Below are 138,293 nucleotides of genomic sequence, written 5' to 3'. Positions count from 1 at the left end.
AGCCCCCAGGCCTGTGGTTGGGTGCCATGGGAGGCTTTGTAGAGGTGACATCCCAACAGAGCAGGATGTCCCAAGGCCACCAAGACCACGTGCCCAGCCACTGGTGGATGTGTGGTTCTGGTTCCTCCCCCTCGCTGGGTGCTCCCTTTTCCTGCTGATGAGCGGTTTTCATTAACGAGCAGACAAGCAAAGCACCAGAGAAATTAGCCACTTTTCTCCTTGGACAAATAACTTCCGTCTGAAGGCTTTTCATCTCCTCCCTCTCATCCTCGCGGGGCGCGGCGGGAGGAAAGCTGATGTTTAATTACTTCCTTTATTCTCTGAAAAACGAACGTGCTGAATCATCCCAGCCTCACACCCTCTGCAGAGCCGGGTGCTGGGGAGGGGTGGGACCCACGGGAACACTGGTGCTCTCCCTACCCAAATCCATGTGCATGTGCAGGGGAAGCCTGTTGGTCTAGAGATCACTGCAGCCACTGTCCCCAGCTTGGCCCCTTCCCACATCATCACTGCCTTGGGAAATGGAGCCCTGGCTTTGAGTGCTTTGAGTGCCCCAAGCTGTGTCTTAGTTTAGGGCTTTCGCTAAAAAACTGTTAAAGTCCTGCTGTTTGACTCCTGTTTAACTGTGGAAGTCCTTAACTAGGCATTAAAAGACCCAAAGTCAGACCAAACCCAAAGCAGAGTTGCTGGGGCTGTTTAAAAGATGCTCCATCATGGGAGGGATTGAGTGAGCCCAAGAGTGAAGCTGGATGCTGTAAAACCAAGGATGGCTGGAGCATGAAGCAGGTGTGGGGACCGCACCACCTCCCCAGCCCTTCCTATACAGCCTCAAGCTCAAGGTTTTTCTGAAAATCCTTTGGAATTTCAGATGGATGAGCAGTCTGAACTTGCCCAGGCACCCAAACCCTACCAGGGTATCCCCAGGCATTGGGATACTGGGCTGGCACCAGGCTCATTTGCAGATGAGGAGGAAACAAATTCCATCCCCTGGACATGTGAACCCTTTACTGGAGAAGTGCAATTGCTACCAGAAAAATCACAGAAAGCAAAGGCTGAAAGCAGCACAGCACTTATTTTTAATAACAGCTTGGTGTAATCTGCACACATTTCTCAAGCGACATCAGCCTTTTCCTGCCAAGGCCCCTTTTTAACCATATTTCTCTTGGAAAATTTCTGCCATGGCTCAAAAGCTCTGTGTGCAGACAAAGGCTGAGGGAGAAATGGAAATTCAAAGGGATGGAGAACACGTTCTTTCTTTATCTGCCTGCAACAAGCAGCATTGCCCTGCCCGCTCTCTTGAAGCCAGAGGAGGAATGCCAACTCCCCCCAGGAATTCTCAAAGGATTTTTGGAGGCTGCAGACAGGGTTTGGGGCCTGATGTCCCTGCTAAACACACGGTTTGTGACTCGGTGTCCCTGCTCCCTGCCTGGCAGCATGGTTGGCTGGCTGAACGTGTCAGCCCTGGCCAGCTCCCAGCACAGAGCTGAGCCAGCATCCAGCCTTGTCAGGGGCTTGAGCCTCATCCAGAGCAGCTCCTGATTGAGCATCCAAAATTTTGGAAAGCTCCTATTGATTTGGGGAGCTGAATTTAGTTTTGGCAAGTGCTGCACTCTCACACACACAGCTGCACAGCCCCGATCCAAGAGGGTTTTATGCCGTAGCTATGCAAGGCTGATGAGCAGGCACACAAACCCTGCCCCAGGCTGTGCAAGGTCACTGCCACCTGCTGCACCTTCCCAGCCCACAGGGCAGTGATCCTCACTCAGTGTGCTTAAGCTGAATGTTCTTCCTCTTAAAACAGGGGTGAGGATGCTGCTCTGTGCTGCAGTGAGCCTGTGACAGGGGACCCTTGGCAAGGTGGAGTATCACAGCCCAGGTATCTGCTTGTCCTTGCTCTGGGCAGCCAGAGGTGCTCCCAGCCCTCTCCCAGCCCGGGGCAGGATGAACACAGGGTGCACAGCCAGGCCCTGCTCCCTTGGTGCTGCAGGGCAGTGACAGTCCCTGGCTGGGTCAGGGGTGACAGCTGAATGCAGGCACCTAAAAAAATACCTGTGGGATTGTCACCTGGGGTAGTGATGGGTGCTGGTGACACCCTTTAGCTCCATGCTGGTGTGCCAAGCCCCAGTGAGGTTCGGTGGGTACCCACTCATGCCCACCAGAGCTCATGCAGCACCCACGGGGGTGAGCACCTTCCTCTGCCTCCCCCATCCAGGGAGCTGGAGATCGGGGACACCAGAGACATTTGGGGTGGAAGGAACAAGCAGATGTTTTCCGCTCTGTACCCACTGCAAACATGACCAAAACCCTGTCCATGGTGCCCACTGCACCCTGCTGTCCCCAGGGACCCGCTCCCCCAGCTGGAGAGCGACAGCGGGGATGACGCCCGGGGCAGGGATCGGGGGGTGCTGCAGGAGCGGGGGGATGCTCGGGGATGCTCGCGGCGGGCGGCAGCGCGGGGCCGGCGGCGGGCGGAGCCCCCGGGGGTGGCGGATGGCGGCGCCGCCCCCGGCGCGGACACCGGGGCGGGGCGGGCGGGAGCGCCCGGTGCCGCCGGCGGCGCGGGGGGCGCGGGGCTCCGTCCCCGCCCGAGCGCGGCGCCGCTGCCGGAGGATGAGCTGCGGCCGGCCCAAGGACATGGAAGGTACCGGGCGCGGGCGGGGGGGCTCAGGTGCGCGGCGGGACGCGCTTCCCTCAGCCGCCAACGCGGCGGGCACGGACCTGGCCGTCCACTCCACCCCGGGGGCCGCCCTCCATCTCCCCCCGATGCTGCCCCCTCCATCCTGGGGCTCTGTCCGTCCTTCGTCCCCCGGTGCTGCCCCCTCCGTGCCGGGGGTCTGCTCTTCGTCCCTCCCCCGGTGCTGCCCCCTCCATCGCGGGGTCTGCCTGCCCTCCGTCCCCAGCGCTGTCCTCTCCATCCGGGGAGTCAGTCCCTCCACATTCCCCTTTACTGCCCCATTCCGGGGAGAGGCTGTCCCCGTGCCCTACCCTTGGAATTGTGGTGTGCCAATGAAATGTGCTGGAAAATTTGGATAGAGCAAAGGGATGCAGGTGTGAGGACAGGGCAGGCAGGCCTGGGGGTGCTGGAGCAGGGCAGGACCCCCAGGAAGAGCATGTCAAGGTGGAAGGGGGCTCACTGCAGGCAGGGGTGTCCGTGCCTGTGGGCTCCCACACCTGCCAGGAGAACCTGGAGTCCTGCCCACTGCCCTCACCCCACACTCTCACACTGTCCAACCCTACAGAAGTCCTCAGTCAAGGGGTGTTCAGGGACCTCCTGGCAGTACCCCTGGCAGTCTTAGGAGCACAGATATCCTAAAGGCATGAACATTCCCCCCAAACACTATCAGCGTGTGCCCAGGGCACCCATCCTGCTGCACAGGGAGGACAGAAAGGACATTTGCCTTTTGTTCCCTTCCTCCTCTGTCCTCGGGAGGCACCAGCAGTGGGCAGCCACCAGCCTGAGCTCTGGCCGGGGCTCTTATCTCTGCAAGCTGAGAATTCAGAGGGAAGCGCTGGGGTGACACTCACCACACCCAGGGCCTGAGCCAAGTACACTCCAGGGGAAGCTGGAGAGGCTGGAGGGGGTGCCAGTCCTCTTTGGGTCTGGTTTCATCTTCCTCAGATCTTTGGGAATAGCTCAGGACAGGACCTGGTCCATCCTATAGGCACAACTTCAAAGATGGGATGTGTTGGGGGATTCCAGAGAGCATCACTGGAGTGATCATTCCTGGAGGCTCCACCGGCTCCTGCACCAGGGTGAAGCCACATGGAAGGGGCAGAGGGGACCAGGGCAATGGCAATGCCAGCTGAGCTCATGGTTCATGCCACTAAAAGCAGGATGAGTTCTTCACAAAGCTGCTCCCTGAACTGAGCAAATTCCCTGGGTCCTCAGAGAGTCCTAGGAGCCCTCAGAGACTTCTGCTCCCATCCACCCTTCCTTCACCTGCCTGCAGGATCACAAGAAAGATGACCAGCTCCCCAAATCCACCTCCTATTATAAGTAAATCCCTCGTTTTATTTGGTGTTACACATCTCTTTCCCTCCCAAATGCCGTGTGAGGACCCACCCTTAAGGGTCATCACACACAGGCAGCCAGGCAAGCCAAGAGTGATTTCATTCCTTGAGGAGCTTGTCTCAAGATTCTGCCATTAATCCCGGGAAGCCTGTCTGACCCCGGGAAGCCTGTCTGCCCCCACCGCAGCTGCCTGCAGACACGGCCCCATCTGCAGGGCAGGTCTGTGGGACAGCCACGATGGCATCAAAGACACGGGGATGTTCCTGAGGCCGTGATGAGAAGTGATGGCAGAGGACAGAACAGGAGTCTCTGCCTGCCCAGGCTCCCCTGTGCCCCTGCCTGCTCCTCCTGCAGCTTGGCTCTCTGCCACCGTGTCCCCTGGGCAGGTCCTGGTCACCTGCGAGCAGGAAGCATCGGCGGGAAGTCCCCTGGCCGCCGCTTTGCTGGTAGTGATCAGCCCGGGGCAGCTCGGCACCCACACGGAAATGCTTTTGCCGGGGAATGCTGCCACATCCTGCCCCGAGGTGCCCAGCCCCGGCAGGTTTCCCGTCCCTGTCCCCACCAGCAGCTGCTGCTGCTCCGAGCCTCTCCAGCGCTCACGTTTCACCAGCCATAAAAGTGTCTGGAGAGGGAATGGGAGCGGGAGCAGCGCCGTGCCTGGGGAGGGGACGGAGCCGTGGCTGTCCCTGTCCCACCGCTGCTGGTCCCCCTGCGGTGACCCGGACCTGGCCTCCCCCTCCTGCGAGGCTGGAGAGGTGCCCAAAATGGATCAAAGAGCCATGGAAACAAGCCGGCAGCGATTCCCCGGCGGCGAGCAGGCAGTGGGGTGTCACTCACGGGGGCAGGCAGAGGGGCACAGGGACCCGAGACCAGCAGGCAGAGACTTGCGGTAGTGGGGTCACAGTGGCTGTTTGGGGAGCTGAGCTGAGCTCTCCCCTCCCCACTCCAGCTCGGGCTCAGCCAGCCCGGAGGTTCCTGCATTCCCGTGTCAGGATCCAGCACAGCCTCTGCTCTGTGGGAGCCCCACTTCGGCCGGGACCCCAACACGACCATGGCCATCAGAGCTCTGCCGGGAGCAGGTGCAGCCCGCACCGAGCCCTGCAGCCCCTTCCCCTTAAGGCTGTTCCTCACCACGCTCCTTCTTCCCTTTCCTCCTTCACCCGGCCGCCCTAAGCCAGCGGTGCCCCCGGTGCTGCCACACTCGTGCCACGGCTCGCTTGTGCCCTTTGGTGCCCGGTGGGCGCAGTGTCCCCTGCAGCAGCCCCCCAGGCTCCCTGCCCACCCCGGTGCCAGCTGGCCCTGCCGCGGAATTAGGCGGGAGCACGGGAGGAAAGCCCGAGCATCGCCCGGATCAAACGCCCACGGGGCAGCGGGGAGGGGGTGTCGGTGTCATTCCCCCCCTGTCCGTGTGAGAGCGGCTCTGGCCGCCCGGAGCTGGGATGAGCGTGCAGCCGGGGCTCAGAGGCAGCGGGAGGGAGGCGCTCGGGGGAATCAGTCAGGTGTGGACGAGGTATGAGGAGAGGCAGGGATGGAGCCGCACTCGTGACAGCGGTGCCGAGCGCTCACGCGCATCCCTCCTCCCGCCGAGATGCAGCAGGGCCGGCCATCCCTCTGCTGCGTCTCCACCATCCGCAGCTCGCAGGGACCACCCGAGCCAGGTGAGGCGTCTTCAGGGCATGGCCGGGGGGCTGTGGGGCCGGCGGGCCTGGGGGGAGATGCTGCATGAGCGTTCCTGGCCGGAGGGCACAGCCTCCGGCTCAGCGGAGAGGGGCGGAGGGGATGGAGGGCGGCTGCTTGCTGCTGGGGATGCTGTGGCTACTCCCTGTGCAGGGCACGGAAAGGAGAGCCCGTGCTGGATGTCACCCCCATGTCCCTGCATGGAGTCAGCCCAGGGCTGTCCTGACACGGGGCTCCTCTGTCCCCATCCTTTCCTTGCTCCAAAACGCTCCCACATGCCCTGCTCACCCTCCCTACCGTCCCATGTCGGGTGCTGCCAGTTGATTGGAAAGTTGGGATGCAAGGGCTGGGCTGGGGAAACTGAGACTGTGCAGGAGCTGCTGGAGCCAGGGCCTCTGGGCTGCAGGGCAGCCACTGCCTGCTCCAATGGACAGCCATGCCCCCAAAGCTCCTGGGGCTGCCTTTCTTCCTGGTTCATTTTTCCTTTCCACTTTCACCCCTCTTTCCCATCTGCTCCCGCTCCTGGTGTTGCCTCCAGCAGAGTTTGCTGCAGGAGCAGAGATGCCCATGTCCTGCTGCTGGAGGCAGCTGCTCCATAGCTCCCTATGGATTTGGGTCCTGCTGATGGCCAGATCCCTCTGTAGCAAGTCCTGGGGAAGCCCTGGCACAGCTGAAGGACACAACTCTGGCAGCAGCCCCTCCAGACCTGCCAGGGTTCTATCTGCCACAGCACCCAGTGGCATGGGCAGGTTCCAGCTCAGTGGTATCCCAGCAGAGCTGCCGTGCTCAGGGTGATAGGGACAGGATGGTGGCATCTCAGCCATCCTTGGCTGGATGGAGCACAGCCCACTCTGGTCCTCACCCAACAGGCCCAGGGTGTCTGAGACTGTTGGAAGTCACTCAGGACAGGTGCAGAGACCACCCCTACCAGTCCTGCCTCTGTTCCCCACTGAGCCTCTCCATGCATCTCCCTCTACCTTGTTTTCTCTCAAATCACTTCCCCAGCCATCACACAGGTTCCCTGCCTCAGTTTCCCCATGGCAATGCTTCCTGCTGGGTGTGTTTAAGAAACAACACTGGGTGATGTGGTCTGGGTATCCTGGGACAACCCTTTTTTGCTCTATGTTGACTTTTTTTGGCCAGTTGTTCTCCTGTTGCATAAAGGTGTACTTGAATGGTCTCTTTGAAACCTCTTCCCTCTTAAAACCTGCTAATTAGGAAAATGAGCTGCATCAGGATTTCTCCAGCCCTCCTGCTCTCCCAGGGTGGTTTGTCCTGGAAGTGAGTCACCTTTGGGTGCTGCTCTGCTCTTCGAGGTGGTTCATGACTTGCCTGGCTCCCCGTGGTGGGAGCAGGTGAGCTGGGGGATGCTCCAGTCTTTGCTTCTGCAGATCAGAGCTGCTTATGTCAAGCTGTCTGGCTTTTATCCGGAGCAGACAGAGCGTGAGCCCCTAATACCCACTCACCCTCCTCCTGTGGCAGCTGGGTCCCTTCAGCCCCCCTCAAAGGAAAGCTTTGCAGCCTCATTGTAACCCCAACACCCCCAGCTTGTTAAAACACAAGGAATTGGACTTTGATGATCTTTGTGGGTCCCTTCCAACTCAGAATATCCTATGATTCTGTGAATAAGGGACAAAAAGCACTCGTTGTGGGTAAATGTCTCTTCGTGGTCATTATCGAAGGGCTGGTGTGTGTTTGGCCATCACTGGAGTGCACAGTAGCTGTCCCCAGGCACCCATGGTCTGTGCTGGGGGACCAGCCTGCATTCCCTTCTCCACCAGGCTGCCCAGGGAGGGTTTCTCCGCTCCCCTTCCCTCGGTGGTGGCTGTTTGCTGTCAGCCTGGACCATGGGAAGCAGCTGCCCTGGGCCTTCTCCTGGTCCCTGTCCCAGCAGGGTGGCAGTGACAAGCAGGAGGTTCTCACCACGTGTTGGGGATCAGCTGCAGGTCCTGCGTCTGCTCGGCTGGCAGGTGTCAAAACAAACGTTGCTCATGAGGGGTTTGTGTGGGCAAACATCTTGTCGGGTGCCTGCTGGATCCCAGCGCCAGCTGGCAGTTCCTGGGCTGGTGGATTTCCTTCTTGGCAATGGGGAAGGAAGGCAGGAACGGGGAGATTTTGGAGAGAAGGGCCCACAGCCTGAGTAGCAAAAGGGTAGAAAAGGCACTTTTGTGTGCCCCGGCATGGGGTGGATGGGCACCATGGCCGTCTCTCACCCCCCTTCCCTCTGCAGCCGCCGCTGCCGCCTCTGCTCACTTCAGCTTCTGCCGCAGCCTCCTGGAGCACACGGTGTCGGCCGAGAACCTCAGCTACCGCCTGCAGCGCGCCGCGGGCAGCAGCCTCACCTGGCACGACGGCCGCAGCCAGCGCCCCGACGGCACCGGGCGCACCGTCAAACTCCTGCGGCAGCCGGGCACTGAGGGCTCGCAGGTACCCCAGACCCCACGGGCGTGCCCAGGGAGCACAGTGTGTGCCAGACCCCCTGCAGGTACCCCAGACCCCACAGGTGTGCCCAGGGAGCACAGTGTGTGCCAGACCCCCTGCAGGTACCCACACCCACCCAGGGTGTGCCCAGGGAGCACAGTGTGTGCCACACCCCCTGCAGGTACCCCAGACCCCACAGGTGTGCCCAGGGAGCACAGTGTGTGCCAGACCCCCTGCAGGTACCCCAGACCCCATGGGCGTGCCCAGGGAGCACAGTGTGTGCCAGACCCCCTGCAGGTACCCACACCCACCCAGGGCATGCCCAGGGAGCACAGTGTGTGCCATACCCCCTGCAGGTACCCACACCCACCCAGGGCGTGCCCAGGGAGTACAGTGTGTGCCAGACCCCCTGCAGGAGCATCCCCTCTTTCCCTGCGGGATCAGGTCTTGTTTTGCTGGAAGTTCTCGTGGTTGCTGGGTGTTTAGTTATAGTGACAGGTAAACATCATCATGTGTTTCCATCAGGCCTCGTGCTGTGCGGGGGTGAGCTCTCTGTGTCAGCTCCCCTCTGTGCATTACCTGCCCTCCCACCTGCAGATGGGACTTAAAACCATTTTGCATTAAATATGCCACAACCAAATTCCTTATAATACCTTAAAATCGCTTGTGTGTGTCTCTTAGCCAGATTTGGACCATTGTCTTCCTGAAATTTGAAACTTTATTGTACTGTGGAGGCTGTGAGCCAAAGGTTTCCCTCCATTCACTGCTGCACAGACAGAGGAAGGAATATCAGCCCTGCAGGTGGCTCCTGGTGCTTCCCAGCTCCTCCATAACACCCTGGGAGTCAGGTTCAGAGTGGCACATCCAGACAGTGAATGCTGGAAAGAAAAGAGGGGAAATCCAACTGCCTGGCTTCCAGCTGCCAGCATGGAGATGCTTTTGTATCACAGGGCCTCCGTTCTGCTTTGGCTTCAGAAGGGAGCAGGGACCCCACAGGGATGCATATGGTTGTGATGCTCTCAGGAGCAGCCGGTCCAGGGCAGACAATGTCCCATGTGCTGGTGGCACTGTCTCATCACCTCCAGGTGGCTCCTGCATGGGGACACACCAGCCACCCTCCAGCTGTGGCTTATCATGATTCTCCCTCCTCCACCTCTATGTGCTGCCCAGGAGGATTTAGTGAAAGGCTTTTAATTTGCCATAAGCAAAGGAAAATGCCGGAGTGAAGGGAAGTGATGCAAGTTGCTCCTCGCAGTGCCCCCGGTTCCCCCTGCCACCTCCTGCCTTCCTGCCAGAGCAGCCTCCCAGCCTTCCTGCCTGCTCTCCTCCACACCGGCGCTCGATATTCACGGCTGAGAGTTTATCGGAGAGACAGCGCGGCTCAGCCGGCTGGAAAACAAACCCATGATCCCTTTACACCTCCCCTGCCCCTCTGGGGAGTGCAGGGGCTCACTCGGGGACCCTCCGTGGGGAGGGGGAATGCACGCCGAGCAGGCAGCGGGGGTTTGGGGATGCTGGGACGGTGCCGGCGCAGGGCTGTGCGTGCAGCCGTGTGCGTGCCCAGGGAAATTGCCGGCTGTTTGTCACCTCTTCCCCCGTGCCTCGGAGGGTTACTTGGATAATAGCTGTGGGAAGCCCGCGGTAAGCTCCCGGGAAGCTGGATGTTATTCCCCCCAGCCCCTCCGCTTCTCATCATCGCTCGTTAGTGAATCCAGAGCAAATCGCCGCCTCCTCCTCCTCCTCCTCCCCACGGCACACTCTCGGGCGCGCTCAGCCGAGTGTGAAGGAGCCGCGCAGCTGGGCGCGTTGGGCTGGGGCTGCTCCCGCAGGCAGGCGACTCCCGGGATGCGTCTGCTGGAGCCGGGCAGCTGCCGGGGTGTCCCCCAAAGGTGAGGGTTTGGCTCAGAAACGGAATCCTGTGCCATGTCTCTTGGATTTTCCATCTGCTTTGGAAACGGACTCCTTGCTTATTAACGCACAGCCTCCCAACTTTGCCTTATTCCCTCTTGCTTGGATGTTCCCAACGAGACCTGCTTGAGGATCAGTTCTTTTCCAAGCTCAAAGGCTCCCCTGGGCACAGGCAGCAGCCCCACCAGGCTGGCCATGCTCCATGGCAGTGCCCGGCACGGGGCAGGGAGCACATCCAGCCCAGCTGCCCTCCACTGCCTCCTCTGCAGCATCTCTCAGGAATGTGTCATTAGTTTCAGTGACTGCAGGATGTCTGGAGTCCCTCTTACACTAATTATCCTGCTCCTCTATTAGACATGCTTAATTAGCCAGCGTTCACGGCAGAGGTCGGTGTTGGCACACCGTGGGCCACACGCTGCCGACCTTTGCCGTGCCCGTGTGTTGTGCATCAGCTGCTGTTCCTGCCCTGTCCCTGCCGTGCCTGGGGCATGGGTGAGCCCTGGCAGTCCAGTCCCCTTGTGCTGTGGGAAGCAGGGACGCCTTTTCCACCCCAATTTGCTGTGATCCAGCCCAGGACAGTCCCAGCAGCTTGGGCACAAGCTTTGGAGCAGTGATGTTTGCCGGTGCTGCTCAAGGATGGAGTCTCAACATCACCAGCAGTGGAGAGCTCACCAATCTCTCCTGGGTGCTAAAAGCAGGGAAAGGGAGATTCCTGCATCCTCCCTCCCATTTCCCAGCCAACCTGGAAGATTCCCTAGGAGAAGCAGGCTTGCTCCCTGTGCAGCCACAGCTCAACATGGAAGATTCCCTAGGAGAGGCAGGCCTGCTCCCTGTGCAGCCACAGCTCAAGATGAGTGATTTGCTCTGTGTCAGATAAGTCCAGGCTGCAACAACCTTGTGAGGCCAGAGTAGCTGTGATAGGGGAGAGAAAATGGAGCTGCCAAGTGGCTCAGGGTGAGACTGGGTGGCTCAGAGTGAGACTGGCCAGTGCAGCAGACAGCTGGAGGAAGGGAAGGTGGGGTGGAGGGATGCTGTCAGAGAAGCCCCCTCTCCCTGTGGGCATAGCTTGGTACTGTGAGTGGCATAGCTCAGCAGGTGGTGGAGGTGGCCAGGGCACACTGGGGTGCTGGGGACTGTGGCCCTGCTTTATCCTGGGTGTCTCTGAGCATAGCAGCACCCCAGGAACAGCTGCAGGATTGAGAGGTGGCCTTGGACACCTGCAAGGCTGCAGGACCTTGTTGTGACCAGTCAGCTCAGGGTTGAAGGAGGTTGACAGGGAGAGTCCTTCCTACTCCAGGGCACCAGCTGGCTGCTGGCTGCTTTCCCGGGGAATTCTGGTGGGGATGAGTTTGCACCAGCACCAACATCTGGTGGGAATGGCTTTGCACCAGTTCCTACTCTCCTCCAGGATCCCACTGGCTTCATCCCCACTGAGAGCTTCCAGCAAATGCCCATCTCTGCCTGGTGAGGTGGGGACCCCGAGGACCCCAGGACATCTCCTGAGCCTGTGCAATGCTCTGCTGGGCTGGGAGATGCATAGGGGAGGGGAGTTGGGTCTCTTGTCTGCAGCAGGAGGGCTGGGAAGTTTAAAGTGTTGGGTCTATACATGGCAGAACAACCAACTCAACCTCCCATCCCCACTCTCCGTGCCCCCTTTACTGGTTCCTCTGATTTCAGGGTGAGCCCAGAGACTCCAGAGGGTGTGGAGCCAAAGTCTGCAGAGTCACCACAATCCTGTGCAGCCAACCAGCATCTCCCCCATCCCCATGGACTGATTTCTGTTTTCCTCCTCCCAGGGTTGAATCCCACTAACACTCTCCCCTCCCACTCCCCTCAGGTCCGTGGCTGTGACCATTATGGCATCTACCACACCAGCCCCACGCTGGGCAGCCTGGTCAAGCCAGTGGTGCTGTGGACCCAGCAGGATGTGTGCAAATGGCTGAAGAAGCACTGCCCACACAACTATCTCATCTACGTGGAGGCGTTCTCCCACCACGCCATCACAGGTACAGAGTGTCCTCTGGACTGTGCAGAGAGTGTGCTCCTGGGAAAGGCTGTTGGGACCTTGGTGGTTCATAAGATGGATGTACCCTTCATTTCTATCCCCTCTCCCCATGAGATGCAGCCAGGGTGAGAACAGGGGACACAGTGGCACTGACCCAGGCTGGGCAGGAGGCATCTGCCACCAGGGTGAGCTCCAGGACAGGCTGGAGGTTCTTTAGAATGATTAAATTGGTTTATGAGACAGGGAAAGGTCTTCTCATCACCTAGCTTAATATAATAATACTATTATAAAAGCTTTTTCAATACTGAAAATTTTTGCATAAGAGAAAAATCTCTGCCCAGTTGGAGTCCAAGTTTCAAAGGTCTTTGTCCAGGTCCAAATCCAACTCCCAGTCAAGTCCTTCAAGCAGACTCACCTCTAGGATCTGCTCCCTCCCCTTTGCTCCTTGTGGACAGTGGCTTTGACCTCTGTGTAAGAGCATCATTCCAGTCCAACTTCAATGTGTGCAAGGCCAGACTGAGCTCTGCCAGGGCCAGGGGACGGTGGCAGGGAAGTGAGGGCAGGAGCTGCCTGGGGGGGATGAGAAATCCTAATGCAAAAGCTCAGCCAGCCCTTGCTCAGGCAACAAAGGCAGCATTAGTGAGTGTATGCTGTAAAGCAAGGACAAAAGCTGGTTTAAAATCCCTCCTGTAATAGCCCCAGACTGGAGGGAAGTGGCTCGGTGGGGACTGGAGCACTAATGCGTTGTGATGGGCACCGCCATTCATTGCCCCGGGATGAGCAGCCCTGTGTGGGGACTCTGTGCTCAGAAAACATCTCCTCATCTGGGAGGTGGAGCAGAGAATAAAAAGCTGCTGCCTGCGGGGATGGGTTGCAGGATTGTGCTGCTGATACCTGGCAGAGGCTGGGGACATGAGCTGCCACCCAGCGCTCTCTGAAAGGGAGGTCACAAACCAGAATGGAAGGGACCTGAAAGCTCATCTCATTCCACACCCTTGCCATGGGCAGGGACAGCCTCTGCTAGAACAGGTTTCTCTAAGCCTTGTCCAGCCTGGTCTTGGACACTTCCAGGAGTGGGGCAGCCGCAGCTTCTCTGGGTAACGTGTGACAGAGCCTCTCCACCCTCACAGGGATGAATTTCTTCCCAGCATCCAGTTTAACCCTATCCTCTGCCAGTCATTCCCTCTCATCCCATCCCTCCACGCACAACTGCAGGCAGTGAGAGAGCGCTCCCTCCTCCTTCCTCCATGCTGATGGGTTCCCCTTTGTGCTGCCCTTTCCTGGGCTCATCCCCCACTCTTTGTGCTGGTGGGGCACTGAGCCATCCTGTGTCTGCAGGCCGGGCGCTGCTGCGGCTGAACGGGGAGAAGCTGCAGCGCATGGGGATCGCGCTGGAGGCGCAGCGCCAGGAGCTCCTGCAGCAGGTCCTGCAGCTCCAGGTGCGCGAGGAGGTGCGGAACCTGCAGCTGCTCAGCCAAGGTAGGGCCTACGGGGCAGCCCACAGCTGGCTGTGGCACACAGGGATGGGTTGTGGGGCCGTTCAGGGAGCACAGGGGAGAGTTGTGATGCACAGGGACAGGCTGCCACACGCAGCCCAAAATCCATCAGTGGCACACAGGGATGGGTTGTGGGGCCGTTCAGGGAGCACAGGGGGGAGTTGTGATGCACAGGGACAGGCTGCCACACGCAGCCCAAAATCCGTCAGTGGCTCTCTGCATGGAAGGGAGGAGATTCTCTGGGGATGGTAGTGGGTGAGCTGCGACGTGCCACCCTGCAGGCTGTTTATTCCTTCCTCTCCCACCTTGTTCCAGCTTCTTTTGGAAATGTCTCCTAGCTGATCCGTCTGTTTGGCAGATTGCACCAACACTGTGAACCGAGCTCCGCTGGGATGGGCTGTGCATCGCCGATACGAGACCTGAGCCACACGCTTGGAATAAGAAGAGACAGCTTCCCAGACACTCCAGGGCTCCTCTCCTGCTTCTTCCTTCTCTTTCTTTTAAAGGAACACATTCCTGTGCAGGGATGGAAGGTTTCTTCCAGCAGACATGGCTCTTGGCTGGAGGAAAATCAGCAAACCAGCTGCTGGGACAGATGATGAACTTCCATCCACCTGAGCCTGACAGTTCACAGGGAAAGAGATGGAAAAAAGGAGATGGCAAAAGGCAGGGCTCAGCACTGTGGAGAAAGGCAATGCAGTGATTCCAGGGACAGCTCGGAGCCGTGTGCAGGACACTGAAACATTATGCACTTGGGCAACATCCCAGCACCCAGCAACTCGTGTCCATGCCTCGGAGCTTATTTAGGCAGCTTTGGTTTCCTCATCAGACTGGGCTGCCTTCCAGTGGCCAGGGAGGTGACGTTATCGGTCGCAAATACGATGATACAACCAGCCAAAAAATTCAAAGCGGGGCCAAGACCCCAGCAGCCAGCTCCACTTGGTGAGTTAAAAAGGGAGCTGAGTCATCAGAGCTGGAAAATCTGCAAGTAAAAGCAGGTTGGATGCACCAGGAGGGTGCCATGGCCGGGAGGAAGCTGTGCCAAGAGCTCATCCTTCATCCACAGGCAGGCAGGGGAGCCCGTGCAGGGCTGGGAGCAGCAGGCAGGGGTGCTGCTGTGGGGTTGTGGGGCTGGGGGAACACTGGGTGCCAGGTCCTCCCCTGCTCCCATGCCCGGTCCTGCTCTGCTCCATGCTCCCACCAGCTCTGCAGAGCTCTGCTCATCCAGACATTGGCAGGTTCCTGTTCTGACCTCCTGCCAAGAGCTGGCGATGGTGCCACCAAAGCCAGGCACCTTCCTGATGACCTTCACCATCATTACAGTAAAAGTGTTTGCTGTCAGGTCCCCATCTCCCAAACTCTCCCATACAGAGCTACAGACTGCCCCTGTGGGCAGATAAGGAAAATCCATGTGTAAATCAGGATTTTTGGCCAGGGTGGATGCTGTCACCTCCCCACATTCCACCTCAAGTGATGAGGGTAGGGCTGTGGGTCATGGGGGTCCAAAAACAGCAGCACCCCAAACCCCCTGGGGCACTGGGATGTGGAGGCAGGTCATGGTGCTCCCTGGCTGGGCATCCTCCTGCCTGCTTCTGTGCTGGTAATAAATTAGAGACTGTTATTTTAACTCACTGCTCTTCTGACTCTTCCCACACCTGAACCTGTGAGTTTGGTCCCTCCAGTCCTTCCTGGGGATGCTCAGGAGATGTCTACAGCCCTAAATCCCTCCATGCTAGGCTGAACATCTTCCCTCTCTGCCTGTGAGTCAGGAGTCTGTGACCCTAAGCTCTGTCTGCAGGGAAGCAGCTCCAGGGCTTTGCTGTGTACCCCAGAACACAGGAATTAGAATTTCCTCCTCATTCCATACTGACCTTTTCTGATATGCAGCAAAATTTGCTCTTCTCACCTCACTGGAGACTCATGAGCAACAGAGCTGGGAGAATTTACTGAGTTTAAAGAAAAGGAAAAAGAAGCCAGGGAAAAGCCCATCTTCCCCTGGTGGGGTTTGTTGCTGTCCTGGTGGGGCAGTGGGAGCTGTGGGGAGGCACGGGGGGCTGCAGGGTGACGAGGGGCCAGGAGCCCAAAGAGCAGATCACGGCTGCAGGTGTGTGCCCATCGTTAGAGGGAGACGCTGAGCTTCTCTCCGGAGCCTGGGAGCTGCACGGGGAGAAATGCCTTCTCCAGGCTCCGGCTGGGCTCATGCAGAAAGCTGATGGAGATCAGGCTTGGAATGCAGCTGGGGTGCACAGAACAGTGCTGGGGCTGCCCTAGACCCTTGGAAAAGGCAGGGTTCCCCCCAGATCCTGCCCCAAAGCCTGGCTGCCCCTTGCTGTGATCCTGAGGATGCTCTGGCTCTCTCCAGCTCCTCAGCATGAAAGAAAGCAGACACCCGACCAATTGCATTCAGCCAGAGCCCCAGCCATAGGGCTCAGGTATCTCTGAGACCCACCAGCACAAGATGAGGTAGAGGAGCAGTGTGAAAAAATGTTCCCAGGGCTGGCAGGATGATGCTGTCCTGCTCCCAGTCCCCTGCTCTGTGTCTTTGTTCTGATGAGGGTGGTGATAGTGAGAGCAGAGCATCTTGGCAGGCTGGGTCTGAACTACTGCTCTGGCAGTGTCTGGTGCCACCTAATGCCCATGGCTTGTCCAAGGGGCACCCAGGACTCTGCCCAAGGCAGCAGGGATGCATCCAGGACAGCCCCGACATGGTTTTGACTTCAGTAGCTCTGGGCATACAGCAAAATGCATCTGCATGGTGGATCCAAGGAAGGACAGTCCTCCTCATGGGTGAGAGTTTGGTGGTGAGTATTACACCAGGACCCTGAGAACTGGGGGCAGATGCTGCTCAGGATCCTCTCGGATTGAGGCACAGCTTGGTCACTCCTCATCTTTGGCTGAGCAAGAAAAATACCTTCTATTTGTCCAGCACTTATCTGCCAGTGATATTCCAGGCACTGCCCCAAAACAAACAGGGCCGACAATGAAACACAGATGAATCAATTCATGCAATATTAAAACCAGACAACAATTAAAGTAAACAGAAAACACCAGCAAGCATCAGTCAGTCCCCTGCAGCAGGCAGGAGGATACAGACAGCAGCACTGGGGCACAGGGACAAGAAATGGCCACACAACTCCTGGCTCTGATAAATTTTTTTTGCCATTTTATTTGGTGGAAAATCTTTTGAATAAGAGAACCAATGTGTCACCAGCATCAGGAGTTATGTTCAGCACCTTCTTAGAAAGGAACAATCCAGCAACTCCCTCCCAGTGGCAGAGGCAGTTTGCAGATTCCAGCAAGGTTTTCAAGCAGAAAATATAAAAGCCAGCAGAAATGCCCATAGAAAATGCATGCAAATTTGTCTGAGTAATTACTGAGCTTGATGATGTAAACACCTCCAGCTCTGAAGCACTGCTGATTGTGGCTCTGATGCAGGGAATGCTCCCCATCCCTCCAACCCTGAAATTCACAGTGGGTGCTGGAATTCCCAGCCTGTGCTGTCCTGGCTGAGCAGAGTGGGAGGACATGGTGTGCTGGGCACAGGGGTGGCAGTGCCTACCACTGGCTCTGCTGAGGTACAGCTGGTTCAAATTGGAATGCCTGTCCTCAGTGGGTTGCATTCTCCATCTAATTAGGACCTGTCAGCCCACCAGTGCACAGGGAGGATTACAAACCACCCCAAGGCACTGGGGAAGTTTGACATGAGCAACAAGTGCTGGCAGCCCAGTAAGCCAGCCCTGCCCTGGGCTGCATCCCCAGCACCATGGCAGCAGAGGGGGGGGTTTGTCCTCCCCTTCTCTGCTCAGGAGGGACCCCACATGCAGCACTGCCTCGAGCTCTGGGGATCCCAACATCAGAAGGTTGTGGAGCTGCTGGAGTGAGCCCAGAGTGTGAACCCAAAGGTGCTCCAAGGGCTGGAGCACTGCTGCAGTGAAGACAGGCTGAGAAATCTGGGGTTGATAAACCTGGAAAAGAGAAGGTTCTGGTGAGATCTTAGAGCCACTTTCAGCGCCTAAAGGAGCTGAATGACTTTGAACAAGAGCCTGAAGTGACAGGACAAGGGGGAATGGCTTTAAACCAGCAGAAGACAGGGTTAGGTTGGATATTAGGAAGAAATCCTTCCCTGTGAGAGTGGTGAGGCACTGGCACAGGCTGCCCAGAGTAGCTGTGGCTGCCTCATGCCTGGAAGGGCTGCCTGGGTGCTGCCCCAAGTCAGAGCATCCCAGGGAAGAGTGAGGGGCCAGCGTGTGGCAGGGGCACAGTGAAACAGCCACTCCTGGGATGCTCCAACAGCCACACCCCAGCTCTGGCACACCTCCCTCTGCCTCATCCCATAGCCCTGCTCCCCATCCCACTGCCTGGTGCTGGAGGACAAGACAGGGCTTGGGAACACACACAGAGTCTCACAGTGATGGCAGCAGAAGTCTTCTGCTCCTGTATGTTCTTGCTGCACATCCAGGACTAATCAATCTTGATTTATTGCTAATGAACTTGAAAACAGTGTTGGGATGGATCAGGTGCCACTCAGGGTGAGATGGATAATATAATTAAGATTTCCTCAAAGGTCCCGTTTTTCTTACCTTGTTAATTAAGCTGATGTGGGGCCCTCCATGCAGAATACGTAATGAGAGGCTGCCAAGACAGAGCTGGCTGTTAATGGGAGGTGATGCAGGAGGAAATGCTGGTCTTGACCGCAGGGCTGGAGACATTTGGGCAGCTCTTTGGTGGCTTGGTCCCCCAGAGCAGCCAAGAGCTGTTCTCTGCTGAGAACTCAGCACATGCTTTGCACAAATCCAGTTGGAGCCCACAGGGCAGAGCGTGCAGTCACAGGTGGAGGTGGATGGGCTCATCCCTGTTTGGGAGAGGCTGAGCATCGTGGCAGAGCACACCAAGGCACAGCCCAGGGTGTGGGGAAGGGGCATTTCCTGCAGGAATCCATGAGCAGCCCCAAGCAGCAGCTCTCTCTCAGGGCTGGAGCCTGTGGTGCAAGGAGGAGGGGAAGCTGCTCACTCCCCGTGGCCCAGGCACGTTTTTGGTGCTTGCACTGGTGGTGACTTATGACAATGAATTAATGGCCTCTTAATAAGGGTGACACTTTCCTTAATTAGAAAGTATCAGAGCAGGGATAATTGCTTCATTTCATTTTGTTCCCCTGTATTACTTCCTTCATTTTTGGTCCTCATTCTCAGCTGCTGGATGCCCTCTGAATGCTCTGCTTCCCCAGAGCCAGAAACACTCCCAGGGACTGTGGGCATGACACAGAGACAGGAAAGAGGGAGAGAAGTAGGTGTGGGTATGGCTGTGGAGCTTTTACTGGGACAAGGATGAAGAGGGGTGGGTGCAGATGCAGCTACAGTGCTGCTGCTTCCACCAGGGGGGTCCCAGGTTTGCAGCAGTGCCAGGTGCTGGCAGCACCTGGGCAGGGTCAGAGCAGGGATCTGCCTGTTTGCACTGGAGTTGGTGGCACATGGGACCGCCTGGCAAGGCTGGAGTAAGGGGGAGGCAGCATCCACAGGCTGGAAGGCACCAGAGGGAAGGCAGCAAGTGGTGGGAGTCAGGCAGCCCAGGGAAGGCAACAGGACTAAAATAAAGGACTGATCCAAAACAAGAATCATTTGGGTTGACCAGAGCTGTTCCCCAGCCTGGATGCACCGGTAGATTTGCTGCAAAGCCAAGTTGAACATCCACAGCATTTCACTCGGGCCTTTTTTGGAAAGGCAATTTTGGGGTTTGGTTTTGGGACATTCCCAGGCAGCACATTTGCACAGGCTGTTACTGGGGCCTCCAGGAAAATCCTTCACAGCCCCCCCCGAAAATTAGCTTCTTCACTTCCCATCAGAGGAGGCACTTTCTAAAACTAGGAAGGATTTGATGAAGCCACATGACTTCATCACCAGCTGCACCCCCACAGCTCCCACTGCCTCTATGGGGCTGACGGGTCCCCATGGGACATGCCCCCCATGTCACCACAACCCTGTAAGTTATAAAAAGCAGTCTCAGGGCTGCTGGGAGCTTTACAGCTCCAGCTCCTCCTTGAGGCAGGAGCTTTTCCCCCCTTAGCCTTCCCTCTTTGCACTGCAACCATTTTGCTTTGTCGCCATATCTAAAATTGAATCTGTTTGGATTTTCTCTCGCTCTTCTTTTTTTATTTTTTTTCCCTTTTGCTTATATTTGCTGAGTGCATTCAAGCACAGGGAGGGGGAAAAAATAATAAAAAATCCATCAGCATAATTCCTGGCTGCGGGAGTGATGGCAGGCTCGGGTTTCCAATCAGCGGCCCGGGCTGCGGAGCAGCGAGCGGGAGGAGGCTGGGGCTGCCCCGGATGCTGCAGCACAAACCAGCTGCAAATCCCTCTTTGTTCGGGAATCACTCTCTTTCAGCCGGGCCAGCCTCTGCACAGCCTGTCCCGTGGATGTGTGAGCATGTGGCTGCTCCAAGGGGCTTTGTCCCCCTGCCACTCCAAGGATAAAGGGGATGCAGCAGCCAGCTGGGATCCTTTATCCCAGGATAATGCCTTGGGATTCAGGGGATGCAGAGTCTCCCATCATGGGTCTGGGCATCAGTCATGCCCTTTCCCTCACTTGTCTCTGTGCATGGTGCACAAGGCTCAGCAGACATGGGCTCCCAGTGCTCCCAGTGCTCCCAGTGCCCCCAGTGCTCCCAGTCCCATGCATTAAGCATCTCACCGTCCCACCAGTGGAGATGCTGGCCCTGCACAGCCATTAGTGGGAGTTTTTGGGATATCTCCAGAACAGTGACATGTGCAAGAGGCTCTGCAGACCCAGCATACATTTCATCCTAACAGACTTAAGGGTCTGAAGGGTGCTGCTGCAGCCATGGATCAGACACTGCCAGAGGCTGCCCAGAGAAGCTGTGGCTGCCCCATTCCTGGAAGTGTTCAAGGCCAGGCTGGACAGGGCTTGGAGCAGCCTGGTGTAGTTGAAGGTGTCTAATTGTGATTCTAAAATGTGCTTTTAAGTTACTTTTTAAAGTGTAAATGCCCCATGAGCCCGGCCCATTCTGGGCAAGGAGCATTGTCCCAGTTCCAGGTCCCAACATCCCAAAAGGATCTGCATCCACAAAACCAGATTATTTCCTGCCTTTCCTTAAAGGGTGGTTTTTACATTTGTGGAGTTTTAAACTCTTGGCCAGGTGGGATACAAGCCAGAACTGACCCTTGTAGGGGGATACCCAAATTGCTGCTGGGTTGGGCTGGAGGTCACTGTGCTGGCTGCATCCTGGCAGGCACAGGCCAGCTCCAGGGACATCTGCTCAGCACAAGAGGCTGGGGAAGCAATATCAGGACTGCATGGAGGGTGGCAGCACCTCGCTGATACAGGCTATGTAATTGTTTTTTCCCTCATCACCTCTTCCTGGGGTCCGTATCAATTTAATTTACATGCTCAATGGCTTGGACTGTTTCATCCCTGCTGCCAAGCACCTTCTCCAGCATCTACAGCTGCAGTGTGTGCCTGGGTGCTGCTCCTTGGCCTCCTCCTGCCTCGAGTGGTGGGAACAGTGGGGACAGTGGGAGCAGTGACCAGGGGCCAGAGCACTGGGGAATCACCATGTGGCCCCTCCACAGCATCGTGCTGGTTTGCAGGGATGAGCTCTCATCCACAACCCACCTCTGCAACAAGGCCACAGTGCAAGAGGGGATGTGATGTTCTCCTGTGAGCACATGGAGGAAGGCAGCACCACTGCCCCTGTTGCTCTTCCTCCTCCTCCTCCTCCTGCCTTTCCCAGCACAGCTCTGCCTGTGAAACAAAGCACTCCTCAGCATCTGCTTAACATTTGCTGCTCTTTTCAAGTCCATCCCTTGGCCTGCTCTGCTAAGCAGAGCCTGAAAATAACAACAGTGGGTGCCTTTATATTGCATAATTCCAGGGGTTTGTTCCTCACCCAGCCTGAAGCTGCCTGCTCTCCCTGCCCCTGTCTAACCCATCGTGGCCAAACTCCCTATCTCCCCTCACCCTCATCCCTTTCCTGGAGATGCAAAACTGTCCTTTCTGGATACAGAAAATGGACATTGTGGCACCTTCGCACACGTGGAACAGCTGCCAGGCTGAGCGATGGGCACCGTTTACAGCGAGGAGGGGACCTCGAAGGTGCTGAAGGCACTGCCTGGTCTCAGCGAGCACGTGGAGCTGCCCGACAGCCGCCCCAGCTCTCCCGGGAGGCAGCTCCCTGCCTGGGAAGCCAGCCCGCCTCGGATATGCCTCATTTTATACAAAGAAGGTGGGCTGAGCCTGTCCCTCCCACCCTGCTGAGCACCCTCCGCTCCACCGATAACCATACCTAGCAATTACACCGAGCTTTCCCTGCTCTCTGCAGACGTTAATTAAGCTCTTTTCCCCGCAATGGAGACAAAGACGGGAAAACCGCGGGGAAACTCCCGGCTTGGGTTGGGCTTTTTTTTTTTTTTTTTTTTTTTTGCACAACTGTGCCACAGGGCCTCCCAGTTCCCGGCAGCACCGCAGGATCACGCACTGATAATGGCAGCAGGATGGCCCTGACAGCGATGGTTGCTCTGGGTTCTGCTCTCACCTGGCAAAATTTATATGGTTTTCCCTAATTTCTTGGCTACTGCTGGGTCCTGGTGTGGCTGTGCATTCCTGCAGCCGGTAACCAAGGCTGGCTGTGTCCTGCAGCCCCTCCCCAGGTGCCACCGGGTCTGCCGAGGTGACATCCCAAGCCTGGGAGCTGGGAAAGTGTCCCATGGGCATTGCAACAGGCTCACGCTCAGCATCATTCCCGGAGATTGGGGTGGCTTTACAAGGGGACCTGGAGCACCCTGGGTTTAGATGTATTGATGGATGGGGAGGGCATCCTACCCGCACCTTTGCAGGCAGGATGATGAACAGGACACCCTGGAGACAACAGTGACATACAGGACACTGCCAACACCTTGGGAGGTAGGATGATGGGCAGGAAAGGACAACGGGCAGGGCACCTTGCCGGGCAGAATGACAGGCAGGTCATCCTGTCTGCACCTTGGAGAATAGGGCAAAGGGAAAGGCGTCTTGCCTACGACCTGGAAGGCAGGAAGGAGGGGAAGATGACAGGCAGGACACTCAGCGCCTGCACCCCGAGGGCAGGACACGCTGCCCGCACCCCGGGGTGTGACAGAGGCCAAACAGCCTGGAGGTGCGGAGGGCAGCTCGGCACCCTGCCCGCATCCCGCGGAGGCAGCGCAGCGCAGCCCTGCCCGCACCGGGCTCCGGCCGCACCTGCCCAGGTCAGCCCGGTGCGGGGGGCGCTGCCCCGTCCCGCCCTCCCGGGGCGGCGCCCCCGCCCGTCCTCCCGGTGCCGATCCCGGTGCCGGTCCCGGAACCAGGCGAGGCCGGAGCGGCCCGGTGGCGGCGGTGAGGGGCGCGGGGCGGGCCGGGCCGGGCCGGGCGGGGCGGGGAGCGCGCATGAGCCGCGGCGGCGGCGGCGGCGGCGGCGGCGGCGGCTGCGAGGGGCGGGCGGGAGCGCGGCAGCGGAGCGCGGCGCCGCCGCGGGTGTGGGCGCGCCGGGAGCCCCGCACGGCGGCCCGGGGGCGGCGGGCGGCACCGCCTGGCCGGCCGGGGGGTGCCGGCCCAGCGCGCCCCGCACCGCGGCCCGGCCCGCCGAGGTAAGCACCGAGCGGCCCCCGGCCCGCCCGGCCCCGCGGCGGGGACCCCCGCGCCCCGCTCCGCTCCGCTCCGCCCGCCGCCGCGTCGCCATTTTGCCGCTCGCTCTTCCCCTCCCGGAGCGCGGCCGGGCCGGGCCGGGCCCTCCGTCCCCTCCCTGCCGGGCCCGGCCCGCGGGGAAGCCCCGGCCGCCTCCCGGGGATGGGGCGCGGGCCCGCGGGGTGACAGGCCCGGGCGGCGCTGCCCGCGGGGTGACAGCGGGGAGGGGCAGCGAGGGGACGCGGGCGGCACGGCCGGGCCGGGAGGTGACAGCACAGAGGTCCCCCTGCTCGGGAGGTGACAGCGGCAGCGGGCAGGGCAGAGCTCCCCGCGCCCAGGAGGTGACAGCGGCAGCGGGCAGAGCTCCCCGCAGCCGCTGACCCCCGGGACAGGGGGCACCCCGGTCCCCGCGGCTCGGTGCGGACTCATTGTCTGCCAGGCATGTGCGGGCGCTTTTCCCTTCGTGTCAGTGCCCGGGGACGGAGAGGGGAGGGACGGGATAACGCGCCTCGAACAGAAACTTTACACCCTCAAAAGCCTCGTCTGCGCCTGGCCAGAGCCATGTGCGGCAGGAGCGGGGTGTGCGTGCCTCGGGTGAGGTTCTCCCTCCTGGAGAGCCTCGATGGGTGTCACTCGGTTTGGGTGATAGCGGCGGGATGTGCCGTGTCCCTCCGGGGCTGCCCGGCTGTCTGCCGTGCCCAGCGAGGCAGCGGCTCGCAGGGCTTCACCCGCCACGTGCTTCCCTCCCGGGGAAACCTCCAGCGAGGGCGATTCTTCGACAGGAAGCCTCTCCCTCCGCTGCCTTGTCTTTATTCCCTGCAAGTTTTTCCCAGCATTTCTGGTTCTGCCAGGAGTTCATGGGAGGGAGCACAGCTCCTCCGACAGCGACAGGGATGGCAGTGCCCTTTGGCATCCATCATCTGTGCTGGCACAAGGCTTGTCCTGGGACAGGCAGCTCCCTTGGCTTTTGGTGTTCCGTACTTCTAGAGCTGTTGGTAGATTATTGATGATAGGTAGAGCAGATTGACAGGTGACCAGGCAGTTGTCATGCAGCAAAGCCCATCCGTAGGGATGTGACTGAGGTGGGAATCCTGGCAGGAGAGCCTGGGGTCATGGTCTGCAGGTGACTTTCCGCTGGTAACCATAAGGATGTTGTGAGAGGGTCGCAGCCATCCCTGGCTATGTACATGCTCCTTCAGGCCTTATCCAAATTAATGAGCAGGCATTTCTGCATAGAATTATTTCCCCTTTCCCATTCTATGCCAAATTTCCAGCTGCATAGGGCTGCCAGTGGCTTGGGAACAGTGCCTTTTGTTCCCAAATGTCACTTTCCCCTTCCCACAGCCATGGGTTTCCTCCTTACCCTTGCTCCCAGCAATACCAGTTTAGCCTTCACTCATCACATTTTGGTGCTTGCGTTCACAGGAGCTTTTTTTTCCTGGAGCTGGAGTGAGATGTTTCAAAAATGTTGCCACAAAGTTCTAAAAAGTTACCTGGAAAGAGCTGGAGACCTCATAAGATGCTTGGCCCAGCCTTCCCACACCGCATCCCGTCCCTGGCTCATGGCTGGAACCTGTGGATGCCTTCTCTTCCCATTACCAGTTGCAAAAGAGTTTTCAACAAAACCTTAAGGAAAGCGTGGAAGAGCACACACTGCCTATTTTCAGTGTGTGTTACTCAAACATGAGTGAGAAATTTGAACGTTACCAAAAAACCCCACAATGGGCTGATTTTTGCTCTGTGTCTCCTGGACAATTCCTCTGTGATCCCTGGGGTTGTTTCAGTGGCCAGGGAGCAGATTTTGGCTCTTGCTGACAGGTTTATGAGATTTTTATTTTTCATTTGGTTAAAAAATAATGAGAAAAATGCAAAGGAGTATTTGGTGGGGAAAAACAGAAGATTCAGAACCTCTCAAGCTGGGCAGAGAGGATTCCTTTGAGGGACAGATGTGTTCAGGGCGGTGAGAGGTGTCCAGCTGCTGGAGCAGGGCTAAGCTGGGCACTTTGGATGTTTTGGGAAGGGAGAGTTGGGAGGATGCTCAGTGGTGTGCAGTGTCATGAGGTGCAGGAGGAGAGCACCAGAGATGTCAACAGGGTCTGTCCTGGCTGCCACTCTTTGCGTGTCACCTCGAGCTGGCCAGCGAGGCAGGCAAGGAGGTTCTGTGCTCCATCCCCCATGGCATTTTGGCACTAGCCCTGGCTGGATAGAGGTGTCGGTTGTGTGGGTTTCCCCTTGGTTTTCACGCCATTGTAAGCACAGAAATCTTGTCTTTGGCTTTCACTTCACTGGTTTTTGGTGAGTCTGCTTTTTCCCCTTTTTCCTTTGAGCAGCTTGAGTGAGGGTTGCTCAGAGGTACCAGACAGCAGAATGGGAAGAAAGGGGACTGCCACATTTGTCTGTGGAGGACCGGGGACAGTAGCAGTGCCCACGCTGATGGGAGTGGAGCAGCAATTTGGGAACGAACCACAGGGTCCCCTCTCCGTGCCTGCTCCAGAAAGGAGCTGCTGTCAGGCAGACTACAAACTCCTACCCAGCTCTCCCACCAAAAGAGCCCAAATTAGTTGAATCAGCGATCCCCATGTTCAGCACCAAATGCCACAGAACCAGTTGCCAAGCTGGAATTTCTCACTTGATCCGATTAACCTTTGTGCCCATGCAAACAACCACATATGTGTCACCAGCCAAGCACATGCTGGAAGCTTTTGCCAGCTCTTGGAGCATGTGGGCTGCATCCCACATGGAAAGTCCCAGATCCTACACAGAAAGTCCCTGGGGACACCTCAGAAAGAACTGCTGGACCCTCGTGTCCTGCATGTTGGTGGCATGGCTGGCAATCTGGCCACACAGGAGATGCTCCTCCATCCTCTGGGCATGAGAACAGACAGGATCAGTGTGGATGCTCTTGGGAATCAGCTCCTTCGAGTAGAATGATGCTAAACATGTGGGAGGAATTGCAGGTGATGAGTCAAATCCGTGTTTTAAAAAACGCATGGGTGAACATCAGCATCCCATCCCAGCCAAGGTCTCAAAGTCATGGTGGTCCAAGGAATCTTTTCCCAAGGGCCTGATGCTCTCATTGTGGAGGCATGGAGGATTTCTTTTCCCCAAATCCATATATGGCATCTCCCAGAGCAGCCCCCATCCTCAGATGTGCCTTTGCTTGTGCTGTCGGGAGGGGAAGAAGGAACTTGAAGCCGGAGGCAGAGCCAGTCATGCCGTGGGCTTCCTCTTGGCACTGCTGAATGGAGGGGTGTCCTAGTGCCCACTTCCATCAGGAGTGAGAGTGGGCCTTGTGCGATAATTCCTGACGTTCATTATTTATAGAGAAGCCAAATTGAATTATTAATACGGAAAATTCAGATAGCATTAACAATTCTCAGTTTATAACAGTTTCCCATTAATAAGGAAAATTGGAAATTTATCATTACATCTGTTCATTAAAACTCACTTTTTTTTTTTTTGCTTTTGGTGTCTTAAATGAAAGCGGAGAAATAAACGAAGAGGAAAAGCCATTTATTCACTACTTCTCTGGGCAAAGTCAGCCCATAATTTTTAATAAAGTCTTTGCCATTGTATGTGAAGGGGAAGCCAGGCTGTAATGAAAGCAGCTTTCCAGCCATGTCTGTGGCGTTCCTCAACTGTAGAACAAATACTCGGAAGCACGTCCCATTTCTTCTCTTTGTGGGAATCTTGAAGCTGCGTGATGGTTTTCTCATTTCCCTCCCTCCCCAGCAGCTCTCCTTGCTTTCACCATGTGTTGTTCCCAGCTCCGAGGAGTGAATTTTAACGCCTCCCCTGCTTCTTTTAGAGATGGCGGATTCCTATACCTGTAAAGGTGGAAGGAAAACTGCAGGCTCTAACAAACCCACTGCCAGCAAAGAAAGCAGGACGGAGACAAGGATAAACCCACCGGCAGAGCTGCCCAAGCTGGGTAAGGAGCTGATTTGTCCTTTCAGTGGAGGTGGATGGGGCAGAGAGGATGAGCCCAGAGGCAGGAGTCGGGGGGTGGCTGCCAAAACAAGTGACCTGGGTCTCGATGTGTCTGCTCCTCACTTTGACTCAGCAGTGAGGGCTGTGCTGGCCAAAAAGCCCCAGCTCTGAGAGCTCGGTGCTGGGAGCAGGAGGGGAGGGATGGAGATGGTCTCTCCCTTCGGAGAGGCGTGTGTCTGGCTTAACGAGATGGGTGTCTCGCCGCCCATTTATCGTGTTGGTAGCTAAGTGTTACATCAAAGGATGGAAAGGCTTAAATGAGTTCAGGCCATCTGCTGCCTCCCATGTTGCGGCCCCCGGGATGGAGGCTTGCTGGCGTACAAGCCCCAGGGGACCCTCACGCTAAGGGCTGTCACGCTGATGGATGGCTGATTTCTCTATCCAGGAATCTCCAGGCCCAAGGAGATTTTTCCTCCTGTCTCTTTATGCTGGGCAGATCCCCTCTATGAGAGAGGGTCCCGCTGCCTTTGCCTTGGTAAGGGCAGCTCTGGATGCTGAGGGGTGCCTGCACCCCTGGAGAGGGTTGGACCCCAGCGATGCAGCTCAGACGGGGCTTCCAAAATCAGTGGCTTTGTGGGGAAATGCGTGTGCCCTAAATGTTTCCCAGATGCCACTGTTACCTTGAGGGGATTAAAGCCATAATTGCAAACAGAGGAGGATAAGTTATTGCTAAAGGGAATGAACTCCAGCTGTCTGCAATATGAACACGCCTGTGTTCAGGAGACTGTTTCTCCCTGTGTCACGTCTTATCAGCACCTCATTTGCAGGGGAGCTGGCATTGCCTTCCAGAGGGGCATCTCCATCCTTGCTAGGACAGAGAATGGCCAGCCTAGAGCTGAGGGCACAAGGCAGGCAGCAGGGAGCTGGGGCTGGGCAGCAGAATTACTGGGACAGTGGCTCCTCTGGCACAGCTGGTGATTGTGCTGTGTCTGTTTGCAGGAAATGCAACCAGTGACAAAACTGAAGGCAGGAAGAAAGGAAGACCCAAGGCTGAGAACCAGGCGCTGAAAGACATCCCTGTAAGACCTCACACACTCCAGTCCCTGAGCCCTCCCTGCTTCACTCTGACTGATGTGCCCTGCACTGTGCACTCCAGCCAGCCCTATTCCACTGTGGTTTAATCTTCAGAGCAGCCTTGTCTTGGGCTGAGCAAGATCTTGGTCCCTCAACCCCTATATGCAGGCATCCATTACTTTCCAAAACCCTGGTTAAGGAACTGTACCCCTTTCCAGCCTTGCTTTCCCAGGGCAATGTCCAGATGACTGGATCCTGTCACAGCCGTGTCAGGCTTGGCTAATGAGCCAGCAGCAATGGCAAGGGGGTGATTTATTCCCTGTAGAGCTGTGCAGTTTAATTCCTGCCTGGTAGCATGGACAACACACGGAGCAGTTTGTCATGAGAGCAGGGACATGGGGTGATTTACGGACTAGATGAAATGTGGGGTGATTAAATCAGCCAGGTGACTTCAGGCCTGATTTATTCCCCAGCCTGGTAGGGAATGTGTGTGCGCTCTGGGAAGCACAGCAAGGTAAAGCCTCAGCAGGAATCACTAGCCTGTGGAGTCTGCAGCATCTGTCCCAGCAGCTCTCACTGGAGTGAGCACTGATACCCTGAAATACACCCCTGGGGTCCCCTTCATGACTGGTGGTGGAAGGTGGAAAGGATGGATGGGCATGATCAGATTTCCCATATGCTCTCCCAGCTCCCTTGGGATGTATCAGCACACAGCCAGGCACAGGGTGCTCTTCACTCAGCTATCTCTTGTTTCTCCTGTTCCAGCTTCCCTTGATGAACCAGTGGAAGGACGAATTCAAAGCCCACTCTAGGGTGAAATGTCCCAATTCAGGCTGCTGGCTGGAGTTCCCCAGCATTTATGGCTTGAAGTACCACTATCAGCGCTGCCAAGGGGTAAGGAAACTGGAGAACTGTCTGTCCTTTCCAGTGGCTGGCTCTTCCATTACCATCTGCAGGGTAAAGCTGCTCTCAGACCTTAAACACCAGGAAAAACATGAGGTTAAAATGAGGAAATGGGGAGGGCAGAGGTGGGCCAGGGGCAGTTTGTGAGGTGTGTGTGTGTGAGAGGGACTGGGATCTCTCAGCTCAGTGTGAGGTCTGGCCCAGGGGGATCATGGACTTCGGGTAATCGTTTGGAAGGGCAGAAGGGTATTACACATTATTTATGTTCATGCCTGTGTCAGAAAAAGCCTCTCTTTTGTGATCTAACATCTGTGCTCACCTGCTTCTCCCTGCTTCAACTCAGGGTGCAATCTCAGAGAAGCTGACATACTCATGCTCGTACTGCGAAGCTGCCTTCACCTCCAAAACCCAGCTGGAAAAGCATCGGCTCTGGAATCACTTGGACCGGCCAGTGCCAACCAGCAAAGCAGAAAACAAAGTGCCCAAGGCCATTGGGAAGAGCAGTGGAAAGAAAAGGTACCAGGCTGTGGCTGGGCTGCATGGCAGTGGCACAGGGATGGTTGGGAGAAGGGGAACATGCCTGCCTCCATTCCTACAACCTGGGCTGGCGAGGGGGGAGAGGTGTCAGGACACTTGTCTAACAAGCCCTCTTTAAACAAGCCCTCTGTGCTTTGCCCTAGACCTGCTGAGAGTTCAGCTTGCCCCACCATCCATCCCAAACAGGCAAAGACGGAAAAAGCCGTGGCCCAGGAGCACGCGGAGAATGGCGAGTGCCTGGCGGAGAGCCGGGAGAGCAAGGAGTTCCAGATTGCAGCAGCTGAGGCCATGGCAGCTGCCACCCCCACGGCCAAATCCTCCAGTGGCAAGGACGTCGGGCAGCAGCGGGGCAGCCAGGCCTCCCTGCAGGAGGAAGACCCTGAGAGGATGAAGCACAGTAAGATTAGAGCCCAGGGCTACGCTGGTTCAGAAGGTGTCCCATGGGAAGGGGATCTGCTGCAGCCAACACTGCTGAGAGTGTCTCTGAATCCAAGGGATGGCCAAGCCTTTTTTCCAGACCTTGATAACTTGCCCTGCTCTCCAGTATCTTGCAGCTTCAGTGGGAGTTTAAACTCCACAGTTGTAGCTGTGGTGGAAATATTTCCAAAGGACCTGTGTGATGGTTGGATTCAATGATCTTAGAGATCTTTCCAACCTTAACAATCCTATGATAGGATTGGAAATGTGTTGAATTCCTGGCAGCATAGCAAGCTGCCGTGTCAGCCTGTCTGTCCTCTCTGAGTGTGTGAGGTTAAACCAGAATGGTTCTGGCTAACTCATCTTCCTGAAGGATTGGGACAGGATGAGGAGTCTCTGTCTGTCCATGGTCACTGCTGAGCTGGTGTAGGACAGTGGTTGTCCCCATCATGGTTTCCGCTGCTTGCAACACCAAAGCAAACCACCACAGCCACATAGCCACATGTGGGAGCTGCTTAGCTTTTGCACTAGGCAGAGCCACCACTTTCACTCATTGAATTAATCCTGAATAACAGATTTATCCTGGTTTTGTGGAGTGGGAAGCAGCAGTCTGTTGGTGTTTAGTGGGTGGGTGCTTCATTTGACAGCCTTTGACCCACTCCTAACATGGAGTGTGTGCCCACCCCATGCCCCAGGACTGATGAATCCCCCTGGCAGTACAGTTATTTGACCAAATCTCTCTCTCTGTTTCTCTCTTTTGAGTCAGGAAGGAAACAGAAAACTCCTAAGAAGTTTACGGGGGAGCAGCCGTCCATCTCGGGGACATTTGGACTGAAAGGTAATACAGGACAACTCTGGGCAGCTGTAGGTTGTACCTTCTCCCCAGGGCATTGCAGGGAAGTCCCTTCCCCAAGGGAAGGGCTCCCTGTGCTGGAGTCAGACAAAGCCCAAGGATCTCACACTGGAGGAGCTGGCACCTTTTACCACGAGAGAGCCATAAAGAGAGTGAAAAGCAGCAGCAGAGCTGGGACTGATTAACCCTGTCCGCTCTGCTCTGGAGCCTGGCGCTGGGAAACGAGGGGACAGAGGAAAGGATCCGGGTATGCTCATCTGTAACACAAGAGTAAGGAGCTGCTGACACCAGTGAGATATGAGAAACATCCTCTCATCAGCATCCCACCATGCTGCGTGCCGCAGCGCTTCCAGCGGCATCCGAAGGAACTCTGCTGCCTAGAGAGGCTCGTGACGCACCCATCCCTCAGCCTCCATCTCCTGGGCTGGTCGCCCACGTTCGGGAGAATGAATCCAAGGGAGAGGAGACATGTTGCCGGGATGTTTGCTGAGAGGAGGCCCAGGAATTGGCTGCTGCAGCCTGACAAAGCAAGAGCAAGCGGGACTTTGGTCATGCTCCATAAATACACCCAAATGGGCTTGGGAAGGAGGGGGAAATCCTGGAGCATCCCTGGAATGAGAGCAACTGGATTCAGGCTGACTATGAGATACGTTCAGCCAGAGAAATAGGAAGCAGATTTCCAGGCACTGCAGGAGGCAGCACCTTCCAGGATGAGGCACTCGGGGGAGAGGCACTAATGGCTTTGAAGGAATTGAACACTGACAAGCAGGCTGGATGTGGTCTCTGTGATTTCCTTTCCTCTGGCTCCTGGGAAGTCTGGGCTTGTTTCCCTTATCTTCCCCACAGAGGCACTGCTGGAGACTGAACCATCTGCTGTGGGTTCCTGGAGAACAAGGTGTCCCCATGACCCAGTGCCTCAGATGGAAGGTGCAGATGGGGCAGGGGTTTGTCTACGCTCCCCAAGCTCCATGTGGCAGTCACTGCCCCAGCACGTCACGGGGTGCTGTCTCCATTCAGACCCTGGGTTTGCAAGAGTCACAGCCCCCAGGTTTAGGGGGATGTGGATCTGACCTGGTAGTCACCTCATTACCTCCAGCACCTTCTGTGGAAGCACGGGCACAGGGCTGAGCTACGCATGGATTTGGGGATCCAGGGGAGTTAAACAGCATTTCCAGTGCAGGAACATCCCTTTTACAAACTGAACTTGCTGTTCCAATTCCCTCCTTCAGTTTCTTGCAAAACACCTTATTCCCTTCACCCCATCCTGTCTGCCTGGCTGGAGGCATCCTACCTCACTTTGCCATGGAGTTTCCATAGTTCATAAAGTTGTGTTGGGGAAAATGATGCTGTTTGTGAAACACCACAAGCTGTTAGAATATTGCTTGTCATAATTATGGACCTGAGCCTACATGTACAGCCTTGGCAGACACGCAGCCAGCTCAGTGTCCCTGGCTTAGAGGGAGAGATTTTTTTACCTGTTAAATGTGAATTGCTCAGAAGGCATTAAAGCAAGTAGTGAATAAAAATCCTCTTTCTTTACAGGTCTTGTCAAAGCAGAGGACAAAGCAAAAGCTCATCGAGCCAAGAAGCTGGAGGGAAATGCCAACATGGAGGAGCTGAAAAAGAAACCTCCAGGAGCTGGTGTGAAGAAGGAAACACCTGTGCATCCACCAGCAGGTGAGGCTGGTGGGGGCAAAGCACAGGCAGCAGCTCTGTGTGCAGTTTAGCTCCTTTTCTGTGCACTACCCCAAGCCTGCATGGCCCCTACCTTCATGCCTCCACCCCTCTTGGCCCAGCAGGTTGTTTGCTGGGTGAATTTTCTGGCAGGTTTGTCAGGAGAAGCAGCACAAAGTCAGAGGCAGGAGCACACAACTCCTGACCTTTTGAGATATAACACAGATGTGGAAACAGCCACTGCTGCTAAAATATTGGTGCCTCCACAACTGACATCCTGAGGGGCGCCTTACCCTCAGTTCACTGCCAGGTCAACGTGATGAAAGTGCTGGGAGTTGAGAGCCAAGTTCCACCTGGCTTCACTGTGAGTCAGCATGTGACCCATGTGATGATGGCATTTTTCTAACATCATTCCCATGAATGACAGCAGTGCATAACTCTGGGCATAATTACGCCTTCCCTGAGCCTTGAGGTGCAGCCTACACCCAGCACAGGTTGCTTGCTTTCCCTGAGAGCTCTGACAGCAGGAGGAACGCAGGATGTGCAAGATAAACACAGCTGCAGTGCCTTGCACTGCTTTCAAATTCAAATAAACGACTCTCTGATCTCACAGCCATGCAAGAGCATCCAAATAAACAGACTTGGCAGATTTTATTCAGCCCAGGCTTCCCTTGCTGGAAGGTCGGCGCTGCTCTGCTGAGAACACGGCGTGAACTCTGGACCTGGGAGCTGCTTTTGGCCCCACATATCTCTTATTTTGGGTGTTTTTTAAGACCAGTCACAGCCATTCAAATAAACAGATGCCTGGAAGCCAGCAGTCCCCCAGCTTCCTCCGTGTCTGTCGGGAAGAGGATTGCCAGGGAAGCTTTCCAGGCACACGTCCGGATGGAGCTGAGACGCTCACCTTTGTTTCACTCCCGCTAATTGTTTCACTTGGCAGGGGGAAGTTATTCCAAGCAGGGCAGGATCAGGTGGCTGGGGGCACCATCATCTTTTTATAACTCCCAGCGTGCAAGATACCAGAGTGGTTGGAAAAGACCTGGGTCTTTCCCCAGGTCACCAGGTCTGGTAACTCTACATAAAATTGACCCAGTGACCCAGTTTATTTGAGCAGCTGCAGGAGAGTGGGACAGGGGGAGCTGCATGTTTCATGTCCAGTTTTGGCTTTGCCTGGGAGAGTGTATCTCTTTTTTTAATATCAGGAACTTCCCACTTCACTGCTTTTCAACTTAGCAAATCAAGCAGCCGAGGCAGGTTGGATGTAACACCTCTCTTCTCTCCCTCACCAGCAAACCCCGAGGACCAGTGGCAGCGGGAGATCAGCGAGAAGGGGGAAGTTTCCTGTCCAACCTGCAGTGTTATAACCAGGAAAACTATTGTGGGACTCAAGAAACACATGGATGTCTGCCAGAAAGTAAGGCCTTGCTTTATTCAGTCAAACACATGGATTTTGGGGGGAATGGATGTGTATATGTGCCTCTCATAAATGTGCAGTGATGCTCCTAAAACCTTTCTCAACTGTATTTGATAGAACACTTGTTGGTCATCTTCAGCTTGCTGGCTGGCTTGCATTGACCCAGAGGGATTTGGACACTAATTCTCAGCAATTCTGAATCCCTTTGCCCCAGTGTCTCAACAGAGTCAGGTATTTCTAGTAGCTAAACAAATAGTTTTAAGGCTGGAGAGATTGTTGGGGCTGTCTCTAATCTGGCCTCCTCTGGAGCCCTGGCTGTGGGGTTTCACTGTGTGCTGTGCCTTGTATCAGATCAGATAAACTGGTTGCATGAGAGTGTGTCTCAGGGAGACTCTGAGCCTGGATGTGCTCAGGCAGGCTGTCAGGATGCAGGAGTTCAGTAATGGTGCAGTGAAAAATTGTCTCTGTGCCACTCCACCATCCATCAGAGCACAGGATTACATCTTCATCCGTCACCTGGCGGAGCCGTCGCCACGGAAAGCCAACGTGGGATCGATGCCTCCTGCTTTGAAAATATGTGACTGGGCTTTGATTCCACATTCATTTGCTGTAAATGCTTCCCCAGCCATTGCCCTGCTGTTTATACAGCAGTGGGAGGCTGCTCTCCCTCCCAAACCCCATCCTACAGCATTGCTGGGCAGGATCCTGCCGCCTCCAATATCCGCCTGGCCTCAGTGGAGTGGGGATCCTGGCCATCACTGGTCATATTTCCTTCACTTTGGAGCATCTCCCAAGCCAGGCTGGCTGTGTGCAGGCTGCACAGCCAGATGACCTGCTGAGCAGGGCTCTGCTGGAGCAGTCAGCAGTGTCTTCCCTGCTGGAAATATGCCAGCCCTATATTCAGCTGAAGATTTCGGGCTCCAGCCCTTGGAGTGGGTGTTCTGTCACAGTTCCTGAGAGGGAGAGTCCTTGCCAGAGCTGGCTGTGCTGCTCTGGGAGCTGGGATGCTTCATGGAAACACAGACAGGACAGTCCCTGATTTCCAGGTGTGTGACCAGAGGTTCAGCTCTCAGCATTCCATCTCTGAGATGAACCTGTGGCACAGCCTTAGTGAGACCCTGCTGCTACAGCCACATGGGATCCCTATCAGAGCCAGCCTGGGGTTGAGGCACCCCCTCTTTTTAATGACTGATTTATTCCTTAGCTGGACAATGGGAAGAGGATGTGCAGGCTCCCAAAACTCTTATTAAAAAAAAAGAGCAGTCTGCACTAAGCAGTCTGCTTAGTGACTTGTTTCCTTTGGTTTTGGAAAGGAAATAAGGGATGGAGAGGGTTGCAACATGCTTGGGCCTGAAGGAGGCAAGGGCAGTTATATCATCCTGGTATCCCAGCTGGGAGGGCTTGTTGGAATGTGGACGTGGTATGTTTTTAAGTGTTGACCTGAGGAGTAAATCCCAAGTTTGCTGCTAGTGGCATCTAATGAGTCAAGGAGCTGTTAGAATCCACCTTGTTAGGATGAAGTGCTTGGGTCTGGGACAAGATTAACTGATGGGAGTGCAGGTACCATGAGTCACTCCCAATTGACTGCAGTGAGTCTATTCTTCATTTTCCCAGAGTTCCATAATGAGGAGAGATTTGCAGATCCATCTTCATTGCCTCTTCAGCTTTTAGTTCAGTCTTGCTTCACCTTCACCACCCTCCCTTCAATCATCTGGCAGGAGAAGCAGGAATGACCACGGCTGGCCAGGCACTGGCTCCCTGTCGAGATACTCTGTCTCTTGGTGCCCAGAGCATGAACCTCCCAAATCAGTAATCTCTGGTCCCTGCCCCAGCAAAAGTCAAGATCTGTTCACCCACTGTGCAAATGCCTCTTGTACCTCGGGGTGTGCAGTTAATGCATCTCCCCACACACTCAGGAGGCCGAGTTGGGTCAAACAGCAGGGCAATGAGAGGTAGAAAATATCCTCCTCTGATTGTGCCCTTAATTTCACACAGCCCAGGCACCCAGAAATTGCACTGTATGCCAGCATCTGTCTTACTTAACAGGACTGCAAAGTACAGTCCACTGACATTGGTAGATCAAAGCTTCTTCTCTCTCTAACCCTTTAACACGAAGAGTAAGACGCCAGATCCAGATGTTTTCAGCCACTGAGGCTTTAAATCTAAACCCCAAATGGAATGTTTTCCAAAAATTGGGGCATGTGGGTTTGATAACAGTATCCAGGACAACAGAGAGAAAGCTCTGAGCTGCAGGCAGGGCCTGGGATGGGAAACAGAGGTGCTGTGTTGCCTGCTGGGTCCCACCATTGGCTACTGCTGCAGCAACAGCCACCCATGGGGTTATTGACCAGCAGCAGCAGCAGCCCTTGGAAGGATGTGGCCTATCTGGTGACTTGCCTTTAATTCCTTCAGCTGCAGGATGCCTTGAAGTGTCAGCACTGCAAAAAGCAGTTCAAGTCCAAAGCTGGGCTGAATTACCACACCATGGCTGAACACGTCAGCAAGGTAAGGGAGCTGGGCTGTGCTCGTCTTGTGCCTCCTTTCTCCATGCAGGTGAGGAAGCCATCCATCAGAACTCCTGTCTCCAAGATCTTTGTAAAGGAGGGATCCACCTTTGGAGCATTTCACACACTGCTCAGCCTGGGAAGGTGGCCTTCCCCTTCCTGCCAAGGAAAGCATTTCCTCCTTAGGTAGTGAGTTAGGCTCCTGTTGATCCTGATAAGTAGAGCAGAGGGCTGAAAAAATAAATCAGGGTTTCAGATCCCAACATGGGGAAGATCTGGTGAGTATGGTGAGGTGGATTTTGAGTGGCAAAGCTCTGCCTCCAAAACTGTGCCTGCAAATCTGGGACTGATGGGTTCTGCCTTGCACGAATCTCAAAATCTGATCTTTTAGCTCTTCAATGTGCATGGGAGAAGCAGCCACAAAATTTATCATGAATAAATTTTGTACATCTCTGAGAGATACCAGGGCAAGGCATAACTACATTTCTACATGTCCCATGCTTACCAGTTGTGACTTGTCTTTTACCTGTGCCTTAATCTCCTGCTCTTCAGTCTTGCTGGTGAATCCTCTGTGCAGGAACTGCTCCTGGGTTTCTCAGCCGGCCCTTTGGGTGCAATCACAAGAAAGGCCTGAGCAGATCCAGCGCATACCAACGCAGCAGTGGGAGATCCAGCTCTCCTAATGAGAGGTTCCCTCCAGCCCAGGGCAGCTCCCTGCAAGGCAGGGCTTTACCATCCACTCCTGGCACAGAGGACATGAGTAAATGGTTGACTCTGTCGCTTCTGTTACTTCCTTGTTTCCAGCCTGTTCCTGTGGAAACCGCTGGACTTGGTGAACAGGAAGAGCGGGAAAGGCTGAGGAAAGTGCTAAAGCAGATGGGAAAACTGAAATGCCCCAATGAGGTACGAGAACAATTCTTGTTTCTCGTTCTGTGAAAAAGTGGAAGGAGAGAGTCCCATGCAGAAGGGGACATGTACTCTCCAGGCATCTCTTGGCATGTGCTCAACGTTTCCACATTAGCTCAGCCATCCCAATCCCTGTCCCAGTGGCTCTGTGCACTCCAGCAACAGGACAGCCCTGCAGGAGGGTGGGCACAGGGCAGACTGAGGAGCGCTGGAGGGCAGGTTCTGCCTCCTGAGCTCAGGAAGGAGCACAGCCTGTCCTGGGCACAGCATAAAACCAAACCAAACCACACCAAAACCAGAGCCAGCGGGTTGCAGACAAGTCACGAACAGGTAAGGGAGGCGTGTGGCAGAGGTTTGTCCCGCGGGTGCTTTGCTGTCTGTGCAGGCAGCGCCTCCCCAGTGCCTTCCCCTCCCGCTGCCTGCTGTGTGTCTGTCCAGAGAGCTCTGTCCGTGTGTTTGGGCAGGGAGTGCCGGGGCGGGGACAGCTCCTCCCATCCCTCCAGGGCATTGTCTGTTGCGCTTGTGCCTGGCTCTTTGGGAACCGTCAAATTCCCCAACACTTGGACAGAATGGGTTGGCAGAGCTGCTCTTCAGAGTGGGCTCCTCGGGAATGCTGCTCTTCAAAGCGGGCTCCTCGGGAATGTTCCTCCCTGGAGAAACGGCACCCCAACCTTTTACACGTGGCCACGTGAAACCCCAGCCCTCCTTAACCCTCCCTTCTCCCCATCTCCATAGGGCTGCGTGGCCAACTTCTCCAGCCTGATGGGCTACCAGTACCACCAGAAGCGGTGTGGCAAGCAGCTTGCCGAGGCCGACAAGCCCGTGTTCAGCTGCCCACACTGTGGCAAGAAGTACAAATCCAAGGCTGGCCACGACTATCACGTGCGGTCAGAACACACGGCCTCGGTGAGCCCCCCGGAGGCCCCTGCAGCCCGAGGAGCGGGGCCATCCCCCCCCGGGGGGGACTGCAGAGCTGCGGAGCCCGTGGGCAGGACAGAGCCGGGCAGGGCCGGGCCGGGCAAGGCAGGTGCAGACGTCGGGCCGGTGTTGTTTTCTCCCTCAAATCACCATGCACGTGTGTTGTACCATGCAGTGCTGGGGGGAACAGGGTGCACCCTCCTCCACCCCTCCAAAAATGCTGTTTTATGGGAGTGGTCAGCAGCATTCCCTTTCCCCAGTGCCCACAGGGCTTTGCTCCAGCCCACCCTGCATCTATGCCGTGCAGGAAAAAAAAACCAGACCTCAGGCCGCTCCTTCACAAGCGCCGGCTGCTTGCCAGTGCTGGGGTGGCAGGATCTATCCCTGGGGAGCATCCCTTTCTGTTCTCTTGATCCCTACTGACAGTGCATCTGACACTAATCACTCCCTAAATCTAATAACTGGAGACATTTATACATGTGGGAGCACAGAGGGACACAGCCTATGGCTGCTGCTGGGCTGAGGGAGGCGGGTGCTCCCCTTGCTCCCATGCTCCAGGGCAGAGGCACAAAGCAAGCCTGGAAACACACAGCCCAAATCCCAGCATCCCCATCCCGGGGCCAGAGAGCTCACTTGTTCTCTTGTCATGCCCTCCCTGACTCTGTCTCTCTTGCAGCCTCCAGAGGAGCCAGAGGTGAAGCCAGAGCCTGCTCCTGTAGAAGATTTTGAGAGGACCCCGAGCGGCCGCATCCGCCGGACGTCAGCCCAAGTCGCCGTCTTCCACCTCCAGGAGATAGCAGAGGATGAGCTGGCCAGGGATTGGACCAAAAGGAGGATGAAGGATGACCTGGTGCCTGAAACAAAGCGGGTGAGCAGCCTTTAGTTCTCCTTTTGGTTTTGCACAGAAATCCCAGGATTCTAGCCTGGCTCCAGCTGCACACGGAGATTCCAGGATTCCAGCCTGGCCCCAGCTGGTTGAGGGCTCACATGTCTCACTTACTGTGCCTTAAATTAATTAGCTGTGATGGCAGATTTATTGCTGAAGAGCCCACCCAGCACAGGCTGAGCCACTGTGGTCTGGAGGCTCCCAGCAGCAGGCAGCTGTGCCCTTTGGAGAAAGAGGTGCACTGGGAAGAGATCAAGGTCTGGCCCCGAGAGTGTTGGGGTGGGAGGTCATTTCTGGTCCATGCTGAGCAGGGAAGTAGAGGCTGGCAGCCAAGAGGAGCACGTGAAGAGAGCAGATCAGATCTGAAACCATCTCCCTTGCGCTGTCAGAGAGCAAAGATGCCCCAGGCAGAATTCCCTCCCTTCCACGTCTCTTCCTTAACTTCTGGGAGATGCTTTCCTGGAGGTAGAGGCCTGCAGCATCCCAGAGCAGCGGTGCTGGGAGCAGAGGAAGGCAGTGAGTGGAGACAGAACTGAGCCCCCCGAGCTCCAGCAGCAGTGCTGTGGGGTTTGCACAGGGCCCCAAAGGCTTGAGCTTTTTGTAGGCATTGGAGTGAGTACACATTAAACCAAACCTCCCTTCTGCCTGTGGGAGGGCTTGATTATTCCTGGGGATGTACTAAAGCTAAAATTCCCTCAGGTATGCTCCGTCTGGACTGTAAAAGGAATGAAGCAGCAGTAAATCATAAACCATTTCAGCGTAAAGGGAAAAAAAGAGAGGGAATAGGAGTTCTTTTTGTTTGCCAGGACTCAATGCAGAGTCTCTGCATGAGGTGCAGCCTGTTTCCTGAGCAGGTGACTCTGCAGGTAGGTGCCAGGCCTGTTCCCTGCTCTGAAGAGTTGGGCATCTCTTGTCCAGTGCTCTGAAATTCACTCTGGCAAGATACTGGGCACATTGCAAAGATGAAAGTGAGGATCAGAGTGCATCAAGAGAGTGTGAACAGTCCCAGCCCAGAGGACCTACCCGAAGCCATGAGACCAGCCCAAGTCTCAGAGCCAGCTTGGACAAGTGATGGTGGTCACCCCAGGAAAAGGGGTGGCAGGAGAGCAGAGCTTGTACCAAAATGCCTTCCTGCTCCCACAGGCTGTCCCATGCTGTCCTGGCACCTGTGTGTGCTCAGCAGAAGTGCCACCATGCAGAGACCCAGAGAAGCCAAGGCTGGCTCACCTCTGGTCTGCATGTGGTGGACAGCTGGAAAACCAGCACAGAAACAAACCAGCAGTTTCTTTACCCCCTTTGGCATCCTAGTGAGGCACTGGCACAGAAGGGGATCCAGCTGCAGCACTGCTATCCACCTTGGGGCAGAGCTGGGTATTTCAGGGCCAGACCTGCTTGCAAACGTTTTATTTCCCCAGTGCTTGGTGTTGCCATTGTTGGTTTCCAGATGACTTCAGCTGCAATGCATTAATAACTTTAAAAAACCCAGCCCAAAGTAGCTGTTTCATTTCAGATACTGTGAGAGAAGAGGTGTGCTGCTCTCTTTTTCCCTCTCCTATCTCAGCTCTTGCATTCTTCTCTTTCCACTTGGAATTGTTCCCTTTACTCATGACTTTGGGTATTTTCTTTTTGAATTGAGGGAGCAGCCAGGACCCCAGGCCTGGAGCAGGGGCACATGCTCAGGCTGACAAAGGCATCGTAAAGGTCCCAGCACTGGTGTAATTGCTCCATGAAGTGCTGGTGGGCTTTTTTAATGAGACATTTCTTGTGTTCAGAGCCTGATTGTTTAAGTTTAACTGAACCCCATCTCAGTGCTAAAAAGCAAAGAATTGCGGTGAGGTTGGCAGAAGCAGTTTTGCATTAAAGATGGGAAAGGGGGGAATTGGATCAGCTCCCAGATGGCAAAACAAGGCTCTTGAGTTGGAGGATCAAGAGACCTCAGGCCCTGCATGAAATCCCACATGGATTTTGGAGGAAGTCAGTGTAGTGGGTGAATCCGTACATAGCCGTGCGTGTGCCTCTGGGTACGTCTTGCAGTGACTGTCACGTTCCCTTGACAACACTTTATAATCTGTTCAGTCTATGACATTTTTTCTTGATGAGCGATGCTGGGAGGAGGTGGGAGGCAGGTTCTGCCCAGGCAGGCTGGTGGGAGCTTGCTGACTTCAGCACGCTCTGAGCTGCTCTGCTCAGCCACAGTTTGCATTGCTCAGGACTGCTTTGCCTTTACAAGTTGGTTCAGTTCAGGGTGTAGAAAGAAACCTCCCAGCAAGTGCCCAATTGGACCTCATTATGGCCCCAAAACAGAACTGTCTGTGGGGCAGCCTTATGCCACATGGGAGGCTCAGAGCAGCCAGCAGCATCCCCGTGTCCCTGTGCCACTACCCCACCAAGTGTGTGTGGTGGCCCTCCCTGAGGGAACTGACAGCCCAGAGCCACTGGAGCAGCAGGAAGATAAACACCAGTTCACCTTGACCAGGGCACTGGGACTGGTGGGGAATGGATGGAATTCCCAGAAAAGCCACCACACCACCACCACCTCTCCTTCCCTGAGTCATGCCCAGCCACTGGGAGTACACTGCTGGGCCTGCAGACCCTGTACTGGACGTGGAGAGAAGCAGGATGTCAGGGATCAGCAGCAGATTGCAGCTGCTCCTTCACTTTTCAGCAAGCTGTAGGGATTTCCAGGATACCAGAGGGACAGATGCTTCCCAGCTCAGGTCTGTAGCCAGAGGTGGATGGATACACCCAGACTTGCTGCAACACAGGGGAAGCTCCATCCCTGAACTCTCCAGTTCCCCACCATGGTCCCAGCAGTCAGTGTTGATTTCAAGGAAGCTGATGAAGAAAGCCACCCCTCTCCATCCCTTTTCCAGGCAGAAAAACCTTTTCCCAGGGGAAGGCACAAGCCCATGGGACACAGGGGTTCTCAGCCCCACTGCAGCCCCTGCTCTGTGGCCACGTGGCAGCCGGTCCCAGCCGGGGACAGGGACAGAGGGATGCTGGCTTTGGATGCCGTTGGTGGCCTGTGGTGGGATGTGTTCGCCTTTCCCCGGGAGGATGGATTCCTTCACACCAAAGCAATGGCAGCAGAATAAACGATTGCTGCTCCATCCCAGGCCCTGCGCTGCCTTCGGTCTCTGCTAACCAAATCCAGCATTTCTAAATATACACTGGAGTCTTATTTTCTCGCTCCGATCTTTATTTGCCTCCAGATAAGCTGAAACAGATGGGGTGTTTCACAACAGCCGCTTGCTGGGGATGTCAGATGGGGAAGGGCACACCCCTGCTGCTTTTCTGGGAAAAATCCCCTCTGCAGAAGCTCCATGAAGATGATGCCGACCCTCCTCTGGCCTTTGCTGGGGCTGTGGCCTGCCATGAGCAGCCTTGAGGCTGCAGGTTCCCAGCTCATGGCAGTGGGCTCTGGGGTGCAGTGGGGAATGAGAAACAACCTCCTTGAGCATAGGGAAGAGGAATCTAAGAGGCAGAAGGGGAGAAAATGCTGTGGGTAGTCCATTGTTTAGGAGCGTGACACTTTCTTGGTAGAGCTTGAGGTGGGGTTCCTTGCTTCAAGGTGCTGGAGGTTGTGCTGGGCTCCTGCAGCCCAGGCAGGAGCTGTGCCACACAGGGAGGATGCAGAGCTCCACTGTGGGATACATGGATACTCCACTTGCCTCCCCACAGCTCGGGGTCTCAGTGTCAGTAGGGGCAGCCATGGAATCTGCACATCCTTGTGGAGTTTGGTGCTGTGGGGTGTCAGGGATCTGGAGCAAGGGACAGCCATAGGCCAGTCATAAAGCTAAAGGGGAAAAGTCATCTCCAGGCTTGAGGTTTTCTACTGGAACCAGGATAAATTCCAGAGCAGAAGAGGCTGGCTTGGGTTTGTCCCCCAAAACAATGGCCCTGCAATGCAGGCAGGAGCCAGGCTGAGCCCTGCAGATTTGTGGCACTGGGGGCCAAACCGGATCCCAGCTCCAGCTGTGGGGCCGAGTCCATCCTTCCTCCCCTTGCTCTGCAGACCCTCCAGTGGGACCTGGCTGCTGCCCAGCACCCCTGGGTGCATTTTGCATTCACAGCATCACCCACAGCTTCTGCAGGATGAAGGGAGAACTGTACCTTGTGCTGGGGACCTGGTGAGGCTTCAGGGGTGCTCGTCAGCTGAGACGTCCTGGATGGTTCTCATTTACTGTGATATATTTTGGGGAAGGGGAGAGCTGTCTAGGGAGCAGAGAGGATTGAAATATGAAAGTTAATTAAATAAAACCGTCAGTCAAAGGAAACAAACCTTCCCAGCCCAGCATCCTTCGACTGTTCACAAGAGATGGGCTGTAGCCAAAACCAGTTGTAGTCGTTTAATGATTTGGCCATGAAAATTTTCACTTACAGGCTGTTTGAGGAAAATAAATGGAAAAGAAAAAAAATATAAAATATTCCATGCCTGGGGCTCCCTCTTAATAGAGACATAAAGATGACTTTGACATTCCCAGAACCGCAGCGCCCTGGGAAGACATGGGATTTGCATGTTATTGTGCAGGACTGTTGGAGGAGAGCAGGGAGGGATTTTTCTCTAGAGTGGGAAAGCAGAGCAGCAGAGTCCACATCTCTGAACATCCCCCCTCGCCTCCTCCCTGGGGACAGGCAGAGGGAGAGGTTGTTGCTGGGGCTGTGTGCGGTTACCGTTAATGTTTGCTCATTCATGGGATTGATTGGGTTTTAATTATGGAGACTGTTTGGCATCCTGGCTCTCAGTATCAATGGCAAAAAGGGACTCCTGTGTTCTACCCTGGAGGTGGCATTGCCTTCCCTGGGCTGGGGACCAAGCTCTTGGTAGATGCACCATCCCAGAGCTTCAAAGAGCTCTGCTGGCATCTCCCCCAGCCACGAAGCACGACAGAATTGCAGCACTGGGGCTCGGGGGAGTTTTCCACATCCACATCCGTCCTTAGCAGTGTTCACAGCGCTGTTTCGCAAGGCCCCGTGCCCCTGCCTCTCACATGGAGCCCAGTGCTCCCTGACCCAGCCGTGCCCTGCCACGTGCCAAGGGGAGAGCTGCAGGGGCACATGGATCACTTCAATTTGAGCGGAAAGGAGGGGCTGGCATCTGAGCCTTCAGCATCCCGAGCTTCCCTTTGCAGGGAGGTTTGGGAACAGCTGGGGCGAGCTGGCCAAATGCAGATTTGCAGCTTTATCAGCATGTTCAGGAAAAGTCACAGCTGGAAAAGAAATCCAGCCAGCCTCCTTTTGCCTCCAAACCACCAGCTTTGGGACCTCGGGGAATGTTTGGCCTGGGTTTGCACCTCTGCAAGCACCTTTTGGCCATGCATCCTCTCCATCCAGCAGGGATGCAGGGATGCAGTTGGGTCCCGTGTTCAGAGGTGCCCATGGAGAGTGGCAGGTGCTCAGGTACCCACACCTGCACCATGCATTGCTCCCACTCAGAAGGTTTGGGGCTCAGAATGAAACAACATCCACTGGCTTTAGCAGAGCTCACCAGGCTGGGCTGGCAGCCGTGCTGGTGTGGTTGTGCAGCCCGGTGTCCCCTGCAGACCTTGGCACAGTGGCTCAGTGTCAGGCTGGGAGCAGCCCTGCAGGTAGGGCCAGGCACAGTGGCTGGGAGGCCCGGAGATGCCTGGAGCTGCCACAGCTGCCTTGGCTTGTGCTGAACAGGCAGAACTGGAGTTGGGAAGGCCAGGCTGCTATGCTAACCCTCAAAGTCGCTAATAAAGCGCTAATTAAAAGCACTTGGAAGGAGCAGCCCTGCCAGAAGGAGAGGCAGAGACACAAGAGCCTTTCATTGTTTAACGGGCTGTGCCCATTCATCCATGGAAGGCAGCCATGGAGGCCCCTGGCCCCTCTGCCCAGTGTGCAGGGTTGTTTATTCCCCTGGTTATAAAACATGGCAGAAGGGCTGGCCACCAAAAAGGCCGGGTCCAGTCCTGACCCTGTGGGCATGGACCCGGGAGCAGGAGCCTCCTCTCCTGTTTGCCAGAGACTCCTCGCTGGTGGCAGGGCACTGGGCAGAGCCACCTCCCTGCTCTGCGGTGCCCAGGGGGAGAATGGCATCTCAGGAAGCCTCCCAAGTAGTTTTCAGCTCCTATTCCCTTCAGAGCAGGGCAAGACCCATGTGAAGAGGCAGGACCATGGACCGGGCTGGGGTGTGCAGCTCTGCTAATCAACTGCTATTGTTCACAGCTCAATTACACCCGGCCAGGGCTTCCAAAACTCAATCCCAGGCTGCTGGAAAACTGGAAGAATGAAGTGAAGGAGAAGGGCCGCATCAACTGTCCTAACAACGTAAGGATTGTCTGTTCTTCTGTGGGCTGGCTGGTCTCCATCTGCAGGAAGAAGGGGGAGTTTTTGGGGCAGAAACCCACCAAAATGGTTCTTGTTGGGCCCCTGATCACAGTGATGCTCAGACACTCATTTCACCTCCTTTCCCTCAGCTTGCTGCTGTGTGTGGTTAAAGCATGTCCCACCTTTGTGATCATTCCTTGTGTGCTCAAGCCACCAGGCTCGGGGACAGGGCCACCCTTGGGCTGACGGTGCAGCATTGCCCAGTTTGAGCTCTGGAGCTGCCTTTGGGAAGATCCTGACAGGGTGAAGGCTGCATATCCTGCACAGACAGCCTTTTGATGCAGAGAACCTGCTTTTCCCAGAGTTAAGCGAAGATAGATTTAAGCCAAGCTTTTTAAAGCCCTGTGACAAGCACAGACCTCAGGGCATGGTGCATGTGCCTCATCTCCCTGTGAAACACAGCCTTGGCCCGAGCTGACAGAGAGGTGAACCCCACCCTGGTGCTGAGCCTGGATTTATCGTCCCAAACAAAGCCTTGCTAATGGGAGTTCTGAAGGAGGCAGTTCCCACAAGGCCAGGGGAGCCGGGCTGGCTAATTAATGTCATACACAGGCACTTGGAAAAGACGTTGCTCAGAAACTGGTCATGCTGCTGCCTGGGTGATTTCTCCTCTCTGTTAAGCCTCTGCTGTGGCTCCAAGAGCTCCTGTAGCCCAGCAGGACCTCCCGACAGCTCACAAATGTAGGTTTTCCACGGAGACATTCAGGGGAGACGTTTCTCAGCCCGTTGCAGAGGGATGTGGCCACATGACTCCCATTAGCACTAATGGGAAACGTGTGACCAGAGCCCCAGGCGCCTCGCAGAGCATTAACCTCACACTGCTCAGCCTGGGCCGGTGGCCGTGCTGGCTCAGCAGGCTCCTGGCCACAGCTCAGAGGAAGGCAGGGGATGAGGGGGATCATCATGTCTAACCCTGCTTTGTTTTGTCCTGCAGTGCTGTGAAGCCATTTACTCCAGTGTCTCGGGGCTGAAAGCTCACCTGGCCAACTGCAACAAGGTAGGTCCTGCCTTTTACACCCTTTTCTCAGAGGTGGCTTTGGTGTTGGGTTTTCTCTTCCCCCCCAAGCTGGTTTGGAAGGAACAAGGCAAGGGACAATGGCACAGGTTAAAGGATGGTGGCTGCTGGAGTCTGGCTAGCAGTGCTGCTCCAAGTGAGTTATCACCAGGCAAATGAAGGCAGAGAGGCTCGAGCTGAGTAGATGGGATGGAGGGGATGTAGCTGCTATTCCAGTTATACAGAATAGGCCCCACAATACAGGCTTCTCACCCAAGCCCAGACCTCTGACATGGGGAGCTGCAGACACACTTGGACCCACAGCAGTGCTCCTGCCTCATGTCCTCCTGTCCCACAGCAGCCCCTGCCCAGCTGCTCCCTGCAGCCCCCAGATCACTCACACGCCCTTGGCTAAGCATGGCCAGCATGTCACACAACCACACAGCAGCTCAGAGCCAAGGGGCTGGGTACTTGAAACTGAATGTTTCCTGAGGCAGGTGGGAATCAGGAGTCTTCTTCCATCAGTTTAGGCAGCCCTATAGCCCCTCTGGAAGCCCAGCTGGAGGGATGCTGCTCCTGGGATAAGCTGAGTCTGGAAGAAGCAGCTGGTCTGTGCAGAGACCAGTGCCCTCCCACTGGATGGATGGAGCAGCCCTGAGCTCCAGTGCCCTGCAGCTGCCCCAGGGGAGGGATCAGGAGCTCTGTGTAGGTCCCTCAATTTGGAACCAAGTAAGAGCTGCTAAAGCTTTATACCCTGAAACATTTCCAGCTGCAGCTTCCATTGAATGGAGCTTCCAGGAGGCAGCTCCAATACATACCCCGTGGTTATTAAAAACACCAACTCCTGCACTCCTCCAGCGCTAGCTGGAACAGCAGCCCTTGATGAGATCATTTAGAAAATGGGCTGCAGAGATCCGGCAGGAGAAGCTGGATTTATGCAGGATAAAAGAGCAAACACAGAAGACTAGGACAGCTCCTTCTCTGAGAGAAAATGGAGCTGGTTTCTGGTTGATTCCATGCACGGGAAGCAGCCAGGATCTGCAGGAATGTTTCCATGAACCACAGAGCTGCATCCTCTGGATCTGAGCCAGCTGGGGCCAGGTACTGAGTGTCAGCAATGGGGAGTTGCTGTGTGATCCCCACACTGCCATCAGCAGGATTCTTCCCCTTAGGGGAGAGGATTTACTTTGAATACATGTGCCAACAAATTTGGCATAAATAAATCACAGCCCCTCCAGGACTGGTCTGTGATTCCCACTGTAAAATCCTGTAGAACTGGTTGCAATACTCAGAGCCTTAGCAGGAGCAGAGGCTGCTCCCAGGCAGCACCCCATCCTCAGTGGGGATTGATGCACCAGCATGATTTTGCACAAGGATTCCTGAAGCCAGGCCTCTCCTCTCCCAAAATGAGAGACCTGTCTGACTCAAGATTTACAGCTATGGAGAAATTCCCAGGGAGGAAATATATGGCCCAGAGGGGCCCATCCATAACCCCCTCGTCAATAGAGAGCCCATTATCTCCCACGTGCCATGACCTGCAGCAGAGCCAGGAGATCTGTCATCCCACCAGGGCGCTGGTGACAGGAATCCAGCACTCACCCTGGCTCTTTGACAATGTAACAGGAAAATGAGGTGAGTGTTGGACATAAATCTGGTGGTGGCTCAGTCCCAGGGGATCACAGATCTGCTGATAGCGAGGACAGGGGGCAATGGTCCCATCACCTGATGTTGGGGACACACAGGCAGCAGCACGAGTGGCATGGACTGAAACTCAGAAAGAGGATGTGGCTGTGAGCTCCTGGCCGAGCACCGAGGCTGGCAGAACCACCTGTGTCTGTTTATTTTGTGTCACTTTGAGGTTATGGGAGGGTCAGGGCCAAGGGAGGGCCACCCCTTGGGGCGCTTTGGGCTCTGCAGGAGCTGCTGTGTCTTGCAGGGGGAGCACTCAGTGGGCAAGTACCGCTGCCTCCTGTGCCAGAAGGAGTTCAGCTCCGAGAGTGGCGTCAAGTACCACATCATCAAGGCTCACTCAGAGGTAAGGAAACAGCTGGAGCTGGCCTGGGCTGGTCCCTGCTCTGACACACACATCCTTGGGCTATCCCTTTACATCCATCCATCCATCCATCCATCCATCCATCCATCCATCCATCCATGTCTGTTAAGAGCAGAGCTGAGTAACAGCTCCCAGCCAGCCTGGGGGGTTCTTCCCTGTCCCCCTTGGTGTCCCTGACACCCCCAGGCTCATTGCAGCAGCTCAGCCTGAGCAGTTTGACCTCAGAGAGGTGATGCCAGTGGGGTGAGGGGTGGGCCAGGCTCGGGGGGTGTGTGCTGGTGCCAGTGCCTGCCCCCAGGACTGTCACTAACCCCCGTGTCACCCCACGGACACAGAACTGGTTCCGAACCTCCTCAGAGGCCAGCCGGAAAAAGAAAAACAGGGAACAGCTTTCTTCCAGCAAAGAGGAGAAAAAGAAAAGCACAAATGGGAAGAAAAGGGGGAGAAAACCCAAGGAGAGGCCTCCGGAAATGTCCCCGAAGGGCAGAGAGAGCGTGGCAGCAAAGACTAATCACAAGAAAACCCTCGAGCACTGGGAAGGCTCCCGGGGCAGCCCCGAGGGGGACGAGCTCGCCCTGAAGCCCCCGAGCCAGCGGAAGGGAGGAGCCAGCAAGATGCCCGAGAAATGAGCAGCTCAGAGACTCGTCTCCGAGGATTCGTTTACAGCCCAGGGTAACAGGGTGGGGGTCTCTCCCAGTTTTATGTCACCTCCTTCCCATCCCACCTCCTCTTGCCCCACCCTCCTCTCACCCTCTTTTTACAAAAAGAAAGAAAAAAAAAAAAAAAAAAGAAGAAAAAAAAAAAAAGAGACAGAAAATACCAGTTAACCACTTTAAACAAATCACGGACCTTGTTTCACACTGGAAAACAAACAGGATCAAGGAAGCTGGGACGTTCTCCACCCCCTGCCCGTGTACATAGCCCTCGGTGGGGCCCCGCTGCCTCCCCCGGCCCGTGGTTCCCCTCCCCTGCGCCAACCTGGTGCCGCTTGAGCGAAAGAGAAGTGCAATAGCAGCGGGGTCCCGCGGGCAGGGACCCTCCCCAGCGGCTCCGTGCCGCTCCGGGGGGAGCTGCCCAGCGGCCCCCCAGCTCCGGGTGATGTTTCCAAAGATGTTTGAGCCGGCTGGGCGGGGGATGCTGCGGTGCGGGGGAGTCGGCAGCGCTTCCCCGGCAGCCGCGGGTCCGGGCGAAGGTGCTGGGCAGGGAGCGGCTCTGAGGGCTCGGCAGGGTTGGTTTGTTTGTCTGCGAGGCACGGGCAGGGCAGGGAGCGGGACGCGCTGGCGGTGTGAGCAGGAGAGGGGGTGCTCTGCGGCTGGTCAGGCTATAAAGGGTTTAATGGGACGTTGTGGGAATGCTGTGGGCGCCGTGGAGAGTGGCAGTGCAGCCGTGGAGGGGGTGCAGTGAGGGAGCTGTGCCTCGGTGCTGGGGCTGTGTTTGCCGGGCCCTGTGATGGCAGAGACACGATGGCAGTGCAGGGTCAGGGGAGATGGCAGCCAAGGAGCTGCCGCCCGGCCTGGGGGCATCCAAGGGTGATTCAGGGTCTCACTGTGCTCCATCCCGACGGTGCTGATCACCCAGGAGGGAGGAATGGAGTCTTGGTTCCCCAGCTGTGGCCGCAGGGACGGGGGCAGCACTGAGAGACAATCATGGGTCCTGCTGAAGGATGAGCCCAGTTGCTGCCCAGGCACCTCACATTCCCCTTGTCCTTTTGGGCTGGGACCCACCATAGGAGGAGTCTCTGCTTCCAAAGATGCACCTGAGCCCCTGACCACCCTCCTCAGGGTGGCAGGTCCCTGTGGTGCCATCCCTGCTTGTGCTCTTCCCTGGAGCTCTTTGCTCCTGTGCTGACACTGTCATCACACCTTGCTCCAGCCCGGGGGAGCCATCCCTGGACCAGGGTGTGCCCGTCTCCAGACAAAACCAGGCTACCTCGGTCCTTGGGAAATGGGCACGTTTCCTCTCAGTAGCACAACAGAAAACCTTAAATTGATTTTTCCCCTATGCAGAGCCAGGAAAGAGGCATCAGAGGGGGAGCTTCTGCTTTTGCTTTAATCAATTCAAACCTCAGTCCTTGCTTTCCTTCACTGCTCCTTGTCACCCACCAGAGGCTCGGTATCATTCTCTGCTGCGAGCAGCAGCTCAGTCACGATTAATATCCTCCACTGGCAGGTCATTCCAGCCAGGGAGGGGGGACAGTGGTGGCTGAAGCCAGGGTGGCTTCTCAGGGGTCCAGGGCTCCTGCTCTGTCCACAGCTCTGGCACCTGGATCCACCCTCTGCGTTGCCCAGCGAGCTGGGCACGTGCCTGCGGCTGAGGGAACTGCCTGAGCATTGCTGGCTGTGCGGGGCCTCGAGGCAATTAGTGAGAAAGCTTAATTAGTCACTGCCTGGTCGCTGCTTGCACTTCATCAGATCGTGTTTGGATGGTGTCACTGGGGTAGATCCTGCCTCCCTGGGGAACAGGGAGAGCTTTGGGAGCTGTAGGACAGCTTGGAACAGCTCGCAGGCAGCAGCAGGAAGGGGAGCACAGGCAGAGCTCTGGGCCTGGCACTGAAATCTCTGTGAGGGTGCAGAGGGAGCCTCTGGATCCTAAAATCATGTCCTGCCATGGAGGGAAGCCCCCAGGAGAGCTCCACGTCCTGGCTTAGGAAAGGGAGATCTGGGCAGCCCAGGCTGCTGGCTTGGATGGTCACCACACAATCCTCAGTGTCTCCCCTTGGGTATGGCCTGGGACTCTGTTCTCATTAACATGCAATTAATTGGCTTCTCATTGATTAAATTAACTGGCAGCACTGTGCTCCACAGGCGGGGAGCCCTGGGAGCTGCTCAGGGCAGGGTAGACATGGGAAAGGGCCAGCTCAGGGGGTCATTGTGAGGTCCAGATCAAAATCCACCTCTGCTTCCATAATGAGTGTCTGGCAGGAGCAGGGATAGCTGCAGTGGGCTCACAGAGTGACACCAGCCTGGAGGGGACCCCAGGGACCATCTGGGGTCTCAGGACCACTGGTGCTGGGGCTGTCCCTGTCACCCTCAGAGCACTCACAGCCCCAGTGAGGGCAGCACCATGGTCAGGAGGGAATTTCTATGAGAAAGTGAAATCTTCAGGGCTTTTTCTCCCCCAAAAAAGGTGTTTTCCCCACTAGTCATCACTCAAAGAGGAACATGTTCCCCCCACACACCTTCTCCATGAAGCATCCTTTACTCTCCTGCTTGTCCAGAGAAAGTTCCAGAGCAATTCTGGGATCCCCAGCACCTGCCAGTGCCACGACAGGTGAGCAGGCAGGGCCAAGTGACACCTCAGTGTCACTGCTGGGGCCAGTAGGTTGTGCCCCTTCAGGTGCTCCCAGTGAGGCAGTGCCAGAGGGGAAACCACCTTGATCCAGAGGGACAGGCTGTGGGACCAGATGGGGGACGAGTTGTCCTGTCCCCTTCCGTCCCATCACCCTTGGGATTTGGGGATTTTGTCACCCTGGGCACTGTGACACTGTGGTCCTGCGCCTCCACTGTTGGGGAAACCCACCACCCCATCACCCATGTCCTCAAGGAAAGGGTTAAACCTCCATGGGAGCAGGCATGGGCTGCAAGCCTGTGGGAAGTCATGGAAAGCTTGGATTGTGGGGAAGTGGGGAACCCTTGGCACCAACACCTGCCCTGGTGAGGTTGGCTGTGTCACACCAGTGGCTGGAGCTGCCCGAGCCTGGAGCATCTCCCACCCCCAGGAACCTTGAGAGCATTTTGTTCTTTTCTTTCTCTCCTCGTGACACCCATCCCACGGCATATCCGAATGTTTCTCGTCGATGCCAGTTATTAGTGCATAAGTGTATTTTGGGGAAAAAATTAAAACAGAAAAAAAAAACAAAAAAAAGGAAAAAAAATTTTCAATTTATCACTTGTAACCATATATATAAATATATAAATATATATATTAAAAAGTGTTTATTTGCAAAAAATAAAATTGTTTTAACGGTAAACTATCTTATAATAAACTCCCGATTTGTGATGATCTGTTCTTTTGTTAATCATTGACAAATCCTCAGTTGGAGAGTACTGTCCGAGCAGCTCCGAGCAGCGCCGAGGCGCTCCCTGTACTGTATGTATGAAACAGCTGTATCGAATAAATGGTTATTGATTTTTTATTAGCACTGTCAGCCCCATTATTGGGCACTTTGGTGGGAGGGTTGGACATGGGATCCAGGGGGTTTGGATTTGTCCTTCCCGGCAGTGGCTGCTGAGGATGGAGTGTGTGCTCAGCAGCCCAGGGGTGCCCCAAAACCAGGATGGGGAAGGTGAGGAGTGGTGGTGCTTGGCACAGCCAGCACTCCTGGTGCCAGGGGCATCCCAATGCCCACAGCCCCCCAGCTCCCATGGTAGAAATCCCCCTAAAGCTGTTTCCAATCCACCCATCCCATCAGCGGCATCCAGCGTGTCCTGGCCACATCCAGCCCAGGACTTCTCCACCCTGGGGAGCTCTGCGGGACCCGGGGCCACCCCGCGGCTCTCCCAGCGTGGGAATAAATCCTCTTCTGCTCCCTAATGGCTTTTTTGGCACGGAACCCAAGGCAGGGACAGATTTAGACTGATCTCTCTGCTGGCTGAGAGCGCTGCCTTTCCCCGCGGGCGCTCTCGCCTCCCCAGGGACGGGTGGGGACCCCGGGAGCGCTGCTCGCCCCCCAGCCCCGAACATTCGGCACCACAAACCTCAGCCCCGGGATGGTGCTGGGTAAAACCAGATCCCAGCCAGCGCCCCGGGACCCCCACGGGGCCGGGGTCCTCCCAGCTGTCCCCAGTGCCCAGCGACATTGTCAGAGCCCGGGTCACCCAAACCGCGCTTCCCCCAGCTGCAGGATGGTGGGGGATGCTCTGTGCTGCATCCCTCAGCGTCTTAGGCAGGGATGCTACTGCGGAGCCACCCACAGGTACCCACAGCATCACTCTGAGCCCCACAGCACCCAGCCATGCCCAAAACACCCACCTATACCCCAAACAGCCACCCGCACCCCACAACCCACCCCTGTGCCCTACAGCACCCAGCCATGCCCACACGGACCCATCTCCCCGCACAGCTCTCACCCATGAGCACAGCACCCCTCCGTGCCCCCCAGAGCCCCCATGGGTGCCCGGATCCCCCCAAACCCCACCCTCCCATCCCGCACTACAAGTCCCGGGGATCCCCGCGGCAGCGCCGCCCCCGCCGCTCCCGCCGCTCCCGCCTCTCCCCGCAGCACCATGGCCGCGGCCCCGGTGCCCGAGGGGGCTCCGGTGGAACCGCACGACAGGTAGGACCCCGCTTTCCTTTCCCCGGGGTGATCGCTCCGGGACGGGACCGGCCCCGCGGCGCCCCGGGGCCCCCGGTTCGGGTTCGCCGCCGGTTCGGGGCTTGCGGTGCCGGTCCCGTCCCCCACGGTGCCACTTCCGCGAGTGGGGCCTCCCCGAGCCCATCGCTCCACGAAATCCCCGAGCTTTTCCCACCAACCGTTTCTTCCCACCACCGCTTTATCCGTTGTTTATTTCCATCCTATTTCCCCCCTCCCTTTCGTGTTGTTACCTTTTCCCTTATTTACCTTATTTTATGGTTTTTGCCCTGAATTTCCCAGCTGATAGACCACAGCCTCCCATTTTCCAAGCTTGCTTGCACATGCATCCTCTCCATCAAGATGAAGAGTGGTACAACCTAAACTTTTCCACCCAAAACCCCCATACAGGGTGATTGCCCCCCCTGCACACACACACACACACACACACACTCATGTTTCCCCCTCTATTTTCCAGCCCCTTTTTCCAGCACAAACCTCAGGGGACTGACTGCTCCCAAACATCAGATATCTGGGAATTGCATTTGGAGCATGACTGGTGCTCCAGGAATGTGGCAAAGCTTACAGGGATGGAGCATCCCTGTATCCCTGGTTGTAGGGTACCAACACCCCACCAACCCTGGAGTCAGTGCCAAAGCATCCCTCGTGTTCCCGTCCCTCCTGTTCCCGTCCCTCCTGTTCCCATCCCTCGTGTTCCCGTCCCTCCTGTTCCCATCCCTCCTGTTCCCATCCCTCCTGTTCCCATCCCTCCTGTTCCCATCCTGCATGTTCCAGCAGCTAAGCCCATTGCTGGCAGCTGCCTGTGCCCTTCCTGTGGTGGATAGCAGGGAGGGTGAGGATGAGGATGAGGATGAGGATGAGGATGGGGATGGGAGGAAGGAGTCTCCCTGAGTTGTGCTGGTCGAGTGAGGGATGAGTAACTGGGTTGTATAACAGAGCCCGTCCACCGTGGCTCCCACTTGGTATAAATAGCAACAGATAATTGGGTTTGCAGAGGGAAATGTTTGTCCTTTTGTGGTGAGGGAGCAGAGACCATAACAGAGCTGGAAGCTTTGAGCGTGGAGCTGCTGAGATGAACCATCAGCTCCAGTGGCTCTCGCCAGGACAGAGCTTGGCACAAGGCTGGGTAAACTGGAAATGACGTTCTGTGGGTTCCAGGATGGGCATGGGCCTGACATGTGGCAGTGGGATGGCAGCCAGGTCCCTCCATCCCTTGTGTGGGTTCCTCCACCCCTCAGGCAGGTTCATCCATCCCATGGGCAGGTTCCTTGATCCCTTGGACATGTTCCTCCATTCTTTGGCTGTGTTCCCTCATCCCTTGGGATGGTTTCTTGGACAGGGAAGGCCCAGCCAAGAGCTGGCACTCATGGATCCAGCCCAACTCAGCAGTGGAGGAAGCAGTTTGACCTCCACGCTCCTGTGGGTGCTGCTCCCAGGATGGGATCTGGGAGCAGGACCCTCTCCTGGGAACATGCATCCTTCCACTAGGGGCTTGGTGTGTCTGCAGCTCTTACACCAATCCAGTGACAGTACTTGTGACCAAATGAGGAAAATCCACGTACAGTCCAGCTTCCATCCTTAAATCCCAGGGGAAACCCACCCAGCAGCTGCCAGCACCAGAAGGAAAAGGAGATCCTGGCCTTTGTGCCTGCTTTCCTCTTCTGCCATATTTTAAGTCTGCCATTAGAGGAGGGAATTGCTTAAAAATCACCAGGAAAACCCAGGAATTTCAACTTGTGCAAGAGCTCAGAGGGTGGGAAGGGGCTTGGGAAGCAGAGATTTGTACCAGCAGGAAGGCTCAGTCCCAGCTGGCCTTTGGAGCCAGTGTGCCCCACCTGGGAGCCCAGTGGGAATGGTGGGTGGGATGCTGGGAGAGTTGCTCCTATGGCCTGGACATTTAACAAAGGCAGGAAAAGTGGCAGCAGGAGCAGGCGATAAGGAACAATATCCCTGGGCCAGGGCTCTTCGCCCGTGTCCCGCATCCTTTGCTTTTTTGCTTCTTTAATGAGAAGGAACAGAAGTGGCTCCGGAAGAGAATTTTATTTTTAAACTTCTGAGAGAGCTTTTACAGCGAGAAGGGAATCCAGGCAGAGACCAGGGGTGGAAAAGTTCCTTTGATCATCGCTCCCTTCCCTGACTTTGGGGCAGCAGCTGCAGCTCATGCTGGGGACAGGTTACCCCAAAACCCTCCTGTCCCTGTCCCGTGCCTCAGGACCAGCCCCTCATTTCTGGTTCCCATCAGGTTTCCATCTTTTGAGATGATGCTCTGCAGGTCCCACGGGTGAGCAAGAGCAGGAGGGGTGTCCTGCCAAGTCTGGGAGGCAGTGTGTTTCACCTGCCTCTGGAATAACCTTGATGGCTCGAGGAGGAGGAGGAAAGGGACTTTTTCCATGTCTGGCCCCATCCCAGGTGTTGGCACTAAGCAGGAGGGTGCTCCCTCCCTGGAAGCCCTCTGCAGTGGGTGTGCAGGGGCCAAGCTCCTGTCTCACCATGCTGGCGTCTCACTTGGTGGCCATGGGACTTTGTCTGGGTGCTCTGTGCCCCTGGCAGAGCCTGGCTGTCCTCCTGTGTGCCCTGTGCCACCTCCTCCCTTCCTTGGCAGCCAGAGGCTGTGTGCTGAGGGCAGCTCTGCCCCAGTCTCTGCTTCAGGGTTGGCCTGGACCCCCCCTTGCCATGGTGCCCAACATCTCCCACCTTTGGCTCATGTCCTGCCCTTCAGCAGCCTCCTGGCTCCCTGGGCTTCCTGCAGCTTGCCCAGGCTCCCTGCCCTCCCTGGAGAGGCTGATGCTGGAAGAGGAGCTGGCTGGCCCGGGGGGGCAAGGGCAGCTGGCAGGGAGGGGGTGGCGGGCACAGCCCATGGGATGTTATTCTTAGCCACCGGCAGCCCCGGGGTGTTGAGTTTCACCCACTTGTTTACTCCAGGGCTGAGGGGCAACTCTTGGGGAAACTGAGTGACCAGGGGGGACCCTCAGCAAGACCCCCCACGGATGGGAGCCAGGGGAGAGGGGTGAGGGATGGGAGTCCTGGATCAAAAAGCCCTACATGGCCAGCAGCCCCTGGCCCCCAGCCCCAGCTGCTCCACCAGCTGCAGCAGGGGTGCTGGCTGGCTGGGTACCCCCTGCCCTGGGCTCATCCCCCCTGCAGCCCCCTCCCCAGTGGTGTGGAGAAGTCCCTGGGAACTCACCAGTGCCGGGGGACGTGGATGTCACTGTCCAGGTGCCCTCCCTGCTGAGCCCACAGCCCAGGGCGGCCGAGCACCCCCAGTGCCAGGAGCAGAGGCACTGGGGCTGGTGTTTATTGCCTGTGCTGGGGCAGTGAGGGGAGGTGTCACCTCATCCCCAGCCCCCCTCTTTTTCTTTAATCAAGCCAGTGCTATTAATATCAGGTAATGAACGTAATCTGGAGGTTAAGCTATCCTCTTATGCTGCTGACCGCCCGCAGCTCCCAGAACAGACACTCCCCCTGCTCTGCTCCCTTCTCCTGCCGCCATCTTCCAGCCCCTGCTGGGGCTCTGCCTCACCCCGGCCTCGTGGGACCCTTCAGTGCCCATTCCAGGGGGACACTCCCTCCATGGCTCTGTGCCCCAAGAATCACCCTGGGAGCCCCTCTGGCACAGCCCCTTCCTCACCCTGCTAGTGCCAGAGGCTGTGGGACAGGGGCTGAAGTCTGGGCAGGGACAGGGGGTGACAGCCCCAGTCCAGGATCAGCCCTGGACTGGCAGCAGGGGGACATGAGCAGCCCCCCAGCCTTCTCCAGCGTGCGCATCTCCGGCTGCTGGGCCCTTGGGCCAGATGGAGGGTGAGTTTTGCTTTGGTTTTGGGTGGAATTTGCTGGTTTCCATCTGTTTGTTTGCTGGAGTGAACTCTTGGTGGTTCTTGTCCCAGTCCCTCAGCCCCAATTCCTGTCTGAAAAGACTGGCTTCCCATGGGCTGGGCTGCAGCCAGCTGGGCACCTCAGCAGGCTGTGGGGGGCTGCTGGGGGGTCCATAGGGTGGGAGCTCAGTCAGTGGGGTTGTTTACAGGGTGCAGAGCCCAGGACATGCTCTCCTGTCTGCTGCCAAGTTCAGGTTTGGGGCTGTGCCATCTTTCCTTGCTGCTGTGGGTGCTTTTGGGACCTGCTGCCTTTGCTGTGCCAGCCCAGCATGGATCCAGGGCGGTCAGGGGTCTCTGAAGGCAGTGGGATGCAGAGACCCTGGGCACAGGATACAGGGATGGTGATGGGAGCACAGTGGGAAGGAGAGGGGTGTCAGTAAATCTGTGCTTGCACTAAGCAGGAGCAAAATTCTTCCTTCATTTGTGCTGGCACAACAGCAGAGCTGGAGAGCCCTTCTCAGGAGCAGGACCCCCCCAGGCTTCCTCTGGGACACTCTGTCACAGCAAACCCCACATTAGAGATAGAAGTGAGCTGAGACACACACTCTAGTTCATCAGCCAAGGTCCAGGTTTATTCTTCCTCACAGCTCAGCCAACAGACTTCAACTGCTCACAGTGTCTGACTACAGCAGGCTCCCACTGTGGGGCTCCCTTGCAGGCTCAGACTGAGCCCACAGCAGCCCCCTCACAGCAGCAATTCTCCCTCCCGTTTGGTCAGAGCTCCCCCAGCCAGCTCATCCTTACTGGTCACAGCTGTGACCCACTAAGGGCAAGGCTGGTTTTGGTAATTAGCACAGCTGTGGCTTATCCAGGTGAAGGTTGCCTGTAATTCATTCTCCTACAATGCTCCAGCAAGGATGCAGCACCTGCAAGGAAGGCAAAAGCATCCCCAAAAGCTGGGGACAGCCTGGAGCGAGCTGGTGGCAGCCAAGGCCTCCAGGAAGGCTTGGCAGGGGAGGGGTTGCCAAGCCCAGGTGATGTTTCCTTTCCTGTTTGTGTGGCTTTGGCAGCCCAGGGGTTTGCTCTGCTGGGGAGGGTCCATGTGGGACAAGGACCCTCCTCTGGGCAGAGCAATGGCATTGGCTCCAGCTCCAAACAGAGTCCCATGCTCTGGGGGCTTCACCTTGTGGGTACAGGGCATTGCAGGGGCTTCAGCACTGCTGCAGGGAATTTCTGTAAAGGAGTAGGGAGGAATGGCCAGTGGGGATGGCTGAGATGAGCCAAACCTTTGGAGCAAGAAGAGCCCCTTCCTGGCAAAGGCAGCTGTGGAAAACATCTACAAATCTTGAAGTGTAACATTAGGAGAAAAGACATGACCTTTGGAGAACTCCAGGACAGCCCTACAGTCCCACAGCCATACTTCTCCCAAATAAATCATGGGAATTGTGGATTTGAGAGGTGTAGAATATCATCTGCCTATAGAGGATACAGATGTAGATGAGGTGTAAATGTACAGGTTTAGATTATACTGAGAGAAATGTGTAGAATTTTGGTGAAAGTCCAGAATTATTTGGATGAGATAAGGCAGAACACCAACTCTTGGGATGGGATTCAGGTGCTGCATCCCAGAGCAGCCTCAGGTGTGCAGGGGGAGGATGGCTCCACTCATCTCCCAGGGGTGTGTCCCTGCATCCTGCAGCAATGTCCCTCTCTGGGTGTGCTGCAGGCACCCTGGAGGGCAGAGTGGAGAGATGATGGCAAAGCAAGGTGGGGCTGTGGCTGTAATTCTGGGCACTGGTGGAGTCCAAGCCTCTTCCTGCCTGCCAGGAGCTGGGTGATGTTGATGCTGGTGGGAGCAGAGCTCAGCCTTGCTCCAGCTCCAAAACACAGAGCTTCATCCAACTCAGAGTCCCTTTGGGAATGGTGGCCGGGGTCAGGGTGTGCAGGCTGGCCCAGCAGGGCTTGGTGCTGTGTGACACCGAGCAAGGGGCAGAGCAGCCCCGCGGGCTCTCCTGTCTCATGGAGGCTGACGTGCAGTCCCACAGGAGGAGCAGCCGAGCTCAGGCTCTGGAGCAGCGCGGTCCCAGGGGAGGGGCTGGGATGTGGATGAAAGGAGCCGCTTTCTGCTGTGGTAAACAACTGTGTTTGTGTCACCTCTGCTTTTATCCAGCTGAAGTGACGTTGTTTGTGCCCCAGTGCCAGCCTCTGCTGGCAGCCCCGCTCTGGGAGTAGCAGCACTGGTGGGCAGCAGCTGCTGCAGCATCACCCGTGGGACAGGAGACCCAAACATCCTGCCTGGGTTTGCTTCTCCTCGTGGAAGGAGCCATTTTTTCACAGGGAGACACCCCAGAAGGTTTCCTGATGGGTGTCATCTCCTGAGGTTGCTTTTAAAGAGTCGTAGTTGGGGTGTCTTGGGCTCCTGGTTGAGCCTGAGCCTGGCAGTGCTTGGAGCTGGCTGTGTGTGCCAGGGATGGGGGGTGTTGGTGTCCTGAGCTCTTGTGGGGAGCTCCATGAGTGCCCAGCTTTGGGTGGATGTCGGTGGAGAGCTCCTGTCTCAGGGGCAGGAGCTGCAGCCTCCCTTTTGTCAGCAGGAGTTCAGCAAAGCCAGGCAAATCCCTGTCCCCTTGCCTGCCCCACAGGGATGTGCCAGGGGTAGGGATGGTGTGTTCTGGGCATCCTGCCATGCCCAGGGGGTTTGCCAGGGGGATCCTGCTGTGCCCAGGGGGTTTGTTTGCCACGCCGGGTTGGGGGTTGCCATATCACTTAACACACAGATGGCCCTTCTGAAATTTTGAGCTTTATCTAAAATTGTTCTAAAAAGGGCTGGGGGAGGGAAGGGAATTAATCTTCATACCAAAACAGCTTAAAATCAACCCAAAATCTGTAAAGCCCTGCAGTTTAAGCCCTTTCAAGAGCAAGCCATAACAGAGCAGCAGCAAAGCCCTGCTGGCTGGGCTGGGCTGTACCAAACAGTGATGGCTTGGAGCCAGTGGTGCTCAGATCTATTGATTTCCCTTCCAGCCCAGTCATGGCTGGGGAGAGGAACAGCAGGAGCCAGGAGAGCCCTTTGCACTTTCTCCCAGGGAGCAGACATCCCTCTGGGGCAGCAGAACAGGAGCAGGGAGGAGCAGGCACTGGTATAAATAATCCTCCCTGTCCCTGAGCTGGCCAGGCAGCGGCTGCAGCTTATCTCCTGGCCAGAGGCCACTTATCACCTCCAGGCCACAGCTCTCCTCCTGCCAAGCTGGAAAGGGCTCTGGAGGGTGCCTTGTTCCTCTCCAGCAGGGAAGATAAAGGAGAGTGTTCAGCAGCTCCAGGGCTTTGGGTGAGCTCAGAGCTCTCTCAGCTCCCAAGGCAAAGCTGATGCCTCTGCCCAGCTTGAAGGCTTGTCCCTGAGGGCTCCAGAAGCTTGGGAGAATTATGTCTAGGGTGTGAGTGGAGCACTCAAAGTGGGGAGAGGAGATGGGTTGGGGATGGGGGGATGAGGATGGTTGTGCTGTAACCCGTGTGTTTGACTGCTATCCCCAAGAATGCTCCCTGGGCACACCAGGATGGGTTGTTGCCCCCTGGAACACAGCCCTCAATGCTTTGAGAGCTCACTGGGGGATTTATTTCATGCAGACATTCCTCAGACAGCAGGACTTTAGGCATGGATGTTTGCATGGCACCTCTTCCAGTTTAAAATTGCTTCTGTGTGAGAATTCCTGGGTGTTGTCTGTGGCTGTGGGTCACAGAGATGTGGGTGCTGCAGCGGGGCTGCACTTGGCTGACTTCACCCGTGTGATTCAGGATCCCCAAAGACCCCGCTCCCACGCCCCAGGCAGGTGTGTCCTTCCCCACCAGGGTAATTTTTCCCCTCTCTCCCCACGCAGCAGCAGCAGTGCAGAGTCCCTGGACAGGCTGTACCCTGCCGTGGGCTCCTCCAAGCCCCCGCGCAAGCGCACCACCAGCCAGTGCAAGTCGGAGCCGCCGCTGCTGCGCACCAGCAAGAGAACCATCTACACTGCAGGCCGGCCCCCCTGGTACAACGAGCACGGCACGCAGTCCAAGGAGGCCTTTGTCATAGGTGGGTCCCCTCTGCACCCTGCCACCGCTCCCACGGCTCTCCTGGAGATACCAGTGCGAGTCCTGCCCCACCACATCCTTGGGAATTGGAGGTTGGCTCCAGCCTGGAGAGGAGCAGGGGGAGTGCCTGTGGTTAGACTGGGCTGGCTGAACCTCAGAGTGTGCATGGTTTGTAGGAGACCACGCTCTGCTTCTTTTCCCTCAGCTCCTGCTGCCTGAGCTGTCACAGGTTCCTAGAGATCCTGGACTGGTTCCCATGCCAGCACTCCCCATGTTACATAACCACCTAACAATGGGTTTCCCAGCTTTTGCTGGGCATGTTGCTGGCAGTTCCAGTACATGCCATTTGACATTTTCCAGGATAATCTCTTGGAGTGCCTGTGACTTCCCTCTTTGGAGGCCCCTCCAGCTTAGTGCAACAGTGCAGGACCTGGGCTCCAGCCTGTGGTGGGAAGGGCTGTGCCTGGGCTTGGTGGCTTCATCACCTTTTCCCTGGCAGGCCTGGGAGGAGGCAGCGCCTCTGGGAAGACCACGGTCGCCACCATGATCATTGAAGCTCTTGATGTGCCATGGGTGGTTCTGCTGTCCATGGACTCCTTCTACAAGGTGAGGCTGCACCCCTGTTGGCCTGGCCAGACTCCTTAATTTTCCATTGCCCAGAGAAGCTGTGGCTGCCCCATCCCTGGAAGTGTTCAAGACCATGTTGGACAGGGCTTGGAGCAACCTGTCCTAGTGGAAGGTGTCCCTGCCTATAGCAGGGGGTTGGAACGAGATGAGTTTTAAGGTCCCTTCCAACCCGTACCAATCTGGGATTATGTGGTAACCCCTGGTAAGGAAACACGTTGTAGATTTAGGGACAGCCATGTGGTTTTTCCCCTCCAGTGGCTCTTGTGGGGCAGGGAAGATTGACTGGGCACAGCAGAGGGGAGGGAAGTGCCCAGCCATGTGCCCTAAGCTGTGCTCTGTGGCAGGTGCTGACCAAGCAGCAGCAGGAGCAGGCAGCCAGCAACGACTTCAACTTTGACCACCCTGACGCCTTCGACTTTGACCTCATCATCGCCACCCTGAAGAAGCTGAAGCAAGGCAAGAGTGTCAAGATCCCCATCTACGACTTCACCACCCACAGCCGGAAGAAGGAATGGGTAGGGGACACCGAGGGGGGTGGGACCAGGTGGGGATGGCCAGGGCAGGACAGGGGGGGAGCCAAGTGCACCCCTCCAGCCCCTGCTCTGTGCAGTCTGATTGGTGCTGTCACCCCCTGCTCTGTGCCTGGGTGCGTTTTTTGGGTGAGCTGTCACAGTCACAACCCAGAGAGATCTCCTGGGACAGGGCACCTCTGACCAGATGTTCTGTGCCTAACCACATCCATTTTGACTCCACAGAAAACCCTCTATGGTGCCAATGTGATTATCTTTGAAGGCATCATGGCATTTGCAGACAAGGAGCTCCTGAAGGTGAGGGAAGGTTTTGAAGCAGATCCAGGGAGAGATGGTGGGAGGATGCTCTCTCCTGAGGTCCTGCAGCAGGGAGGTTACCTTCTCTTCCAGGTTACACCAGATGCTGCAGCACTTCCCCAGGTAGGAGGAATAGGGTTTGACTCTCAGCAGCCAGGGAAGAGCCCCTGGCAGAGGTCAAGTGTTTCAGCAAATACCTCAGTCTCAGCTGGTGCATAAACACAACTAGAAATAGCCCACCTCCACACTGCATGCTGCAGCTTCCACAGCCAGAGGCAGAGTCTGCTGAACTTCTACTGCACAGAGCCTGGTGCTCCTAGCATGGAATCATCCAGCACTTCAGCCTCTCTTGGGGATTATTTGGATATATCATAGGATCACAGAATGGTTTGGGTTGGAAGGGACCTTAAAGCTCATTTTGTTCCACCCCCTGCCCTGGGCAGGGACACCTTCCATGAGACCAGGTTGCTCCAAGCCCTGTCCAGTCTAGCCATGAACATTTTCAGGAATGGGATACCCACAGCTTCTCTGGGCACCCTGTGCTAGGGCCTCACCACTCTCACAGGGGCAAATTTCTTCTCAATATCCCATCTAACCCTTTCCTCTGGCATTGTGAAGCCACTTCCCCTTGTTCTGTCAGTTAAAGCCCTTTTCCAAAGTCCCTCTCCACCTCTCTTGGAGCTTCTTTGGATACTGGAAGGGGCTCTGAGGTCTCTCCAGAGCCTTCTCTTCTCCAGGCTGTACAGCTCTCTCAGCCTGTCTCCATCCCTCAGAGCATCTTTGCAGCCCTGACAAATGCTGCAGCAGGCACTGAGCCATACACAGACTTAGCCAAGCTCTGTCTGAAAAGTTTCCTCCCCTGCCAAGTGAGAGCTTGGGTTGCACTTTCCTGGAGCAAGGATGACCTCCAGTGGACAGCTGGGTGAGAATCTCCCAGGAGACTCCACTCAGCATCCCCACTCCTGCCTCTTGCAGTTCAGGACAGAGTCATGAGCTGCCCTGCTGTGCTGGGCTCCTTTCCAGCATTAATTCCCTGCCTGTGGGAGAGGCTTGGAATGAGATGATCTTTAAAGTCCTTTCTGATTCAAACCATCCAAGGATTCTTTGATTAAGAAGCCAGTGCTTGGTGTGTGTCACAGACAGTCACTCCTCATCTCCTCCTCGCTCTTAAATAACATGCAGCAAAGTGTTGGAGCTGGTTAGCAGTAGGGGCAGAGTTTGGAGCAGGACAGCTCTCAGGGGACACGAGAATAAGGTGGCAGCAGGGGCTCACAGCAGCACCAGCCAGGTTCCAGGGAAAAGCTCCGCTCAGGCTGGAGCAGAGCAGAGCCAGGCCCTGTTAGACACATGCTGGGCTGGGCTCAGCCCCTCTTGGGGCAACAGGCAAAGGTGGGTTGAGTCCCACACCTGACCAGGTGGGATTTATCCCCTCCCCTCTCCTTTCAGCTCTTGGATCTGAAGATATTTGTGGACACGGACTCGGACATCCGCCTGGTGCGCCGCCTGCGCAGGGACATCAGCGAGCGGGGCCGCGACATCGAGGGGGTCATCAAGCAGTACAACAAGTTTGTCAAGCCTGCCTTCGACCAGTACATCCAGCCCACCATGAGGCTGGCTGACATCGTTGTGCCCCGAGGTACCTGCCCAGGACCGTCCTCAGGGGCACCCCTGACAGCACTCAGAGCCCCCAGCCCCCTGCCCTCAGCTCTGGGCTTTGTGGTTTCCTGAACCCTAACCCCAGGTCTAACCTAATGGACATGGTTTAGTGATGGGCTTGGCAGTGCTGATTTAATGGTTGGACTCAATCTTAGAGGGCTTTTCCAATCTTTACAATCCTGATTCTGTGATTCTTTTGCTTTTGGGTCACCTCAGGGAGTGGAAACACTGTGGCCATCGACCTGATTGTTCAGCACGTCCACAGCCAGCTGGAAGAGGTGAGAGCTGCCTGGTCCGTGGGTGGTGAAGGGGGTTCACAGCCTTGCTGTGCTCTGGGTGCCCAGGTGGGAATGGCCTGCCTTCTCCTGTGCTCCAGGTGTGGGAGTTCCTGTGAACTCCTCTCAGCCCTCTCCCTCAGCCCGGTGAAGGAAACTGCCTTCTCCCTGTGCTCTGGTTGGTCCTGGCTCCTCTGCCAGCTGTGGTCCAGCTGCAGCTTCCTTCCCTCCCTGGGACAGCAAGTCATGAGGGGACAAACCATCCACCCTTCCATGATCCAAGGGATGTGTCCCCCTGCCTGCAGCCCTCCCAGGGCCAGCATTGCCCCAAGCCCTCCACTACTCTTGGGCTTCTCCTCTTCCCTCCCATGCAGACACTGCTGCACAGTCTTTCCAGTCAGGAGCACACTTCTCCTCTTCTGTGCTGTGTGCAGCTCCTGGGTTCCAAAACTCAAAGTCTTGTCATGTTTGAGCCCCAATCCAGGCACATGCTCCATCACTTCCCCACTGCTGGCTTTAAGTCTTCTCCTGTTTGTCCTGGGCCAGTCCTTACCAGTGGTTTGGGACTCTGCAATGAACTGATGGCATTTTGTGTTGCTGTCTCCGAGCAGCAGAGTCTCCTCCCACCCCATAGCTTTGGTGATGTTTCAGTCATGGAAATGCTCAGAGTGATGTCCTGGGAAGTGCAGGGAGTGTGACCTGGGTATAGACGCACTAGAAAGTAAAGGGCTTGATTCTTTCAAGTCTTTTTTTGGAGCTCCCAGGTGGCAGGAGCTGCTCAGCCCTAGGATGGGAGCTGGCATGCCTTGGCATCCAGCTTCCTGTGCCTGCTCAGGAGGGACTGCCCTTGCAAAGGTGTCTTGGCAGTTTCCTCCTCTGGAGCACCTGGCTGCCTGAACTCCCAGCACCAAACTCTGGTTGGGAGGGTGGTTTCTAAACCCTCGGTCACAGGAAGAAGGCTGGAAGCCCCAGCATCTCTGCTGGTGCCAGGCTGAGAAGGGCACCCAGCCCTGAGGCAGAGTCCAGGAAAGGGGAATGGCTGTTTCCCCCAGCTCCTGGGATCCAGCCAGGGAATACCACAGCAAACCCAGCACCCCCAGGGTGCCACTGCGAGCCAGGCAAGGGGTTGGCTTGGGGAGGGCTTTCCTAACCTGGGGAGGGGAAGAAGGGCAAAAAGGCTGCATGTGAATTCAGGAAAATACTCCTATTTTTCCTTTTTTTTTATCTTGAAACGACCCTGGTGTTGACAATGCTTAATACCGGTTGCGTTGTGTCTTTGTGTTGCTGCCGCAGCGTGAACTCAGTGTCAGGTAAGAGCCCTCACTGTGTCCTGTGTGTGCAGCCCAGGCATTTCCAATGCCAGGCACTGCTTGGCCTCACCCCACCCACGGCAGGACCAGCAGAGTGCATGGCCTTGTCACCCCCATGGCGACAAAAGGCCACCTGCCCTTGGCTTTGGGATGGCAGGGACAGGGCTGCTCCCCAGGGAGGTACTGCCAGCCTGAGTGCAGACCCCTGAGGCTGGGACAGGGACAGGTTTGTAGCTGGGGATCTCCAGTCTCTGCTTTGCATCCTGAGATTCTCTTTTGCTTCTCTTCATCCTCTAAAATGAACGATTTTCAGAGCCACTCTCCATCCCTGATGATTAAAGATCATTAAACATCAATTATTAGATTAGTCAAAGCATCTTGAAAAAAGGGTGGAGAGTGACTTTTTAAATGGGCAGATAGCGATAGGATGAGGGGGAACAGTTTCAAACTAAAGGGAGGAGAACTTTAGATTGGGTAATAGGAAGAAATTCTTCCTGTGAGGGTGCTGAGGCCCTGGCACAGGTTGCCCAGTGGTGATGTGGCTGCCCCATCCCTGGAAGTGTCCAAGGCCAGGTTGGATGGGGCTTGGAGCAGCCTGGGATAGTGGAAGGTGTCCCTGCCTTTGGCATGGGGTTGGTATAAGATGCTCTTTGAGGGTGGTGGGAGCCCTGGGCCCCTCACTGCACACAGGAATCTGCTTGGAGGCACCCAAAGGAGCGTGGCACCTTCACATGGCCAGAGGTACCAACTTTCCCACAGATTTGGAGGATGCAGAACCTTTTCTGGAGGACTGAGAAAATCCTGCTGCCTAAGTCCAGCAGGATTTCTAAATTCTCAGTATCTGCAGGCGATGCCATAACATATATGCTGAATTACTTAACCTCTTCAGCATGGGGCCCCAGATGGGACTTCAGCTCTCCTGCTTCCATTAAGAAGCCACCTAGGCTTTCAGGTATTCTTTCAGGGAGCAGAGGGAATGCATTACTGAGGATGGGTTTCCATTTAGATCTCCATCATTGCATGGAGATACTCAACTCAAGTAACTTTATGATTTACATTTGGCATACAATGAGCTTTTAAAATAACTGAGATGAACATGGAAAAGGCTCTGCTTTACTTATTTCTGCCTCAGCCAGGCACTTCCTAGACTAGACAAGTGGATGTTTTATTTTATTTCCCTTTGCTTGTTTAACACCCTGGGGCCTGATATTTCCATACAGACACGTAAGCTTCCCTCTGTGTCTGGAGGTCCAGGTGGGAAAGTGCTCTTTAGTATGAAGAGAAATTTGTGGCTTTAATAATGGCAGGAATAACATCAGAGAGGAGACTAATATGTGTGCAAATAGGAATGTGTATATAGAGACAGATAGATACTTAAACACACATAAAATTTCCTTTCTCCTCCTTAATCAAAGGGTTGCTCAGTACAAGTGATATTCTATTGCGCTTAAAAATTGGGTATTTAATATATCCATGAAGTATTAGAGATTTTATGATAGCAAGTTTGGAAAGGTAACTCCGACCTCCAGAAACACCTCTGTGATCACCACACTCACAGGTGGTTTTATGTTCTGATTAAAGCTTCCATTTATGCCTTTGACTGAAAATCTGGAAAAAAATTCCTGCAAAAACCCAAATCTGTTGCTGCTGCTGGAGCCCCAGTGCTTTACTGCTGCTGTGGTTTCCCCCAGCGCTGCTGTCTCTGCAAGAGGAGTGGGGTGGATGGAGAGTCACATCGAGTGAGATGTGCCTGGCAAACACGGGCTTTTCATCACATCACAACACAAACAATTCCCCATCCTCTTGTCTGGAATGGCTCCATCTAAATGTCACGGTTGTTCTGAAGTCCCTGCTGTTTGGCAGTGGTGGGGACACAGGGAGGGCTTTGTGCTGGTAGGATAAAACCTGAATGCTCAGCTGGCCCCAGTCCCAGGTGTCTCTGTGGCCCTTGTGCTCCAGGGCTGCCTCTCCTGGCCAAGCGACCGTCTGGGACAGGCAGGGAGTGCCTTTCCCCACTCAGGTGGGTGAATTCTGGGGGGTTTAAAGCAAGTGATGCCTTCCTTGGACATGCAAGGCTTGTTTTCATTCTGAAACCACTGGCTCCTGAGGAGCATGCTTGCCTTTCCAGTTAATCCCTCGGAGCACAGCTTGGACCTTAGCATTCTTAGGATATTTCCTGTCCAGCTTCCCCCCTGTTTGACTGTGCTCACGCTGGAGATGTGGTTCCATCCCAGCACTCCCAGGTGGGTGTTCCTCCTGGAGCCTGGCAGCAGGAGCTGGAGCAGCCAGCCCATGCTGAGGCTCAGTGCTCCCAGCCCAGCCTGTTCTCCATCCCTCCTGCCACGCTCTCAGCATCCAGCCCCGCTCCTGGAGCCGCCGCTCTTCCCAGCCCGTTCCCCTGGCCAATCAATATTCCCCACCCCCAAGGTCCCGATCAGCTTGGCGTGCCCTTTGCCAATTGTGTCTTTAAATATCAACCCGTGGCGCAGTTTAATAGCCCTTGTTTGAAATGTCAGCCCTGAAAGGCAGCCGTGTACGTGTTTGAAATGCCTTGACTGCATCATCTCCTTTGTAGCTGGATGTCTCTTGTCTGCTTCCTGCTCGATAGCATGTTCCACAAAGAGCCAAGGATGCTCCCTGAAGCCTTCCTGGGAGATGGTCACCCCTTTCTCTCTCTCTGTCTCTCTCTCTTTCTTCTTCTTTCTATTTTATTTTCTCTTTAAAGCCTTTGTTCTCAGGGGGAAAAAATAAGTTTCCAAAATAAGACGTTTTCTTGACGTGCTCATGGCTGCCCGTCTGGATGTTCCGTCACAGTCCGGTGTTGGCAGGGAGGGGCAGGGGGCATCACAGTCCCTCCTTCCCTCCCAGGATGGGCAGGGAGTGACACAGAGGATGGCTGCTGGAAGGGCTGAGCTCTTTCCTCAGCCTGCAGGCCCTCTCCAGTCATGGTGAGGTCCAGGTGAGCCCAGGGGAAGGAAAGTCGTCCCTGCAGGTGGTGTTCTGTTCAGAGCCTGCTTTCTCTCCACATTTCCAGTGGTTTTGGCTTTCAGTGTTCTCCAAGGCTTGGAGATCATCATCAGGCAGGAGGGGGGACACCCCTGGAAGCCCACAAGCATTTTGCCTGGGAGCAGGGCAGGTTGGATGAAGGATTTTTAGATTGGGCAAAGGTTTTTTGCCTTGAGTGCCTGTGTTTGCTCTGAGCTTGCATTAGAGCCCTCAGTGAGGGCTTGGCATGAGCCCTGGAAGTGTTGAGAACAAAGTTGGATGGGGCTTGGAGCAACCTGGTCTAGTGGAAGCTGTCCCTGCCTGTGGCAGGGAGGGTGGAATGAGCTGATCTTGAAGGCTCCTTCTCATCCAAATCATTCTAGCATTCTGTCGTTGTATGTCCCTCCAAACTCCAAGAGCCACCATTGCAGTGTGGTACTACCTGGGACACAGGTGGGACAGTGTCCCTGCTGTGGCTCCAGCACAGTGAGAGCTGACAGTTCTTTTCCCCCATGGAGCCAGGAGTGAAGCCAGTGCTGTGGAGAGCAGTGGTGACATGCCTTGGTCACCAGGGGAGGAGTGCTGTGTCTGCACAGTGCAGGTCCAAGAGCCGTTGATCAATTAGGGGATTTTTTCCCCCTCTGACTAATGACAGTGCTTTCTCCTCTGTTTCATGTCATGTTTGTCCCTCTCCTCCTAAACTCTGGGTGTCTCCTGTCTTGTCTCCCCTGAACATCCCTCCCACCGGGTGACCAGAGGAAGCTGCGCTGGGATATGTGAGGAGACAAATGCTTATGGCAGTGTTTGGTTGTGACTAACAGCAGGGATGGGCGAGGGCTGTGCAGGGTGAGCTGCCTCACTAACCCTGCCAGGGCACCTTGGGGCACACAGCTCATGGGGTCCTGCTTTGCTGGGGCTATGTGTGGGCCCAGACAGAGGTGGGGGCACTGGAAAGAGAAGCTTTATCCCAAAAATGGGAGCTGTTTCCCCAGAAAGCACCATGGGGAGACCCTCACAACACTGAGTGGCTTCCGAGCAGGGTGGTATCCAGACCTCCCTGTCCCCACACTGCGTGGGTGTTGAAGGAAGGTGGGCAAAACTTGGTGACAGAATGCTGACAGCATTTCTTGGGGGTCTCCAAGTTGGCAGCTTGGGATGCCGGGGAGGAGTTCCCACTGCTCATGGAGGTTGGAAAACCCTTGGTATCTCTGGCAGGGAGCAGGAGTCAGGTCAGACTGTGACAGGAGAGGGGCTGCCCATTCCACTGGCATGGTGGGATGCTGTGACATGGACCTGGCAGTGATGGAGGGGAAAAGTGCCAGTGGCAAGCTCAGTCCTGTGCTCCTTGGTGAGCTGTGGTGATTGGAGATGACCCAAACAGCTCCTCTGGTTTAGGTGACAGCAGTTTTTCACCTGGGCAAACCCAGCCAGGGCCATGTTCAGGTGTGTGGCTCTGTGTTGGGGGCCTGTCTCTGCCCCATAAAGCAGGTGAGCTGGCAGCCCCCATGCCAGCACCAGTGTTTGCCCAAGGGCCTCACCACCACATGCTGGCATCCCAGGAGTGAGAGGGGTTTAGGCAGGGCTGTGCCCCCAGGATCTGTCTCCAGGCCAGCTCTGGCAGGAGAGGGAAGGGAGGGCTGTGGGTGCTGCCAGCAGGGAGCGTCTCCAAGGGCTTCTAACCCATGGGACAGCGACTAACAGAGTGAGCTCGCTTCACTGACAGCAGGGCTGGGGCCTTGAGGGCTGCTTGTCCCAACCTGCAATGGGGTCTGCACACAGCAGGCAAGCCCACGAGGGAACCACAACCCATCCATGCTCTCTGCATGGCTGCCAGCTCTCCTGGAGTGTTCCCTGCATGGGGCTCTTGGCTGCTACAGAGGAGTGGAGCTGGTAAAGCAAGAAGGAGCCCTTAAGTACCCACAGACCTTGGGAATGTCTCATTTGGTGTTGGTTGGCCAAGACCAGGAGATGGCTGTGTGGATGGAGGCCTCAAGCTCTGCCCTCCTCCATGCCTATCCATCTTCTCTGTCTTCCTCTCTGCTTGCGTGCCTTTGTGTGCCATTAATCCAGGTTTCTGCTTGATTTGAAATCTTAATCATGCAGTGCTTTCATTTGCTCTCTTCTCTGCCTCCCTGACATCTCTGTGTTTTTTGCTGGATGCAGCCACTGGCACGTGTGTGATCTGACGTGTGGCTTTCCAACCCCAGCCCTCCTCCCAGACAAAGTTGCTTGTCCATCCTGCCCAGCCTTGTGGAAGCCAAATGTGACCTTCTTCTCATTACTGCCACTCTCACAGGGAGAAGTGACTAATGGGGCTCCATTGTGCACTTCCCTGTGAATGGTGTTCCCTTGATCCCAGAATAGCTCCCAGCCCTATTCGTTATGTGGAATGAGTCACACAGAGCCAGTCCTGTCCAGCCATAAAGTCTTGAAGCTGTTCCCAATTTGGAATGGCCCAAGTGGTCTCTAAAATAGTCACATTCCAGATATGTGCCAGCCTGGCTGCCTGTCCAATTCCTTGTGGCATCTGGCACTTGTAGGTCAGAGAGAGCTACAACAGCCCCTCCTCACCCCGTGAGTCCAAGATCCATCAGTAGATAACTGACTCTGGAACAGGAGAAGGTTCTGATTTTATTTTCTACTTTCTTCCCAAACAACGGAAACCAAGATGGGTCAGACACCTTCAGAGAAGCTGTGGCTGCCCCATCCCTGGAAGTGTTTAAGGCCAGGTTGGATGAGGCTTGGATTAACCTGGTCTAGTGGAAGGTGTCCCTGCCCATGGCACAGGGCTGGAACAAGATGGTCTTTAAAGTCCTTTCCAACCCAAACCACTCTATGATCCTGGGTGAGCTGTCCAGCAGGAAGGGCAGGCCCTTGTGCTGCAAGGTCACCCTAACTCCAGTGGCCCTGGTTTGTGGGTGCAGGTCCCTTTGCCATGGCAGGGACCAGGCAGGGCTGGCTGCTCACTCAGTTCAGCTGGATGGCCTGTGTGTGTGTTTGCAGTGAGAGATGACATCTGGGAGGATGGCTCTGGCCATGTTATGTGCTCCACCCTTTGGTCAGCCTTCCCCAGACCTTCTGACCATGTGTTTGGTTTTCAGGGCTGCCCTGGCCTCTGCCCACCAGTGCCACCCCCTTCCTCAGACCCTCAGTGTGCTGAAGAGCACCCCTCAGGTGAGGGGCATGCACACCATCATCAGGTAAAGCCCCTGCTGTGGCTCCTGGGGTGAGATGGGGCTCAGCTGCTGATGGGATGGGCTGGCCTGTCTTTGGGCTTCCCAATCCCACTTTTGCCTGTCAATATGGCTTGGAGACAGAATAGGGCAGATGGTGGTGTCCCCTGCATAGAGGAGCTTGCCAACAGTTTTTCTGCTTTTTACCTTGAAACAGACAGCACAGTTTCAGGCTCAGATGGTGCAAACAAGAACCAGGAAGGGGCAGGGACTGCCAGACCTCTGCCAGCATCTCCTGGGACATGTTTTGGTCCAGAGGTGACGTTGCCTTTCCCTCCCCTCTAGAAACAAGGAGACCAGCAGAGACGAGTTCATTTTCTACTCCAAAAGGTTGATGCGGTTGCTGATTGAGCACGCGCTCTCCCTGCTCCCGTTCCAGGTGGGTTCATGGCTGTAGGTGCTGGGTTTCCTCTCTGATTCCTAACCCTCAACTGCTGGGGAGCCAGGACAGTCCTGGTGCTGCTCATCCAACTTTCCCCAGTGCTTTCAACCCTCGGATTAAAACGCACCAGGACTCCCCAAGGCCATGGAGCAATGCTGTAGCCCTGGGTGATAATTCTTTATTCAGCCTTGGTGTCCAAGGCTCCAGCCCCTGCAGCTTGCTGACTCCAGGGCTCCTGTGAGAGCCACATCAGAGCCCCTGGTAACTCTTCTCACATGTTTTTTGTAGAGTTGCACAGTCCAGACCCCTCAGGGACATGACTACGAAGGGAGGACATACAGTGGGAAGCAAGTAAGTGGAAGCCATTGAGGCCTGCCTCATGGGGGTGCACTGGAAGCCCTGGCTGCCATCAGGATGGGTTTGGTGCCTGCTATCATGAGTATGACACCCTGTACCATCAGGAAAGGCAGGCTGGTGACCAAGGGTGCCATCAGCAGTGTCACTGTGCCACTCATGCCCTCTCACTGAGGGTGGCCTGGGAGAGGCACAGCCCTCTTGGAATGGATGTGCTTTTAGGTTGCCCGTTAGAGTCCCCCGCTGCTGAGACCCAGTGTGGGGTGGTGGCAGCTCCTACCCCGTGTAACCACCCCGTGCATGTGCTGCAGATCACCGGGGTGTCCATCCTGCGGGCGGGAGAGACCATGGAGCCGGCGCTGCGCGCGGTGTGCAAGGACGTCCGCATCGGCACCATCCTCATCCAGACCAACTGCAACACCGGCGAGCCAGAGGTAAGGCCCTGGGCTGCTCAGGACATCTCTTGGTGTTAACCTGTGTGCAGGGTGGGGCCGTGGCTCAGGTGTTCCCTGTCAGCCCTTCAGTGAGCCAGCAGTTTGTCTTGGCAGAGGTTGAGTGCTGTGGAAGCTGCTCAGGTGGGTTTTGCCAGCAGGCTTGTACACACAGGGGCTGGTTTGTGCTGGCTCTGAGCTGACAGCAGGGTCCAGAGACAGAGGCAGGAGGGATCCTTCACTCCTCAAAGGGAAGAGTTCAGGTTGTTCCATTTGCCTGCAGTCTCTAAGCTGCTCTCTCTTTCCTGCACCCAGCTCCACTACCTGCGGCTGCCGAAGGACATCAGCGAGGACCACGTCATCCTGATGGACTGCACGGTGTCCACGGGCGCTGCGGCCATGATGGCAGTGAGGGTGCTGCTGGTACGGATGGGTCAGGCAGGGGGTTTGCTCTGGAGCAGCCTGCAGAGCACCGGCCACAGCCATGCTGAGGGGATGTGCCTGGAACTGACTCCTCTGCGGGAACGAAGGTGTCAGGGCGCACAGCACAGGCTGGGGTAACTCACCCTGAGCTATCCCTGTGCATTTCCTGTAGGATCATGATGTCCCAGAGGACAAGATCTTCCTGCTGTCCCTGCTCATGGCAGAGATGGGTGTCCACTCGGTGGCCTATGCGTTCCCCCGGGTGAAGATCATCACCACGGCTGTGGACAAGAAGGTGAACGACCTCTTTCGGATAATCCCTGGCATTGGTGAGTATCCTGCTAGGAAGGACTTGTGCTGAGGGGATTTTTAGTGCTTCTGGTGGGGAGAGCACATGGTTGTCAGCAGCAGTTTAGGTCTGGCCTCAAATTACCCAGAGCCCCACTGCCCTCATGGGTCCTGCTGCCAGCTGGGTGTCAGGATCACCATGCTGGGTCTGGGGGCTGCAGGGCAGCCATTGCCTTGTCAGCAGCAGGAGCCATTCCACATGCCATGACCCCTAGGCAGAGACGTCAGGCTGGGACAGCTGGAGCAGCCTTGTGCCCACCTCTTTCCCTAAACTGCCACCTTCCACAAGTTCACCCCAAAATAAGCTCACTGTGTTCTGTCCTCACCTCTACTGTGCCAGGAAACACCTTCCACCGGGTGGTAAACCAGCCTACAGGCTGCTCCAGTTTTGCTGCCACTCAAGTTTTCCTGCTGTTCAAGCTGTCAGATAAACCTGCTCTGGTCCCCTTGCCTGCTGTGATGAGGACAGGCAGCAGGATGGGTCTCAAGGCTCCCCCAGTGCTGCACTCTGAGTCTCTGTCTCCCCACAGGGAATTTTGGAGATCGGTACTTCGGGACGGATGCTCCTCCTGACTGGAGCGACGATGAGGATGCTCTCAGCACTTAGCTGGATGTGGAGGTGCCTCTGGCACCAGGCAGCTTCAGCACCGCACCTTAACCCCTCTGTCCAGTGCAGATTTCTCCTTCCTCTCACCAAGCATAGATATTTTTTTCAAATCTTACATCGGAGATCTAGGGCATATTTTTTCAGAGAAACGTAAATCCTAGTTTGACTTTATGGGCAGTTGCGTGTCCCAGCATAGAGCGGAGTTAATTTATTTTAATTTAAATATTTGCCTATATAACTTATTGGAGATATTTTATAAAGAACAATAATAAATTTTTTCTCTGGTTTTCTTGAACTGAGCCATTCTTTGTCATTTCCCATGGGTGCCTAGAAGGATTTGTGACCCTTCAAGACTACAGTCCTGGGAGGGGAGATGCCATGAGCAGTGGTGGGAGGTCAAGAGTACCACACCTTCAATCCAAATGAAGACTTGGTACTAGAGTACAGGTTTCCCTCCTGGCTGAAGGGAGACCAAAGCTATTATAGAGTGTCCAAATGAGCTACACAAGGATGATGAAGGATCTGGAGGGAAAGCCATATGAGGAGCAGTTGAGGTCACTTGGTTTTTTCAGCCTGGAGGAGACTGAGGGGAGAAACCGTCAGGATCTGCAGCTTCCTCCTGAAGGAGGTGGAGGGGCAGTCACTGATCTCTGTGTATGACCAGGGACAGGGCCTGAGGGAACATCTGGAGCTGTGTCATGGGTGTTTTAGGTTGGATATTAGGAAAACATTCTTCCCCCCCCGCCCAGAGGGTGGTTGGGCACTAAAACAAGCTCCCCATGGCAGTGGTCACAGTCCCAAGGCTCCCAGAGCTCAAGGAGCATTTGGACAACAATCTCAGGCACATGATGGGATTGTTGGGGTGTCCTGTGCAGGGCCAGGAGTTGGACTCAAAAATCCTTGTGGGTCTCTTCCTACTCAGGTGATTCTGTGAGGTTCAGCTTGGATCACGAAGAAGCACCGAGTGCCTGTTGTGAGTTCAGCAGCCAAAGTGAAACAGAGCTCACCCCAACCACAGCTCTTACTGAATCAGAGCTGCTCGAGGCATGGTGAGAAGCAGGTCCTGTGTCTGACCAGGGCACAGCGAACAGGATGTGACCTGTCACAGAGCAGGGTCGCCTCAATGGAAGGGGAGCTGGCCCCACATGAGGGGGGTTCAGCCAGAGGAGGCTGTGACCTCCAGTGCTGAACATGGAGCATTTTCCTTTCCTGCAGGATTCAAAGTTCCAACCCAACACCTTTGTGCAGGAGATGAACATCCCAAGAGGAGCAAAGCTACTTCTTGTCTGGGTATCCCTAGCCTGAAACTGGCTCCTGAAGGGTCAGGCAAGGCCAGCAGGTGCTGCTGACAGCACGGGATCCGGAGGGGGATGCTCTGCCAAGCCCTCACCAAAATGGAGAATCACCTGGTGATCTCTCAGTGTGGGCGTGGGTGTGACCAGCCCAAAATAACCGCCACTGCTCTGCAGCACGTTGTGCAAATTCTCAACCAGATTTAAAAGAAAACACACCCGAGTTCCTGCCAGCACTTGGTGAAAGAAGGAGCCCTCCACTGAAAGCCACACTCAGAGCCAACACTGACACTTGATTAGTGTCTGCTAAAAATAGTTCCCTGTGTGGGTGGAAGGAGAGCTCATGAGCACAAACACGAGGACAGGCAGGCATGGGGGGGCTTCGGCTGGAGCAGCAGGTCAGCAGCAGTGGGTCACTGGGTCCATGGTATGGACAGGGACTTCTTCACTAGACCAGGTTGCTCCCAGCCCCATTCAACCTGGCCTTGAAGGCTTCCAGGGATGGGATATCCACGTGTCACTTACTCCGGGGGGCAAAGCACCTCCTTTCCCCCAGCATTGTTGGTGTCTGCCTTCAGGTAACATGCGACAGGACAAGAGGAAACAATTGTGTCGGGGAAGTTTAGAATGCATATTAGGGAAAATTTCTTCACTGAAAGGATGCCAGACATTGCACAACAGGCAGCCCAGAGCAATGGTCAAGTCACCATTTTTCTTTAGCAGATCCTTCTTTTGCCTCAGATCTACACTTTCCCCAATAGAGCCACATTTTTACTCAGATTTGCACAACCCAGTCTGTCTGAATTCGAGAAGGGTTTGGATAAGGCACTTGGGCACATAGTGGGACTTTGTGTCCTGTGCATGGCCAGGAGTTGGATTCAGTGATCCTGATGGATCCCTTCAGCATATTCTATGGGTCAATTCAGCATATTCTGTGCTTCTGTGATTATTTTGCTTCAGCAAACCAGCCCTGTGCCCATGCCAGCAGCTCCCACTGGGCAACTGCTCCCACCACTGGCAAACATGGAGCCACCACCTCCCTTCCCACCCTGTGGGCCGCTCCTGCCACTGGAATATATGGAGCCATCCTCTCTGCTCCCACACTGCACCTGCTTGAGGCAACCATGGCTGATTCATCCTCAAACGCCGTTTCTGGCGAGTTCCGTCCCCGCTGCCGCCATTGCCCTCATGCCACGCTGCCATCTTGGATCCCTAACGCTCCCTGCCAGCCCGCCACCTTCCTCTCCCTCACGCCGCCATCACCAGCGCTGTCAGACCTAATTTAGTTTCAGGGCTACAAGACAGAATTTGTTTTGTTTGTGACAAACTGCTGGTAGCAAACGCCACGTCGGAAACACTGCGTGGGCGGCAGGCGGCTCCCTCCCTCCCCTCTGCCTGTGCCTCACTGCCCCCCCAGCCGCAGGCTCTGAGGCCATGCTGGCCACAGGCTGGGGTGGTGGAACACAGCAAAAACCACTCTGTTCTCGCCAAACTATTGGTCTAAGGCTTTCTGAGCAGCCCCGGCCATGAGGCTTCATCACAGCAGCGCGGCGGATGCAGCAGGTCTGTGCACCAGCGCAAACCTCCCCGCCAGGGCCACACCATGTTTTTGAGCTGAAAAAAGGGCAAAAGTGGGGAGTTTTGAGCATGGCTGAGCCCAGCACTGCACAGACCCTGACTAGGACAGGCACCACTCCAGCTCCCACCTGCTGTTGGACAGCCCAGCCAGGACCGTGTGGCACATGGCGACATTCCCTAATGCCTCCTCCATAACATGGAGACACTGGAAAAAAGGACTGAAAAAGGAAAAAAAAGCCTTTTTTCTCATTGCAAACCACAGTTCCAGGTGTCTCATTAAATCAGACCAAAAAAAAAAAAAGTATTAGATTTATTGCTATCACGAGGTGCCCGTGGGCTCAGCTGCAGCACCCTGCTATCGCTGGGTTCCACCTCCCATGGCAGGAGCCCCACTTCATCCACCTGCCATCATCACAATCCCAAACCCCCAGTGTGGGATCCCTGCTCTTAGCAGCACCTGCAGCCCCCCACCATCTTCGGGGTCCCACTGCCCATGGCAGGGCCACCAGGAGCGGCTGTGCTTCATTTCCTGCCTGGCATGCAGAGTGACCCAAACCCACACTGAGGTGACCCATGGCAGAGCCTCCTGAGCACCATCCCCTCATCGCTAAAAATAGATCCGAGCGGTTGAAAAAAAAAAAGCCAACAGGAAAAAAAAAGCCAACAGAAAAAAGGAGAACAATGTCTGCTTGACCATCAAAGAGCAACCACAGTCATTTCGAGCAGGAACACCTGAGACGAGGACTTTCGGGTTGTGTTTTCTCTTTCTGCAGCAGATGGGCTCAGTTTTCTCTGAAATAGATTAAATCTCTCCTTGCCTGAGGTAATGGCATGCGAAGCTCCAGTGCTGGAGGCTGCCACCCTTGTGGGCTTCTCGGGGCTGGAAAGGAGCCAGGGGAACAATGGGTCAGAAGAAAAATTCAATTTCCTTTTGAGCACGTTACCTGCTTGATTCCTATTTGTACAGAAAGACACAGATCTTGTGGGCTGAAACCTGTGTGCTGGCCCCAGTATTCATCTGAGAACTTGGCAATTCATTGCAGGAGTGGGCTGTGCCGTGAAGGTCACCTCCCAGACCTGGTCTGGGTGAGCAGTGAAGCTCTCCAGACCTTCAAGAGCTGGCATGTCCAGCCCATGGCTCTGCAGGGCACAGTCTTTGCCAATTGTTAAAAAAATGCTGAATTTCTGTGTATTATAAACAAGGAGATTTGTCAGGGCTGGCATCAAACACCCTGCTCCGTTAGCAGAGGCGGTTTTCAGAAGTCGATATTGAAACAGTGGTAAAAAATGGGGCATTTTGAAGCTGTTGAACAAGCAGTGTTGTGCACAGAGATCAGCCGATATATCCGACGGGCCACACATGAAAGTGTCTGCCTGGTGCCACTGGAAACTTTTTCAGCAGCACCTTAAATCAAACTCATCTAAGCCATCTGCTGCTTAGAGTGATCCTTGGCCAAACTCACTCACAGAGACATCCAGAAACATCAAAGATATTTAAAAGTCTTCATTTGACCTCAGTGCCTTTGAACAAGGGCATGAGACGACAGGACCAAGTGAGAATGGCTCCAAACTGACAGAGAGCAGGGTTAGATTGGACATTGGGAAGAAATTCCTCCTTGTCACAGTGGCAAGGCCCTGGCACAGGCTGCCCAGAGAAGCTGTGGCTGCCCCATAACTGGAAGTGTTCACGGCCAGGTTGGGTGGGGCTTGGAGCAACCTGGGATAGTGGAAGATGTCCCTGCTGATTGCAGTGAATTTTCAGTTTATGTTTGTTGAATTATAGACTCCCACAAGGAGCTGGAAGGGACTTTAAAGCTCATCTCATTCCAGCCATGGAGTCTTTCCCCTCCAGACCAAGAGACACTGTTCCAGATGGGCGTGGATCCTTTGACAGGTTCCATATTTTCATAGCAGGCAGTTTTCTTCTTTTCCCTTTGGCCTCCTCTATTTTACAGCCAAAATGGTTCTTCTGCACACTGGGGATAAATGAAAGATTGAAATTAATTGTCTCATCCAGATCTTTCCTCTCGGGTTATGCATCGCTGGAGGATCTGCTGGCTGAGACAGAGTGAAGGGGGACGCAGAGAGCCCCACAACCTCTGGTCAGAGCAGGACAGAGCTTTGTCTTGTGGCTCCATTCAGTGAGGCAGCATTTGGGAAGCACTTTTTTGGGGTGGAGGGTGGGAAGGCGGATCTTCTTGCTGAACTGAGGAGCAGAACTTCTCTATCCCCTTGGGGGCAGGGAGGGGGAACCCAGAGCAGCTGGACCGAGACTGCAGGATGGCTTTCAGTTCCCACAGAGCCAGGACACCCCTTTTCACCTCTGCCTCCATCTAACAGAACTTTCTCATTTTCAAAAGAGTTGAGGGAACCACTGAAACACAGATACGTGTTGGGGTTCCATTTCTTGCCTCACTGCTCTCTGCCACCCTGCCTGTCCAGCGTGTAATGGAAATTTTACCGCAGGCGCTCGATGAGCAAACAGGAAGCCAGCAGAGAGCGTGGCAGCTCGCTGTGGCCCAGCTCAGCTCAGCTGGGGGACAAGAAAGGCTATAAAAGACAGCATGGGGGTGGCAGGGGGAGGAGAGCAGGCCAGAGGGGCCAGGGCTGCCAGCGGTGCAGGGGACCTGGTCCTGGGTTCACAGGTAAGGCAGGCAGTGCCCTGCACCCTCTTTTTATTCCTTCTGCAAATGATTCCTGACTATTTTTGGAAGTATTTTCCACTTTTCTTGGGGCCAATTGAGAGGATTCTGCCATACTTTATTCTCTGTACGAAACTTACTAAAACTTCACCTTCCTTGGAAAAAACTAATTCTAATTGGCTTTTACCTCTTCTTTTTCATCTTTGCAAGCACATAGGACAAACTTTAAAATCCCCCAAAGCTGCTCAGATTTCCAATGGAGGTACCAGAGAAGGTAAAGCTGGGCAGTGGTTCTGCAGTTCCCTTGCTCCTGTCAGAAAGATTTTTCTTCCTTTTCTCTGAAGGAAATCCAGAGTCCCCCTATTGAATAGTCTTGGCTGTGTGTGGAGTACTCAGAGCTGCATCTGGCTCAGTCCCCACCACAGAAGTGGGAGGTTGTTTGGACCCAAAGTAAGAAATCCAGAAAGGAGCTGAAAACAGGTTACAGATTCCTTTCACTGTGATTTTTGTGACAGCTTTCCAGGCTCGCTCACTTCTTGCACGGAGCTTGTCAGTGGGAAAACACTTCCTTTCAGTTTCACACTAAGTTCATTCATTTAGATTGATAAGCTTTTAATATTCATTTTTCCTTCAACTCCCTGAAAGGAGGGTGTAGTCAGGTGGGGTGGTCCCTTCTCCAAGTAACAAGTGACAGGATGAGAGGAAACAACCTCCAATTGCACCTGGGAAGGGTTTGCATTGGACATTAGGGAAAACTTCTTCGCCAAAACAGTTGTCCAGCACTGGATCAGGCTGCACAGGGCAGTAGTGGGGTCACATCTCTGAAGGGATTTAAAAGTGTGGCTGTGGCCTTTGGGGACATGGTTTAGTGATGTTTTTGGCCATGCTGAGGGAATGGTTGGGCTTGGTGATCTCAGAGGGCCCGAATGGTTCTGAGATTCCTTGATTCCCTGGGAGCATGCAGGGCAATGTGAAGATGTTTGGGTGGGTCCCACAGGCAACCCCACCATACAAACAGAGCCAAGGGGTTGCTTCTTTGTTGTCTCCAAATTCTTCAGAGGTTGGGAGACCTGGGCAAGCACACGGTGTGAGGCACGAGGCACAGGGCAGGGGGTTCGGCAGCTGCCCCAGCGAGGGGCACCTCGAGGACTGTCTAACCTGAGAATGGTGAAACATCAGGGTCAATCTCAGGTTCGTCAGCCCATGAGATGCCTTCTCCAGAGCAGGACGGGCAGCACTGACCCCCACCAGCCCCACGGCTGCCACCTCCACCCAGCTCATGGAGAAACACAGCAGGGAGACGCCAGAGCTTCGTCTGCACCCTGGCACGGCTGTTTGTGAGGCTGGGCAAGGACCAAAGTGGGTGTGAGCCCCCAAGGAGCAAAGGCAGGAAAGTGGCTGGCAAATGCCACCTGTCCCTCAGGAGAAGCTGCTGGAAGCTCGGCCACACCTCAGTGCTGGAGCTGCCAGGGCCGGCGATGCAGCCGCTGCCGCGTGCGAGCTGCTGCTCATGTGACAGGAGGCTCCGAGCATCAAAAGCACCTAATTAGGAACCTCTCCGACTCCCTCCCGGATCTGTGCCTCTGTGTGCAGCCAGCGCAGCCCAGGGGTAAGTTTGGCATCCCTGAAAGCATCATTAACACTCCGCTCCTCACATTCCTGACTAGAGGAGGAGAGAGTGACAGCCCTAAAAGTGACGATAATGAATCCCCAGGCAGGGCACAGGGCCCATCAGCGCTGGATTTGTCAGTAATTTATGAAGGGAGCAGAGAAAAAAAGGGTACTTTTAATTTTTCAAGTTGAGCTTCCTAAATAAAACACAAGTCCAAGATACACTTGTCAGAATCATTGTCTCTGCTACAATTCAATGACTAATGCTAAAGGTAAATGGTGTAAAACATGACCAGCCACAGAGCAGGCCACGGGGGCAGGGGCTGGGCTGAGCTGCCTCTCTCTGTGCCTGCTCCTGGCCGTGCCTGTGGCGGTGCAGGAGCGGAAATCTCTGCCCAGAGCCACGGGCTCACTCTTCTGAGACAAGGTGGCCCCCAGAGCCTCCTGAGTGATGCTCTGGGCACAGCCCCTCCTGCTGCATCTCCCCCTACTGCAGCCCCTGGCCCCTCCAAGCGCCGCTTCTGCAGGGCAGCCCCAGGAGATGGGCTAGGAAGAATTTTTCAGAGACAGCCCAGCCCCACATGCAGGGGAGGAGACAAAATTGCTGAGCTGGACCCCCTGGACCCGCCAAGTCTTAGCATGACTTCAAAAAGATTTAAAATCATGCTGGGAGGCCCCATGAGCAGCCAGGCAGCACAGGGGAGGCAACTTCATTCCCCATGCTGGCATCCAATCTCTGCTGGAGCTGCTTTCATCTCCTGATGGGATTTTGGGGTCTCATTGCCCTGAGCCCCCAGCAGGTGTGGGGATGCCCTGGGAGCTGCAGGCAGCATTCCTGGCAATGCAGCAGGGCCAGGCCCAGCACTGGTAACGGGGTAGGGGACAACATGGGGTCAGGCATGGGGCACAGGGAGAAAAGCAGCCTCAGGCGAAGCACTGGAAATGAGAGAGGATCTCGATGATTCAGCGAAGAAAAGGACTTTAAAAGCTCACAAAGCCAGCAGGAGGCAGCTGCTCCCCCTTCCTGCCCACCCAGTGCTTGCTCTGCTGCTGCTGGGAGTTATTCTGCAGCTGGGGGGTGGGGGGGTGAGGGCCCCCCTGGCTTACCACCCCCACAAACCTCTTGAGCCCTTTGCTGTGACCCTCAGAACTCTGCAGAGCCCTTGTTTTCCATGTGGTTCTTGCCACGGAGGAGGATGGGAGGGGTTCTTGCCATTCATCCAAGTTCTACATAATGTGGGCTGGTTTGCTTTTTCCCCTTCTCTTAAGTTTGTTCCTCAGGAGGGAATTTTAATTTTAGAGACGGCAGTGCTTCTGCAAGGTGAAGGAAGCAATTGCTGAGCTCTGAGGGGCAGGCAATGGAGGCTCCGGCAGGGAGGCAGGGAAAGGCAAATGAATCCCTCCCGTGGCTCCCAGGATGCACCCCCAGGTGTGTGTCTGTGCTAGGATCAGGCCGGGAGAAGAACATGTCTTTGTGCTGTGTCAAATTGTGCTCCAGAAGCGCATTTTGCTTCTGCAGTGAAGTTTTCATCTGTGTGATAGCAGCAGAGGGATCACTGGGAGGAGCCGGGGCTGCCTTCACCAAACAACCGCCCAAGGAGCCATCGGGAAAACTTTCCCTGCGACGTGAAACGCTGCAGAGCTCGGGGCCAAGCCCGCACACAGGTGTGTGCCCGGTGTGCCCCTCTGCCATGGGCACATCTGGCCCCGAGAGAAGCGGGGGCTCCATGTGGTGCCCAGGAGCAGCACCCGGAGCAATGGGGGAGTGCGGGGCTTGGCTGGCGGGTCCCAGCTCCCCGTCACACACAGAGGGTCTGTGGTGCACACTCATGAACTCACACTCACCTCACACCCCTCCCACACCCTCAGCTCCCCCTCACCTCTCCAACACACCGAGAAACGCCCCTGAACACATTTGTGCCCGCTTGCACACACACCCCCGCACGCCCCACACCCCCACAGCCCCCAAAACGCTCCCCCGGCCTCACCCCACGTACCCCCCGACCCACATGCCCATGAACCCCCCCTGCCAGGCTCTCCCCCTCCCATGTCCCCCCAGCCTGTCCCCCCCGCCTGTCCCCTCCCGGCCGTGTCCCCCCGCTCTCCCCCCGTTCAGCACCGCGGACAGATCTCGGCCCCGCTCCCATCACGTGGCTCCCCCGCCCGTATAAAGCGCGGGGCCGGAGCGCGCGTCCTGCGGGAGGCGCGGAGCCGGCGGAGCGCCCGAGAGCGGTGAGACGCGCACGGGGACCGGGACGGCCACCGCCTCCCCCGGCACAAGGAGGGGGATCCCGAGCTCGGGGGCGCCTGGTCCCGGGGGGAGGAGGGAGGGTCCTGTCCCGGGTGCAGGGGTGTCCCCTCGTGGGGGTCCCAGGTCCTGGAGGGTCCCGTCCCGGCTGCCGAGGGTGTCTCATGCTCGGGGGGAGCCCCATCCCGGGGGTGGGGGGAGATCCCAGCCCACGGAGGGTCCCGTCCCCAGAAAGGTCCTGTCCCGGGGACGGGGGGTGGGATTCCCATCGGCGGGGGTAGGGATACCGTCCCGGGGGGTTTCATCCCTAGGGGATTTCATCCCTGGGGAGGGGGTTCCCAACGGGGTGAAGCCCCTCGAGTGACCCCTGACCGCAGCGGGGGGGATGTGGGGGTCCGGGGTGGGGGGGGGCTGCTCTTGCAGGCTTCTGGCCCCGGAGTGGCTGCGATGCGGGTCAGGATGATTTCAGCTGCCTCCGTCCTCGTCCTGCTCTTCCTGCCCTCGGAGACCTGCTCCCCGCTGCAGTGGCCCCGGGGTCCGTCCCGCAGGCTGACCCTGGCCCCCCAGCTCACCTGGGAGCCCTGGATGGGAGCCCCGAGAGCTCCGGTCCCCGCCACCGATGCCCTGCCCCAAAGACTGTGCCTGTTCCACGGGGCAGAGCTCGCCCCGGCCCCCCGAGCCCGGCGGGCGCTGCAAACCGGCAAGAGGCGAGACGGAAAACCCAACTCGCTGGATCTCACCTTCCACCTCCTGCGCGAGTTCCTGGAAATGTCCCGGGAGGAGAGACTGGCCCAGAAGGCGCTCAGCAATAAGCTCTTGCTGCAGAGTATAGGGAAATGAGGGAGGGTCGCTGGAGGTGGGGGAATGAAGGAGACCGACCCCGTAACAAGACACCACAGCGGAGCAGAGAACGGGGGGGATGCTGTGGGCTGCAGCCGTGCCCCGGGAGTCCCCACCTTGCCTGGCAGTGTTGCTGTCACTGCGTCCCGCGTGTCACTGTTGTGCATTAAAGTCACAGTCGTACCTGCCCTGCTGCTGTCATGCTTTCCTGCTGTCATAAACCTGTGGACCTGATCCAGGTCTCCCCAAAAACACCAGAGCAATCCCAGATGCTTCCTTGGGTGAGAAAAAATATCTCCATAAAGAGCTCTGAATGATGCAGGTAGTGCAACCCCGGCTGGAAGCTGCACCCTGAGACCCAGCCAGGGCTTCTCCAGTACCCCTGCGAATGGCTCCAAAAGCTGCTGCTTCCCAACTTCACAGCAAGTCTGCACCTTTTTGTGTCACAGCTGGGGATTTGGGACAAGGTTTAGTGATGCTTGATCTTGGCGGTTCTTGGAGGAAGGTGAGCATCTGTGTAAGATATTGGCAGCAAGGGCATTGCAGCCCCCCCAGAGGCCCCCTCCCTTCCAAGCTGTGTCCTCTCTGGGGCATGGAGCCCCCCCTCAGCTCAGTCCCACTCCTGCAATCACAGCCCCAAGCTTGGAGCAGCCATTCCCACCCCAGGCTGTGCACAGTCCACTGCCAGGCTTGACGGGGCTGAGCTGGGTTTGGGAAGGCTCCCAGGCACTGACAGTCGTGGTTGAAGGAGGAAAATTGTCCCAGGGCCCTGCACTCTGCAGACCAGGGAAGGGGTCAATATCCTTCCCCCAGGCCAGCTTGGCCATCCCAGGCTTGGGTGAGTGACTGGGGTGGGCACAGGGCTGGACAGGACCTCTGGCACCCTGGGGACATCAGAGAGGGGACAGTGAGGGAGCAGAGATTTGTGGGGTTGGGACAGAAATCACGGTAAAGATCAGACTGTGATAAGACAGGAGTGCAGGGAAGTGGTGAGGAGCATGTGCCTGAGTTGAGTGGCTCGGTCTCAGCTTTGAACCCAACCTGGCCTGATCCTGCACTCCATTCCTGCCTCTCCAGAGGGGCTGCTCGGTCCCAGCAGCTTTTGGTGTTGCCAGGGCAACATGAGCCATGGGCAGGGACACCTCCCTCTAGGTCAGGCTGCTTAAAGCCCTGTCCAACCTGATAACCTCAAATTAATCCCCAATTTTATGCTCGCCTCCATCAAATGCAGAACCTTTCCAAAATGAACAATCCCAGGGTCAGAACAGCGCTGGTGGCACCTGCAGCAGGGACAGCCCCACAGTCACCACAGGCTTGGGAGCAAGACAGATTTGTGCTGCCTTGGTCCCCACCTTGGCTTGGATCAGTCTTGTAGCTCCTTCAGCACATCTTCCACTCATCTTGGTTCTCTCCATCAGCAACAGCAGGAGCAAACCCAGTGTCAATAACCTGAGTTTCTCCAGAAAAGGCTGTTTTTACTGCAGGGACAGCTCCTGTTGCCTCCCTCCGCCCTGCATACAATTCCCACCCTACCAACTCTAACCTGCATTTGTACCCCAAATACCTGCCAGGGTCCAGCATCATATAAAGGAAGATCTTTGGACTTCCATGCTCCAAACCAGCCCAGACCCCACGGTGGGTACAGGAGGGGTACAGGGGAGTGGCTACAGTTCCTGCCCCAGAGACCCTGCACCCAGTGCCCATCCCAGGGATGGGTGACCTCTCCCACCTCCCACTTCCCAGCCAGCCCCACCCTGTCCCACAGCCCCTCCCTCTTGCGCAAATAAACAAAGAAAAATCGGATGGGCATTTCTGCATTGAAAACATTTATTTTACAACAGTGTTTCCGATAACTTAGCAATCTTTATTTTAGTTTATATTCGGACATACAAGACACAAATTACCATGCTAAAACAGAAAATAATTCCTTCTGCCGTCGCCGCGGGTATGTACAGGAGCTCAGTAGTATCGAGTGTTACAATCCACGAAGTTCAGACAGCCACGTCTACTTACAGACAACTCAAAGTATGGTCCTTTAGTAACATAACAAAATAGATATATGTCTATATTATAATTGCTTCTCAGATGCATTTATACTTCGATTGTGGTGGGTTTGGTTTGGGGTTTTTTTTACTATTTTTTTTTCTTTTTTTAAAGATGGGCTCCCTCTATCCCCCACCCCCGCCCGAGTTGAAGTGCAGTGCAAATGCAGGCGAGTCTCTCCCGGCATCCTCAGCTCCCTCTGGCTCCATAAAGGGGCCAGGAAACCAAACCCCATGAGGAATTACACAGTTCAGGGCCTTGCTCACATGCAAAATGAACATAAACCGCCTGGGATGTCAGCAGTGACACCAACCAACCCATCCACACCCCGCCCCAGCAAGGCAGGCAACGGTGGGATGAGAGGGAGGAAGGAATGACAGCGATCAGCTCAGCATCCAGCATGGAAACAGCACGTTTGGAATTGGCAAACCTGGAGTTCATCAGTCGTGATGGTCACAAACAGAACTTCAGTGGTGCCAGCAGTAAAAATCTCCCCAATATTCCCCCATTTCTGCCATGAAGGAACCCCTGGTGTGCTGCATGTCAGGAACAGCCCCTGGCAGGAACAGCCTGAGGAGGAGGAGGGCGATGGTGACTCTATCCAGCATGGCTAGAGGGGACATGGTGGGACTCACATGTGCATCAGCCACAACCATTGTGCCTTCACATGGATCACTGCCAGCCTCAGGAGTAGGAATTTCAGTAACTCCAAGTCCTTATGGAACCCACCTGCAAGAGGAGGGACAGCACCTGGCCATGCAAACCCCATGCTGCTCATTGGGAACTCCCCGAGCAGGGTGTGGGGAGCAGGAGAAGCATCTTCTCCTGCTCCTAGGACCCATTTATTTATACAACAGGCTCCTTCACCACGTCCTCACCAGTCCCTCAACCCCACAGGTCGGGTTTGGGTTTTCCTGCAGCTGAGAGCAAAGAAGCACAAATTTGTGGCCACACAAAACTCACACCTTCCCCCTGTCTGGCTGAGTTCAGAGCACTACTTGGAGCCAAATCTCACGTTTTTACCACCAAAGAAAAACCCAAGGTGCACACCTGTTGTATAAATATATACATATGTGCATATATACATACATACACACACGTGATGCTGCAGCCCACGCCTTCAGCACGGGGTGGACCTTGCTCTGTGAGCTCACACAGCCCCATTCTGGGGAGTCCAATGTGGTGAAAACTAGGGAAAAACCCCAAATCCATGTGTTCTATCACAGCTTCAGTGATGAGCACATTAACCACATCTAAACACCCCATGTGCCAGTTGCAGAAGTTCCAGTCACTCCAGAGCTGCCTCTGTGCCCTCTGCCAGCTCTCCCTTCTCTCCTCCTAAGGAAAGCTGGAGCAGGCAGAGCTCTGTTCCATCCAGAGGAGCTGGGACAAGGGGCAGCTCATGGAATTCAAGTAGATTGTTCAATTTTTGGAATGGTTTGACAAGCAACCGCTCACAGACTGCAAGAGAACACCCACAGGGCTGGGAGAGGGAGCAGAGAAGACAACGGCACTCGGGAATGAACAGCCAGTTTATATAAGAGCTTCCTCTATACATATACATACATATATATATATAACCACTAGAAATTCCCAGCATCTATCCTTTTAACACCAAAATGAACTGTGCATGTAACATTGGCATAATGAAAGTTCATCTTCCAGATTTCTGGCATTTGGCTTGTGCAAACATCAGACAGCCAGCTTCCCTCCCGTGGTTTCTCCTCGTAAAGGAAGTGTCTTCTTGGAAGAACACAGGAATTGCAGTCTTGCTGAGTCCCAGACAGTCCCAGAAAGCCTCCAAAGGCAGCTCGTGGAGGGGACCATGGATCTTGCGGGAGCTGAACACTGACAAATTTCCTGCCACCTGGTGAGCTACTGGCTACGATTCTTTTGAGAGATTTTAAGCAGCTGTTGGTGCAATGAGACACTACAAACTAGATGATCTCCACTAGAATACAGAGAAGCAGCACCAGATGCTGAAGCATGTGAAGTTTATATTGACCTGACACTATAAACTATAACTGGGGGTTCAGTGCTCCAAGATTAATGCATTTAAACACCATTCGGAATTACTGACACGAGGTGGGGACTGCAAACTGCCCAGACCACCCTGCCAGAGTGACCTGTTAAACATGATGCCAAGATACAGGTGCACTGGGTACAAAAAAAACTGCAGCATAAATTTCCTATATTATCCAGAACTTGGCAAAAAGATCAAAGGGCACCAGAGGAAGGGCACAAAGTAGTTGAGAGAAGCAGGTGCCTCTCTCAAGGAGCGCGCGTGGTACAAATGCTCTGGAGCAGCCCCTCAGAGTGCACAGGTGTCCCTCCCACACCACTAAACTGCCTCACAGATGGGACAGGAATAGTTTTTCTGTCAGGCTCCTGCCCTGGTTACACCTGTGTGAGGTGTTTACAGGCTGACAGGAAGAGTTTGGAGAGCTGCACTCCCCCGACCACAGCCTTGCTGCAGGACTGAGTGTTTCTGTGCCATGCCCAAGCCCTCCTCCTCTGTTCTGCCCCTCCAAACCTCCAAGAGGATCCCACTTTAAGAACACTAGGAGTGCTAATATCTAAAGCAGTTTTAAAAGACTACAAATCTAAAAAGAAGACTAAAAAGGGAACATGGCTCTAAAACATCACTGCATGGGACCAGCAAAAACCGACACCCTATGGGATGCCACGAGGTCTTACATAAATTTATATACAGATAAATATTTAAGAATTTCCTACAAATATCACTAACAAAATGAGACTGGCATTTAAGGGGTGCAATGCCCCTTCAGTACAGTGCGTTTAGGATGTTCCCATCCCTAGGGAGGATGGGCAGGACAGATCCAGCACCTCCTTTTCCAGCAGCTCCATAAGCCAGGAGGGACAGCTGGCGCCTGAGTGCTCTCAGCAGCAGCTTTCCCTCCTCACCTAAGCTAGGAATGGCTCTCCATGCAACACAGGGATAAATCAGTATCCTGAACACCAAACTCTCCAGCTGGGATTCACCCTTAGCTACAAGTGCTAAGGAAATCAGTGCTGGAGAGGTTGGAGGAGCTGGATGGAGGCGGCTGAACAACTGGCATGGAGGACTCAGGCAACTTGTACAAATGATACAACTTTAAAGAAACAAAGAAATAAATAAAATCCAACCTCAAGTTTTAATTCTGGCAAAACACTGGACTGAGATGGACAGTGGTAAGGTTTGATTTTGGAGGGAAACATTCTGCACTAAGCCAGGTCAGGCTGCAGCACTGGGATGCTGCAACTCCCCTTGCCCAAGCTCAGAATTCCTGAGCTTCTCTGCCAGATTTAAACCATTATTCCCAACTTTGCATTTACTAGGATTCTACTTGGCCATTATGAAGTGCAACTCGTGTTAGAGCCCAGGGTACTCTTGCACCTTCCCTCCAAGAGGGGAAAAGTGGGCATTAATGTACCTATGTGCCATGACAGGGTTTTGGCTTCAAAGAAGGAATGTTTAAATCACTTCCTTACATAGTTCAAGAAGAACTTCACTAATACACAACAATCCCAAACTCAGAGATTAAGCAGTAACATGGGCAAACTTGAAAGAGCTTCAAAAAACATGAATATTCCTCTAGAATTATGTTTTCCCATCATTCCCTCTAAGTGAGATCTCGGAACGGTTTCCCTTGGAGCATCTAACATCACTCTGGCATGTAACAGAGTAATTTCCTGTTCACACACCACCCACAGACAGAACCAAGAGGAAAGCAGTCTCTCTCCAAACTCATCCCTTGCTAAGCAAAGATCTAAAACTGCAAACTTATCCTGGATGTCATCTTTCCCCACAGATAACTGTTCTGCCTCTGGTCCTCATGTGCTGCCCACACTTCAGTTCCCTTATCAGGAGCCTGCAGAGTGACTCCAGGTGTGTCACACACCTCCCTGGAGCCACAACTCCTCACCAGCATCTCTACTTCTCTGGAAACAGCCCAGAGAGGGTAAGAAATAAGAGCATTATTCCAAATTAACAGTGACAACCAGCCCCCAGCACTGGGGGCAAAGCTGCTCTGCAGCAGAGCAACACCCAACAACCTTCTCCATATTATCCACTGAGATGAACACAGAGACAGGGAATGGAACAGCTCCCAGGGAAGAGCCCCTCCCTCATTCACTGACTTGCCCTGATCAGCCACACTCATTTACAAAGCCAAAAAACCTCAATACCTTTTTTTTTTTTTTTTTTACTAAGAACACAATTTGCAGATACAGGCAATTTTAACCAGTGAATGTGGAGAGGACAAAGTCTGCACATGCCCCACCATATTCCAGAGTGCAATTTTACACCAAGAACAGGCTTCAGGCAAAATCTACTGGGACAGACAAAATTATATTGGGTTCAAGCCTAAAAATGGCTTTTTGTTCCAAGGGGTCAAAGAAAGACATTAACTAAATAAGGACCTCAAGCCAAATCATACACAAATGTCCTCAAGGCCATCCAAGTCAGGAAAAGATAAAAGTATTTTGCACTAAACCACCACATTTCAGGTCTGTAAGGAACTATGGGCAAAGAAGAAATGACTTAAGGAGTGTGCTGCTGAAATTGAGCCATTAATTAAAAGGAACAGATTTTTTGGGGAATTTTGGGGGCTGGATATGGTACTAAAATCATGCTGATCTGCAGCAAGCTCCCATGCAGGCAAATATGTGCTTGTACCAACAGCCACAGCAAAGTCTGGGTGTGCAAACACTCCTCACTGAGCACTGAGACCTTGGGGAGAACATGTTCTCCTAGCCAGCACCTTTAACATGGTTTCATGGCAGATTTCATGTTGCTCATGCAAAGACAGCAGGAAAATATATTCAGAATAGTTCTCTGGGTCCCTGCCCTTTCCTGGCAGTCTTTGTGCAGACCAGGGGATCTTTACCCTGCTTCAAAGCACCACCTGGAGCTGGTGAGGGAGCAGCAGACACGGGGGGAAGGTGCCAACAGCCCCTTCACAGAAAGAGGGGAAAACAGATCAGGGGGATGGGGGTACAAGGGACAGTAGAGGCATTGTGATATAAAACCGTAACCATTCAAATTAACGAGGCCGTAATTACCCACTGAAAGTGCCAAGTGTGGGTTTTCTGGAGCTGTTCTAGATCTGACTCTGGATCACCTAAACAGGACTATTGACAACAATATACACCAGTAATTCAGCAGCTGCCTAAAATGCCTTTTTAACAGTTAAACTTCAGTAAACCACAGTTTCTAGAACAGAATTCGGACTTGATTTGGTTTCAAAATAGTACAGGAAACCTTTCAGTGGTTTCCACATAGTTGTTCCAAAGAAAAGAGAAACAATGGTGTAAACAAATCTAAATGCAAGACAATGTGCAAATTATACAATATAAACACAAAGAATGGTGGTTTGTTCTTTAAAACCCATTTAAGTACTCCACAAAGATGTTCATTAAATTAAAGGGTTAGTGTATTATAAAAGCTTTTAAAAAAGATATGTAATACCCCATTTGCCTATTAAAGTCTCAAATTATTAGAACAAATTTTTAAACATCAATTGTTTTTAAACATTTCTGCTGTTGCCTACTGTCTGCATTTTACCATTTGCTCAGTGAGAGCCAGTTAACCAGTTTCACTTTAAGATTCTCATGCATTCAGAAACAAAGCTGCGCTATTTGGTCTTTAGCATTACAGGAAAACAACGGAACTCAAATCAAAACAGAATTGTGCTTGGAGTTAAAATCCCACTGCCACCACCACAGGAGCCCATTCCCAGTTGGTTTTGGTTCCATTGTCACTGGAGATCGCCTCATACACAACGAGCTGTTCAATTTACTGTTCAAAGATTGGCAACTCTCCCTTTTTATTTTTCAAGGTAGATTTATTTAAGCTGAAAACCAGCATTAGAGAGGACTCCAGCTCTGCAGGACTGGCATTTTTTGGTTCTTGGCTTTGTAAACTTGCTTAGATAATAATGCAGGAATAGAAGGAGGAATGAAAGAATTGGTTTGTTGCACTCAAATGAAAATCCTCAACTTCTAAAGGTCTTCAACAGCTCAGCTGTACAGAAGAACAGTGGCTTCTGTGACACTTTTTAAATCTCATTTTTAGGCCAGTACTGCTGCTTAAAATGCAGAATGTCTCCACCGCACTGATATTGTGACAACTCAATACATTACACCACAGACATTTAACATAACTCCATACATGCTATAAAAAAAAACAAAAAACAAAACAAAACAGGAGAAAAAAAAAAAAAGGAAAGGAAACAAATAAGACCGTAGCTAAACTGCTTTAAATACTGCATGCTACAGCACTTCACGTATCGTCGAGATACGACACTGAAAGGTGACAAAAGGCTGAAGGGATTACAAAATATTTTCGGCAGGTTGGAAAGCTGCCCTCTTACTGTGGCAGAATTATTCCCCCTCCCCATTCTCTACTTCTAATGTTCATGATTCTAGTGTTGAGTTGGCCATGTATTTTTTTTTTTTTATCCATTCTAATGACAGTGTTTCCTTAACTTAATTAAATCCATCAGTGTGGTAGCTGGGGTGAGAGTCAGCTGTGAGCTGGGTTGTCTCTGTGGCTGATGCTGGCTGTATCACAATAGGTGCGTCTGAGGCCTCTGAAAAGTGAAGACAAAGGGCTTAGCACACCAAGGAACAAACACAGCACTCTATGTTTTGGTAATCACATCTCCCTACAACCCTCTGATAACATCATTTTATCATTTATCATTTACCATTTAGGAGCATGATATTAATTCCCTGATTTTCAGTGTGCACACAACAGCGTTCACCTCAACTCTACATGTGGAATGTTTATTACCATTTCCTTTTTCCTGTAAAAGCTGCTGATCCTCACCCACCGTTCAGCAGTGCCCATTAAAAATGCCATCAGAACACACACAAGGCTCTACAATATTTTAAATTATTGGTTCAATCCTGCAGAAATAGCTTCACAAACAGTATTAGAGCTACAAGGGTAGCAGGGCCACTTCCTCTACACCTGACACAATTAAAGCTGCCTTGACACCCCAACCTCTGGGTACAAGAGCCCCTTGCTGCAATCCCACATGGCTGGTCCATATGTTACTCCAGGATGTTGAAGGAACACAATGATGGTCATTGAGTGCTCTGAAGCTGATCCCAGCTAGGTTCAGTGAAGACCCTCCAGGTGTTTTTAGCAACTTTATCTTTGGTATCAGCATTACCCACGTAACTTGTGGCACAAACATTCCCTGCTCATCATCCACACCCCAGGACCTTATTTTTTCTCAACCAGCTCACTGAGCACTCCAGCAAGGACTGATGTTCATTCTAGAGAGCTCACAGCATTTTCACCTACCCCTTTCATCTGACTGCAACTGTGCCTCCAAGTCCTCTGGAGAGACGTAGAATTCCTGCTCCTCGCCTTCGGGAGGTTTCGGTTTACACTTCCCACAGCAACAATTACAGCAGCAGCACAGACAGCAGCAGCAGTAGCAGCCTGTGATGAGCCCACAGAACACAAACAAGGCCTGCAGAGGACAGAAAACACAGAAATAGTCATAACCTGTGTCTACTGTGCCATGACCACAGAGTTTGTGAGACTTGGATACAGAATCAGAGAGCAAAACCACAGCAGTCCAGAGACAGAACTTGGTAGCTACAGCTTTGTACCTTATCACTGAGAAATACTTCAAATTATGTGCAAAGGTGGCTATGGTTGTCCACATTTTACACTGAGGTGAATACTGCCAGCCTGGTTTGCTTGAGTAATTTCTACCATTTAAGTTAAGTAGACTATTTTGCTGCATCTGGAAGAAGGTACAGGTCTAATAAGCACATCTGTACTAAAATCCAGGGGTACAACAGTTCAGGACAGGCTGTAACTTGCATAAATAACCCTGGAAATGACTGAGCTGTAACAGCTGATGCACAGGCCATGATGTACCTACAGCAGGGACTTGGAGCAGCCCAAGGCTGTGGGCATGGCTGAGGATTGATGCTCCCAGCATGTGAGCAGGGCAGCTCCATACAAGCCAGGCCTGCCAGGTGCTTATCACAGTGAAAATGGGCTAAATTAAAGTTTTCCTATAGGTCACTGCGCAATTGTTTGAAAAAAATAATCTTACAGATTAGCAAATCAGCATGGTGATATAATTATTGTCTTCCTTAGGGGATCAAGAGATGGAGGCAATGCTGGCAAAGGGTAGAAAAATGGACCCATGCAAGGAAATGCAAGGAGATTTTCTGTAAGCCAAAGTTCACAGTCAGGACTCATTCTGCAAAAATATTGACCAGATATTATCAGAGAATACACCCCAAATTCTTATCTCTTCTAAATCCACTAGAAGAGTCCAAGCTTCAATTAGTAACCCAGGTCTTGCTTATTAGACCTGTCTCACTAGAAGTTCCTAGAAAAATACTCCTGAACTCAGGATCACGATACAGTAAGAGAAGTTTAATTAACCCAGTGTCATAAATTCATCAATTTTCAAAGGTAAAACCAAGAACAATTATCAAATAGAGCTCTCTAAGAGTTTCCAATACCAATCCAGAATAACTCCTGTGCCCTTTTATTTACCTTTGCCCACCAGCTGGACAGCACGAAGTATGTGTTCACATTTTCTTCACCAAACTGCTCGGCTACATAGAGCCCCAGAGACCCATACTTATCGTAAATGTTCCGCTTTGTGGCATCCGTCAATATTGCGTGGGCATTATTGATCTCTTTAAATTTTTCTGCTGCCTCTGGATTATCAGGGTTTTTATCAGGATGATATTTCAATGCCAGTTTCCTGCAGAAAGAAAAAAAGATAATAAAACCTGGGGTTTGGGTTCCTGCTTTTTTGATTCATTTTTTTTCTAATTCTGTAGCCTGCCACTCAAGGGAGACTTTTAAGTTGCATCTGTTTTCCTTCATCTGTGATTCAACTTCCCTGATGATTCTTCCTTAGATGATAATAAAAGGCTACAGCAGTGTCTAGCTTAGTTCACAGGACTGACTTCAGACTGTTGGATTTGACCCTCAGAAATCCAATGGAAAAAAAAATAAGAGACACTGAATAAAAATAGGTTTGGGTTTTTTTATCCTCAGCTCCAGCAATTTCCATCAGTAAGTTTTGCTCCTGCTACAGAAAAGACACACCACAAGTCTAAGGTAGAGCACCGAAGAGTAAATAAAAGCAAGTTGCCACAACTGCTTGAAGAGTGCCTGAACTGCTGCTTCTGCAGTGTCTGAACACAAAAATAGAACACACCATCACTTGTGGTTAATTCACCAATTCCTGTGCAGGAACAAAGTACTTTTCAGTTCAAGCTTTGCTAGAATAGAAAACACTTCTGAGTTTCGAGACATCAGGAAGTCACAATGTACCCCCCCCGAATCAGGCCAGATCTCTTACAAATAACAAAAAAATCAGATAAAGCATTGATAAATGTGCTAGTTCTCACATGGCCCAGGCTATTTACAGACACCAGTAGAAATAACTGGCTAAACACCTCCTTATGCAGAGAAAATACGTGCTCCCAAGTAGAAAAATGACACAGAGCCACATGCTGGCAGTTCTCCTGCACCACAAAAGGTACTTGTCCTCCTACAGAAAATGACCACAAAGTCACGTATATGAGAAAGACAGGAGGAGTCTGCAGACAATTACATGTCAGCTCTGCAGTGGGGAAACGTTTAGACAAACATAAAACAAAGATGTGTGCAAGCACTTGGATGTGCCTGCAAGTATCTCAGAGCATTTAGAAACCAGCCTGAGTGTGCCCTTGGGACACTCCACTGTGCCTGATGCTGCTCCAGTAAATCACGTCCACAGCTGCCACTTGTGCCCCAGCCTCAGTGAGGGCTGAAATAATCACAGCAAGTTTTATAAACCTGGAAAGGACTTAGTCAGGCTGCAATAATCAAATATCTTTATTTCCCATTTCCTACATGTACACAAACCCCGCAGCCCCAGGCCAGCAAAGGATGTTCAGACTGAACATGATGAAGCAGCAGCATAGGAAATAAGATCAGCTGAAGGGTCAAGGAAGTGTGAAGCAGCTACATTTCACCCCAGGATCTTGTAGGGTTGTTCCTCCGAAGGAAAAACTCACAGTATTTTCCCCAGGAAAGTAAAATTATTTTCCAGTTGCTTGAAGATAACCTATTCAAACTTCCACTTAAAGCTTTTAGGAAGATAAAGCTAATTTTTGAGAATCTGTGGACCTGGCTTATTCCTAGACTTCACCATGTAGTTGCCATCATGTAACTTAGGAAGGGAAAAAGCCTTGCTAAAAGTTAGAGACTAAAGGAAAACAAATTTGACAATGAGTATCCTCATGGAAAGATGATGCTGACCCCTAGTGTAATCCAAACACATTGCCACTGAGCACAGCAGCAATTGCCTTTAAGCAGATTTATGGGAAAGGAAGATGTCACAAAACTCCTTTTTTGTAGTTGTTATTTGGTAATATGAAGCCATTTCATGTGTCCAACTTTTAAGGAAAGGGATACAGAAAAAAAAATAATATTTTACAACTAATATCTCCACAAAAAATTAAGAACTTTTGAACAGAATTCCAGGAAAAACTAATCATTCATGCTCTGTTTTCATCCTTATTTGTATCTTTAATCTCCATCTCCCTGTGCCAGAAGTGGAAATGATGGACAGCAGGGCAGTTCTGCACATCTGTGGTACCCCTAAGATAGACAAAAGGCTACATAACAGGACAATTTTAACTCTGATTACAGTCCTAAAATTCTGCTCAAACTTAGGAAAGGACCTTTCAGAATGACACTGCATTTTAGAATTTAACTTACTAGATAGAAGATGGAAAAATTTAAAGCCTAGGCATGTTTTCACACCCTGTTTTGCAAGAAGCAACCACATTTTCACCTATTTTTCCCACATATCTTTCTTGCAAAAGGTCTAAATAAACCAACTGAGGCTCCTACATAAATGGACTATTTGCTGAACACTGAATTAAAACCATCTGTGTTACTGGGACAGGTGTAACACTCAAAGCTTTACCTGTAAGACTTTTTGATATCATCTGAAGTGGCATTTTTGTCCAGCCCCAGCACGTGGTACAAGGACTCCCCAGAGGTAGAGAGCGAGCGTTGCCTCTGGTCTGCCATCTTGAGCTAACCTGAGGAGAGAACTGGCCCCTGCAAAAACATAAAGATTAAGAAATTATTGAGCCAAGGAAAAACCAGACCTCTTTAAGCAAACTGTCCTCAAAAACAGAATCTACACATCAAGATTCAGCTTTGATAAAATGTGTTTAGAAAAGGTTCTTTACACGCATGGAAGGTAAAGTTTTAAAATTCAGTGAAAACAGCTATGACATTGTTGGCACAAGAGCAGCCACCCTGAATCCCTGCTGTACAGACTCAACTCTTTCCAAAAACCCCAAATCAAGAGCTGAGGTGCAGCTATAGCTATGAACTGCATAAAACATCTCTCAAGTCACTTCATCTCCTTTCTTAGTCTTAATACTAAGATCATTTATTTGTGATAATATCTATAAAAAACACATGGCAACAGAGAAGTTGCTGTTGAGGCTGCCTTTTTGCACCACATTAGCATAGGAGTAATTGACTTTATTTGTATTTTCTATTTCAGAAATTACATTAAAAAAACCCAAAAAACCAACCTTCCCCACAACTCCCAAATTCCAGTCTCCCATCTTATCACCAGCACCAGGTCAAACAGAATCCTTAGATAGGACAAATCCAGTGTGACCAACCCTGTGCATTCCACAAGCAAAGAGGGAATGTCTGCCCAGAGAGGAGATCCCCTCTCTCATAATTTAAAGTTATAGATCCAACATTTAACATGCATTCTATTTAAAATCAGGCTACTTGAACATGGATTAACCTCCTGCTCCAGATCCAAATGTGACAGACCCCAGAGGTGTCCCCTGTGCCATGCCAGGTCCAGATCTGGTTCTGCCCTCTCCCACCCTGAGGAGATCAGCTTTGCTGTTCTTTAGCTGCAGAACTGCAGCCAGGATGAGCATCCAAGAAAAGACTATTGGCTATTTTTGGATTATGTCATTACAATTAGCCCACACCAGATTAGGCAGCCTTTGAAAAAGATATTTAAAGCAGCAGACTTTTCTAATTTAACCCTATGTCTTATATAACAAATTAATAACCTCAGCTTTCACAAGGCTGGCTGAAAGCAGCACCCTCAGCCCCTGCACTGCCTGGAGGAGCTGTGACCACACCTCTGCTCCTCCCAGCACAAGAGAACTGTCACACCCACACAAGGGGGACCAAGTGACAAGGACGTGGACAGACACATCACCCTGCTGTTGATTCCCTGCCTTTACATCCATTTAACACTGCTCACCAGGCCCAGTTGTTTCACTGGAGTACACTGGCTCAACCAAACTCTCATCTAATCACCTTCAAGAAACCTCTGGCAATTCTACCCAGTTTAATTGAATGCTTTCTATAGGGTGCTATAAATGATTACTATTCATAATAAGTTGTCCAAACTCTAATTCTCTGGCTAAAAATTCAATCTACACCCCAAATCTGGAAGGTGAATGCGTGGGTAGGGAGAGAAAATATTTTCTTTTCAAGGACACTGTTCAGTACCAAAAGCTTTCTGTATGGGAAGAAAATTACTGAGTGCTGCAAGACACAACACAAACAACTCACTTATTGGGGCATAATCTGACTCAGGGAAAGGAAAACCATATTTCAGGAAAGAAACCCTCTGGGCCAGCCTTTCCCAAAGGCAGCTCCCAGCCCCCTCTGCCCCAGAGCTGAGGTCAAACACTGATGATCCTGAGTGTCTCTGATAATCTACCTAATCACAGCAGCCTGCTCCTGCTGCTTCCCAGGCTGCCTGCTCAGCTCCTCCTGCTCTGTGCCCATCATCCCTTCCTCCCACCCTCCCAGGAAGCTCCTGCAGCTCCAGCACACCAGTCCCTGCCAGCAGCTCCCTGCCAAGGAGTGTCTGTCACTACTGCTCTTGGACAGGGACCTGAGGAGTCAGGAGAGGGGGAAAAAAAAAGCATCCTGATTGGAATTTTACATGTTGATTTAGCCCTTCTGGAGATGGTACTGCTTCAAACAGGAGCTTCCAGGGCATTATGGACATTTTTGCTAAAAGCTGCAGCTCTACTTAAGCATAACAAGCTTCCTGTAACATCAATCCAGCGTGGCCTTGGTGACAGATGCTGCAGATCACAGCCATACACCATGTTCTGCTTAACAAAATCTGCACTGCTCAATTAGGGCCAATTTGTTTAATAAAAATGAATTCAGTTTGACCCAGGCAGTCAGTCTGCAGGCACAGGGATACAATTCCACACTGCTGCATCCTTAATTGCTTCCATCTGAACAGTGCTGGGGATCCACAGCTTGGTCTAATGGGATGTTAACATTTATTTCTCCAAACTGGTATGAAATGGACACATTGGCCTTGGCAGAAGAGTGGAGGACAAGGCAGGGATGGGAATTCATCTCAGAAGCTTTTTACTTAAGGGAACAGAGGAGTATCATCACTAGGAATGTAACCTTTGGCTTTTTAAATATCAAACAGACAGTAAAGGTGCACGTTATTTAAGTTCCAATTTTCCTAAACTCAGGTAGCATTTCTGTTGTTTTCACACGTGGCTCTATGGCTCTAATTCACAACCCTGAAAGCTGCCCTGTATTTTTAAAAACTGTTGTGTTCAGCAGCCACAAACCATCTGCTCCCTTTTCTAACCAAGCAGGATGCCCTGAAGAGGTTTCCCTGGGAAGGCTCTGGAGAAAGGTAATCTCCTGGATTAACCAGCAGAGTGTTTAACCATCTGAGTACCACAATATCCTGCTTCAGTCAGCTCTACCACAACAGGCAACTGCATTCAGCACCACCTTGCTGAAAAGACTCAGATTAAACCTGGCAGGTTATTTATGGAAGTCAGCCTTAATGTTTCTAAGGACATCCCTGGAAAATTCAACCTTAGAAACACTAATTTGCTTTTCAGCTTCCCAAAAGAACCCCATCAAGTTTCATGAAACTGGTGATACCTTAGTTTCTGCCAGGTCTGCTGACCCTTTTGGAAGTTGTATTTAACTCATTAAAATGGCAAAGAGTTATTACAGCCAAGGGAAAAAAATCAATAGTTCTCTGCCAGTTTAGGGAATTAAATACTCACAGAACATCCCAAATAATGTCTGCACCTAAAAGGGTGACAGCAGATCTGGTGGCCAGAAGCAGGTAAGGAGGAATTAAACTCCATCTGATCTGCTGCAAGATGCTGCAAGAATTTCAGTGGAAGCTGGCAGTAAGGGGGATACATTTTTCCAAGAAAACCTGCTGGACTGTGTGGCAGAATGGAGGGTGGAGGTCCTGACCCTGCTCACACAGACAGCAGGTGCTTGGGACAACACTGAACCACCACTGCTGGATCTAGGAAGGGCTACCTTGAAATGAAGGGATGGAAGGCTCATTCCATGGACAACAGCCACAATATGTGGGTGTCATCAGCCCCTGGAAGCAGAATAACAGCAGCTCTTCTCATCTCCCTCCAGGGCTGAAGCACTGGGTATTTATTCCAGAACAAACCTCTGGAAACTGTAAACTCAACTACCACTTTCCCCATCTCCCCCTGAGCAAGTGACACAGGCACTGCTGTCCCTTGCATTTCCTTGCTGGAGGAAAGGCTGCTCCAGGAAGGAGTTGTGGCTGTTCACCTGCACTGATCAAAACCAAAAGGGGGACAGGACCCAAACAAGGTTAGCTTTAAAGATCTCCAGCTGGAGCACTATCTCCAGAATTCTAATTTTCTCCATGCCTGTATACTCTTCAGTTTAAGTTCCTAAAAATTAAATAAAATAATGGAATCACTCCCTGAATGGATGTGCCAACACACAGACCTGTACACAGGTAAAAACTGCATTACAGTGAACTGTCTGCACACAGTGTGAGGAATCTGGTTGGAAACAGCTGCTCCAGAAAGTGAAATCCCACTGTGAAGGAGAAAATCCACCTCCTGCTGACACAGTGAATGATACCCACTAGACACAGGATAATGGGAGGTTATTAATCTTAATGGATAGTTTGCAAAAGAGTTTGGTTAAAACCAGCACACAACATCCTCCCAGTCTTCCAAAATATCACCAGTAACACAGGGAACAGAGGAATCCCCAAAAGGGAAGGTAAGAACCAGAAGGAATGACAGACAGACTCAGGGAAGTGCTGCACAGGAGGAGATGCTTCTGTCCCAGCCCAGCCCAACCCTGCACATGTCTGTAACACAAACTATCAGGAATGCTGTCAAGCCCTCTACAATTACAGTTTTAAGAGCATATTAAAAGATGATTAAAGAGTCCAGTTTGGAAATGATGTTTTGCCAGCTCTTATAAAAATAATGTCTAGTTGATATTTTATTATATGACTTTAGGAAGCACTTGAGTATTTTAGGAAAGATTTGGATTCTACAAATTATTGCTGCTAAGTGGTAAAATATAATGTTGGTTAAAGCTAAGATTCCAGCTTTGCAAAGATTTCCAGTGCAGAAAATCAACTATTACTAACACCTAACTTTAGGTGTTAATCTAAAACTGAATTATTCTATACCAACCAGTATTTATCAGTAGAAGTCTAAATAAAAATAACAAGCCTGAAAGCACTTCAGTAAATATTGATTTGACACAGAAAGGAAAAAGCACCACTGGCTTCCACATCCTGTCCATCTGTCTCAGAGTCACTGAGAGTTGTCCTCACAATCTGGTATTTTTCAAGGGAGAAAAAAATATTAAAGGGGAGATGAGAGAAGCAAACACAAGACTGTGTTACCACAAAAATATGAGGTGTTTTTGCCTTGGCTTCCTGAAGTAGTAAGAGATTTTTGTAGGAAACTTTGTTTCCTCAGCAATATTTTGCATTTAAATGAGATACAAGAAATAAAAAAATCCAGAACTCACCTGGTGTCTATTTTGAATATTCTAAGGTAAGTGATAGCAAGCTTCACACACTGCTAAAACTGATTCTCCTAAAGACAAAACAAAAGCAAATTAGTTGTCCACCAATTCTGAAGTTGAGGATTCATTGATAAATTATCATCACATTACTGGGCAGTAAAAACACAGAAGTGTTTTATAAATATTTATACCACAAGTACCAAACAAGTCCCCACAATGTAAATATTTGTCTTTAGAATTGATAAACGGTGACAAATATTTAAAAGCACAGAATCAAGTTTGAACCAGAGCTTCAGTCTCTTCTCTCCAACTTTCATCATGAGAAAGACACACACCTACCTAGTTGCATGGAAACTCTAATAACCATTATCTGTTTAAGGCTTTGGACTTTTTCAACTTAGGCCTTTGTGAATATATGTACTGAGAACATGAGAAGCATGTTTTTCAAGTCTTGCTAATCTGTTGTGCTGTTAGAGAGAGACTGTAAAGCAGCTTAGCCAACACAGCAGAGCCCAAGCTCCAGCACTGGAGCAGAAGGCACAGCCTGCTCTGGGGAGCAGCACCAGCTCCTCCTGCCAGGACACATTTCCATCAAGAAAACCATGGTGTCATCCAGTTTGGATTCCCTCATCCTGATGCAGATGAAAACCAGTCTCATTCTGGTGTACAAGGAGGGAGAGAACCTGAGATGACCCAGCAGCACACACTTGGTCTCTCAGCAGTCAAGCTCCAGATCAGCCATCCCACGGAAATACCAGAGCAAAGGGGCAAGAACAGCCCAGGAAATGCTACATAGTGCTATGGAAAAATGCAGGGAAACTCACAGCAACAGATTAAAATGCCTTTCTGATTAAGCAGGTGCAGGACACATCTAACCCACATCACCAATCACAAAGTCATTTATGCCTTAGATGACTGAACAATTTAAACCTCGTGAGCGGAACTTCAGAGCAGCTTTTACCTGGCAAGTCATCACTTAATTGTCATACAAACCCTTTCAACAGCTCTCAGAGAACAGGCCCTGAATGCACTTGAGAAATAAACTCCTCATTGAATTAATAATTATGCCTTTCATGGGCTGGAAGGTTCCAGCATGGCAAACAGAGATGTTGGGAATACACCCAGGGAGCTGCTGGCATTGCTGCCCACAGCAGTTGCTTGGTGCCATCTGTAAGAAGCTGCTTGATCCAGCAAGTGGGTATGAATGAACCAAGCAACAACTCAATAATCAGCTTATTGTTAATGGATCTGTTTAGTTCCTTTGATAGGAACCAGCAAAGGACTTTTTCTGAATAAAGAAAGGCAGGGAGTTAAACTTTCCCACTCAGAGCCTGTGTAATACTAGGGGCTGGACTAACTCCCCAAGGAAAAATGTGCTATTTTGTGAAGCTATAGAAGCTCCCAGGTTCTCTGCCCACAGCTTTCTTTATTAAAAATAATCCACAAGAATATTATTTAAGCATTTATAGAAAGCTGCAGATTGTTAATGGTGTTGGCAACCAGAATTATTATTCCCTGCTCAGATGAAGACCACCTCTAATTGTGCCACTCATTCTGTTTCAGACAGCAAGCCCAGATCCAAGTATGTTGACAGTCAAACTATGTTCAATTTATGGAAATAATATGAGTAGAACAGGGGAAAAAACCAAAGTCCAAATGTAATTTGGAAGCAAATGTGCTTTGGAAAAATGAGCTACCCTGCTAAGGTCAGAACTGGGCATATAATGATGTAAATATCAGACTATGATGTGTGGATAGAGGGTTCAAATATAAGATCCTGGCCCAGGCCTCATCAAAACTCCATCAGCAGAAAAGTTAGTAATTTTTACAGCACTTGTATATAATAACCAGCCATGTAGAGACTCAAAATACACAGTCAACTGTTGTCTTAATCTGGATGCAAGCAGCAATATTTCCTTCAGTCTCACAGCTATGCCAATACCAACTTTCATTAAGAGCAGGCAGCCTGATTTACAGCTGAAAATAACCAAACAAGACAAAAATAAATTCCCAAGGAAACTGCTTCTTGTAAAAATCAAAGTACATGAGAAACCCATGCAAGGTACTTCTCATCCTCCCTTCCCCAGTGCATCCTCCCTGCCAGCACTGAGCCAGCCCAGCACCTCCCAGGGGTTCACTCCCTCAGTTTCTGTTGCAATTCCAATTTAGTGACTCAGGAATGTTTTGATCTCCCCATCCAATCTCATTATTCAGCAGGCCAGATCCACCGACCCAGAGCTCTACATAATACCCTGCTTGTAATTACTTGTAAATATCTCCCCTCCTTATTACATGATATTCACAATCCAAACAAAAGCAGAGAAGATGAAAGGACAGATGCTGGAAAAGGAATGGGAGCGTTCAAAATCCACATCAGTGCACGACACCCAGTTCAACAACACACTTGAGAAAGGAGGAAGTCTGGGGACAGGAATATATAACTGTTGAAGAATCAGAAAATACAGAAATGAGTATGAAAATTAGAAGAAAAAAGATTAAAGAATGACAAAGATAAAAACAAGAAAAGCTACGCAAATGCAAACTGAATTCAGCAACACATCAAAACTGTGGTAAATTTTGTAACACAGAGGAAGAAATTTGCTTGGGGAGGTTGCACGCTCTTGCAACCATTTTGCTCATAGCAAAACCAGCTCTTCCAGCCTTATTTCTTCTGCAAATTTGAATCCAATTTATGTACAGTTCTATCTTCCCCATATACTGGAACCATAAATGTGCTCAGCACCCTTTTCTCCTCTACCCTAGAGACAGATACTGCCTTCTCCTTGCAGAAATCAGACATGTTCTCAGCTCTACTGGACAAACAGCATATGTGTTTCTTGAGAACCCAAACCTCCTCTGAGTGATGCAGAAGAACCCTTTTTACTGAATAATTCTACTGACAGAATTGTCCTCATCCTGCTCCATATGTTGTTACCAGAAAGGGGAAATTATCTTCAGCATACATGGCTTCATAATCCATCTCCATCATGTACAGGAGCTGCATCACGGTTAGCAAGTATTTAAAGAAATAAGGCTTCAATTAAGGTAAATAAAATAAAGTAAATCAATACACAAAATAGAAACTCCAGAGTCTTTATTTTCACATCCCTTCTTGCTTACATGACTTGCAAAATGAATCATTACTGGAAAAACAATGTGAAACAGCTGAAGGGAAAGCACTCTGGCTAGCAAGTGCCTGCAGAAGACCACTACTATTTTAAAGCACTTTTCTTTGCCCTTGGCTGTCTTGAAATAAAGGTTTTTAACCTATTAATCAGAGCACTAGCATTTTATATTCCATTAAAGCATCCAAGAGTGTGTTTTGGCATTGCTTATATTTTTATATCACAGCACAAAAGCCTTTCAGCTGAATTTTGCTATTCAGTTTGTGACCTTTTGATAAAGATCATGTGAGAGATCTCATATCCATAAAAACATTCTGTTTTAACATATAAGCCCTGATGGAAAGCTGAGTATCCAAGGAACTGATGTAAATGCATATATCTCCTGAAAAAAAAGAAACTTTAGTGTCCAAATCCATCTGCCTTGGGAACAGAGGACAGGTCTCCTATACTGAAAGACTGTGACACTAAAAACTTCATTAAATTCTCTTGAGTTCTTTAAAAAAATAGGAAAACACATCTTTTAAGTAATTGAAATCTGGAGCAATACCATTTTTCGTCTAAATTCAAGTTTGAAATTACTAACATCCACCACTGCTGACTGCAGGAGAGGTTCCACTGAAACTTGTGACAAACTTAACTACAGCGACACAGAGTTGTTTCTCTAATGAGCTTAGCAGATTAAAATGTAACAATTTAAGTCCGATTGACCAACCTGTTATAAAGACTTGTGACCTTTTACCCTACACAAGAGTAAGATTCAAACCTACCAAAGAAGGCTTTCCACAGTAGGGGAGAAAATATGAAGTAATGGATTTGCATTTTCTATCCTCTCTCCTCAATTAAAATAATTACTCTAAAAACCTGGGGGGGATGGGGTCAGTGGATTCCCTACTTAGGATTTCATTGCTCCTATTTAATCTTTCAGTAATAATGAATTATTCTTTATGACATCACAGTAGTTTCTGTGCAGAGTGCAAGCATCACAAACTGCACATGGCAATAAAAAACCCCACATCTGCTTACTCAGTTAGTTAACAATCTCTGAAAAACCAACAGCTGTGTTTGCTTTGTTCATTATTACTTTTAATTTTTCCTCCCTATAAATAGTTTTTGGGGCACTGTGACTACTCACTGCAAGTTCACTAGAACAAATCAGCCAACCCACAACATTCCCTGCTGTGATGAGTGATGCTGATGCCACTTTTCTGAAGAAATATCTTCAACTTCTTCATAGACATAAAGCCCCACTTCTGCTAAGTGGGTTGTATAAACTACATCAATAAAAAACCCTCATATTGTTAATGACTATATCGATATAGCCTAACCTTTAAAATATAAAAGAACTCTTGGAACAGATGGGTCTACTCACATAAAAATGAGATTCACATTATTATGTCACACCTGTAGGTAAGACAACTAAAGGCTTTTAAATAGGAAGAAAAAAGAAGTCTATTGTCTTGTGTAAGAAAAGGTTGAGAAAAATCACTCAGTTGTCAAAACATGAATCCCTTGGCAGACTGTTACAAAAAGAGAATTTAAGGAGACAACGTTGATCCAAGCAGCTCCTTTTTACAGCACAGGAGGCTTTTGCCTGGTCAAAAAGAAGGAACAAAGAACAGCAAAAAAGCCAAATAAGCAGTTTGAGACACAAAAGGAACAGAAAGGAACACATCTTTCAAATTACAACTTGGTTGGCGAAGGGCAAGAAAAAGATGTATCCAAAATTAACTTGGAAGGGCAGGGGAAGGTGGTTCCTCTCTGTGCTCATGGACAGCTGTAAGAGATGGAGGGGAAAAAAGTTCATTCCTATTTTCTTTTCCTACCAATTGTGAGGCAGATGAAAAGGTAAATGAGGGTTTCCCCATACACACAATTTAAATAATGTGAAAGTATGGCCTTACAAACTGCAAAACATATACAAAAATTATTTTACACCTAATTTGTTGTTAGAATCGCTTTGTCATCAAATAAACACTATAAACGCTCTTGGCAGTTTCAATCATGAGCAGCTTTTGTTAAAGACTTTGAAATGAAGACTTTATTTTAATAAGCAAAAAAAGCAAAAAGGAAAACCAGTTTATGGCAACAACTGAAGGCAATACTCGTATCTTCACCCTGATCTAAAATGATCCACCCTGGTGCTTCCCTTTTGAGAAACTTCACCTATTTTCAGATTATTAATCTCTTCTCTTTAATGGCTCTTTCCCACCAAGCACACAAATCTTCCACTTAAAAAGTTATGAATAAAAAGGCAAAATAAGCAGAATTGAGCAGCAGAACTTATAAAGATTTTATATTTTCCAGAAACAATCACGCAGAAAGCTCAGGAACAGAAAAGCCAAAAGCCTTCATGTGATTACCAGGAACCCAACATCACTGCCTCTGTCAGAGCCTTTCTATTTCACAGGATATTAGGTTTTATTCTAAAAATTAAGCTTATTTATTTAATAATACAGGCAGAAAATAAACTTCCCCTCTCCCCCATTTACTTTTACCTCTTGTATCCAATCAGGTCCTCCAGCCCAAGGTGAAGCATAATTATTCAAGCAGCACATGTATCCACTCAGTTAAGGTCCAAAGGCTTTAATTCCAGAGATTATTTCCACTGCAAAGTTAAAAAATTAAGCATATCTAAAGATCCTCACTTCTCCTAATTGCTCAACTGGATTTCCCCAGTTTTTGTGGAGGGTGGGGAAGAGACTATTTGATTATTTCACTTCCTCACTGAAACTGAGCAATTGGTGTTGTAAAAGATATTTTAGGCTTGAAAAAACAACTATAAAACCTAAATAAAAACAAAACCAATAAAACATCAGCAGGAGCAAGGGGTGCTCTGATTAGAAGTGGGGCACAGGGTGTAGGTAAAACCCCTCTGACCACTGGGAGGGGTGAGCAAAACCCAAACAAACCAATACCCCCAGAGACTATCTCCAGGAAATAGATATCTATAGATATATATGTCATGGAAGACATTCTTCACTTCATGCCACAGATTTCTCCCCTCTGGGTGGTGTCAGGTGTTACAGAAAATGCTCTAAAAGCCACAATGAGTTTCATATCTGCCCCATTCAAATTACCAGCACATGGACATTCAGAAGCATGAAAGGGCTTAAAACCACAGAATTCCACAATAAAATCTGAACTGACCAGCACAACTTGTATTACCCAAAACTTCTACTTGTTGTTTTGGCAGGAAAATTCAACCAAGTTCCTTTTGAAGGCTGGATGATGCCAGAGGTGATGCTTTCACTGCAAATATTTCTGTTTTTTCTAAGGTGAATTAAACCAGAGCATATGTCAAGGGGCAAACACACAGTAAATCACAGAAGAAAGCACCTTGGGGTAGAGAACACATTTATTCCCTAGTGATCCCAAATTCATCCTTATGAATACAATGCTAATGTCACAATATTCTTACAATATCCCCAGAATGATACCCAGTATAGCCCCTGCATGTTGGAGTCAGCTCTTTCAGCTACAAATACCCAAACAAATCACAGGGCTGTATTAAAACCAGCTTTAATTCAAACTGGCATTCTCTCACAGAAGACAAACTCTTTGGTATTTTCTAACCATACAGTGTGGTTTCACCAACAAAAAGATTTATTTTATACTACTCCCCCACAAACCATAATGATATTTATTTCCCCTGTTCTCTCACTCTGCATACATTTAATCTGCAGACTGCCTGATGAAGGATGTCCTCAGTTCCACCACTCAGTCTAGCAACAGTATTTCATGGCTGCTTAAAAAGAAAAAAAAAGCCAGTCCATAATTTAGAAATAATAGGGCAACAAAGCATGTATCTGTCCTACTGATTTTCCCACTAACTCACTGGTGATTTAATAAGCAAAGACACAGCTTGAATTTCAGACCACAGACTTAGGTTGAAATCCTGACACGTCAGGAAAAACCATGTTCAGACTTTATTTGCAATTGAGTTTTCTAACACTGTAATTGGGCAAGAATTAGAACACATGTACATTTTATACACTAGGTTTTCAGACAGGAGTCATATTTCAGAGGGCTTAGAACCAAAAGGCCACTTTTGGTTATACTGGGGCATAATTTAATCACTTAATCAAAGGCCATTCCCAAGGCCTTTCATTTTCAGCACAAAGTACGGAATGATCACATTTAGTCTTTTTTCCACCTAAATAACTGGTAATAAAGTCAGAAACCCCTATGCATAGTTTTTGACTGATGTTTTTATTCCTCCCTCTGATTTTCACCAACACTGGAGCATGACAGATGTCTCTTCACTCTGCCTGTACCCCTGATGTGATGCCATCAGTACAATGTTAAACCAGGGTCATTCCTACATGTATTTCCCAAACCAAGGGTATGTCCCTCCTGGAGATCCTTAACAGGAACAAAATTAGTTGTAAAATAGCACCTTTCCTCATTTAGGGTTATTTAAAAATAATATTTCATACATCTACACATTTAAACAGCCTCAAAACAGCAAGAGGAGTGAAAGTCATCACAGATCTTTTTTAACAGCAAGAAGGACTCCCTGGCCTTTATATGGAAAACATCAAAAAACCAAGACACAGGAAGAAATGTGGTTTTTAGATAAGCTGCAGGAAGCCAGGGTAAGGAGTTGTGCATTACAGGACAAGCACAGGAGATGCTGGGTTTTCATCATCCAGGATGTTGCACACAACGTATATTCCATGCCAGGCCCAAGAACAAAGTCATGTTGGCTGCTGGCCCTGTTATCCAAAGCACTCAGGGAAACAGTAAGGTAGGCTTGGGAAATTACCCTGTGCACCTTCCAAACACCTTCTGATTAATTCTGGCTGCCTGGTTTCCCAAATCAATCGTGAAGAGCCAATGCTGTGCCAATTTAAAAGTGCAACAAGAATGAAGCGAGCTAGTATGGAAATCAGGAACTTTGAAGGAAAAGAAGAAGTGAGACTTCATTGAGGAAAATAAATATTTTCACTAGTTACTGTCTAGATAAAAATACTTCTATGGAACATGCAATTATTTTGCTCTGTGATAAAAATGGTGTACTCCAAGCAAGAATGTTATTTCCCAGCATTGCCATGAGAGCCTTCAGAAGGACTGACTGACCAGTGATTTGTCAAACCAAACACCAAAATGATAAAATAAGATTTCTAAAGAAAAGACAGGCTTCAGACCCTATTTTTCCTTCACTACTCAGAGCAGAAGAACTCCAAGACACACCTCAGAATTGTACACGTGGAGAAAGCAGGGACCCTGTGCAACAGAGCTTGTTAGGAATCACATGGAAAATATTCCTCAAGTTCTCAAAGAACAACAATTCAGAATGGACCTGGAACTTAAATCTATTCACTGCCCTGAACAGTAACTGAATCTGGCTTTTAAATTCAATTTAAAACAGGAATATTTCTGGTTATAGCTTCCCAGAAACAGGTCACCTCAGATTTCAGTGGATTTCATGGTCCCTTCCCTCCTCCTCAAGAACAGCAGGTGAGGAGATGCCAGGAGTGCTGGGGGGAGTGGAGGATCCAGGACCTCCAACCAAGGTCCCACCAACCACTCCAAACCTCTTCCCCTCTTTGGGGACCTCTTTGTCAGATCACAGCTGTCACCAGTCTGACCTGGAACTGCACTGGGATAACTCCAGTCCCTGTGGATTTTTAAAGACCAGATCTTTAAAAAACCAAACCCACCACTGCTTCAATTCCCTGTCCAGATGATTTCACAGGGATCCCATTTGGCCTTTGTGAAAGCACATGAACACTTATTAATTTTATTCCCCTTCCACCTGCTTTTATCACAATGTCACATGTCTCCCAAAGGCAGACTGCAGTCCAGGCTCTGAATCTTACACATCCCATTTTGTCTGCTCATTCCCTTCCTGTACTTCTAACTATCAGAAGCAAGAGCATCAGCTTCCATGATGACCTTTGAACTCCAGAGAAGAAAAATTAAGACATTACTTAAAAGATTTTTAACAATAGATTCTTAATTGCTTACCCTCAGGAAACTCCAGAAGCAACTTGAAATTACAAATATCTCATTTGGTGGGGCCTTGCCTTGGTGGAAGGAATTTCCTGCACCTGGCACATTGAAGATTATGGGAGATATTACCACTAGAAACTGCCCACAACATCTGGAGTTTGGATCCCAAATTCCCCTCCTCTCTACAAGCAGCTTTAAACCTAATCATGTAAATGTCCATTTAGGGACATTCCAGTAAATGTCCCTAAATCCTCAAGACATGAGAAGTAGATATGTAAAGAAAATTCTCTGACAACTGACCCAGGCAAAGGCCTACATAAATAAAACTGCACAGCAACAGAAAAACCTGCTAAGATATAAAGTAAGTAATGGCAGATGGAATGGAAAAGAATATTTTCATTTGAAGTACAGCCAAAAATTAAAGACATAAAAGGGGAAATGCAAAGAGAAGACCTCTGTGAGTTTCTGCTTTTTGGAACTGCATAATAGGTCACTGTAATGACATCAGAGAACTCTGGGCTTCTCCTGTCCCCACTGCAAAACATGAGCAATCTGTACATTCGCTTTTTCTACAGATTGTTCCTTAAAATCACAAAGGTTCCGAATTCCTGACACCGAACACAACTTTAGTAAGACCCAGATGAAACCAAGGGAGGACTGTGAAGTTCCCTGTGACCAAAGCAGAAGCAGGATGGTGTAAGTGCTCACATATATAAATAAATATTCTCAGAGGGAAGAGGAAGCCCCAATGGCAGGAGGGGAAAATGTGGGGTGCAGGTGGAGATCCCTGGTTTGTGCTTTTCTGTCCCTGGTATTAGATACTGCCTGTCACTGCAACCAGATCCACTGAACTGTTTACTTGCATCATCCACTGGTCAGAAGCCATCACCACAAAATACCAGTTAATGAATGCAGACTTATGTCACAAAACAGAAAAAAAGGTTCCTTAGTGATGCTTTGGTAACAGGTAACCAAATGCTGCTGGGTTTTTGGTTTCTTCAACCATTTGCCCAACAAAGTTTAGATGATGGCATTGAAGTTTATTTAAAAATACACAAAAATATATTAAAAAAAAAAAAAACAACAAATAAAGAGCCCCAATCCTTCATTGAGAAACTCTATTCTCATTTACAAAAGCTTTGGGCAGATTATGAAAGAGGAGATGGCAGCTGCTAATTTAACTTGGGCCTAGAGGACTCATTCTGTTTGCACCCCTGTGCACCACAAAGCTTCAATTTTCTCCTTTCAATACTTGCACAAGAAGATGAGAAACTTGCACCCAGAGGAAAAAGGCAGTTAGATTTTACTGAATTTGGCCCTACAACACACTGGCACTGAAAACATTTCACTATTAATGAAAGAGGCAGAAAAAGGCTTTAAAAAGGCACATTTCAGTGCAATGCAGATACAATGTAAGAGGAATTAGAAGGAGTTGCCAGGACATAAGAAATTTTAACATATGATAAAACAATCTTATTATTTAAGCAATCTTGATGCACCTTCTGGAACACAGGTCTTTCTATCAGTTTGCAAGGCCTGAAATAGGAAGCAAAGTGCCTCTGAAGGTAAAACATGCACTTTCCAACCACTGTGCTTTGTATGTTTTTATTAAGACAATATTTCAACCTAGTCTCTGAGGAAATCCTAAGATATCACAACATTCAAACTCCTTTCTTTCAAGACTAAAAGCAGCCACTGGTTAACCAACCAACATCACCACAGAGCACCAGTACTGCTTAATTCAAACTACTTCAATTATCAGAGCACCTGGAAACCAACTTCTTCAGGTGAAAAGAATCAGTGCAATCCTTCACATTGGTCCTGGGCATTGGTGATGTTCCTCATCCCTCCCTCTGGGTTCTGCCATGACCCAGCTGTCCCAAGGCCCAGGTGGGCACACCTGAGACAGGGGACAGGCTCACTGCAGGACTCTGTGCCATCTGCTGAGAAGGTGGGGGCACCTCACAGAACCCCAGTGACTGCCAAGCTGCACATTCCTGCTCCTGGAAAACATCCTTCTCCTCAGGCCAGTGGAGAGCAACAGAAGATCCTCATCTTCCCAGGCAGAGGCAAAGCCAAACAAAGAGGACTTGCACAGCTCGAGAGCAAACTGTGAGGGAAATCAATGTAGTAAAACTACCTTAAATGAATCCCTGTTTGTGCTTTGACAGGAGAGCAGTGAAGTTGCCAGCAGATGCCAGTTTGCATGCTCTGGGGAGGTACTGGAGTGCTCAGTCTGGGCATAAGCTCTGCAGAAAAGTTCTGGCAACCCATTTCCAGACATACTGAAAAATATTTTGATCTGGTTATTAACATTAACAATACTTACAAAAAGATTACAAACTGGAAAGCTGATAAAAGAGGGAAATGTGGCAAGTATCAGAGGCAGTTACAGCACTGTTGTTCTAAGTCAAGTTATTCAGTGGATAGACAGGATTGGCTGAAGGCCCTTCCAGCCTTCAGTTGTGCCTGCTTTCCCAGGCAGGATATTCTGGCAATGGAGTTCATAAATTCAAAAGTAGAGTCAGAACAGCAGCTTTTATATTTAACCTAAACCATGATTTCTTAAGTAATCCAGTTAGGTTCCCATTCATACTCCTTATCACACTGTTCAACACAGACAAAAATCCTTCTTGAAGCTCACCATGAGAGGAACTACACTGAATAACAGCATCAGTGCTGACAACCACCACCTGCCAAACACAGAACCTGTGAGGGCAGGGATCTCAACATCAACTCTTGCGCTGTTGGGCTCATGGAATCCCAGACTGCTTTGGTTTGGAAGGGACCTTGCAGATGATTTAGTTCCACTCCCCTGCCATGGGCCAGGACACCTTCCACAAGACCAGGCTGCTCCAATCCAGTCTGGCCTTGAACACTCCAGGGATGGAGCAGCCACAGCCTCTCTGGGCAACCTGTGCCAGGGCCCCACCATCCTCACAGGGAAGAATTCCTCCCAAAATCCAGTGTAACCCTGTCCTCTGTCAGTGAAGCCATTCCCCCTCCTTGTCCTGTCACTCCAGGGGCTGGAGTCACTTTGGTACTGGAAGGGGCTCTAAGGTTTCCCTGGAGCCTTCTCTTCTCCAGGCTGTAGAACCCCAACTCCTTTAGTCTCTCCCCATAGCAGAGCTGCTCCAGCCCTGGGAGCATCTTCATGCCCTCCTCTGGACTCTCTCCAGCATGAAAGCTCTTAAGCCACACTCTGGTACTGCTCCATGTTTTCCAAAGTATGAGGATCCAAAGTCCCTCGCTGACTCCATGGATGCCTTCACACGGTGTGAGAAGCTTGTCCATACCCCAGCTGCATCCCAAGCCCTGTTCCCATCATCTGCTGCACAACAAGCCTCTGGCAGGCTCCAATCATCCTGGGCAACTTCCCTGCTGCAGCCAGGTCAGTGATGGTGCCACCTCAGCCACAAACCACATCAGCTGCCTACAACCCACTGCAAACTGGGACAGGGTACCAAGAGAGCAGGAGGTGGGTCCCTGGGCACTGGGAAAGACTGAAACTGTGTTTATACTTCCTGGGAATAATCAACACGAACTATGGTCTACACCAGGAGCCAAAACATGCTACAAAACATTACTTTTTTCAGGCACTCACTAATAAAAGATGGTTAAATATAGCACAAAGCCACTCTGGGAAGGAGGGGAATCTTCCACTTGAGTCTCCAGCCTACAATTTATCAATGCAACACATCCAAAAATTAGGAGGAACATGACCACATTGCAGCATCTCCCCTTTCATTTAAATGCTGCGGACAATCCCTAAGACAAAATAAACGAGGGAGGGAGAGAAGTATTTATTTATGCTTACAAAAAGCTGTTTGGATGAAAATCCCATCTCCAAAGCCTGAGTTCTCCACAAAGCAGATTCTGCACTGCCAGCAACATGATGAATTTCTCCAAAGCCCTTAGAGCATGGCGAGAAAACCACAGGAAGCTGCTCAATAAAAATAAACTTCTTTTCATCTCACACTCTATATATTAATGTCAATTTCTCTTCCACTCCAGCTTCTGTTTCCCTTCTTGTCTCCCTCCCAGCACATAGCATACTTGATTTATTACAGCTAATTCATTAAAGCAAATTAATTTGGCATCTATTTCTCAGGATCCCTTAGTCAGATTAGGATTCTACCATATTCTATCAAAAGCAAACAAAAATGCAAACACTGATCCTAGGCAACCTGAAACCAACAGATGCCTGAGAAGCTGAAAACGCCTCTAATGAAACTGCAGTCAAAAGAATAAATTCCACTTCAAGGAGGCTGCTACAATTCAAGAATTTAAATAGGTCCAATCCTGACGCATTTCCAAAGGAAATCCTTGCAGCTCTGCATACTTTGGAGAGCTTAATTTACCCAGAGAAATGGGTGAACCACCACTGCTCAGCCACTGGGTGACTGCGGCCTGCAAGTTTCTGCTTCAAAAGCAGCAAACCAGCACAGTATTTAAGCACACACACAGCATTTCCCTTTCCTGATGATAAGCTGGCACGAGGCAAACATCACCAAGGAGAATTAGATTATTTCACACCGGTCTGAGATGATGTACCAAATTTATGCCTTTTTTTTTTTAAGCCTTACAGCAGCGCAGACAGCTCAACAGCAATGTCTCACAGTGCACAAAAATTAACGCCCCAATGAAAACAAACCTAGAAAAGATAAAACCCTTTGTATTTCCCTCTTATGTCAGACAGGATGGCCTTCACCTTGCTCCCCAGGGAGCACCGGCTCCATCAGTGCCCACACTCCACTAATAAACTCAAGGCTTTGTGTCACCGGTGTGGAACAGGCAGGTATTGATACAGCACAAAAGCAGCAGCGAGGCGCTATCAGGGAATCCGCTGTCTCCGTTCGGTCCACTCGCATTCCGTATCTCCAAAATTACCTGACTGGAATTCTTAATTTGAGAGCCAGAAGACACTGCACGAATAAACAGAAATATGCTGCCTTTGCAAGTTTCACGTTATAAAGGCTGGATTTGCTTCCCGCCGCCGGTACGTCATTCATTAAGCACCTCATCAGCGGAGCAGCTACTAATTATTTCGATAAAAATTAAGCAGGATAATGTAAGGAAAGGGAAAGGAAAATCACCCCGGCTTCTGGAGCGAGCCGGAGTGATTCACGGCTCCCACACACAGAGATGACTTTCATTTAGAATTCACCTTCCCAGGCCTTTTGTTCGGGGTTCTTCCCCCCTGCTCCGAGGAGCGGGGGGGGGCGCGGGCCCCGCACGGGCACCGGGGACCGGGGCGGGGGCTCCCGGGGCGGGGGCTCCCGGGGCGGGGATGCTCGGCGGGCGATGCCCCCGGGCAGGGGGATGCCGGCGGGTAGGGAGATGCCGGCGGACAGGGAGATCCCGGCGGGCACATCCCACCTTCCCCCGGTCCTCCCGTCTCGCCTCGCCGCGCCCCCCCCCACCCACCACCGCCACCAGCTCCATCTTGGCCTCCGCCCGCGGCCCGGCCCCGCCGCGCTCACCTGCGGCCCGCGGGCGGGCAGGCGGGGGCCGCACAGCCCCGGGCAGGCGGGGGCGGCCCCGCGGGGCGGGGGCGGCTCCTCGGGGGCCTCGCGCGGGACCCGGTCGCGGCGGCGCGCGCGCTCCGTCCTCAGCGCCGGTGCCGCCGCCGCCGCCGCCAGACACCGACCGGGACCCGGCCACGGGAGGGGGCGGCGCTGGCGCACTGCGCATGCGCGCCCCCGGCACGCAGCGCCGCCGCCGCCGAGCGCGCGCGAGCGCGCGCGCGGGCACGCGGCCGCAGCGCCGGGAGCGCGCGTCGGGGATCCCGATGGGAACGGAGGGGGCGGAGACGGGAGGGGGAAAAGCGGGAAGAGAGCGCGGCAAAAAACGGAACTTCCCTGACCGGGAATCGAACCCGGGCCGCGGCGGTGAGAGCGCCGAATCCTAACCACTAGACCACCAGGGAGCGATACTAGTGGGTTTTCATTCGTGGTATTTCACGCTCTACCTGCGCGACCAGGCAGAGACACTGATACTGTGAGACCGGGGACTGCGGTACAGGGGGCGGGGGCTGCATCCACCACAGCAGCCGGTGACTGTGGCACAAGAACCGGGATCTGCACTGGGGTTGGCGGCTGCGGCACAGGGATCAGTGAGGCCGGGGGCTGCAGCTCCCCACAGGAGCTGGTGACCGTGGCACAGGGAGCGCTGTGTCCGGGGCTGTGACACGGGGATCGGCGGGGCTGGGGATAGAGGTACGGGGCTGCAGGGACAGTGGAGGAGCCGGAGGTAGGGGATGCAGCAACACACAGAACACGGCCAGGACATCACCGTGTGCCGCAGGCTGAGGGTTCACTGCCCTTAGGGCACTGTCACTCAGCCCATGCCCGCACGCCGACCCGCAGTGTGCCTGGGCAGCACCTTCCGAGCATCCCATCCTGCCATCCCCACCCACCCAGCCCCACACCGGCCTTGGGCTCCTTAGGAGCTCAGTGCAGAGCCGGTTCCCTTTAATGAAAACGAGCGCTTACAATAAGGGCAAATGAGGGTTTTAAGCTCATGAGTCTGTTTTTCCTAGTTGCTCAAGTTTCCTGGCTGTTTCCTGGGAAACACGGCTATTTCCCAGTGTTAGGTAAAAACACAATTTCCACCCATCCAGTGCATCCTGGAGCAGGTGTGGCTGGGGTGGTGACCTCAGGAACACTGGTTCCAGTTATCCCTCCCACCACTCCTGCTGCTGTGTGTCTTCTCTGTGAGGCTCTAATGGCCTTTCCCGTCTGCTGCCTCTGACTCACGTTTTAAAGAAATGAATGATGATGGATCCTATTTGCCAACAGAGTCATCACCATGAATCACACACCCACACCACCTCCTTGCTTCAGCTCCATCTCCAGCCCAGCTCCTGCAGCTTTCCCTGTCCAAAACACCAGCCACTTGCAGGGCTCCCCAGCACTGACCTTGGATCTTGCACAGAGTCTGCACCCAAGAAGAGATGCTGAGCCCACCCCAGCACCCATGGGGGTGCAGCAAGTGGGCCCAGGCTGGCAGCTTGGCTCTGGACACTGCCTGCTCGGCCAGGATGAGCACAGGCTGCTGGAGTGGTTGTGCAACCCCTCTCAGACCATAAATCTCAAATTCCTTAAGAAACACTTGCTGTGGTTTTGGCTGAGGGTCGGGACATGGTGCCAGCAGGAAAAAGTGGCTCCTTCCTGCTTTTTGCAGTTACTTACCTTTTGATTCTGCTGTTTATCTGCTTTGTGGGATGGAGCCATCTGCCCTCACCTCAGCCTGGGTGCTCCCAGCAGCATCTCTCCTCCAGGATCAGGTCTCACACCAACCTGTCTGTCCTTAGCCTCACTTGGAGAGATGTAGTTTTACCTAATGAAGTGATGTAGGAAAAATACCCCCAACCTTCAAAACAAACACCCAAACACCACAAATCCAAAACCAAACCCTCATCACCAAGGAGATGTCCCAAGCCTAGCTGGGTATCCTTTGAAAACAGCACACTGAGGATCTCTGCTGGCCTCTCCACAACCTATTTGCCTGCTCTGCACTGCCCTTTTAAGCTTGGAGACAGCAGCTCCCAGCTCCAGCCATCCATCCACAACTCCCCCATGCTGTGCTGTTTGACTGCCAGAGCTTCCATGGAGGTGACTGATTCCACAGTATCCACTGATACCACAGTGTCAGGCCATGCCAGCACCCCAGCTGCAGCTTTTCCACATTAGAAATTTCTCCAGCCTCAGCTCCCACTGCCAAGGTTACTGCTGGGATTGCAGTTCCATGCTCCCAGCTCAGGAAAAGGGCAAGAGGAAGTTTGGAATTCACCTGCAGCACCAGCCATGAAGTTTGCAGCTCCCCAGCCCAGAGGAAACAGTTTGGGAACAGTGTCCAGTATCTTGAAAACATCAGACTGTAAATATTATTTAGCACATTCCTTCATGAGAGAGCATCCAAAGAGCCAGCAGATAAGCCAGAGGGATATGATGGAATATTTCACTTGCTTCTTGCCTCAGGCGGCTGCTGCAGCAGTTGGTATTTACCTCATGAGTTCATAACAACCACTCGAGAGGATTTCAGTGCTGTTAGAACAAGACAAAGACATTCACCCCATTTTCTCCCAAAGGAATTCTTTATTGACACGTTTCTTCAGTCTTTATCTTAAAGAGAAACAGTTCCATACCCAAGCTCCTGCAGTCCCCATTTCACTGGCCCTGTTCCTCACAGTTCCAGTCAAGTGAGGAGTGCCTGTGAACGACACTCTAACTCCACCTATGGCCTAGTACATCTGCCCACTAACATCTCATCCACATCCCCAGGTCTGCAGAGGGAGGGGAGCAGGGGTGGGGGAAATGGAGATTTATCAAATCAGTGTCAAAACTTGCTTCTCTAAAGGGTCAGAGGCAGTTCAGTCCCTCCAGGGTGATTAACCACTAAAACTACCCAGATATGTACATAAGTTTAAAGACCTGAGTAAGTCCCACTTCGCCTCTAAGGCACAAATTGCTCACTCTAGGTATTTCTACGTGGAGGCACCTTGCCTAGAATAAGATCAGGCCTCTAGGAGAAAACTTGGAATTTGTCAGCTCCTGAGCAATGAAGTTGGACATCAAAAGAGCAAAACATCCAGCCCCTGGAGGGACTGGGTGAGCTCCACGACTCTCTGCCAGTTTTGTAAACTAAAATTTGAGCTGGGGCTTTCAGCTGAGAAACCCATCCAGTCACAGCCAGATGTACCAGCTGGAGGAGCCCTCAGAGAGCAGAGCAGAGTCCCTCCAATGGTATCCATATTCCAGCCTTCAGAAATTCCTCCTCCAAGAATGAAGGGATAAGCTGAGAAGGGAGAAGCAAGTTTCATACACTCGGGAAACAGAGTGCACCACTGAATTTAACACAAGAACTGGCTTTATAAACATGCTGCTATGACTGCATGATGCAAAACTCCAGTGCTCAACAACCAGCTTTAGAACCCTTGCAGTCTCCTCTACAGAAAATAAATCATAAACAAGTAAAGCATAAGTGATGTAAGGCTTGCAGTTCAGCTTCAGAGTCCAAGGGAGCTTTGCCCTAATATGCGAAAGCTTTTTTTTTTGTTTGTTTTTACGCTTTATTTCTTTAAAGTTCATTGCATTTAAAAATAAAGATTCTTAGTTTTGTTAAAGCTAGAGCATTAGTGTAACAACGAGGCAGCTGCTAAGTGAAGTTTACCTTTTAGGAGCCCAGAAAAAACCCCAACTGTTTACCCCATCTACCCAACAGCTCCAGTGAGAGCCAGAGAAAACAGTAACAGGAGAAGCCTGGGAGCTCCCAGAGTAGCCCACACAGAGAACAGAGCCAGAAGCTGAAGCTAAGGTGCCCATGCACTTGGCTTCTCCAGTTACTGCCCTCCTCATGCTGCTCAGGGCCATGTATCTGCTCCAAGCCATGTCAGACAAAGGAAAACTGTTTTCATCCACAGCAGTGGCATTTCTGAGCTACTTTAAGGAAACTCCAGCTTACACGCTCTCCCAAAAGGACAGCAGTGATACATTTAATCTACAAACTTTAGTGTAAAATATTATTTGTGTACAAAACTTTGCATTCTCTTTATTTGACTTGGATCCAGCAGCAGTGTCTATGAATGAAGGATGGATCTCTCCAGACTGGCTCTCAGCCCCTTCTTGGATTCGCATGTTGTTGCTGTGGTGAAGGTTTGGGAGGGAGGGGGCTCTTCCAGTTGTGCAAAGCCACATCCAGGCCTAGAAGGGAGCGTTGTCTTGTGGAGGCTTGTCCCCAGCTCCAGAGGGGGAGTGGAGGCCGTCAGTGCTGTTTTCCCTGCTGCCCACCACTCGGGACTGGAAGGAGAGAAGAGAGTGAGGACACCAAGAAAGCAGCACAGGGAATACCAAGTCAATTCCCCCTTGTCGAGGTCACCTACTGTAGCCAAGACTTCACATATCTGAGAGGCCATTTGCCCGAATACTAGTCTACAAGAAAAACATTGCAGAAATTAAAGTTTCTGCACAAGGCTTCACTCTCTGTGTTTACAAGACAAAGGAGACTGTTACCTTTATGGTCCCAACTCTATCTTCAAAGGACTTGAAGGTTGCAGAATTCCTTGAAGAAAGAAGAGGGGAGAAAAAAAACAATAAATCAAGACAAGTTAGCTCTTAACCATATCAAATGGCACGGTGTGACTGGGCTCTGTGGCCATTCCCCTGCAGTGACACCATCACCCAGAGCACTCCCAGCTCCTCACAGCCTTTGCCACAAATCTCTCAGGCACATTAGGCATGAACACCACATCCAAACTCTGAAGGAAAACATTTATACCACATGCAGTCCACTTAATTGCTCAAGCTAAAGTGTTGAGGCAAACAAGTCCTAGTTTACTGGGGAATCAAGGCCCATTTAAGTAGAGAAGAAATCAGCTCTTAGCTTTAAAAAACTTCCACTAAAACCATTTTGTTTTAAATAGTGGAAAGGGAAAGGCTTAAAACAAAGGCTTCATTTTCCTGTATCACATCCCATGGAGAGGAAGGGGAAGGGCCACATACCTGCACCTATCAGCAGTTTTATTTCTACAGGGGTGATCATTTGCATCAGGAAATGCTCACAAAAATCACAGCTTAATAAATTAATCAGAGCATTTCATATTTCTAGCAAAGAAAACCAGGTCAGCTGTTTGACAACCCAACAAGCTGCTTGGCTGGCGAAGGATTTCAGGGAGTGCTCTGTGCTGAGCATCCAGACCAGGCAATTACTCATCGAGCTGCTCCCCCGGGCCAGGCTGCGGGAGCGCTGGGAGATGACTCGCCTCATCTCAGTTATTTTTGTTCCAAGGCATTGCTGGAGATTTGCAGCCATAGAACAACCTCTGCTGATCTGGAAAGAGGATGAACAGAGAGAGTTCTGTGGGCTTGTCCAGCCCTGGCAATTATTTCTCCTGCAAGGAGATCACCAGCTAAGGCACAATGAGGGAGGGCTGAGAGGGTTCCTGTTAAGATTCACCTCAGTGTCAGCAATGGCTGTGCCATACGTTGTGGCAGAACTGTAATTCTGCCCTTCAGGGACCTCTGAAAGCTGCAAGCTTCAACCAGACTTTGGTACAGGTGCAACGCTGCACTTAGTCCAAGAAAAGACAGGGGCTAATGACCTCAAGAGATATTAAAAAACCCTTTAAATAGTCAAACTGCAGGCTGTGCTTAATCCATGCTCAGAGAGGGGCCTGCTCGAGGAAGGAGCTGGTTGTCCAAGTCAGAACAAACCCCCCAGCAGTGATGGAGGCAGCTGTTCCCCCCAGCCCCACTCAGGAGACACAGGCATGTGCTACATTACCTCATGGCTGGCATACTTATCGAGTGGCGGATGGAGTAGCCGCTGCTCGGAAGCGTTTGGGACAAGGAGGAAAAAGTTAACAACAATTTGACACCGTGCAAAAGCAGCCTGACCCCGGCTCTGAAGCACTCACTGTCCACACACATATTGCTATGCTCCTACCAAGTGGTAGGAGCCAGCCCTCTCTCCCCTTATTTAACAGCTGCAGCCCCAAGTTTAGTTTCCCAGACACAGGACAGCCAGTATTTAACTGCAACTGTGATACAAAAGTCAATCCCAGGGCATTGGTTTGCGGTAGATTTCTCAATCTGTGTCAAAAGTTTAGGCAAGGCTTAAATAACCAGCTTCCCCTTTAAGGTCTGCAAGAGCCTGGCACAGAAACAAATGCTCTTTTAGAGCCTTGAAGAGTATCTTACCTAAGGGAATGTGAGATGGAGTGAGCCCTGGGAGAGGCCACAGGCAGCACAGAGAAAAAGGAAGGAATGGTCAGAAACTTGCACAGAACTAAACACCAAACGCAGGGACATGGTCACAGAATCATGGGACAGCAAAGTCAACTACCCAGGAGGAAGCCTCTCAAAATAAATCACAAGAGCAAGCAAAAAAAAATGCTTTTCATTAACTCCAGACAAACTGTTTCTCAAAGAGCAGTAACAGCACCTACATCAACTTAGAACCCAGCTGGGGAGGGGAAGGAGTTGATGTGCAACAGAAAACCAAAACATTTTTGCAACATCTATTGATTTCACATATTTTTTTAAGCATTTTTTCTAAACTGAAGGTTTTACCAAGCCCCAGCTATATTGGTAGAGACACCTCCTTCCCCCATTTCCCCCTGTGATCCCTCATACAAAGACAGCATTGCTCAGACTTCTGGTGAGGACTTGAGTAAGGGCAACCTGCAATGGATACCTGCACTTTATCTTGCCAAGCCTGCAAATCTCAAAGTTACAGTTCAGAGAACAAATGCACTGCAGGTTATCACAGAGAAGATTAAAGGTATCATGTTTACCCTGTAACTTGGTTGCCCATTTTTAGGATGGGACTTTGCAATGCAGTATCATCTCAGCAGTCTGAAACAACAGGCTGAGGTTTCCTACTTCTATTAGGAAGATTACCAGGATGCTCTAAAGGAGCTTCTCCTGCCAGGGCAGTGTTTTATTCCACTAAATATAATTCTTCTGCAGTAGGAAGCAGTCATGGCAAGCTGGATGTGAAGTACTTGGCAATGAGTACAAGGGCTTTTCCTGACAGCCAGAGTGAAGATGTTGGGCTCTGTGGTTTCATTTCCCCATATATCCAAGTCAGCTCTTTTTGGCAGGGCAGATGCCTTGAAATGCTGCCTTTGCATGTGAAATAAATTAACTTTCTACTTACTCTTGCTTAAAGGAGAACAACACAGACAACACATCCATGCACCATGCTGCTCCACACGGAATACCACAAGCACTGGTTCCTTGTTCAGTATCTTGGCCTGGGCCTAGCAGTAACCCTTTTCCTCCTTCCATAAGAATTTAAAGTTTACATAAATTCCGGAATCTGCAGGCACTTTGGGTTCAGGCTAACATTTCATAATGAATTTGCTCGTAGCATTATGTACAGCAGCAAATTTCATCAGACACCACGAAGTGCACAGGTGGACACAAACCCACAAAGCAACAAAAAGGAAACACTTCCAATTTTGCAGTTTACTGGCATCAGTAAAATGCAGGAACAGAATGTCTAAAAGCCAATTTACTTTTTAACTGTAGGTGGAGATAACAGAGACATCTGAACAGGCCAAGATTTGAAAAAATCCCACCCACTAAATACATTTCCTCTCCTCAGAGCAATCAGTAGAGCATTAATGCAGTGAGCACACAGTTACAGCATTAACTTCCCAAGGTTACAATCCACACATCAAAATTATTTTGACCAGAACACAGCATGTCTAAAGATTTAACATGTTCCTTGTATTTAAAAACAATTTGACCCAAGCATTTTTAATGGAATTAGGCCCACACCCTTGGTGTATTGGAGGCTCTGTCCCATTCATCAGGCCTTCCTTGCATTTATCAGCCAGTGAAGGCTGACTAAACAAGGAAATCCCCTCTGTTATCTCAACACTTCCAGTGCTGGAAAATAAACTCGCTTTGCAAGTGAATTTGTAGTGTAAGAAGGAAAAAACCAGAGTACAGTAATGGAGGTCAGTGCAGGCTACAAGGCCTGTAAGAGAGATTCTCTGGGAACAGAGGTCATCCCACTGGTTCAGAGCAGTGATCACAGCAATACAACAGACTTCACTCCTTGTCAGCTCTGATCACATAGCAGAACACCAGAGTTCACCTGGCAAGGGTGAAAAGTGGGACAGCTCCTGCAAAACCTTATGCTCAGAGTTAAACCTTCTTCAGTATCAGAAACAGGAAGACTTGGATGCAGCACAGGAGATAGAAGTCTGTTTATATATGCAGAGAAAAACTAAAAGTCTTAAAAAAAATCATTACTGTGCTCCCCCGCAGGGCCACATATACAAATCCTGCTGAAATAATTTTGGCAGGGATTCCCAAATGATAAAACAGAAGCTGCCTGTATTTCATAACACCTCACCCAAGGTATTAGCTATAAAAAGGAATGCAGATGTTGAAGCTGAGGAAAACCATTGCTGCAAAGGCCTGGCATGTGCCTGGGCCACCTGATTACATGGCCAGCTGTGACAGTGACTGTGCCAGGCCAGCTCTGCCATCAGGAGAGCATCCCAGTATCCCCTCCCTCCATCACCTGCTCCTGGGATGGCACAAGCATTCAGCAGCTGCATGACCTGCATTCTCCCAGCTCAAAAACAACAGGCAGGACCAAACCTGTCCAAACAGCTTCTGCCTGTGGCAACCCCAGTTCAGGAGTTCCCCATGTGGTCCCAAAAAAAGCACAGTTCCCATTCCTTTGCTGCAATAGCCCAGCCAGACTGCAGAAACCAGGCCCCAAGTTCATTTATCAGTTTGGCAAAATGTGTTCCCACCACATCACGTGCCAGTATCTGTAATCTGCTGTGATTACATGAAAGTCTCTTTTTCCATCAGACCAGGGAGTTTCCAGGAAAGAAAAGTTACAACTTGAATGCTGGAAATGGTAGGAAGCCAGCTAGTTCTCTGCCAAATTCAGAGATATGAGCTTCTGAAAACACCAAAAAACACCCTCCAGGAACACAGTAACTAACTGACTGAGGACAGAACCAGAATAAATCAGTACTATGTGATCAGAGGCCAACAAGTTCTTACCACTCAGATACTCCCAGCCACAGTGGAATAGGAAATTCCCTACAAAGAATGACAGCTACCCATTCAATCCAAGGTCTGAGACAGCATGTTAAATACAAGCCCCAAAAATCCTTCCTTAGTAACCTAGACAGGCTGCACACCCAGAATTAGCTCTCAAATCCAAGAAAAACATGGTCAAGGGATTCTGCATGAAAAATGTGGATGTTACCAACAGTGGGGAAGAAATCTTTAGCTTAAAGTTCTGTAGAAATCTTTAGCTTAAATCTTCAATCTTTAGCTTTAAGTTTACCCGAGGAGCAGGTAAATCACCAATTCTAACCTTGGGCTTTGTACAGCTGAGAATCTCACAGGGCAAGAACCTCAGCCAGGAGAGCCTGTCCCTCTTGCCAGTTTGGAGAGGTTGAAATTTGCAATTATTTCAGTGGCCATCTACTTAAGGAATGGAGATAACCCCAACCACAGAAAAAAATTTTAATGTGGTCATAATCTTCTGAATCAATTGATGTTTTCCAACCAACATGACCTAACTGTGCCTGGAAGACATGCTGCCCTTCTCCATGGAATGTCAACACCCAGGGCTTGAAACCACATGGAATGCAGCAAACAGACTTTTCCCTTTTTGTTTTTAATCATAACAGAGCACAGGGGGGATGACCCCTCTCTAATCCAAAGCAGTTACACTGAGAAAACACACCTCCATAATCCAGTAAGAAATAGAAAAGGGAAATTTTAATTCTAATTTCTTACATATGATATAAAAGCTGCAGTGAATCCACGTGATGGTAAAAGGGAAAAAGCTGCTAAAAACGTTTGGTCAGCTCTCCTAAACCAAACCAAACTTAAATGCCTTAGAACAGGCTTATCCCCTCAGTAAGTCTTCAATAAGAGTTCCATCTGTCCTAAGCTACAATGCACAGGGCCACACAGAAGGTGGCAGTCCATCAACAGCAGCGTGCTGCCAGCTAAGCAGAAAAACGGAAGAAAGCCTGGTTATTGTCTAAAGTCCCATTCCTGTTTGAAACCAAGATCAAAGCCCTGGAGTGCAAAGCAGAAATCTTACCTCATGTCACCAAGCTTCCTGCTGATAACAGAACCTACATTGGAAAGGGCTGCTGAAGTCTTCTGTCCTGCCTGGGAAAGGGTTTCCTGGGTCTTCTTATAACTATATGGAAAAAAAATCATAAATTGAACTAATGAGTTGGATCCAAAAGTGTCCCCCCCCCATTTTGAAAAAGGACCCCATATTAAAGGAAAGAAGCTGGGTTAGTGAGCTGCACTGACTTCACTAAAAGAGCCACTTCTAGATTTGCATATACTCAAATACTTGAAGTTTTACAAAAGCAGCAAGTGTAGGATTAACCTTTCATTAACCTTTTCTCACCTTCTACTTTTGACCATATATTCTTAAATCTAACAAATATTTGCTAAAACCCAAAGCAAATCCAATCTTCCACAAAGAAGCTCTAACACCTCAGCACTGCAGCCTAATTGCTCTGCAATCATGTTTTCATATGGAGAAAATAAATCTAGGAACCCATTCCAAACTATCCTTTCAGCCTTGAGGAAGCCATAGCACTTGATGTGGAGTTATGTTTTGGAGGAAAGAGGCAAGAAGTAAGATCATCATCCCCATATAGAAAAGAAATGCAGGAATCAGCATTAGCTCTACAGCAGCAGTTTAGAAAATAAATTAGTAGAGAAGTTTCCTATCAGTTACCATTAACCACAATAGGTAAAAAGTCTGACAGTTTTTATTTGTCAGCTGATTATTTGAGTTTATACCTGAGCTGGAGACACATGAGAACCTTTGTTTCCTCCAGATGAGACTAATCTCAGGAACAAAGATTCTTTGTGTCACTTTCATTAATTCATTCTCTCTAAACTATTCTACAGTTGATGATTAACATCTAGATTTATGTCATTCTTCAGACTACAAAGAAAAGACTCAGGCTGGAAAACAAGTTCAACGTTTTAAACTTTTCTTATTCCAAATATTTCAGCTTGAGATTATTTTTTTGCCTGGTGAGGACATTTAGGAGAAGGGTTTTATAAACAGCCTAATGCTGTCTCATGCCTGAGCTGCCCTGGCTACAAACACCACGGTGACAGATGACTTACTCACATCTCCTTCTCTCCAGGCAGAAATGCATGGGCAGCACCACAGCACCAGAACTGGATTTGAGCAATTCCAATTACAACATGTTGGGTTTTGGTTTTTTTTTTTTTTTTAATACCACAGCCAAGTATTTCTGAATCACGAATACACACGAGATTTAGGCAGAACAGGGCAAAACTGCATCAGCTTTTCCTTCCTTCTTCCTGCTTCTCAAGAGAGAATTCCTGTAACTCCTATAATTCCTGTAATTCCATTTTTCAGACCAATTCTTCTTGAAGTCAAGAGCTCCAGAAGAACCTGAGCATACCCCAACAGCAAGGCCTCAACACTGCCTCTGCACAGCACAATTTTCTGCACCTCAGCACAATTCAGGAGTGAACTGATCAGCACCAAGGCTGCTTGATCTCATACAAGGATTGCCTTCCTACTGCAACCACGGTGTTTGAGGAGGATCTCAAGCCCTGCCTTCAGCAGCCAGGCTCCTCCCTGGCTCAGCCCTGTCATGGGGTTTGATTTACAGCTGCCTAACAAGCATTGAAGACCTCGTGCTCACCAAAGCATGCAGTGCTGACTCCAGGTCTGCTTGGCTCTCAGAGCTGAGCACTGAGGAATGGTTTACAGCCTCAAAAGACACCATCATGCCATTCACACTGCAAAATTCCAGGTGTTATGCCCAGCTTCAGCAGGCCAGAGATTTTCCAATCGTGTTTTCCACACCTGACAGCAGGATTTTTAATATAACCAAAGAACAAGCACTTGGGTGCTGCTCCTTCTGCCTGAGTGTGCTCCTTCCTCCAGCACAACTGCTTGTGCTGGCACAGCAATCTAGATCAAGGCAACGATCTGGATTAAATATAAACTTGGAAGCACAAAAAAGCAGCAGCTGGATCAGGTGGCCAGCCCAGTCCTGCACCCACAGCTCCCACAGACACGTACACACCTCAGTGCTGCCAGGCAGAGCCAGGGAAGCACAGGGAGATGAGCAGCTCTGTAACCCAGAACTGCCACCACACACATGTGCAGCTGCAGCTGTGACAGCAAGGGATCAGCTTATACAAGGCTTTAATGCAACTCAACTACACCCAGCCCTGACCTAGACGTTGCAATTCTTCTCCTGCAAGTGCCACAGTCTGGTTTTCCACGGGTGTAAATTCACAAGCACTCTCTTCTCTTAGCCCCAGCACAAAGCACAATGGAATAATCCAAATCTGGGAGTAATAAATATAAGCTCTGGCTAATACCCCACTTTACTCACAGGCAATTGGCTGCAGCAGAAGCTGCAGAGATGATCTCTGCCCTGTGCTGTTCATCCTGTGATATTCAAACATTTCAGTGCACCCCTCTCCTATAAACCCTGACAGGAAGGAGTGAAACCTCCATCCTCAAATGCTCCTTTATCCATTAACACCAGCTTCCTCTCACTTGCTTTCATCCAGCAATCAGCATTTGAGCTGTCTGGCTAAAGACACAAACTGTGTAAGTCACCTCACATTCTGCTTACAGTGAAGCTGGCTCTAGGAACAGACTGGGGTGGGTTTTTCCCTGTTTATGTACTGCTTGCAGAGGGAAAGTCTGTGGCCAGGAATGGCAAACACCAGGAAATTCCACAGCATGCAAAAGCACCATAAGGTCAGGAGTCAGGTCCATTCCCAGCTCACTCAAGAGCCTTGTTAGTTACAGAGCAGAGCAGCATTGAAACAGGAAAGACAATTTATTTGCATAAAAAACCCCAAAATATATGAATGAAACCTCACCCTTGCACTTCTTGAACTTGCCTTTTTGCACTCACTAAACTTTCAAGAAGTAGAAACTCTGATTGATTTCTGAAATGTTGCTGTTTCAATCCCCCTCATGTCCCTGTTTCAGTCTCTACCTTGCCAGCACCAATTGTCACTGTGTCCAGTGCCAAAGCAAGCAGGAAAGCAAAGGTGCCACAGCTCTTCAGCCCCCAAGTGCTCCACAAAAGCACATTTCCTCCACATTTCTGTGCTTATGAAGTACAAGGAAACAGATCTAACTAGAAGCTTTCTGCTCTTGCAGGCACACCCAGGGAGGGACTCTGAACTCTGCTGGAGTCAGCCACTGACAGCAAGCACAAAAACCAAGCTTACTCTACTTGGCAAGTGAAATGGTGACAGTTTACAGCTTCTTAATCTAGAAAACACAGCTGAAAGTCGACCTGCATACTTTGAAGTTCTTTCTGCTACTTCTACACTTTATCTCTGCTCCTCTTTCACCCGTGTTAGGAAGAAAACCGTGCATTCACACATGGTGCTTGATAACCAGCCAGCTCCAAGGACTGCACCCTATACCCACTCCAGGGAACAGGAAAAGCTGGCTCATATCTAAGACCTACCTCCCCAGTTAAATCAGCTCAGAAAATAATGACAAAACCTACCTGCACCCACTCCAGCACTGCAAGGGATCGCCCTAGATGCTGTGGGAAATGCACAGTGAGAAGGACAAAGGCCAACTTCCATAATATCCCTCCATAATTTAGTCCAGATGAGAATTTAATTTCAGGCATTTAGTAAGAGCATGTCTAAGAGAGATTTGCATTCAACAACTGGAGTAGAACAGCTGTGAGGTTTAAGCTGGTTGAGTCTACTTGTGGTCCCAACATGACAGGAAGCTGCCCTGGACCCTACAGCTCTATTCTCATCAGGTACCACAGCAGAAAGCAAAGCTCCTGCTCCTTGCAGAGCACGTTGGGGTAACAAGAAAGGCAGTCTGGCTATTCCACAGCTCCTCAGCTGAAGGTGTAATGTGTGGCACACAGGTCTCAGCTAGCCAGGGGTTCCAGCCAGTTCCTGAGACCAGGCAGGCATTTATTGAGTATCCCTTGGATACTGACCTGAGGAAAAGCTTCCTCTCCCAGCAGAGGCATTTATTGGGTTAAAAAAGTTAAAAGCTAGGAAAGATAAATGTCCAGGTAGATCTGGTGAAAGCAGAGGACTGGGAGCAGAGGCACAGCACAGTTAGTGGCAGCAGACTGGCAGAGGAAAGCATTTGTTAAGGCTGAAGGTTAAGACACTCACGCTTCTGATTGAGTTAATTTTTCATTCCAGTCCTCCAGTGTGCTGCTGGCTGAAAGATATCTACAAACACAACTGAGGTTAGAGACAGCTCCAAGATTCACTACAGATGCTTCTTCTGACACTTTCCACATTATTAGTGACTCTTTACACTTACAGTATCAGAGGCTCTATTTCTCTGACAACAGCTTCAGCCTTTCTGGTACAGCCAGAGGGAAAAGAACTGCTTGAGAGGCAGGGAGACACCTAAGCCCCAGTTTCTTTTGTTTAAGCATGTTCAAACACTGAGCACAAAGAAACAAAGCCTGCAGTTTAAAAGGTGTCAGGAAATGAAAAACTTTGCATCTTCTGCTCCCTTCCTACATGTTCTGTTGCTGGTCTGTATTAAAAGCACAGAGCAGTGAACTGATCTTAAAGCCAAAAAAATCAAACAGCCACACCCAAAGATGTATTTTACCAATACAGCAGGAACCAGACAAACAATTAAACTTTTGTTTTTCCAATCTTTAAAAATCATGTTTCTCTATACAAAAACAGTACCTTAAGGGCTGTGACAACTAACTCTGGAGGTACAGAACACACACACTGCAGAAGGTGGCTGCTCCCACCTCAGACAGAACACAGAAGTGCTCAAAGGAGGGGACTTATCACCCAGAATTCACTTGCCCCAATTACATCATTGCCACCTTGCCTAATGATGTGATGCTCCCAATTCATGTTTTCCTCTTAGCTAAATCATCTCCTTCAACACAAGACAAAGAGAGAGAAACTTCAGCACAGAAAGCACCCAAGGGCTCCTTAAGTTCAGCTATGCAGCAGGAATCAATGATTTGTGTCTAATATCAGTGGAGCTCTAATATAATTAAAGAATATATTCCAGAAGCAAAAGTAGCCAGATGCTCTTTGTCTGCATTTGTCACCTGCTTGGATACACAGCAAAGATTAAAATTCATGGATTTCTAGTGCTGACACTGGGAAAGGGTCACACACCAATGCAGCAGATTCAGAAGCCCATGAACACATTGGCAGTTGCACAGCCCCTAATTCCAGCTATGGGGAAGCACCTCCAGCCACTTCTCTCCCAGGTGGCCATACAGAAAGGCAGCAGTCAAACTGATTCCTACCACATTCATGATGAGAAATAGTTTCACAGAAAAGGTAGAGTTCACTAATAAGACACCTGAAACAACAGACTAACCTACTAATTACCAGCTGAAGGGAAATTGTGGTTACATTTTTGTCCCCTCCTTTTTTTTTTTTTTTTTTTTTATTCAAAATGTGGTCTGGTAACTGATTGGAATTTTTCTCCTGCAATTGCAAGACCATGACAGAGATGATGGCAGTAACATTTACTCATCTCCTCTGCAACTGAGGGATGTTTCTAGCTGGAAGCCAGGCATGCTGGAAGTAACAATCCTGCTTCACCCTGCCTCCAGCTCCCAAGCAAGCCCTGATGCCTGGGAGAACAAGGAGCAGCACAAATCAGGAAAGGCAGCAAGGAACAAGAAGGTGATGCTGAGGAGCCCGAGGCACTCACAAGTCAGACTGTGTCACTTTGTCATTCCACTCTCCAAGTTTCTCAGATGTTTTCACATAACTAGAAACAGAAAGTGTTAATGAATATAACTTTAATATTCATTTTTTAGAAGACAATGACACAGATTCCAGTGACAAAGGAATAACAGAAATAGGGCAGGGACAGAGGAGGGAAGATGAGGAAAAAGGGAAAAGAATAAACAGCAAGATGAACAGCTCAACAATCTGCTCTGCAGTATCATTAACTCCAAACCCCAGTTAAGTTACAGGAGACTTTTTAGCCTGAATGATGTCCATGGGCACCCAGAGTCCCTGACACCCAGTGCAGGGACAAACTTACCTCAGGGACCCTCCTTTTGGCACTGTCAAGCATGGCAGGAACCATACCCTTAATGCCTGCTCAGGAACAGTCTCACTTCATATATTTAGGACAAGATGACTCTGGTGAAGCACATCAATATCACAGATTTTTTTCCTAGGAAGGGCAGGCTTTTAATTCAGGCTATACAACCCAGGGAATGCTTCTGAACTGGCACAAGCTGTGAAACTGCTTGCACTTCTCTTTGAGCCTGAGTTCAGAATAAGGCAGCAGCTGCTGTGCCTCAAAGAACAGGTAGAAATGGGAGAACTGAACCAGTAAGTGTGATCCAGATTTTTAACACCATGGCAAAGAGCAGCCAGCAACAATTTATCCTGATCACAGATATGGAAATCCAGCTTATGCAGACATAAAAAGGATTTTTTAAGGTGTCTTTTACTCCATAAACCCATCAGAAGAGAAACCTCCAGGCCCTGAACAGAGCTCTGGAATACCCAGCTGGGAGGTGTCACACAGAGCCCTGGTTAAACACAGGTGGCACAAGCAACACTCACGCATTGGAGACTTGGACATCGTGCCAGCTTTTGGACAGGTTCTGCTTCAGCCCATCCAAGGGAGTCAGACCCAGCTTCCTCTTCAGCTCCCCACAGTGCCTCTCTTTGGCAGCCAGAACTTGTCTGAGAGTACCAATTTCTTCTTCAACCTTAGAGAAAGGCAGAGGTTTGTCTCAAATCACAGTTTAGTTAAAAACTAAATTAAAACAGATTTTTACCTCCCTTGAAACTATCAACAATTTCATTAACATTAATTTTACAAATTGGGAAGAACATCAGATGAATTATTCGACTCAACATGAACTGTGTTGGAATGGGAGGCCACTCAGACTTCACCTCCATACAAGTCACTGTGACTTAGTGACACTGAGATGAACAGAACCCATTCCTTGTATTGTAATTTCAACTGTAAACACCATTCAGTCACCAAACCTTATTAACTAAGATTTTATCTTATGTTTCTTTTCCTCTGATGTCTTTAAAGCAAAGAGCTTTTCCTCAGAGATCTTTCTTACAACACTTTCAAAGCACTCTGGAGCTGTTTCCAGGCAGAGTGGGTTCATTTCTACCTTAGCTGCAGCTCAGCAAGCCCTGCATGAGCACCCAGAGCAGCAAAGTCCTCCCCTGCCACAACCTGCAAGTCAAGGAATTACCACAGGATTCTCACATGAAGGAAAGGACCACAGAGAAACAGCTGCAATTATCTTCAGCCACATATCAGACAGAAATGATAATCAAAGGCGCTCAAACTTTAGGATGCTACCTTGTAAACCCTCAGCTCTTTGAAAGTGTATAGGCACCAAAAATAGTTGCCTGTAAAGTGCAATAAATATTAGAGAAAAAGGTAGGAAGAAAAGCTCATTAAGTCCACCAATGTTTCAGTTTCCTAAGGAAAAATTGTTTTATTTCGCTTAGTATTTGCCTGAAGTGTTTTCTGGCTTCACATGGAACTAAAATCCTACACTGAGCTCCTGGTATCAAAAGCCACTTATTTCCTTAGAGCTCTAAATTAGGCTGTTCTGGGAAAGAGCAAACAACACACGGCAGCGTTTGAAGTATCTGCCAGCTTTGTGCATTTCAACAATTACCTCCGAGACCCAAAGGTAACACTGCGAAATTAAAAAAAAAAAAAAAAAAAACAAAAAACAAACAACAAAAACCAAACCCAACAACAAAACACCCAGTCCTGCCCCTGCGGCTCCTGTTTATTCCTTCCCAGCAGAACACAAGCGGGGCACAGGCTGCCCAGGCGAGCCCCCCGTACCTTGGCGAGCTCGGCTCTCAGCTCCTCCTCCTCGGCCAGAGTCAATCCCTCGGGCGCAGCGCCCCGGGCCGCGTTATCCACGGGAACATCTGTCATGGCATCCGCCAGCAGACCTTTGTTGGGAGAGTTAAGGTTGATATCTGTCGCAGACAAGGAGCAGAGGGCACGGAATAAGCAAGCGGCAGGCGAGGCGCGTTATGCAAAGCAGGGAGGGGGGGCGGCGGAGCTGCGGGAAGGGGACGGGAACAGAAACCTCGGCCGGAGTTTCCTCCGCGAGCATCCATCGGAACCGGGGGCAGAGCCGGGCATTCCGCGGCCTCACAGCCGCTGTGCCCGGCTCCGCGGGTGGGCACGGGGCGCGGTGAGGGAAGCGGAGCCAAGGAGAGACCCCCGGGGCCGCTCCCCATCCTCAGGGCCGCTCCCCATCCTCGGGGCCGCTCCCCATCCTCGGGGCCGCTCCCCACGCCCGGGGCCGCTCCCCACGCCCGGGGCCGCTCCCCCATCACGGCAGCGGCAGCTCCCGCACCGCCGTCCCCGGGCTCCCCCCGTGCCCGGCACTCCCCGGCCCATGACCGCAGCAGCCCCCGGGCCCTACCCTGGTTCGCGCTCTCCATGGCGGCGCCCCGGGCCCGTCCAGCCGCCGCCGCCGCCGCCGCCGCCCCCGGTGACGCGCTCAGCGCGCGCCGCCCGCCCGTTCCGGGGAGGGTCGCGGGCACAGCGCGTCAGCGCCGCGTCGCCACGGTGACGGTGACACGTGTGTCACTGCCCCCCGCACCGGACACCGGGGTGACGTCATGGAGGGGGCAGCGCGGCCGGGCGGGGCCGGGCGGTGCCGTGAGCGCGGCCGGAGGGCAGGGGGCAGCACCGGCACGGGGCAGCGGGACAGCGGGCACGGCCCAGCACACCGGGCGGCTCTGGGACAGTGGGCACGGCCCGACACACCGGGCGGCACCGGGACAGCGGGCACGGCCCGGCACACCGGGCGGCACCGGAACGGGACACCGGGACAGCGGGCATGGCCCGACACACCGGGCGGCACCGGGACAGCGGGCAGCGGGACAGTGGGCACGGCCCGGCACACCGGGCGGCACCGGCACGGGGCACTGTGGTCATGGGGCAGCACCGGCGGAGGGCACCGGGGAATTCCCTGCCCTGCCCTGCCCTGTACGATCCCCGGGCTCCGTTCCCGCCCCAGCCTCCCACCGTTCATTAGCGCCGATCACTCAGAACGGTGACGCCCTGCCTGTCCCCGCACCTTCGGGGTTCGGGGCTCCCGTTGGGTCCGGCGGTGGCTGCGGTGCCCGGAGCCCTCCCGGCACCCCCGGCCCGCCCCGGGTGCCCGGTCACAGGGACCCCCCGCCTGCTCCCGGTGTGCAGCTGCAGGGATCAGGCTCCAAATGTGCCTCAAAAACCGGATCGCCGCCGTGCCACCTGCAGTGACATCGAAGGGGAAGCAGTGGCAGGAGGGGGAGGTCTGGCCCGTGCCTGTTGCAGGCAGAGCCCGGCTCTGGTGACAATCTGCTGCTCCCTTTGCAGGGGCTGGGCGTGGATGGCAGCACAGCCTGCAGTCCCACCCGGGTCTGAGACCTGCGTCAGGGCACAGAGAAGCCCTGGGCTGCTCTGCTCCCAACTGTTTTGCAATCCCTTCCTTGAAAATCCCTCTGGGTTGGGGCCTCATTTCATTTTCAGAGCCTTTTCCCCTGTCTCTTTGGGTTCCCCAGGATGAGGCATGAAAAGGGAAGTGAATATAGATAGGGAAATGGAATTTGTCAGAGCCCTTTCCATCAGCACCTTGGCCACCCGAGCAGAGGGTTAGCACCCACAAGAGCTCTTGGAAATGCCCTTCCTGGAGCACAGCACATGACACCCATCCGCCTGCTTGGCCTTGCAAGGACAGGGAGCACTTTAACAGCTTAACTTTTTATTTGGGGGATTTTTTAAGGGGTTATTGTGAATTTTGGAGCCTTGGTGCACACCTCATTTCAAAGCTGAGCTCAGTGGAAACCCAGGGAGTGGCCGAATGCTGAGCCCATGAGAAAAATCTGGATTTTTCCAAGCTCACCGGAGCCCGAGTTCCTGAAAAATCTGGCCCTGAGGTGGCAGTAGCAGGAGGGGCCGGGGGGGCTGCGGCTCCCAGGGACTGCTGTGGCCTCTGCCAGCTCTGCCAGGCACAAAGCCCTGCCAAGTCCAGCCTCCCTGAACAGCCAGGGATCGGGCTGTGCCTCACGGGATTGCCCTCCAAAAATCCCCTGCTCCAGCAGCTGATTTCCCTCCACCTTCAGGCGCTGGCTTTTAATTAAATGCATTGTGGTGCCAACTTAATCATCCCCCAATCCCAAGACCTTGAAAGGTGTTGGGAAGTGCAGAGCAATCTTGAATTTGGGGAGAGGGGAAAAATAAAATCCCTTTTGTGTTTTCGGATCTGCTGGGGCTCTGCCAGAGCTGGGCAGTTATTTGGGGGACAAAATGTGGAGGCGTTTGTTCACCCTGGCAG

At 51.9% G+C, this 138,293-nt stretch overlaps 6 protein-coding genes and 1 non-coding gene across 21 annotated transcripts; 4 read left to right on the top strand and 3 right to left on the bottom strand.

Annotated features, from left to right (window-relative positions):
* Positions 1-2,647: 2,647 nt before the first annotated feature.
* Positions 2,648-15,146, top strand: SAMD10 (sterile alpha motif domain containing 10). 4 transcript variants are annotated; one of them, XM_071446610.1, is made up of 5 exons: positions 2,656-5,670; positions 7,920-8,116; positions 11,856-12,024; positions 13,362-13,502; positions 13,878-15,146. In XM_071446610.1, the coding sequence occupies exons 1-5, from the start codon at positions 5,601-5,603 to the stop codon at positions 13,940-13,942; spliced, it is 642 nt and encodes a 213-aa protein (XP_071302711.1). In that variant the 5' UTR covers positions 2,656-5,600; the 3' UTR covers positions 13,943-15,146. The 4 variants fall into 4 exon arrangements, with proteins under 4 accessions (XP_071302708.1, XP_071302711.1, XP_071302709.1 ...); XM_071446608.1 differs by lacking the exon at positions 2,656-5,670 and having other exon boundaries at positions 5,758-8,116; XM_071446609.1 differs by lacking the exon at positions 2,656-5,670 and having other exon boundaries at positions 5,762-8,116; positions 13,835-15,146.
* A 7,624-nt stretch (positions 15,147-22,770) lies between these two features.
* On the top strand, positions 22,771-52,722 carry ZNF512B (zinc finger protein 512B). 4 transcript variants are annotated; one of them, XM_071446505.1, is made up of 17 exons: positions 22,771-22,885; positions 26,982-27,104; positions 28,103-28,182; positions 28,943-29,071; positions 29,424-29,596; positions 29,761-30,014; positions 30,801-30,872; positions 32,430-32,564; positions 33,851-33,975; positions 36,388-36,480; positions 37,284-37,382; positions 38,121-38,408; positions 38,980-39,171; positions 45,379-45,480; positions 46,475-46,537; positions 48,471-48,569; positions 48,923-52,722. In XM_071446505.1, exons 2-17 carry the CDS (start codon positions 26,984-26,986, stop codon positions 49,214-49,216), a joined length of 2,319 nt encoding a protein of 772 aa, XP_071302606.1. In that variant the 5' UTR covers positions 22,771-22,885; positions 26,982-26,983; the 3' UTR covers positions 49,217-52,722. The 4 variants fall into 4 exon arrangements, with proteins under 4 accessions (XP_071302606.1, XP_071302609.1, XP_071302605.1 ...); XM_071446508.1 differs by lacking the exon at positions 22,771-22,885 and adding an exon at positions 22,985-23,136 and having other exon boundaries at positions 38,121-38,291; XM_071446504.1 differs by lacking the exon at positions 22,771-22,885 and adding an exon at positions 22,985-23,136.
* Positions 52,723-53,758: 1,036 nt separating this feature from the next.
* Positions 53,759-75,528, top strand: UCKL1 (uridine-cytidine kinase 1 like 1). The gene is made up of 15 exons (XM_071446657.1): positions 53,759-53,862; positions 61,583-61,776; positions 62,275-62,381; positions 62,747-62,917; positions 63,158-63,229; positions 64,676-64,865; positions 65,102-65,163; positions 66,454-66,470; positions 72,557-72,655; positions 72,974-73,067; positions 73,359-73,421; positions 73,736-73,858; positions 74,171-74,278; positions 74,451-74,607; positions 75,157-75,528. The coding sequence occupies exons 1-15, from the start codon at positions 53,813-53,815 to the stop codon at positions 75,231-75,233; spliced, it is 1,584 nt and encodes a 527-aa protein (XP_071302758.1). The 5' UTR covers positions 53,759-53,812; the 3' UTR covers positions 75,234-75,528.
* An 8,999-nt stretch (positions 75,529-84,527) lies between these two features.
* Positions 84,528-85,632, top strand: LOC139599437 (corticoliberin-like). Its single transcript, XM_071446719.1, has 2 exons — positions 84,528-84,588; positions 85,028-85,632. Exon 2 carries the CDS (start codon positions 85,052-85,054, stop codon positions 85,442-85,444), a length of 393 nt encoding a protein of 130 aa, XP_071302820.1. The 5' UTR covers positions 84,528-84,588; positions 85,028-85,051; the 3' UTR covers positions 85,445-85,632.
* A 1,617-nt stretch (positions 85,633-87,249) lies between these two features.
* DNAJC5 (DnaJ heat shock protein family (Hsp40) member C5) lies at positions 87,250-118,121 on the bottom strand. Of its 3 annotated transcripts, XM_071447082.1 has the most exons (7): positions 117,922-118,121; positions 108,979-109,088; positions 103,362-103,429; positions 98,461-98,597; positions 96,024-96,237; positions 94,803-94,974; positions 87,250-94,080 (listed from the first exon to the last, which is right to left on the bottom strand). In XM_071447082.1, exons 4-7 carry the CDS (start codon positions 98,565-98,567, stop codon positions 93,977-93,979), a joined length of 597 nt encoding a protein of 198 aa, XP_071303183.1. In that variant the 5' UTR covers positions 98,568-98,597; positions 103,362-103,429; positions 108,979-109,088; positions 117,922-118,121; the 3' UTR covers positions 87,250-93,976. The 3 variants fall into 3 exon arrangements, with proteins under 3 accessions (XP_071303183.1, XP_071303182.1, XP_071303185.1); XM_071447081.1 differs by lacking the exon at positions 108,979-109,088; XM_071447084.1 differs by lacking the exons at positions 103,362-103,429; positions 108,979-109,088.
* A 174-nt stretch (positions 118,122-118,295) lies between these two features.
* TRNAE-CUC (transfer RNA glutamic acid (anticodon CUC)) lies at positions 118,296-118,367 on the bottom strand. The gene has a single exon. It is a non-coding gene; the product is annotated as a tRNA-Glu (tRNA).
* A 2,150-nt stretch (positions 118,368-120,517) lies between these two features.
* On the bottom strand, positions 120,518-136,554 carry TPD52L2 (TPD52 like 2). 7 transcript variants are annotated; one of them, XM_071446542.1, is made up of 11 exons: positions 136,395-136,554; positions 135,800-135,939; positions 134,536-134,684; positions 133,664-133,723; positions 132,130-132,189; positions 128,036-128,137; positions 124,138-124,164; positions 123,722-123,763; positions 122,452-122,500; positions 122,322-122,370; positions 120,518-122,238 (listed from the first exon to the last, which is right to left on the bottom strand). In XM_071446542.1, the coding sequence occupies exons 1-10, from the start codon at positions 136,411-136,413 to the stop codon at positions 122,335-122,337; spliced, it is 684 nt and encodes a 227-aa protein (XP_071302643.1). In that variant the 5' UTR covers positions 136,414-136,554; the 3' UTR covers positions 120,518-122,238; positions 122,322-122,334. The 7 variants fall into 7 exon arrangements, with proteins under 7 accessions (XP_071302643.1, XP_071302640.1, XP_071302641.1 ...); XM_071446539.1 differs by lacking the exon at positions 122,322-122,370; XM_071446540.1 differs by lacking the exon at positions 122,322-122,370 and having other exon boundaries at positions 135,800-135,912; positions 136,395-136,531.
* Positions 136,555-138,293: the final 1,739 nt, after the last annotated feature.

This window comes from Agelaius tricolor, unplaced genomic scaffold (assembly GCF_023055355.1).
Source record: "Agelaius tricolor isolate 1412-34295 unplaced genomic scaffold, bAgeTri1.0.p SCAF_23, whole genome shotgun sequence".
NCBI lineage: Eukaryota > Metazoa > Chordata > Aves > Passeriformes > Icteridae > Agelaius > Agelaius tricolor.
The sequence above is the reverse complement of the archived record's forward strand: the minus strand, read 5'-3'. Positions and strand labels throughout refer to the sequence as shown.

Bases quoted from the DNA above. Each gene is read 5' to 3' on its own strand.
- SAMD10 (XM_071446607.1), top strand. From the start codon at position 5,601: ATGCAGCAGGGCCGGCCATCCCTCTGCTGCGTCTCCACCATCCGCAGC. The intron at 5,671-7,919 runs GTGAGGCGTCTT...TTCCCTCTGCAG, and splicing joins GCAGGGACCACCCGAGCCAG to CCGCCGCTGCCGCCTCTGCT. The intron at 8,233-8,291 runs GTACCCACACCC...CACCCCCTGCAG, and splicing joins GTGTGCCAGACCCCCTGCAG to GTACCCCAGACCCCACAGGT.
- ZNF512B (XM_071446505.1), top strand. From the start codon at position 26,984: ATGGCGGATTCCTATACCTGTAAAGGTGGAAGGAAAACTGCAGGCTCT. The intron at 37,383-38,120 runs GTACGAGAACAA...CCATCTCCATAG, and splicing joins AACTGAAATGCCCCAATGAG to GGCTGCGTGGCCAACTTCTC. The intron at 38,409-38,979 runs GCAGGTGCAGAC...TCTCTCTTGCAG, and splicing joins GCAGGGCCGGGCCGGGCAAG to CCTCCAGAGGAGCCAGAGGT.
- UCKL1 (XM_071446657.1), top strand. From the start codon at position 53,813: ATGGCCGCGGCCCCGGTGCCCGAGGGGGCTCCGGTGGAACCGCACGAC. The intron at 73,859-74,170 runs GTAAGGCCCTGG...TCCTGCACCCAG, and splicing joins GCAACACCGGCGAGCCAGAG to CTCCACTACCTGCGGCTGCC. The intron at 74,279-74,450 runs GTACGGATGGGT...CATTTCCTGTAG, and splicing joins TGGCAGTGAGGGTGCTGCTG to GATCATGATGTCCCAGAGGA.
- LOC139599437 (XM_071446719.1), top strand. From the start codon at position 85,052: ATGCGGGTCAGGATGATTTCAGCTGCCTCCGTCCTCGTCCTGCTCTTC.
- DNAJC5 (XM_071447082.1), bottom strand. From the start codon at position 98,567: ATGGCAGACCAGAGGCAACGCTCGCTCTCTACCTCTGGGGAGTCCTTG. The intron at 94,975-96,023 runs GTAAATAAAAGG...TGTCCTCTGCAG, and splicing joins TGTCCAGCTGGTGGGCAAAG to GCCTTGTTTGTGTTCTGTGG. The intron at 94,081-94,802 runs GTAGGTGAAAAT...TTCACTTTTCAG, and splicing joins GTTGCAGTCAGATGAAAGGG to AGGCCTCAGACGCACCTATT.
- TPD52L2 (XM_071446539.1), bottom strand. The intron at 134,685-135,799 runs GTACGGGGGGCT...CCTTTCTCTAAG, and splicing joins TGAGAGCCGAGCTCGCCAAG to GTTGAAGAAGAAATTGGTAC. The intron at 122,501-123,721 runs GTAATGTAGCAC...TCTTTCTTCAAG, and splicing joins ATAAGTATGCCAGCCATGAG to GAATTCTGCAACCTTCAAGT.